Source organism: Oncorhynchus clarkii, unplaced genomic scaffold, assembly GCF_045791955.1.
Source record: "Oncorhynchus clarkii lewisi isolate Uvic-CL-2024 unplaced genomic scaffold, UVic_Ocla_1.0 unplaced_contig_1599_pilon_pilon, whole genome shotgun sequence".
Classification (NCBI taxonomy): domain Eukaryota; kingdom Metazoa; phylum Chordata; class Actinopteri; order Salmoniformes; family Salmonidae; genus Oncorhynchus; species Oncorhynchus clarkii.
In genome coordinates this window covers 229,966-351,861 of record NW_027260980.1, presented here as the reverse complement: position 1 = coordinate 351,861, position 121,896 = coordinate 229,966, and the positions used below count along the sequence as shown (strand labels likewise).

General features: G+C 44.4%; 1 protein-coding gene and 1 pseudogene across 1 annotated transcript; both read left to right on the top strand.

Annotated features, from left to right (window-relative positions):
- The first annotated feature begins 610 nt into the window (after positions 1–610).
- On the top strand, positions 611–58,883 carry LOC139402781 (scavenger receptor cysteine-rich type 1 protein M130-like). Its single transcript, XM_071146700.1, is given in 19 exon segments — positions 611–617; positions 734–763; positions 995–1,267; positions 1,735–2,040; positions 2,166–2,438; positions 5,904–6,002; positions 6,101–6,189; positions 6,305–6,409; positions 6,412–6,435; positions 8,815–8,833; positions 31,203–31,508; positions 31,634–31,840; positions 32,843–33,148; positions 33,274–33,552; positions 33,840–33,884; positions 34,009–34,329; positions 58,115–58,435; positions 58,539–58,627; positions 58,749–58,883. Coding segments are annotated over 19 exon segments (3,234 nt in total).
- A 16,777-nt stretch (positions 58,884–75,660) lies between these two features.
- On the top strand, positions 75,661–79,777 carry LOC139402780 (CD5 antigen-like; annotated as a pseudogene).
- The last annotated feature ends 42,119 nt before the right edge of the window (positions 79,778–121,896 follow it).

Below are 121,896 nucleotides of genomic sequence, written 5' to 3'. Positions count from 1 at the left end.
GAGAAAAAGAGAAGATAGGGAGAGAAGAGTAGAGGGGGAGAAGAGGAGAGTGGGAGAAGAGTAGAGGGGGGAGTTTAGGAGAAGAGAGGGAGAGAAGGGAGAAGAGAGGTGGTGAAAAGGAGGAGGGGGGAGAAGGGGGAGAAGGGGAGAGGGGGAGAAGATGAAAAGAGAGGGGGAGAAGGGAGAGAAGAGGAGAGGGGGGAGAAGGGGGAGAAAAGAGGGTGAGAAGGGGGAGAAGATGAAGAGAGAGGGGGAGAAGGGGGAGCAGAAGAGAGGGGGGAGAAGGGGGAGAAGAGAGGGGGAGAAGGGGGAGAAGAGAGGGGAGAAGAGGGGAAGAGAGGGGGAGAAGAGGGGAAGAGAGGGGGAGATGGGGAGAAGAGTAGAGGTGGGAGGAGAGGGGAGGAGTTCATTAACTCAATTCTACTGACAATGTTTGTCTATGGAGATTGCATGGCTGAGTGCTTGATTTTATACATCTGTTAGAAGGGGTGTGGCTGAAATAGAATCCACTAATTTGAAGGGGTGTCCACATACTTTTGTATATATAGTGTATGTACACATGGGTGTTGTTGCACCATACCAACGATAAGCCTGTCTTCCCCATCACATCATGAAAGGTCATGTTGATGTTCATTTAACCTCTGTCTCTCTCTTCCTCTGACTCCTCCCTTTCTCCTTGGTTTCTCTCGGTCTCTGTCTTTCTCTATCTCTCTGTCTCTCTCTTTCTCCTCAGATCTCCAGGCTCAAAGCGTCAGTCCACCAGGTAGGTAGAGTATAAATCTACAGTGATTATAGCAGTTCAATATTAGTCAACTTTATTATCCCACATGGAGAAATTCACGTATCCATACAAACCATTCTAAAACCCAATAACAAGTAGTGTTTTATGGAGCTACTAATACTTGTCAACCACAAAGCACTACTGCTGTTAGAATAACAGAATCACTGTCATCATCTGTCCTCACCACTGTGTTTTCCTCTCTGCTGTTTACAGCTGAACAATCAGTCAGACTGGTGGATGGGACCACTTCCTGTTCTGGGACAGTGGAAGTCTTCTACAGAGGAAAGTGGTTGAGTCTATGTCCTGGGTGGTGGAGAATGAAAGAGGCCAAGGTTGTGTGTAGAGAGCTGGACTGTGGGAATCCTGTAGCTGAATCTGGAGTTCTGATTGAAGATGGAAGAAGAGGAGTCAGACTATATATATATGGTTGCAGGGGAGATGAGTCTTCTATTAGACAGTGTGACATCACAGAAATATATCCTGGTGGCTGTAATGGTGAATATTATCGTCATGTGACCTGTTCAGGTAAGAGACTGGTCATATTGAGAGATTTATTTATACATTATACAATATTACCATGTATCATGTTTTATGTGTTTTTATTTAATTTAAATAGAGGGAGAGATGTCAGATGTATTTAAACATTATATTTGTGTTTGTCATATTGGTTTATGGGAGATGTTCATGGGCAGATCATTGTAGTTCAGATGGTACTGAAGTGAAGCTGCCTGATGGATGTCCAGCTGTTTATTTTCTATAAAGTGAAGTGAACTTATTCCTGTCTCCTGCCTGCATTATTCCCAACCCGATCCTGAGTGACTAAGAACCCATTTCTACCTCTTACAGTATCAAACATAGCAAACTACAATCTTTTATCCAACATATTTGTGTTTAGTCCTTGACAGTGTCATCAACAAAACTGATTGAATGTTCAACCAACTCTTTTTCTCCAGAGTCTGTGCGGCTTGTGGGTGGAGCTGGTCTCTGCTCTGGGAGAGTGGAGGTGAAGTCCAATCAGTCCTGGGCCTCAGTGTGTGAAGCTGACTTTGACCGGCAGGATGCAGAGGTAGTCTGTAGGGATGTTGGCTGTGGGGCTCCTGCAGCTCTACAGGGGGGGCTCTATGGAGAAGGTGAGGGTCAGACCTGGGATAAAGAGTTCCAGTGTAAAGGTAATGAGTCCCTTCTCCTGGACTGTGACACCTCAGACAGAGAGAACAACACCTGCCTACCTGGTAATGCTGTTGGACTCACCTGCTCAGGTAAGAAACAGTTTGTCACTCAATCAACATTGTTTCTCACCTGGAGTGAAGAATATGAGAGACATAATAGGTGTGTTTTAGTGAGAAAATAGCAAGATTACTGTCTCTCTCTTTTCTTTTCTCAGAGCCTGATGATGTGAGGCTGGTGGGAGGAGGCAGTCGCTGTGCTGGTGGAGTGGAGTGGTACTACCAGGGAGAGTGGAGGACTGTGGGAACTGAAGACTGGGACGATGTAGCTGCAGTAGTTTGTAGACAGCTGGGTTGTGGCTCCACAGTTTCAGTACTTCCTGGAAACACCACTAGAGGGTTTAGAGTTTCCTGTTCTGGGTCTGAGTCTTCACTGAGGGAGTGTTGGAGAAGTTATGATCTCTCTCCTGGATTCACATTGATCTGCTCAGGTAATATAACAAGATACACTATATGGCCAAAAGTTTGTGGACACTAGTGGTTTCGGCTATTTAAGCCACACCTGTTGCTGACAGGTGTATAACATTAAGCACACAGTCATGCAATCTCCATAGACAAACATTGACAGTAGATTGGACTTACTGAATATCTCAGTGACTTAACGTGGCACGTCTAGTAGTAACAACGGCTCAGCAGTGAAGTGGTAGACAACACAAGCTCACAGAACGGACCACCGAGTGTTGAACCACGTAGAGCCTAAAAATAATCCTCTGTTGTAAAACTCACTGCTGAGTTCCACATACTTTTGTCCATGTATTATATCTCCTTCCTGGACTCACAGTGATCTGCTCAGGAAATATCAACATATTATAATTATATTCAACTGATTTCCTTCATTCATACAACTTCCTCTGCACCTCTCATGATGACTGTTTAGCTTGTCAGTCTGCTTTACTAAATAGATCACTCAGTCAAGTAGGAATCAAATACAACTTAAATATCCCAGAATGCTTTGTATTTGAGTGTTATCTCAGTGAATGTCTCTACTCACTACCACTGTCACATGTCATGTTATTGTCATATCTAAATGAGGAAAGTAGTTGAGGAGCTACGTTTTCTTTTTCTCTCCTCTTGTTCCAGATGTCCTGCTTCAGCCTGATATCAACATATGTTGTCTCAGTGACTGTAGGCCCACTACTCATGTTGCCCTGTGAGGGAGGGTGGCTGGCACTGTTACATGCTGATGTTATTGTCATATCTATAGGAAACTAGTTGAAGAGGTTTTTCTTGTTCTCTTTTATTGTTATGAAATATAATGGCGCCTGAAGAAATGGCAGCAGTTTTACTAGACTAACCAGTTGTGCTATTATGTGTTTTTTTTGTGTGTTATTTGCTTTATTTATAATTTATTTTGTTCATAATGTTTCTGCCACCGTATTTTACGGAAAAAAAGATCTTCTGGATTTCAGGACAGTGATCACTCACCTCGGATTAGACAAAGAGCTTCTGGATATCAGGACAGAGATCACTCACCTCGGATTAGACAAAGAGCTTCTGGATATCAGGACAGAGATCACTCACCTCGGATTAGACAAAGAGCTTCTGGATATCAGGACAGCGATCACTCACCTCGGATTAGACAAAAATCTTCTGGATATCAGGACAGAGATCACTCACCTCAGATTAGACAAAGAGCTTCTGGATATCAGGACAGCGATCACTCACCTCGGATTAGACAAAGAGCTTCTGGATATCAGGACAGCGATCACTCACCTCGGATTAGACAAAGAGCTTCTGGATATCAGGACAGCGATCACTCACCTCGGATTAGACAAAGATCTTCTGGATATCAGGACAGTTATCACTCACCTCGGATTAGACAAAGAGCTCCTGGATATCAGGACAGCGATCACTCACCTCGGATTAGACAAAGAGCTTCTGGATGTCAGGACAGCGATCACTCACCTCGGATTAGACAAAGATCTTCTGGATATCAGGACAGAGATCACTCACCTCAGATTAGACAAAGAGCTTCTGGATGTCAGGACAGCGATCACTCACCTCGGATTAGACAAAGAGCTTCTGGATATCAGGACAGAGATCACTCACCTCGGATTAGACAAAGAGCTTCTGGATATCAGGACAGCGATCACTCACCTCGGATTAGACAAAGAGCTTCTGGATATCAGGACAGAGATCACTCACCTCGGATTAGACAAAGAGCTTCTGGATATCAGGACAGCGATCACTTACCTCGGATTAGACAAAGAGCTTCTGGATATCAGGACAGCGATCACTCACCTCGGATTAGACAAAGATCTTCTGGATATCAGGACAGTTATCACTCACCTCGGATTAGACAAAGAGCTCCTGGATATCAGGACAGCGATCACTCACCTCGGATTAGACAAAGAGCTTCTGGATGTCAGGACAGCGATCACTCACCTCGGATTAGACAAAGATCTTCTGGATATCAGGACAGAGATCACTCACCTCAGATTAGACAAAGAGCTTCTGGATGTCAGGACAGCGATCACTCACCTCGGATTAGACAAAGAGCTTCTGGATATCAGGACAGAGATCACTCACCTCAGATTAGACAAAGAGCTTCTGGATGTCAGGACAGCGATCACTCACCTGTATATAGCCTCTCCACTGTAAATAACCTCTCTACTGTATATAACCTCTCTATTGTATATAGCCTCTCTACTGTATATAACCTCTCTGTTGTATATAGCCTCTCTGATGTATATAACCTCTCTACTGTATATAACCTCTCTACTGTATATAGCCTCTCTACTGTATATAACCTCTCTACTGTATATAGCCTCTCTACTGTATATAGTCTCTCTACTGAATATAGCCTCTCTACTGTATATAGCCTCTCTACTGTATATAACCTCTCTACTGTATATAGTCTCTCTACTGTATATAACCTCTCTACTGTATATAGCTTCTCTACTGTATATAGCCTCTCTACTGTATATAGCCTCCCTACTGTATATAGCCTCTCTACTGTATATAGCCTCTACTGTATATAACCTCTCTACTGTATGTAGTGAGGTAAAATACAGTAGAGAGGTTATATGCAGTAGAGAGGTTATATACAGTAGAGAAGCAAAATACAGTAGAGTGGCTATATACAGTAGAGGCTATTTACAGTAGAGAGGTTATATACAGTAGAGAGGCAAAATACAGTAGAGTGGCTATATACAGTAGAGAGGTTATATACAGTAGAGAGGTTATATACAGTAGAGAGGCTATATACAGTAGAGAGGTTATATACAGTAGAGAGGCTATATACAGTAGAGAGGTTATATACAGAAGAGAGGTTATATGTAGTAGAGAGGCTATATACAGTAGAGAGGTTATATACAGTAGAGAGGTTATATACAGTAGAGAGGTAATATATAGTAGAGAGGTTATATACAGTAGATAGGCTATATACAGTAGAGAGGTTATATACAGTAGAGAGGTTATATACAGTAGAGAGGTTATATACAGTAGAGAGGTTATATACAGGTTATATTCACTGTCTTTTTACTGTTGTTTTTACTAATCTGTTGCTCACATAATATATATTTTTTACTTAAAAATTGCACTGTTGGTTAGGGCCTGTAGGTAAGCATTTCACTGTCAGGTCTACAGCTGCTGTATTCAGCATTTCACTGTCAGGTCTACACCTGTTGTATTCGGTGCACGTGACAAATAAACTCTAATTTGATTTGTTACAGATCACCTGGTCCAGCCTGATATCTTCCTGACTGACCCAATGGGAGGGGTGTCCAGGAGCCACCAGGGGCCCGAGATGTTCAGGGGCTACAACTTCACCATCACCTGCTCCACTCAGCCACAGTACCCAGGAGGCTCCTTCCTCCTCACGTTCACCGGCTCCAACAGAACCCAGACCCAGCCAGCTGTCAATCACTCTGCTGCCTTCCTCTTCCCTGCTGCAGATGACTCCCACCAAGGGAACTACAGCTGTGTTTATGACAATTATGTTTTCTCTCATAAATTCTCCTCTGAGAGTGAGCTCCTCTCCCTCACCATCACAGGTAAGTGAACATGAACCAGACTTATAACTTTGTCATTGACAGATTTCCCACAGATCTATGTGATGATGATCAGTCCCCTCGTGTGTTTCTGTTTACAGCCTCTCCTCTGCCAGCCTTCATCATCAGACACGTTGTAGTGCTGCTGATCCTACTGACAGCCATCACCACCTCCTACCTGTACTACAAGGTAAAGACATTTACTCAGACGTTACAAGTCATTTAAACTAGAGGGTGAGGGTGAGGGGGAGAGAATGGAGATACTAGAGAGTAAATGTCTGACTGTTGGTGCTGTGTCTCCCTAGCCCACCAGGAGGCAGAAGAGAGTGAACAGGGTGAGCAGCATGGATCTTTATGTCAATGCCATGGAGATGGTCTCTCTGAGCTCCAGAGCTGAAGCTGGACCGGGAGAGGAGAGAGCAGCCCAGGGGACGGAGTAGGAGTAGAATGAAGCTGACCCTACATGCTGATCTTAGGTCAGTTTTGTGTTTTAAATCGATGGTCAGCAGTGGACTGGTGTTTAAAATGTGGTGACAAACCTGAAGTGGTTCTAATTTTAATAACAAGTTCAGAATTAGTTTCTCTTTCTAGAACCTTGGAAGAAATCTAAAAGGAGTGACTGCAACCACCATTATTCATTTAGTTTGGTTTTTACCACCAGAGAAACATGGGGTTTTGGGTAACATGGGGTTTTGGGTAACATGGGGTTCTGGGTAACATGGGGTTTTGGGTAACATGGGGTTCTGGGTAACATGGGGTTTTGGTAACATGGGGTTTTGGGTAACATGGGGTTTTGGGTAACATGGGGTTCTGGGTAACATGGGGTTCTGGGTAACATGGGGTTTTGGTAACATGGGGTTTTGGGTAACATGGGGTTCTGGTAACATGGGGTTTTGGGTAACATGGGGTTCTGGGGAACATGGGGTTTTGGGTGACATGGGGTTCTGGGGAACATGGGGTTTGGGGGAAAATGTTGTTTTGTTAACATGGGAATTCGATAACATGGGATTTTGGTAATTTAATTATTTTAAGAGAGCAGCTCAATTACGTCTGTTTCATGTTCCAGTATTGCTTCTTATCTTTATTTTTTTGTCTTATTTAATGTCTGTTAGATTCTTTATCTTATTTATTGTCTCTTAGATTCTTTATCTTATTCAGTGTCTCTTAGATTCTTTATCTTATTTAGTGTCTCTTAGATTCTTTGTCTTATTTAGTGTCTCCTAGATTCTTTATCTTATTTAGTGTCTCTTAGATTCTTTATCTTATTTAGTGTCTCTTAGATTTTTTATCTTATTTAGTGTCTCTTAGATTCTTTATCTTATTTAGTGTCTCTTAGATTCTTTATCTTATTTAGTGTCTCTTAGATTCTTTATCTTATTTAGTGTCTCTTAGATTCTTTATCTTATTTAGTGTCTCTTAGATTCTTTATCTTATTTAGTGTCTCTTAGATTCTTTATCTTATTTAGTGTCTCTTAGACTCTTTATCTTGAAGTGTCTCCATTATTAGTCCAGGTATTATTATAATCATCTGTTCATTCTTTGTATTTAAAAAAAAAATTTAATAAAGGGGTTTGTTGTTGTTTACCTCTCATGATGTTATTGATTATAAACGTTATGATATTGATTATGATGTAGATTAGTGTTATGTTGTTAGTAGTATAGCGATAATGTTATTGATTATAAATGTTATGATATTGATTATGATGTAGATTAGTGTTATGTTGTTAGTAGTATAGCGATAATGTTATTGATTATAAACGTTATGATATTGATTATGATGTAGATTAGTGTTCTGTTGTTAGTAGTATATAGATAATGATGTTATTGATTATAAATGTTATGATATTGATTATGATGTAGATTAGTGTTCTGTTGTTAGTAGTATAGAGATAATGATGTTATTGATTATAAATGTTATGATATTGATTATGATGTAGATTAGTGTTATGTTGTTAGTAGTATATAGATAATGATGTTATTGATTATAAATGTTATTATATTATGATGTAGATTAGTGTTATGTTGTTAGTAGTATAGAGATAATGTTATTGATTATAAATGTTATGATATAGATTATTGATTATGAAGTAGATTAGTGTTGTGATGTTGCTCTCTAAACTGCCATGTAATCAACTAAATGCTTTTAATAAAATTACAGGCTGTTAGTCTTGTGTGATTCCCCTCTTGGACAGACTACAACATACAGTATGAATTAACTGAGATCAGTCTTGTGTGATTTAATTATTAGACAGACTACAACATACAGTATGAATTAACTGAGATCAGTCTGTGTGATTTCCCTCTTGGACAGACTACAACATACAGTATGAATTAACTGAGATCAGTCTTGTGTGATTTAATTATTAGACAGACTACAACATACAGTATGAATTAACTGAGATCAGTCTGTGTGATTTCCCTCTTGGACAGACTACAACATACAGTATGAATTAACTGGTCATACATTTGGCAGGAGGATAGGAAGTGCATCTCAGTTTCCACCTCATTTTGTGGGCTGTGGGCACATAGCCTGTCTTCTCTGGAGAGCCAGTTTCTGACCTGTATATAGTCCTGCTGTTGTTATTTTACTGCTGCTCTTTAATTACTTGTTACTTTCATTTCTTATTCTTATCCATATTTCTATAAACTGCATTGTTAGTTAGGGGCTCGTAACTATTTGATTTGAGGTCTGCCTACGGTGGCCTTTCTCAATAGCAAGGCTATGCTCACTCAGTCTGTACATAGTCAAAGCTGTCTTTAAGTTGGGGTCAGTCACAGTGGTCAGGTATTCTGCCACTGTGTACTCTCTGTTCAGGGTCAGTCACAGTGGTCAGGTATTCTGCCGCTGTGTACTCTCTGTTCAGGGTCAGTCACAGTGGTCAGGTATTCTGCCGCTGTGTACTCTCTGTTTAGGGTCAGTCACAGTTGTCAGGTATTCTGCCACTGTGTACTCTCTGTTCAGGGTCAGTCACAGTGGTCAGGTATTCTGCCACTGTGTTCTCTCTGTTCAGGGTCAGTCACAGTGGTCAGGTATTCTGCCACTGTGTACTCTCTGTTCAGGGTCAGTCACAGTGGTCAGGTATTCTGCCACTGTGTATTCTCTGTTCAGGGTCAGTCACAGTGGTCAGGTATTCTGCCGCTGTGTACTCTCTGTTTAGGGTCAGTCACAGTGGTCAGGTATTCTGCCACTGTGTACTCTCTGTTCAGGGTCAGTCACAGTGGTCAGGTATTCTGCCACTGTGTACTCTCTGTTTAGGGTCAGTCACAGTGGTCAGGTATTTTGCCACTGTGTACTCTCTGTTCAGGGTCAGTCACAGTGGCCAGGTATTCTGCCACTGTGTACTCTCTGTTTAGGGTCAGTCACAGTGGTCAGGTATTCTGCCACTGTGTACTCTCTGTTTAGGGTCAGTCACAGTGGTCAGGTATTCTGCCACTGTGTACTCTCTGTTCAGGGTCAGTCACAGTGGTCAGGTATTCTGCCACTGTGTACTCTCTGTTCAGGGTCAGTCACAGTGGTCAGGTATTCTGCCGCTGTGTACTCTCTGTTCAGGGTCAGTCACAGTGGTCAGGTATTCTGCCGCTGTGTACTCTCTGTTTAGGGTCAGTCACAGTGGTCAGGTATTCTGCCGCTGTGTACTCTCTGTTTAGGGTCAGTCACAGTGGTCAGGTATTCTGCCACTGTGTACTCTCTGTTCAGGGTCAGTCACAGTGGTCAGGTATTCTGCCACTGTGTTCTCTCTGTTCTAGTTTGCTCTTTTCTTTTGGTTGATTCTTTCCAGGAGTGTCAAGTAATTATCTTTTTGTTTTCTCATGATTGGTTGGGTCTAATATGTTTGCTATCCTGGGGATCTGTGGGGTCTGTTTGTGTTTGTGAACAGAGCACCAGGTCCAGCTTGCTTAGGGGACTCTTCTGTCTCTCTGTGTCTCTCTCGCTCCTTCTGTCTCTCTTATTGTCTGTCTGTCTCTCTCACACACACAGATGAGGGGCTAATAATAACACCTGATAATTCAAACATTGAGAAACTACAAACAAACAGGACGAGAGAAGAGAAGACATCAATGTAGTTATTTATCCTCCATAGACTATGATGTATTGTTGTCCTGGTGTGTAGTTATTTATCCTCCATAGACTATGATGTATTGTTGTCCTGGTGTGTAGTTATTTATCCTCCACATAGACTATGATGTATTGTTGTACTGGTGTGTAGTTATTTATCCTCCATAGACTATGATGTATTGTTGTGTGTGTGTGTGTGTGAGAGTGTAAATGCAGAGCCAACTACTCCTGTCTGATCAGGGTCCAGCAGTCACCAACCCTGGAGAGATACAGTCACCCACCAACCCTGGAGAGATACAGTCACCCACCAACCCTGGAGAGATACAGTCACCCACCAACCCTGGAGAGATACAGTCACCCACCAACCCTGGAGAGATACAGTCACCCACCAACCCTGGAGAGATACAGTCACCCACCAACCCTGGAGAGATACAGTCACCCACCAACCCTGGAGAGATACAGTCACCCACCAACCCTGGAGAGATACAGTCACCCACCAACCCTGGAGAGATACAGTCACCCTGGAGAGATACAGGCTTTGCAGGATGTTGTTCCAGACCACCACTGAAACACCTGAAGTCAAATTGTCTCATCATAAAGGATTTGATGATATATTGACTGATAGGTATTTGTTGTGGTGGTACCTGGCTGGGGAAACCTGGTCTTCTCCATTACAATGTTTTTACACTTAATGAGGAGTAGTGAATGAGTGCACACATCACGAAGCAGTAAATACTTTTGGGACGCACCCCTGACCCAGGCCGGAGGATCTCCAAATTGACCACTTGGCAAAGGGAGCCTATTAATTCTGTGATGCTCTCTTCTGGAATATTAACTGGCGTTTGTCACCCCCTGGTGGAAATAACCTATTATTGATCTCCTTCTCTGTATATTTTTGTGCAGTTTGTACCTCGCAGCACACCGTACAAATATGAGGTTAAACTCCTATATTACTGTTATGCTGGCAGCAGGATAATATGCTGGCAACACAACAGTAGATTATTTTCTTCTAAATAAGAGTCCCCCTGCAAAGACAAACTCAATTTTGAGAAGATCTATTATATAGATATCTAGCACTATTGTTGGATTAGCAGTGTTTATATAGTACAGACACCTAGCACTATTGTTGGATTAGCAGTGTTTCTATAGTACAGACACCTAGCACTATTGTTGGATTAGCAGTGTTTATATAGTACAGACACCTAGCACTATTGTTGGATTAGCAGTGTTTATATAGTACAGACACCTAGCACTATTGTTGTATTAGCAGTATTTATATAGTACAGACACCTAGCACTATTGTTGTATTAGCAGTATTTATATAGTACAGACACCTAGCACTATTGTTGGATTAACAGTGTTTATATAGTACAGACATCTACACTATTGTTGGATTAGCAGTGTTTATATAGTACAGACACCTAGCACTATTGTTGGATTAGCAGTGTTTATATAGTACAGACACCTAGCACTATTGTTGGATTAGCAGTGTTTATATAGTACAGACACCTAGCACTATTGTTGTATTAGCAGTGTTTATATAGTACAGACACCTATCTGCAGTAAAAGATAACAAACAGTGATGACAGGCATTGACAGGACGGTCACAGCCACACGTTCACTGGTTAGGTAGGACACAAGATATGTATTAGATAGGAACAACAGTAGTGACACATGGTTAGGTAGGACACAAGATATCTGTTAGACAGGAGCAACAATAGTGATACATGGTTAGGTAGGACACAAGATATCTGTTAGATAGGAGCAACAGTAGTGACACATGGTAAGGTAGGACACAAGATATCTGTTAGATAGGAACAACAGTAGTGACACATGGTTAGGTAGGACACAAGATATCTGTTAGATAGGAACAACAGTAGTGATACATGGTTAGGTAGGACACAAGATATCTGTTAGATAGGAACAACAGTAACGTTATTGATACAAACCCTCAGTGTGAAGTGATATTAATCCATAAATACAGAGCACAAGTACAACCCTTTTATATAAACCTTTTAAGGTAATAAGAAAATAAACATTCACTTAATATTTCAACAAGTCACCTGCTAGTAAATCACCTGCTGGTAATAACTAGCGTGACATTGTAGTGCAGAGACCAACGGTGCTCGTTAGCTCGTCATTAACACGGCTAGCTAAGACAGCAACAACTTGGTTAACTGGCTGAAATAGGTCTTCAATTCATGAACGGCTAAATAAATATCTACAGAGCCACATTCGCTATTGACTTTAGGATATATGAACCAGTTTTCCAAAACCACTATTGTGTTATACAGTTTGAAACAGTTTTTATGTACAGAGGAAGAGGACTCGAACCTGCTCTCAGAATATCTGTCAGACTGAGGAGCGGGCAGACCAACTTCCCAAATAGGGGAGAAGCACTCAAAACACACTAGTTGTTCTTTCAAAGAAAATTATACAAACATGGTAGGTCCGAAGACCTCTCGTATTATCAACCTTACTACAATGGCAGCAAATATTTTAATGAATTCAGTAATACATAATGAAAGGAAACGTTATTTATATCACCCCTTTTCCTGAGGTGAATGGTTTCACCCACTACTCTCCCTGAACTGAGGCTTTGACATCAACAGTTTCACTTTGTTCCACCTTTGGTGAGCAAAACAGCTAATAACGTAGCTAAATACTGACATTATCCTCAATCGAGATATCTGTTCATATCTAAATACATGGCTCTGCTTTGGTCTATTCCATTGATATTGTCAACCTGAACATTACATTGAACATGTGAGTCATTTAGCAGACGCTCTTATCCAGAGAGACTTACAGTAGTGACTGGATACATTTTCATACGTTGCATTGGCAGGACAATTCCATTAGTAGTTGGGAGGAGAGCAGAAACAGCCTAACACCTCCACTGATACTGTGTAACCTGTCTGCAGTCAACCAGCCATCCAGACTGAAGTGAAGGCCTTGTTACAGAATGAAAACACCTTCTCTTTTGTCGGCATGGCAACCTGTAAACATGTCAGTGGCGTCACAATGTTGCACAACAGCAGCAGAACATTGGATGGAGGGTCATTGTATCATTACACAGTGTCCCTGTCTATTCTACTGTATTGGTACATGTGGTATTACAATGCATTAGAAGATCTGTAGACGGCAGCATTGAAACAATTTACAACACATCGTCAACTAGCAACCTACTCTGTTTCAGTGCTGTTTAAATAACCCACTTATTTTATTCTGCTGTTAGAGGCCATCAGTAGAGACAGTCAGGAAAATAGTCTTTGTAGCAAGTTTTTTTCTGTCAAACCTGGGAAGTGTGTCTATATAGGTAAGTATATATACAATTAGGATTTTACTTTAAGGTCAAATGTACTGTAACTGTCTAGTTGTGAAGAGAATCTAAATATATTGTTTATTGACCTCTCCATTCTAGCACCATACATTCTGTTATTTGCTGAACTCCTCTCCATTCTAGCACCATACGTTCTGTTGTTTATTGTCCTCCTCCCCATTCTAGCATTCTAGGGCCATTCCCCCCAGAAATGTCTGGGAACTTGCAGGTGCCTTTGTGGAAGAGTGGGGTAACATCCCACAGCAATAACTGGTAAATCTGGTGCAGTCCATGAGGAGGAAATGCACTGCAGTACTTAATGCAGCTGGTGGCCACACCTGATACTGACTGTTACTTTTGATTTTGACCCCTCCCCCCTTTGTTCAGGGACACATATTACATTTATGTTAGTCACATGTCTGTGGAACTTGTTCAGTTTATGTCTCAGTTGTTGAATATATATGTTGATATGTTCATACAAATATTTACGCATGTTAAGTTTGCTGAAAATAAAGGCAGTTGACAGTGAGAGGACGTTTCTTTTTTTGCTGAGTTTAGTTCTTACTGACAGACTGGGTTGGTAGAAGGAGACAGGAGGAGAGAGAGAGAGACTGGGTTGGTAGAAGGAGACAGGGGAGGAGAGAGAGATGAGAGAGAGAGAGAGAGAGAGAGAGATAGGACTTATTGACAGACTGGGTTGGTAGAAGGAGACACGGGAGGAGAGAGAGATGAGAGAGATGAGAGAGAGAGATAAGACTGGGTTGGTAGAAGGAGACAGGGGAGGAGGGAGAGAGAGATGAGAGAGAGAGAGAGAGGACTTATTGACAGACTGGGTTGGTAGAAGGAGACAGGGGAGGAGGGAGAGAGAGATGAGAGAGAGAGAGATAGGACTTATTGAGACTGGGTTGGTAGAAGGAGACAGGGGAGGAGGGAGAGAGAGATGAGAGAGAGAGAGAGGACTTATTGACAGACTGAGTTGGTAGAAGGAGACAGGGGAGGAGGGAGAGAGAGATGAGAGAGAGAGAGATAGGACTTATTGACAGACTGAGTTGGTAGAAGGAGACAGGGGAGGAGGGAGAGAGAGACTGACATTTAAATCAGCTGAATATATTTGTATCACTGACTTCTCACCAGTGATGTCATCATAACCAGTATCCTTTTCCTCTCTTGGCCCAGCCCAGCCTGACCCTGACATATAGCATCAGGCCTGTTGAGTTGACTTGGGTAACAGACCTCTAGCTTCTACACCACATCCCCACCTTCTCCTGCTCTAACATGAGACCTCATCAGTACTCATTTTGGGTGCTGGTACTGTTTATATTTAGGTACTGGAACATTAAGCCAATATTCTATAAGAGGTGAACTCAAGCAGTAGAAAGTTAGAGGTGATATTATAGGACACGCTATGTGTAACTTTGCTGCTCTGTCAGCAGTTTCCTGTGGAGTTTTTCTAATGTCAGTGTTTCCTGTATGTAGGTGTGTTTAACTGATCTTATCTGCTTAAAGGTTTGTCACATGATGTAAGTAAGGAAGAGATGAGATAGAAGTCATGTAGCCTAGCAGTATTTCTCAGGAGGGGGAGGGGGAGGGAGAGAGAGAGAGAGAGAGAGAAAGGGGAGAGAGAGAGAGAGAGAGGACCTACTGACAGACTGGGTTGAGAGAAGGAGACAAGGGAGGAGGAAGAGAGATGAGAGAAACTCAGCAAAAAAAGAAATGTCCCTTTTTCAGGACCCTGTCTTTCAAAGATAATTCGTAAATGTCACTCCCTGGTCTTATTATTTTGTGTTTTTCTTTATTATTTTGGTCAGGCCAGGGTGTGACATGGGTTATTTATGTGGTGTGTTTTGTCTTGGGGTTTTTGTAGGTTATGGGATTGTGGTATAGTAGAGTTGTCTAGGTAAGTCTATGGTTGCGTAGAGTGGTTCTCAATCAGAGGCAGGTGTTTGTCGTTGTCTCTGATTGGGAACCATATTTAGGCAGCCATATTCTTTGAGTGTTTCGTGGGTGATTGTTCTTGTCTCTGTGTTTGTTGTACCAGATAGTGCTGTTTCGGTTTTTCATATTACGTTTAGTGGTTTTTGTATTGTTCGTCATTATCTTTATTAAAGATGTATGAAGATAACCACGCTGCATTTTGGTCCTCCTCTCCTTCGACGGAAGAAAACCGTAACAGTAAAAATCCAAATAACTACACAAATCTTCATTGTAAAGGGCTTAACACTGTTTTTCATGCTTGTTCAGTTAACCATAAACTATTAATGAACATGCATCTGTGTAACGGTCGTTAAGACACTAACAGCTTACAGATGGTAGGCAATTAAGGTCACTGTTATGAAAACTTAGGACACTAAAGAGGCCTTTCTACTGACTGAAAAACACCAAAAGAAAGATGCCCAGGGTCCCTGCTCATCTGCGTGAACGTGCCTTAGGCATGCTGCAAGGAGGCATGACAACTGCAGATGTGGCTAGGGCAATAAATTGCAATGTCCGTACTGTGAGACGCCTAAGACAGCTCTACAGGGAGACAGGATGGACAGCTGATGATCCTCGCAGTGGCAGACCACGTGTAACAACATCTGCACAGGATCGGTACATCCAAACATCACACCTACGGGACAGGTACAGGATGGCAACAGCAACTGCCCGATATACACCAGGAATGCACAATCCCTCCATCAGTGCTCAGACTGTCCGCAATAGGCTGAGAGAGGCTGGACTGAGGGCTTGTAGGCCTGTTGTCTGGTGAGGACCTGCGTTACATCACTGGCAACAACGTCACCTATGGGCACAAACCCACCGTCGCTGGACCAAACAGGACTGGCAAAAGTGCTCTTCACTGATGAGTCGCCGTTTTGTCTCACCAGGGGTGAGGAAGGAATGAGGGTTTACACCGAGGCCTGTACTCTGGAGCGGGATCGATTTGCAGGTGGAGGGTCCGTCATGGTCTGGGGCGGTGTGTCACAGCATCATCGGACTGAGCTTGTTGTCATTGCAGGTTGTCTCAATGCTGTGCGTTACAGGGAAGACATCCTCCTCCCTCATGTGGTACCCTTCCTGCAGGCTCATCCTGACATGACCCTCCAGCATGATAATGCCACCAGCATTACTGCTTGTTCTGTGCGTGATTTCCTGCAAGTCAGGAATATCAGTGTTCTGCCATGGCCAACGAAGAGCCCGGATCTCAATCCCATTGAGCACGTCTGGGACCTGTTGGATCGGAGGGTGAGTGCTAAGGCACGTCTGGGACCTGTTGGATAGGAGGGAGAGGGCTAGGGCACGTCTGGGACCTGTTGGATAGGAGGGTGAGGGCTAGGGCACGTCTGGGACCTGTTGGATTGGAGGGTGAGGGCTAGGGCACGTCTGGGACCTGTTGGATAGGAGGGTGAGGGCTAGGGCACGTCTGGGACCTGTTGGATAGGAGGGTGAGGGCTAGGGCATGTCTGGGAACTGAAATGTCTGGGAACTTGCAGGTGGCTTGGTGGAAGAGTGGGGTAACATCTCACAGCAAGAACTGGCAAATATGGTGCAGTCCATGAGGAGGAGATGCACTACAGTACTTAATGCAGCTGGTGGCCACACCAGATACTGACTGTTACTTTTGATTTTGACCCCCTTCCCCCTTTGTTCAGGGACACATTATTCTATTTCTTTTAGTCACATGTCTGTGGAACTTGTTCAGTTTATGTCTCAGTTGTTGAATCTTGCTATGTTCATACAAATATTTACACATGTTAAGCTTGCTGAAAATAAACACAGTTGACAGTGAGAGGACATTTCTTTTTTTGCTGAGTTTAGTTCTTATTGACAGACTGAGTTGGTAGAAGGAGACAGGGGAGGAGGGAGAGAGAGATGAGAGAGAGAGAGATAGGACTTATTGACAGACTGGGTTGGTAGAAGGAGACAGGGGAGGAGGGAGAGAGAGATGAGAGCGAGAGAGAGATAGGACTTAATGACAGACTGAGTTGGTAGGAGACAGGGGAGGAGGGAGAGAGAGATGAGAGAGAGAGAGATAGGACTTAATGACAGACTGAGTTGGTAGAAGGAGACAGGGGAGGAGGGAGAGAGAGAGATAGGACTTATTGACAGACTGAGTTGGTAGGAGACAGGGGAGGAGGGAGAGAGAGATGAGAGAGAGAGAGATAGGACTTAATGACAGACTGAGTTGGTAGAAGGAGACAGGGGGAGGAGGGAGAGAGAGATGAGAGAGCGAGAGAGAGAGATAGGACTTATTGACAGACTGAGTTGGTAGAAGGAGACAGGGGGAGGAGGGAGAGAGAGATGAGAGAGAGAGAGAGATAGGACTTATTGAGACTGGGTTGGTAGAAGGAGACAGGGGAGGAGGGAGAGAGAGACTGACATTTAAATCAGCTGAATATATTTGTATCACTGACTTCTCACCAGTGATGTCATCATAACCAGTATCCTTTTCCTCTCTTGGCCCAGCCCAGCCTGACCCTGACATATAGCATCAGGCCTGTTGAGTTGACTTGGGTAACAGACCTCTAGCTTCTACACCACATCCCCCCTTCTCCTGCTCTAACATGAGACCTCATCAGTACTCATTTTGGGTGCTGGTACTGTTTATATTTAGGTGCTCGAACATTAAGCCAATATTCTATAAGAGGTGAACTCAAGCAGTAGAAAGTTAGAGGTGATATTATAGGACACACTATGTGTAACTTTGCTGCTCTGCCAGCAGTTTCCTGTGGAGTTTTTCTAATGTCAGTGTTTCCTGTATGTAGGTGGGTTTAACTGATCTTATCTGCTTAGTTTGTCACGTCATAGAAGTAGGGAAGTAATGAGAAAGAAGTCATATAGCCTAGCAGTATTTCTCACTCTTCAGTCCTCTCTTCATGACAGTAGACTTGTTTCGCTCAGTGGAGCCCCAGTTAGAGGCAGATATGATACCTGCAGTGGTACTGATGACCCTGTTGTGGAGCAGAGGTAGGATGCTGTTATAATGATATACACTTGTGACAGTTACTGAGATATGTTTTGATATTGTAAGATATATTATAATTTGCAGGGTTAGTAAAATAACATACAACTGGAAGCAGACAGTAAAAATGTGTCTCAAAGCAGGACAATGATGTGATCACCTGTAAATGTACTTTACTGTAGTCTAACTGTCCATCTGGGGACAGGCACTAATGTCAGTTAAGTTGTGATGGTGTCATGCGTCTGACTGTTGTATATTCAGTGTGTCAATGATTGATTGTATCTGTCTCTATGTAAATGAATGAGAGTATATATTATGTATTATATATTATATTGGTGTTATGTTAGAGTAGGAGAAGGGAGGGGTGTAGATGATAGAGGTCTATGAGCTGAGTCAAGATCAAAAGGTCCAACCAGACAGCTGGTTGAGAGGGCCCTAGTGGAGCCAGCGGGCTCTCAGTCAGCTGGCTCCACTAGGGCCCTCTCAGTCAGCTGGCTCTACTAGGGCCCTCTCAGTCAGCTGGCTCCACTAAGGCCCTCTCAGTCAGCTGGCTCCACTAGGGCCCTCTCAGTCACCTGGCTCCACTAGGGTCCTCTTAGTCAGCTGGTGTGTGTAGGAGAGTGTGAGATGTGTGTACAAAACGTCGAAGTACAAATTACAAGATTGCACACTGTGGTATTTTACCTAACAGATAACAATATTATATTTGTTTTCAAATTATTTTGGGGTCTTTGTAATCTGAGGGAAACATGTGTCTCTTATATCGTTTTACATTTGGCAGGAGGTTAGGAAGAACAGCTCAGTATCCAACTCATTTTGTGGGCAGTGGGCACATAGCCTGTCTTCTCTCTGCCTACCTCTCTCAATAGCAAGGCTATGCTCACTGAGTCTGTACATTGTCAATTTTTTTGTCAGTTTTCTATCAGTCACAGTGGTCAGATAGTTTGCCATCATTTATATATGTCTGGTTATAATTTGTTTGGGCCAGACTGTCTGAGTTCTGTCCTGAGGCTTTGTTGGGTTAGTAGTGGTTTGTGAACTAAGCTTCAGGACCAGCTGGATGAAGGGACTTTTCTCTATGTTCATCTCTTGGTATTTCAGTGCTGGTCTCTTGTTTTTATGTGGTTATAGACATTGAAGTCTTGTTTCTGGATATGAATTAGTGATGGATATTAATTAGTGATGGATATTAATTAGTGATGGATATTAATTAGTGATGGATATGAATTAGTGATGGATGTTAATTAGTGATGGATATTAATTAGTGATGGGTATTAATTAGTGATGGATATTAATTAGTGATGGATGTTAATTAGTGGTGGATATTAATTAGTGATGGATATTAATTAGTAATGGGTATTAATTAGTGATGGATATTAATTATTGATGGATATTAATTAGTGAGGGATATTAATTAGTGATGGATATTACTTATTGATGGATATTAATTATTGATGGGTATTAATTAGTAATGAATATTAATTATTGATGGATATTAATTAGTAATGGATATTAATTAGTGATGGGTATTAATTAGTGATGGATATTAATTAGTGATGGATGTTAATTAGTGATGGATATTAATTAGTGAGGGATATTAATTAGTAATGGGTATTAATTAGTGATGGATATTAATTAGTGATGGGTATTAATTAGTAATGAGTATTAATTAGTGATGGGTATTAATTAGTGATGGATGTTAATTAGTGATGGATATTAATTAGTGATGTGTATTAATTAGTAATGAATATTAATTAGTGATGGGTATTAATTAGTAATGGATATTAATTAGTAATGGATATTAATTAGTGATGGATATTAATTAGTGATGGATATTAATTAGTGATTTCTCCATGCAGTATTTACAATCTTGATTGGTTAGTGGACCCCACAGTTTACCTCCATAAAGGGCAATTGGTTCTATTGTAGATGTTAATATTTTGTGTGAGGTTCTAATTGGTATGTCAATTAGAACTTGTCTTTTGAACAAACGGTGCTCACAGTGGCAGACTGTCTGTTTAGGGCCAAATAGCATTTACATTCACTTTGAGATTTTGTAGTTGTGTAGTTCTAGAAACTGTGTGGTTTATTATATTTTCTAGTCAGTAAATATGTAATAATTGTGTAGTTCTAGAAACTGTGTGGTTTATTATATTTTCTAGTCAGTAAATATTTAATAATTGTGTAGTTCGAGATACTCTGTGGTTTATTATAATTCCTAGTCAGTAAATATTTAATAATTGTGTAGTTCTAGATACTGTGTAGGTTTATTATATTGTTGCCCACAGCAGTGAATGAAAGAGAAACCAGCGGGAATTTTGCCTCCCTTGATAAATGTTTTATTGATTAATAGCCAATCAGCGTTGAGCTTAACTGAGTGAGCTCAGTTGTGAATCACATCACAAGCCAAATATCATCGTTTACAGGAAAAATCTTGAATGCATCTCATTGTGTTGTTGTCTAGCTAGCTAAAATAATCACTTTCCTATATTAGCCATGGGTGGAGGGAGTTGGACTTGTTGTTTTTATTCTCTGTACTGGACAATGATTATAACAGAGATTCTGATCCAACCATAAATTCAACCTGCAATGGAGCAGGTTGATAGCTTCAAGTTCCTTGGTGTCCACATTACCAACAAACTAACATGGTCCAAGCACACCAAGACAGTTGTGAAGAGGGCACGACAAAACCTATTTCCCCTACCTACATGTGACTAATAACATTTGATTTGATTTGAAATTCACACGTTGTGCCCCTGGCCTGACAGGATGGAAGATCAACATGTAGCTAGATGTAGTAGGCTAATGTTAACTAGCTGGCCTGACAGGATGGAAGATCAACATGTACTGTAGCTAGAGGTAGTAGGTTAATGTTAACTAGCTGGCCTGACAGGATGGAAGTTCAACATGTACTGTAGCTAGATGTAGTAGGCTAATGTTAACTAGCTGGCCTGAGAGGATGGAAGTTCAACATGTACTGTAGCTAGATGTAGTAGGTTAATGTTAACTAGCTGGCCTGACAGGATGGAAGTTCAACATGTAGCTAGATGTAGTAGGCTAATGTTAACTAGCTGGCCTGACAGGATGGAAGTTCAACATGTACTGTAGCTAGATGTAGTAGGCTAATGTTAACTAGCTGGCCTGAGAGGATGGAAGTTCAACATGTACTGTAGCTAGATGTAGTAGGCTAATGTTAACTATCTGGCCTGACAGGATGGAAGTTCAACATGTAGCTAGATGTAGTAGGCTAATGTTAACTAGCTGGCCTGAGAGGATGGAAGTTCAACATGTACTGTAGCTAGATGTAGTAGGTTAATGTTAACTAGCTGGCCTGAGAGGATGGAAGTTCAACATGTAGTGTAGCTAGATGTAGTAGGCTAATGTTAACTAGCTGGCCTGACAGGATGGAGGTTCAACATGTAGCTAGATGTAGTAGGTTAATGTTAACTAGCTGGCCTGACAGGATGGAAGTTCAACATGTAGCTAGATGTAGTAGGCTAATGTTAACTAGCTGGCCTGACAGGATGGAAGTTCAACATGTACTGTAGCTAGATGTAGTAGGTTAATGTTAACTAGCTGGCCTGAGAGGATGGAAGTTCAACATGTACTGTAGCTAGATGTAGTAGGCTAATGTTAACTAGCTGGCCTGACAGGATGGAGGTTCAACATGTAGCTAGATGTAGTAGGTTAATGTTAACTAGCTGGCCTGAGAGGATGGAAGTTCAACATGTAGCTAGATGTAGTAGGTTAATGTTAACTAGCTGGCCTGAGAGGATGGAAGTTCAACATGTACTGTAGATAGATGTAGTAGGCTAATGTTAACTAGCTGGCCTGACAGGATGGAAGATCAACATGTAGCTAGATGTAGTAGGTTAATGTTAACTAGCTGGCCTGACAGGATGGAAGTTCAACATGTAGCTAGATGTAGTAGGCTAATGTTAACTAGCTGGCCTGACAGGATGGAAGATCAACATGTAGCTAGATGTAGTAGGCTAATGTTAACTAGCTGGCCTGACAGGATGGAAGATCAACATGTAGCTAGATGTAGTAGGTTAATGTTAACTAGCTGGCCTGACAGGATGGAGGTTCAACATGTAGCTAGATGTAGTAGGTTAATGTTAACTAGCTGGCCTGACAGGATGGAAGTTCAACATGTAGCTAGATGTAGTAGGCTAATGTTAACTAGCTGGCCTGAGAGGATGGAAGTTCAACATGTACTGTAGCTAGATGTAGTAGGTTAATGTTAACTAGCTGGCCTGAGAGGATGGAAGTTCAACATGTAGCTAGATGTAGTAGGTTAATGTTAACTAGCTGGCCTGAGAGGATGGAAGTTCAACATGTACTGTAGCTAGATGTAGTAGGCTAATGTTAACTAGCTGGCCTGAGAGGATGGAAGTTCAACATGTACTGTAGCTAGATGTAGTAGGCTAATGTTAACTAGCTGGCCTGGCACATCGTTGCCCATGTCAGGAAGTTATTCCAGCACGCATTTTATCCAGGTACCTTAGGAGAAAAATAACTAAAATGGAGTCCTGTATGACAGAGTCATAGACGTGTAGGATACATGAAAGAGGAGGATGGTGTTTCTCTACAATGGGGGAGTCAACATGTGTTTTCTACTCACTCACTCACTCACTCACACACACACACACACACACACACACACACACACACACACACACACACACACACACACACACACACACACACAATAGGAAAGGTATAACGATTGAGTTTACAGCCACATCATATTCAGAAACATTAAATTAACTAAGCAGAGGTGATTAGATGATGTTGAAATGTTGAAGTGTGAATGGTGCTGGAATAGTGGAGGCAGCTACTGTTTTCTTTGGGACTTGCGGTAACTCTGTGGTTCTAAATCAATAGTTGTTGAGTAGTCAGAAAATGTCAGAAACATGACCTTGCTTGACCTGCTGTAGGTCATGTATCTGTTTGTTACAGGTAATATGTTTTGTGGACTTCACAGGACAGATGTTGCTCTCTGGTTTTGTGATGAAACAAAGGTGTGGTTGAATTTATTCTGCCACTGTGTCTTCTTATAATCTCAGTTTTAGGCTTATATATCACCTGTCTAGTACATAACTCAACTCTCTCTCAGACCCCTACCAGTCTAGTACATAACTCAACTCTCTCCCTGACCCAAACCTGTCTAGTACATAACTCAACTCTCTGCCTGACCCCCACCTGTCTAGTACATAACTCAACTCTCTCTCCGACCCCAACCAGTCTAGTTCACAACTCTACTCTCTCCCCGACCCCCACCAGTCTAGTACATAACTCAACTGTCTCCCTGACTCCCACCAGTCTAGTACATAACTCAACTCTCTCTCCGACCCCCAAAAGTCTAGTACATAACTCAACTCTCTCCCTGACCCCCACCAGTCTAGTACATAACTCAACTCTCTCCCTGACCCAAACCAGTCTAGTACATAACTCAACTCTCTCCCTGACCCCCACCAGTCTAGTACATAACTCAACTCTCTCCCTGACCCCCACCAGTCTAGTACATAACTCAACTCTCTCCCTGACCCAAACCAGTCTAGTACATAACTCAACTCTCTCTCCGACCCCCACCAGTCTAGTACATAACTCAACTCTCTCCCTGACCCCCACCAGTCTAGTACATAACTCAACTCTCTCCCTGACCCCCACCAGTCTAGTACATAACTCAACTCTCTCCCTGACCCCCACCAGTCTAGTACATAACTCAACTCTCTCCCTGACCCAAACCAGTCTATATTTATCTATATTTATATCCACGCTGCACTAGGACGGCCTAGGAACGATAGATTTGTACCTTGTCAGCTCGGGGATTTGAACTTGCAACCTTCTGGTCACTAGTCCAACGCTCTAACCACTAGGCTACCCTGCCGCCCTATACCCCATAATGACATCACAATACCCCATAATGACATCACAATACCCCATAATGACATCACAATACCCCATAATGACATCACAATACCCATAATGAAATCACTATACCCCATAATGACATCACAATACCCCATAATGACATCACTATACCCCATAATGACATCACAATACCTCATAATGACATCACAATACCCCATAATGACATCACTATACCCCATAATGACATCACAATATTGAAAGTCACTGAGCTCTTCATTAAGGCCATTCTACTGACAATGTTTGTCTATGGAGATTGCATGGCTGAGTGCTTGATTTATATATCTGTCAGGAAGGGGTGTGGCTGAAATAGAATCCACTAAATTAATCCACTCAGAGGACTATCAAATCTGTCATCAAATCACATTTATTTATGCATTTACTTCTTACATCAGCTGATGTCACAAAGTGCTGTACAGAAACCTAAAACCCAAGATGTTCAAACGTTCATAGACGACCAGCAGGGTCAAATAATAATAATCACAGTGGTTGTCGAGGGTGCAACAGGTCAACACCTCAGGAGTAAATGTCAGTTGGCTTTTCATAGCCGATCACTCAGAGTATCTCTACCGCTCCTGCTGTCTCTAGAGAGTTGAAAAAAGCAGGTCTGGGACAGGAAGCACGTCCGGTGAACAGGTCAGGGTTCCATAGCCGCAGGAAGAACAGTTGAAACTGGAGCAGCAGCACGACCAGATGGGGACAGAATTTGAAGGGGTGTCCACATACTTTTGTATATGTAGTGTATGTACACATGGGTGTTGTTGCACCATACCAACGATAAGCCTGTCTTCCCCATCACATCATGAAAGGTCATGTTGATGTTCATTTAACCTCTGCCTCTCTCTTCCTCTGACTCCTCCCTTTCTCATTTGTTTCTCTCTATCTCTCTGTCTCTTTCTCTCTCTTTCTCCTCAGATCTCCAGGCTCAAAGCGTCAGTCCACTAGGTAGGTAGAGTATAAATCTACAGTGATTATAGCAGTTCAATATTAGTCAACTTTATTACCTACATGGAGAAATTAATGTGTCCATACAAACCATTCTAAACCCCAATAACAAGTAGTGTTTTATGGAACTACTAATACTTGTCAACCACAAAGCACTACTGCTGTTAGAATAACAGAATCACTGTCATCATCTGTCCTCACCACTGTGTTTTCCTCTCTGCTGTTTACAGCTGAGGACTCAGTCAGACTGGTGAATGGAACCACTTCCTGTTCTGGGATAGTGGAAGTCTTCTATGAAGGAGAGTGGTTGGGTCTATGTTTTAGGTGGTGGAGAATGATGAGAGATGCTAATATTGTGTGTAGAGAGCTGGACTGTGGGAATTGTTATGTACTGTCATGTTGTGTCTTGTCTCTGTCCTTTCCCTTCACCCTGTCTCCCTCTGCTGGTCGTTGTTAGGTTACCTTTTCTCCCCCGCTTTCTCCCAGCTGTTCCTTGTCTCCTCTAACTACCCATTCACCCCGTTTCCCACCTGTTCCCTTTTTCCCTCTGATTAGGTCCCTATATCTCTCTCTGTTTCTGTTCCTGTCCTTGTCGGATTCTTGTTTGTTGTGTTTCATGCCTGAGCCAGACTATCGTCATGTTTGCTGTAACCTTGTCCTGTCCTGTCGGAATCTGCCGGTCTATCTGAGCCTATCTATGTTTGGTTATTAAAGAAGCTCTGTTTAAGTTAGTTCGCTTTTGGGTCCTCATTCACTCACCGTAACAGAAGAATCCGACCAGGAATGGACCCAGCGACTTCGGATCCTCTCCACTCAGCCGTCGAGATCCAGGGAGCGATGCTAGGCAGACACGAGCAGGAATTGTCTGCTGCTCGACATGCCGTTGAGACCCTGGCCACCCAAGTCTCCAACCTCACAGAACAGGTTCACCATCTCCGCCTCGATCCACCGGCCACTTCCAGGGCTTTCGAATCTCCGGAGCCCAGAATCAATAACCCGCCGTGTTACTCTGGGGAGCCCACTGAATGCCGCTCGTTCCTCACCCAGTGTGATATTGTGTTTTCTCTCCAGCCCAACACTTACTCCAGGAGCACTGCTCGTGTCGCCTACGTCATATCTCTCCTCATTGGACGGGCTCGTGAGTGGGGCACGGCAATCTGGGAGGCAAGGGCTGAGTGTACTAACCAGTATCAGGACTTTAAGGAGGAGATGATACGGGTTTTTGATCGATCTGTTTTTGGGGAGGAGGCTTCCAGGGCCCTGTCTTCCCTATGTCAAGGTAATCGATCCATAACAGACTACTCTATTGAGTTTCGCACTCTTGCTGCCTCCAGTGGCTGGAACGAGCCGGCTTTGCTCGCTCGTTTTCTGGAGGGTCTCCGCGCAGAGGTAAAGGATGAGATTCTCTCCCGGGAGGTCCCTTCCAGCGTGGATTCCCTGATTGAACTCGCTATTCGCATTGAGCGACGGGTTGATCTTCGTCACCGAGCTCGTGGAAAGGAGCTCGCGTTCTCCGTTGCCCCCCTCTCCGCATCACTACCATCTTCCTCTGCCGGCTCGGGAGCTGAGCCTATGCAGCTGGGAGGTATCCGCATCTCGACTAAGGAGAGGGAACGGAGAATCACCAACCGCCTCTGTCTCTATTGCGGTTCTGCTGGTCATTTTGTCACTTCATGTCCAGTAAAAGCCAGAGCTCATCAGTAAGCGGAGGGCTACTGGTGAGCGCTACTACTCCTGTCTCTCCTTCAAGATCCTGCACTACCTTGTCGGTCCATCTACGCTGGACCGGTTCGTCAGCTTCCTGCAGTGCCTTAATAGACTCTGGGGCGGAGGGCTGTTTTATGGACGAGACCTGGGCTCGGGAACATGACATTCCTCTCAGACAGTTAAGGGAGTCCACGGCCTTGTTCGCCCTGGATGGTAGTCCTCTCCCCAGGATTCAGCGTGAGACGCTACCTTTAACCCTCACTGTTTCTGGTAATCATAGCGAAACCATTTCTTTTTTGATTTTTCGTTCACCTTTTACACCTGTTGTTTTGGGCCATCCCTGGCTAGTTTGTCATAATCCTTCCATTAATTGGTCTAGTAATTCTATCCTCTCCTGGAACGTCTCTTGTCATGTGAAATGTTTAATGTCTGCTATCCCTCCTGTTTCCTCTGTCTCTTCTTCACAGGAGGAGCCTGGTGATTTGACAGGGGTGCCGGAGGAATATCACGATCTGCGCACGGTGTTCAGTCGGTCCAGGGCCACCTCTCTTCCTCCACACCGGTCGTATGATTGTAGTATTGATCTCCTTCCGGGAACCACTCCCCCCCGGGGTAGACTATACTCTCTGTCGGCTCCCGAACGTAAGGCTCTCGAGGATTATTTGTCTGTAGCTCTTGACGCCGGTACCATAGTCCCCTCCTCCTCTCCCGCCGGAGCGGGGTTTTTTTTTGTCAAGAAGAAGGACGGGTCTCTGCGCCCCTGCATAGATTATCGAGGGCTGAATGACATAACAGTTAAGAATCGTTATCCGCTTCCTCTTATGTCTTCAGCCTTCGAGATCCTGCAGGGAGCCAGGTTTTTCACTAAGTTGGACCTTCGTAACGCTTACCATCTCGTGCGCATCAGGGAGGGGGACGAGTGGAAGACGGCGTTTAACACTCCGTTAGGGCACTTTGAATACCGGGTTCTTCCTTTCGGCCTCGCTAACGCTCCAGCTGTCTTTCAGGCATTAGTCAATGATGTCCTGAGAGACATGCTGAACATCTTTGTTTTCGTTTACCTTGACGATATCCTGATTTTTTCACCGTCACTCCAGATTCATCTTCAGCACGTTCGACGTGTCCTCCAGCGCCTTTTAGAGAATTGTCTTTTTGTGAAGGCTGAGAAGTGCACTTTTCATGCCTCCTCCGTCACATTTCTCGGTTCTGTTATTTCCGCTGAAGGCATTAAGATGGATCCCGCTAAGGTCCAAGCTGTCATTGATTGGCCCGCCCCTAAGTCACGCGTCGAGCTGCAGCGCTTTCTCGGCTTCGCGAACTTCTATCGTCGTTTCATCCGTAATTTCGGTCAGGTGGCAGCTCCTCTCACAGCCCTTACTTCTGTCAAGACGTGCTTTAAGTGGTCCGTTTCCGCCCAGGGAGCTTTTGATCTCCTCAAGAATTGTTTTACATCCGCTCCTATCCTTGTTACACCTGACGTCTCTAGACAGTTCGTTGTCGAGGTTGACGCGTCAGAGGTGGGCGTGGGAGCCATTCTTTCTCAGCGCTCCCTCTCTGACGACAAGGTCCACCCATGCGCGTATTTTTCTCATCGCCTGTCGCCGTCGGAACGTAACTATGATGTGGGAAACCGCGAACTGCTCGCCATCCGGTTAGCCCTAGGCGAATGGCGACAGTGGTTGGAGGGGGCGACCGTTCCTTTTGTCGTTTGGACTGACCATAGGAACCTTGAGTACATCCGTTCTGCCAAACGACTTAATGCGCGTCAGGCGCGTTGGGCGCTGTTTTTCGCTCGTTTCGAGTTCGTGATTTCTTATCGTCCGGGCTCTAAGAACACCAAGCCTGATGCTTTATCTCGTCTCTTCAGTTCTTCAGTAGCCTCCACTGACCCCGAGGGGATTCTCCCTGAGGGGCGTGTTGTCGGGTTGACTGTCTGGGGAATTGAGAGGCAGGTAAAGCAAGCGCTCACTCACACTCCGTCGCCGCGCGCTTGTCCTAGGAACCTTCTTTTCGTTCCCGTTCCTACTCGTCTGGCCGTTCTTCAGTGGGCTCACTCTGCCAAGTTAGCCGGCCACCCTGGCGTTCGGGGTACGCTTGCTTCCATTCGCCAGCGTTTTTGGTGGCCCACCCGGGAGCATGACACGCGTCGTTTCGTGGCTGCTTGTTCGGTCTGCGCGCAGACTAAGTCCGGTAACTCCCCTCCTGCCGGCCGTCTCAGGCCGCTTCCCATTCCCTCTCGACCGTGGTCTCACATCGCCTTAGATTTTGTCACCGGACTGCCTTCGTCAGCGGGGAAGACTGTTATTCTTACGGTTGTCGATAGGTTCTCTAAGGCGGCTCATTTCATTCCCCTTGCTAAGCTTCCTTCTGCTAAAGAGACGGCACAAATCATCATCGAGAATGTTTTCAGAATTCATGGCCTTCCGTCAGACGTCGTTTCGGACAGAGGTCCGCAATTCACGTCTCAATTTTGGAGGGAGTTTTGCCGTTTGATTGGGGCTTCCGTCAGTCTCTCTTCCGGCTTTCACCCCCAGTCTAACGGTCAAGCAGAACGGGCCAATCAGACTATTGGTCGCATCTTACGCAGTCTTTCTTTTCGCAACCCTGCGTCTTGGTCAGAACAGCTCCCCTGGGCAGAATACGCCCACAACTCGCTTCCTTCGTCTGCGACCGGGCTATCTCCTTTTCAGAGTAGCCTCGGGTACCAGCCTCCGCTGTTCTCATCTCAGTTCGCCGAGTCCAGCGTCCCCTCCGCTCAGGCTTTTGTCCAACGTTGCGAGCGCACCTGGAAGAGGGTCAGGTCTGCACTTTGCCGTTATAGGACGCAGACTGTGAGGGCTGCTAATAAGCGTAGAACTAAGAGTCCTAGATATTGTCGCGGTCAGAGAGTTTGGCTCTCCACTCAGAACCTTCCCCTTAAGACGGCTTCTCGCAAGTTGACCCCGCGGTTCATTGGTCCGTTCCGTATTTCTCGGGTCATTAATCCTGTCGCAGTTCGACTTCTTCTTCCGCGATACCTTCGTCGCGTCCACCCGGTCTTCCATGTCTCCTGTATTAAGCCCGTTCTTCGCGCCCCCGCTCGTCTTCCCCCCCCCCCCCCCATCCTTGTCGAGGGCGCACCCATCTACAGGGTCCGCAGGATTTTGGACATGCGTCCTCGGGGCCGTGGTCACCAGTACCTCGTTGATTGGGAGGGGTACGGTCCTGAGGAGAGGAGTTGGGTTCCCTCTCGGGACGTGCTGGACCGTGCACTGATCGAGGATTTCCTCCGTTGCCGCCAGGTTTCCTCCTCGAGTGCGCCAGGAGGCGCTCGGTGAGTGGGGGGGTACTGTCATGTACTGTCATGTTGTGTCTTGTCTCTGTCCTTTCCCTTCACCCTGTCTCCCTCTGCTGGTCGTTGTTAGGTTACCTTTTCTCCCCCGCTTTCTCCCAGCTGTTCCTTGTCTCCTCTAACTACCCATTCACCCCGTTTCCCACCTGTTCCCTTTTTCCCTCTGATTAGGTCCCTATATCTCTCTCTGTTTCTGTTCCTGTCCTTGTCGGATTCTTGTTTGTTGTGTTTCATGCCTGAGCCAGACTATCGTCATGTTTGCTGTAACCTTGTCCTGTCCTGTCGGAATCTGCCGGTCTATCTGAGCCTACCTATGTTTGGTTATTAAAGAAGCTCTGTTTAAGTTAGTTCGCTTTTGGGTCCTCATTCACTCACCGTAACAGGAATCCTGTATCTGAATCTAGAGGACCTCTGATTGAAGATGGAAGAAGAGGAGTCACGATGTGGAGATGTAGGAGAGATGAGTCTTCTATTAGATGGTGTAACATCATAGGAGGACCTGGTGTCTGTGATGGTGGATATTATCGTCATGTGACCTGTTCAGGTAAGAGACTGGTCATATTGAGAGATTTATTTATACATTATACAATATTACCATTTATCATATTTTATGTGTTTTTATTTCATTTAAATAGAGGGAGAGATGTCAGATGTATTTAAACATTATATTTGTGTTTGTCATATTGGTTTATGGGAGATGTTCATGGGCAGATCATTGTAGTTCAGATGGTACTGAAGTGAAGCTGCCTGATGGATGTCCAGCTGTTATTTTCTATAAAGTGAAGTGAACTTATTCCTGTCTCCTGCCTGCATTATTCCCAACCCGATCCTGAGTGACAAAGAACCCATTTCTACCTCTTACAGTATCAAACATAGCAAACTACAATCTTTTATCCAACATATTTGTGTTTAGTCCTTGACAGTGTCATCAACAAAACTGATTGAATGTTCAACCAACTCTTTTTCTCCAGATTCTGTGCGGCTTGTGGATGGAGCTGGTCTCTGCTCTGGGAGAGTGGAGGTGAAGTCCAATCAGTCCTGGGCCTCAGTGTGTGAAGCTGACTTTGACCGGCAGGATGCAGAGGTAGTCTGTGGGGAGCTTGGCTGTGGGTCTCCTGCAGCTCTACAGGGGGGGCTCTATGGAGGAGGTGAGGGTCAGACCTGGGATAAAGAGTTCCAGTGTAAAGGCAAAGAGTCCCTTCTCCTGGACTGTGACACCTCAGACAGAGAGAACAACACCTGCCTACCTGGTAATGCTGTTGGACTCACCTGCTCAGGTAAGAAACAGTTTGTCACTCAATCAACATTGTTTTTCACCTGGAGTGAAGAATATGAGAGACAATATAGGTGTCTTTCAGTGAGAAAATAGTAAGATTACTGTCTCTCTCTTTTCTTTTCTCAGAGCCTGATGATGTGAGGCTGGTGGGAGGAGACAGTCGCTGTGCTGGTGGAGTGGAGTGGTACGACCAGGGAGAGTGGAGGACTGTGGGATCTTTCTCTGACGTGATGTCTATAGCTGTAGTAGTGTGTAGACATATGGGTTGTGGCTCCACTGTTTCAGCACTACCTGGAAACACCACTAGAGGGTTTGGAGTTTCCTGTTCTGGGTGTGAGTCTTCACTGAGGGAGTGTAGAAGAATGCATGATCTCCTTCCTGGACTCTCAGTGATCTGCTCAGGTAATAACAAGATACACTATATTACCAAAAGTAAGTGGACATTAGTGGGTTTGGCTATTTCAGCCACACCTGTAGCTGACAGGTGTATAAAATCGAGCACACAGCCATGCAATCTCCATACACAAACATCGGCAGTAAAATGTTCTTACTGAAGGTCTCAGTGACTTTCAACGTGGCACGTCTGGGAGCAACAACGGCTCAGCTGCGAAGTGGTAGACCACAAAAACTCACAGAACGAACCTCAGAAGCACATAAAGTTCCACATACTTCTTGTCCATGTATTATATCTCCTTCCTGGACTCACAGTGATCTGATCAGGAAATATCAACATATTATCATTATATTCAACTATATTCCTTCATTCATACAACTTCCTCTGCACCTCTCATGATGACTGTTTAGCTTGTCAGTCTGATTTACAAATAAGATCCCTCAGTCAAGTAGGAATCAAATACAACTTAAATATCCCAGAATGCTTTTGCTTTTGAGTGTTATCTCAGTGATTGTCTCTACTCACAACGACTGTAACAAAGAGAGAATGAGGGAGGAGTGGAAGAGGGAGAGATGGGAAAGATCAAATATATTTTTATCACTAAGTTCTCACCAGTGATGTCATCATAACCAGTAACCTTTTCTACTCCTGGCCCATCCTGACCCTGACATACAGCATCAGACCTTGTAGATCAGATGGTACTGTAGTGAAGCTGCCTGATGGATGTCCAGCTGTTTATTTTCTATTAAGTGAAGTGAACTTATTCCTGTCTCCTGCCTGCATTATTCCCAACCCGATCCTGAGTGACTAAGAACCCATTTCTACCTCTTACAGTATCAAACATAGCAAACTACAATCTTTTATCCAACATATTTGTGTTTAGTCCTTGACAATGTCATCAACAAAACTGATTGAATGTTCAACCAACTCTTTTTCTCCAGACTCTGTGCGGCTTGTGGATGGAGCTGGTCTCTGCTCTGGGAGAGTGGAGGTGAAGTCCAATCAGTCCTGGGCCTCAGTGTGTGAAGCTGACTTTGACCTGCAGGATGCAGAGGTAGTCTGTGGGGAGCTTGGCTGTGGGGCTCCTGCAGCTCTACAGGGGGGGCTCTATGGAGAAGGTGAGGGTCAGACCTGGGATAAAGAGTTCCAGTGTAAAGGCAATGAGTCCCTTCTCCTGGACTGTGACACCTCAGACAGAGAGAACAACACCTGCCTACCTGGTAATGCTGTTGGACTCACCTGCTCAGGTAAGAAACAGTTTGTCACTCAGTCAACATTGTTTTTCACCTGGAGTGAAGAATATGAGAGACAATATAGGTGTGTTTCAGTGAGAAAATAGTAAGCTTACTGTCTCTCTCTTTTCTTTTCTCAGAGCCTGATGATGTGAGGCTGGTGGGAGGAGACAGTCGCTGTGCTGGTGTAGTGGAGCTGTTCAACCAGGGAGAGTGGAGGACTGTGGGAACTGCTGACAGGACCAGGATGTTTTTGTCTGCAGTAGTGTGTAGACAGATGGGTTGTGGCTCCACTGTTTCAGTACTACCTGGAAACACCACTAGAGGGTTTGGAGTTACATGTTATGGGCCTGAGTCTTCACTGAGGGAGTGTTGGAGAAGTTATGATCACCTTCCTGAACTCACAGTGATCTGCTCAGGTAATAACAACATATTATAATTATATTCAACTGATTTCCTTCATTCATACAACTTCCTCTGCACCTCTCATGATGACTGTTTAACTTGTCAGTCTGCTTTACTAAATAGATCACTCAGTCAAGTAGGAATCAAATACAACTTAAATATCCCAGAATGCTTTGTATTTGAGTTTTACCTCAGTGAATGTCTCTACTCACTACCACTGTCACATGTCATGTTATTGTCATATCTAAATGAGGAAAGTAGTTGAGGAGCTACGTTTTCTTTTTCTCTCCTCTTGTTCCAGATGTCCTGCTTAAGCCTGATATCAACATGTGTTGTCTCAGTGACTGTAGGCCCACTACTCGTGTTGCCCTGTGAGGGAGGGTGGCTGGCACTGTTACATGCTGATGTTATTGTCATATCTATAGGAAACTAGTTGAAGAGGTTTTTCTTGTTCTCTTTTATTGTTACAGATCTCCTGGTCCAGCCTGATATCTTCCTGACTGACTCAATGGGAGGGGTCTTCAGGGGCCACCAGGGGCCCGAGATGTTCAGGGGCTACAACTTCACCATAACCTGCTCCACTCAGCCACAGTACCCAGGAGGCTCCTTCCTCCTCACGTTCACCGGCTCCAACAGAACCCAGACCCAGCCAGCTGTCAATCACTCTGCTGCATTCCACTTCCCTGCTGCAGATGACTCCCACCAAGGGAACTACAGCTGTGTTTATGACAATTATGTTTTCTCTCATAACTTCTCCTCTGAGAGTGAGCTCCTCTCCCTCACCATCACAGGTAAGTGAACATGAACCAGACTTATAACTTTGTCATTGACAGATTTCCCACAGATCTATGTGATGATGATCAGTCCCCTCATCAAAGGTGTTTCTGTTTGCAGCCTCTCCTCTGCCAGCCTTCATCATCAGACACGTTGTAGTGCTGCTGATCCTACTGACAGCCATCACCACCTCCTACCTGTACTACAAGGTAAAGACATTTACTCAGACGTTACAAGTCATTTAAACTAGAGGGAGAGGGAGAGGGGGAGAGAGAGAGAATGGAGATACTAGTGAGTAAATGTCTGACTGTTGGTGCTGTGTCTCCCTAGCCCACCAGGAGGCAGAAGATAGTGAACAGGGTGAGCAGCATGGATCTTTATGTCAATGCCATGGAGATGGTCTCTCTGAGCTCCAGAGCTGAAGCTGGACCGGGAGAGGAGAGAGCAGCCCAGGGGACGGAGTAGGAGTAGAATGAAGCTGACCCTACATGCTGATCTTAGGTCAGTTTTGTGTTTTAAATCGATGGTCAGCAGTGGACTGGTGTTTAAAATGTGGTGACAAACCTGAAGTGACTCTAATTTTAATAACAAGTTCAGAATTAGTTCAGAATTAGTTTATCTTTCTGGAACCTTGAAAGAAATCTAAAAGGAGTGACTGCAACCACCATTATTCATTTAGTTTGGTTTTTACCACCAGAGAAACATGGGGTTTGGGTAACATGGGGTTTTGGGTAACAAGGGGTTTTGGGAACATGGGGTTTTGGGTAACATGGGTTTTGGGTAACATGGGTTTTTGGTAACATGGGGTTTTGGGTAACATGGGGTTTGGGGTAACATGGGTTTTTAGTAACATGGGGTTCTGGGTAACATGGGGTTTGGGTATCATGGTGTTTTGGGTAACATGGTGTTTTGGGTAACATGGGGATTGGGTAACATGGTGTTTTGGGTAACATGGGGATTGGGTAACATGGTGTTTTGGGTAACATGGGAATTTGGGTAACATGGTGTTTTGGGTAACATGGGGTTTTGGGTAACATGGGGATTTGGGTAACATGGTGTTTTGGGTAACATGGTGTTTTGGTAACATGGGGTTTTGGTAACATGGGGTTTTAGTAACATGGGGTTCTGGGTAACATGGGGTTTGGGTATCATGGTGTTTTGGGTAACATGGTGTTTTGGGTAACATGGGGATTGGGTAACATGGTGTTTTGGGTAACATGGGGTTTTGGTAACATGGGGTTTTGGTAACATGGGGTTTAGTAACATGGTGTTTTGGTAACATGGGGGTAACATGGGTTTTAGTAACATGGGGTTTTGGGAACATGGGGGTAACATGGGGTTTTAGTAACATTGTGTTTTGGTAACATGGGGGTAACATGGGAATTTGGGTAACATGGGGTTTTGGATAACATGAGGTTTGGGTAACATGGGGTTTTGGTAACATGGGGTTTTGGGGTAACATGGGGTTATGGGTAACATGGGGTTTTGGGTAACATGGGGTTTTGGGTAACATGGGGTTTTGAGTAACATGGGGTTTTGGTAACATGGGGTTTTGGTAACATGGGGTTTTGAAAAAATATGAGGTTTGGGTAACATGGGGTTTTGGGGTAACATGGGGTTATGGGTAACATGGGGTTTTGGGTAACATGGGGTTTTGGGTAATATGGGGTTTCGAGTAACATGGGGTTTTGGTAACATGGGGTTTTGAAAAAACATGAGGTTTTGGTAACATGGGGTTTTGGATAACATGAGGTTTGGGTAACATGGCGTTTGGGGTAACATGGGGTTTTGGTAACATGGGGTTTGGGGTAACATGGGGTTTTGGTAACATGGGGTTTTGAAAAAACATGAGGTTTGGGTAACATGGGGTTTGGGGTAACATGGGGTTTGGGGTAACATGTGGTGTGGGAAAATTGGATTTTGGGTAACATGGGGTTTGGGGGAACATGTTGTTTGGGTAACATGGGAATTCGGTAACATGGGATTTTGGTAACAATCGTTTTTTAATTATTTTAAGAGAGCAGCTCAATTACGTCTGTTTCATGTTCCAGTATTGCTTCTTATCTTTATTTTTTTGTCTTATTTAGTGTCTCTTAGATTATTTATCTTATTTAGTGCCTCTTAGATTCTTTATCTTATTTAGTGTCTCTTAGATTCTTTATCTTAGTGTCTCTTAGATTATTTATCTTATTTAGTGTCTCTTAGATTCTTTATCTTATTTAGTGTCTCTTAGATTCTTTATCTTATTTAGTGTCTCTTAGATTCTTTGTCTTATTTAGTGTCTCTTAGATTCTTTATCTTATTTAGTGTCTCTTAGATTCTTTATCTTATTTAGTGTCTCTTAGATTCTTTATCTTATTTAGTGTCTCTTAGATTCTTTATCTTGAAGTGTTTCCATTATTAGTCCAGGTATTATTATAATCATCTGTTCATTCTTTGTATTTTTAAACATTTTTTAATAAAGGGGTTTGTTGTTGTTTACCTCTCATGATGTTATTGATTATAAACGTTATCATATTGATTATGATGTAGATTAGTGTTATGTTGTTAGTAGTATAGAGATAATGTTATTGATTATAAATGTTATGATATAGATTATTGATTATGAAGTAGATTATTGTTATGATGTTGCTCTCTAAACTGCCATGTAATCAACTGAATGTTTTTAATAAAATTACAGGCTGTCAGTCTTGTGTGATTTAATTATTAGACAGACTAGAACATACAGTATGAATTAACTGAGATCAGTCTGTGTGATTCCCCTCTTGGACAGACTACAACATACAGTATGAATTAACTGAGATCAGTCTTGTATGATTCCCCTCTTGGACAGACTACAACATACAGTATGAATTAACTGAGATCAGTCTGTGTGATTCCCCTCTTGGACAGACTACAACATACAGTATGAATTAACTGAGATCAGTCTGTGTGATTCCCCTCTTGGACAGACTACAACATACAGTATGAATTAACTGGTCATACATTTGGCAGGAGGTTAGGAAGTGCATCTCAGTTTCCACCTCATTTTGTGGGTAGTGGGCACATAGCCTGTCTTCTCTGGAGAGCCAGGTACTGACCTGTATATAGTCCTGCTGTTGTTATTTTACTGCTGCTCTTTAATTACTTGTTACAGGCCAACCCAAGTGGTACTGTTCAGTAGGATAATAGTAGACCAACCCAAGCTGTACTGTTCAGTAGGATAATAGTAGACCAACCCAAGCTGTACTGGTCAGTAGGATAATAGTAGACCAACCCAAGCTGCACTGTTCAGTAGGATAATAGTAGACCAACCCAAGTGGTACTGTTCAGTAGGATAATAGTAGACAAACCCAAGCTGTACTGTTCAGTAGGATAATAGTAGACCAACCCAAGCTGTACTGTTCAGTAATATAATAGCAACAGTAGTGATACATGGTTAGGTAGGACACAATATATCTGTTAGATAGGAACAACAGTAGTGATACATGGTTAGGTAGGACACAAGATATCTGTTAGATAGGAACAACAGTAGTGATACATGGTTAGGTAGGACACAAGATATCTGTTAGATAGGAACAACAGTAACGTTATTGATACAAACCCTCAATGTGAAGTGATATTAATCCATAAATACAGAGCACAAGTACAACCCTTTTATATAAACCTTTTACGGTAGTAAGAAAATAAACATTCACTTAATATTTCAATAAGTCACCTGCTAGTAAATCACCTGCTGGTAATAACTAGCGTGACATTGTAGTGCAGAGACCAACGGTGCTCGTTAGCTCGTCATTAACACGGCTAGCTAAGACAGCAACAACTTGGTTAACTGGCTGAAATAGGTCTTCAATTCATGAACGGCTAAATAAATATCTACAGAGCCACATTCGCTATTGACTTTAGGATATATGAACCAGTTTTCCAAAACCACTATTGTGTTATACAGTTTGAAACAGTTTTTATGTACAGAGGAAGAGGACTCGAACCTGCTCTCAGAATATCTGTCAGACTGAGGAGCGGGCAGACCAACTTCCCAAATAGGGGAGAAGCACTCAAAACACACTAGTTGTTCTTTCAAAGAAAATAATACAAACATGGTAGGTCCGAAGACCTCTCATATTACCAACTTTACTACAATGGCAGCAAATATTTTAATGAATTCAGTAACACATAATGAAAGGAAACGTTATTTATATCACCCCTTTTCCTGAGGTGAATGGTTTCACCCACGACTCTCCCGGAACTGAGGCTTTGACATCAACAGTTTCACTTTGTTCCACCTTTGGTGAGCAAAACAGCTAATAACGTAGCTAAATACTGACATTATCCTCCATCGAGATATCTGTTCATATCTAAATACATGGCTCTGCTTTGGTCTATTCCGTTGATATTGTCAACCTGAACATTACATTGAACATGTGAGTAATTTAGCAGACGCTCTTATCCAGAGAGACTTACAGTAGTGACTGGATACATTTTCATACGTTGCATTGGCAGGACAATTGCATTAGTAGTTGGGAGGAGAGCAGAAACAGCCTAACACCTCCACTGATACTGTGTAACCTGTCTGCAGTCAACCAGCCATCCAGACTGAAGTGAAGGCCTTGTTACAGAATGAAAACACCTTCTCTTTCGTCGGCATGGCAACCTGTAAACATGTCAGTGGCGTCACAATGTTGCACAACAGCAGCAGAACATTGGATGGAGGGTCATTGTGTCATTACACAGTGTCCCTGTCTATTCTACTGTATTGGTACATGTGGTATTACAATACATTAGAAGATCTGTAGACGGCAGCATTGAAACAATTTACAACACATCGTCAACTAGTAACCTACTCTGTTTCAGTGCTGTTTAAATATCCCACTTATTTTATTCTGCTGTTAGAGGCCATCAGTAGAGACAGTCAGGAAATTAGTCTTTGTAGCAAGTTTTTTACTGTCAAACCATGGGAAGTGTGTCTATATAGGCAAGTACATATACAATTAGGATTTTACTTTAAGGTCAAATGTACTGTAACTGTCTAGTTGTGAAGAGAATCTAAATATAGTGTTTATTGACCTCTCCATTCTAGCACCATACATTCTGTTATTTGCTGAACTCCTCTCCATTCTAGCACCATACGTTCTGTTGTTTATTGTCCTCCTCCCCATTCTAGCATTCTAGGGCCATTCCCCCCAGAAATGTCCGGGAACTTGCAGGTGCCTTGGTGGAAGAGTGGGGTAACATCCCACAGCAATAACTGGTAAATCTGGTGCAGTCCATGAGGAGGAAATGCACTGCAGTACTTAATGCAGCTGGTGGCCACACCTGATACTGCCTGTTCCTTTTGATTTTGACCCCCTCCCCCCTTTGTTCAGGGACACATATTACATTTCTGTTAGTCACATGTCTGTGGAACTTGTTCAGTTTATGTCTCAGTTGTTGAATCTTGTTATGTTCATACAAATATTTATACATGTTAAGTTTGCTGAAAATAAACGCAGTTGACAGTGAGAGGACGTTTCTTTTTTTGCTGAGTTTAGTTCTTAATGACAGACTGAGTTGGTAGAAGGAGACAGGGGAGGAGAGAGAGATGAGAGAGAGAGAGAGAGAGAGGACTTATTGACAGACTGAGTTGGTAGAAGGAGACAGGGGAGGAGGGAGAGAGAGATGAGAGAGAGAGATAGGACTTATTGACAGACTGGGTTGGTAGAAGGAGACAGGGGCGGAGGGAGAGATAGACTGACATTTAAATCAGCTGAATATATTCATCACTGACTTCTCACCAGTGATGTCATCATAGCCAGTAACCTTTTCCTCTCTTGGCCCAGCCCAGCCTGACCCTGACATACAGCATCAGGCCTGTTGAGTTGACTTGGGTAACAGACCTCTAGCTTCTACACCACATCCCCCCTTCTCCTGCTCTAACATGAGACCTCATCAGTACTCATTTTGGGTGCTGGTACTGTTTATATTTAGGTGCTGGAACATTAAGCCAATATTCTATAAGAGGTGAACTCAAGCAGTAGAAAGTTAGAGGTGATATTATAGGACACACTATGTGTAACTTTGCTGCTCTGTCAGCAGTTTCCTGTGGAATTTTTCAAATGTCAGTCTCTCCTGTAGGTAGGTGTGTTTAACTGATCTTATCTGCTTAAAGGTTTGTCACATCATATAAGTAAGGAAGAGATGAGCTAGAAGTCATATAGCCTAGCAATATTTCTCAGGAGGGGGAGGGAGGGAGAGAGAGAGAGAGAGCGAGAGAGAGAGAGGGAGAGAGAGAGAGAGAGAGAGAGAGAGAGAGAGAGGACTTACTGACAGACTGGGTTGAGAGAAGGAGACAAGGGAGGAGGAAGAGAGATGAGAGAAACTCAGCAAAAAAAGAAATGTCCCTTTTTCAGGACCCTGTCTTTCAAAGATAATTCGTAAATGTCACGCCCTGGTCTTAGTATTTTGTGTTTTTCTTTATTATTTTGGTCAGGCCAGGGTGTGACATGGGTTATTTATGTGGTGTGTTTTGTCTTGGGGTTTTTGTAGGTTATGGGATTGTGGTATAGTAGAGTTGTCTAGGTAAGTCTATGTTTGCCTAGAGTGGTTCTCAATCAGAGGCAGGTGTTTATCGTTGTCTCTGATTGGGAACCATATTTAGGCAGCCATATTCTTTGTGTGTTTCGTGGGTGATTGTTCCTGTCTCTGTGTTTGTTTGCACCCAGATAGGGCTGTTTCAGTTTTTCATGTTACATTTAGTGGTTTTTGTATTGTTCGTCATTATCTTTATTAAAGATGTCTGAAGATAACCACGCTGCATTTTGGTCCTCCTCTCCTTCGACGGAAGAAAACCGTAACAGTAAAAATCCAAATAACTACACAGATCTTCATTGTAAAGGGTTTAACACTGTTTTTCATGCTTGTTCAGTGAACCATAAACAATTAATGAACATGCATCTGTGTAACGGTCGTTAAGACACTAACAGCTTACAGATGGTAGGCAATTAAGGTCACTGTTATGAAAACTTAGGACACTAAAGAGGCCTTTCTACTGACTCTGAAAAACACCAAAGAAAGATGCCCAGGGTCCCTGCTCATCTTCCTGAACATGCCTTAGACATGCTGCAAGGAGGCATGACAACTGCAGAGGTGGCCAGGGCAATATATTGTAATGTCCGTACTGTGAGACGCCTAAGACAGCTCTACAGGGAGACAGGATGGACAGCTGATGATCCTCACAGTGGCAGACCACGTGTAACAACATCTGCACAGGATCGGTACATCCAAACATCACACCTATGGGACAGGTACAAGATGGCAACAGCAAATGCCCGATATACACCAAGAACGCACAATCCCTCCATCAGTGCTCAGACTGTCCGCAATAGGCTGAGAGAGGCTGGACTGAGGGCTTGTAGGCCTGTTGTAACGCAGGTCCTCACCAGACATCACTGGCAACAACGTCACCTATGGGCACAAACCCACCAATGCTTTTTACCAGACAGGACTGGCAAAAGTGCTCTTCACTGATGAGTCGCCGTTTTGTCTCACTAGGGGTGAGGAAGGAATGAGCGTTTACACCGAGGCCTGTACTCTGGAGCGGGATCGATTTGCAGGTGGAGGATCCGTCATGGTCTGGGGCGGTGTGTCACAGCATCATCGGACTGAGCTTGTCATTGCAGGTTGTCTCAATGCTGTGCGTTACAGGGAAGACATCCTCCTCCCTCATGTGGTACCCTTCCTGCAGGCTCATCCTGACGTGACCCTCCAGCATGACAATGGCACCAGCCATACTGCTCGTTCTGTGCGTGATTTCCTGCAAGTCAGGAATATCAGTGTTCTGCCATGGCCAACGAAGAGCCCGGATCTCAATCCCATTGAGCACGTCTGGGACCTGTTGGATCGGAGGGTGAGGGCTAGGGCACGTCTGGGACCTGTTGGATAGGAGGGTGAGTGCTAGGGCACGTCTGGGACCTGTTGGATAGGAGGGTGAGGGCTAGGTCATGTCTGGGAACTGAAATGTCTGGGAACTTGCAGGTGCCTTGGTGGAAGAGTGGGGTAACATCTCACAGCAAGAACTAGCAAATATGGTGCAGTCCATGAGGAGGAGATGCACTGCAGTACTTAATGCAGCTGGTGGCCACACCAGATACTGACTGTTACTTTTGATTTTGACCCCCTTCCCCCTTTGTTCGGGGACACATTATTCTATTTCTGTTAGTCACATGTCTGTGGAACTTGTTCAGTTTATGTCTCATTTGTTGAATCTTGCTATGTTCATACAAATATTTACGCATGTTAAGCTTGCTGAAAATTAACGCAGTTGACAGTGAGAGGACATTTCTTTTTTTGCTGAGTTCAGTTCTTACTGACAGACTAGGTTGGTAGATGGAGCCAGAGGAGGAGGGAGAGAGAGATGAGAGAGAGAGAGATAGGACTTATTGACAGACTGAGTTGGTAGAAGGAGACAGGGGAGGAGGGAGAGAAAGACTGACATTTAAATCAGCTGAATATATTTGTGTAACTGACTTCTCACCAGTGATGTCATCATAACCAGTAACCTTTTCCTCTCTTGGCCCAGCCCAGCCTGACCCTGACATATAGCATCAGGCCTGTTGAGTTGACTTGGGTAACAGACCTCTAGCTTCTACACCACATCCCCACCTTCTCCTGCTCTAACATGAGACCTCATCAGTACTCATTTTGGGTGCTGGTACTGTTTATATTTAGGTACTGGAACATTAAGCCAATATTCTATAAGAGGTGAACTCAAGCAGTAGAAAGTTAGAGGTGATATTATAGGACACGCTATGTGTAACTTTGCTGCTCTGTCAGCAGTTTCCTGTGGAGTTTTTCTAATGTCAGTGTTTCCTGTATGTAGGTGTGTTTAACTGATCTTATCTGCTTAAAGGTTTGTCACATCATGTAAGTAAGGAAGAGATGAGATAGAAGTCATGTAGCCTAGCAGTATTTCTCAGGAGGGGGAGGGGGAGGGAGAGAGAGAGAGAGAGAGAGAAAGAGGGAGAGAGAGAGAGAGAGAGGACCTACTGACAGACTGGGTTGAGAGAAGGAGACAAGGGAGGAGGAAGAGAGATGAGAGAAACTCAGCAAAAAAAGAAATGTCCCTTTTTCAGGACCCTGTCTTTCAAAGATAATTCGTAAATGTCACTCCCTGGTCTTATTATTTTGTGTTTTTCTTTATTATTTTGGTCAGGCCAGGGTGTGACATGGGTTATTTATGTGGTGTGTTTTGTCTTGGGGTTTTTGTAGGTTATGGGATTGTGGTATAGTAGAGTTGTCTAGGTAAGTCTATGGTTGCGTAGAGTGGTTCTCAATCAGAGGCAGGTGTTTGTCGTTGTCTCTGATTGGGAACCATATTTAGGCAGCCATATTCTTTGAGTGTTTCGTGGGTGATTGTTCTTGTCTCTGTGTTTGTTGTACCAGATAGTGCTGTTTCGGTTTTTCATATTACGTTTAGTGGTTTTTGTATTGTTCGTCATTATCTTTATTAAAGATGTATGAAGATAACCACGCTGCATTTTGGTCCTCCTCTCCTTCGACGGAAGAAAACCGTAACAGTAAAAATCCAAATAACTACACAAATCTTCATTGTAAAGGGCTTAACACTGTTTTTCATGCTTGTTCAGTTAACCATAAACTATTAATGAACATGCATCTGTGTAACGGTCGTTAAGACACTAACAGCTTACAGATGGTAGGCAATTAAGGTCACTGTTATGAAAACTTAGGACACTAAAGAGGCCTTTCTACTGACTCTGAAAAACACCAAAAGAAAGATGCCCAGGGTCCCTGCTCATCTGCGTGAACGTGCCTTAGGCATGCTGCAAGGAGGCATGACAACTGCAGATGTGGCTAGGGCAATAAATTGCAATGTCCGTACTGTGAGACGCCTAAGACAGCTCTACAGGGAGACAGGATGGACAGCTGATGATCCTCGCAGTGGCAGACCACGTGTAACAACATCTGCACAGGATCGGTACATCCAAACATCACACCTACGGGACAGGTACAGGATGGCAACAGCAACTGCCCGATATACACCAGGAATGCACAATCCCTCCATCAGTGCTCAGACTGTCCGCAATAGGCTGAGAGAGGCTGGACTGAGGGCTTGTAGGCCTGTTGTCTGGTGAGGACCTGCGTTACATCACTGGCAACAACGTCACCTATGGGCACAAACCCACCGTCGCTGGACCAAACAGGACTGGCAAAAGTGCTCTTCACTGATGAGTTGCCGTTTTGTCTCACCAGGGGTGAGGAAGGAATGAGGGTTTACACCGAGGCCTGTACTCTGGAGCGGGATCGATTTGCAGGTGGAGGGTCCGTCATGGTCTGGGGCGGTGTGTCACAGCATCATCGGACTGAGCTTGTTGTCATTGCAGGTTGTCTCAATGCTGTGCGTTACAGGGAAGACATCCTCCTCCCTCATGTGGTACCCTTCCTGCAGGCTCATCCTGACATGACCCTCCAGCATGACAATGCCACCAGCATTACTGCTTGTTCTGTGCGTGATTTCCTGCAAGTCAGGAATATCAGTGTTCTGCCATGGCCAACGAAGAGCCCGGATCTCAATCCCATTGAGCACGTCTGGGACCTGTTGGATCGGAGGGTGAGTGCTAAGGCACGTCTGGGACCTGTTGGATAGGAGGGTGAGGGCTAGGGCACGTCTGGGACCTGTTGTATAGGAGGGTGAGGGCTAGGGCACGTCTGGGACCTGTTGGATAGGAGGGTGAGGGCTAGGGCATGTCTGGGACCTGTTGGATAGGAGGGTGAGGGCTAGGGCACGTCTGGGACCTGTTGGATAGGAGGGTGAGGGCTAGGGCATGTCTGGGAACTGAAATGTCTGGGAACTTGCAGGTGGCTTGGTGGAAGAGTGGGGTAACATCTCACAGCAAGAACTGGCAAATATGGTGCAGTCCATGAGGAGGAGATGCACTACAGTACTTAATGCAGCTGGTGGCCACACCAGATACTGACTGTTACTTTTGATTTTGACCCCCTTCCCCCTTTGTTCAGGGACACATTATTCTATTTCTGTTAGTCACATGTCTGTGGAACTTGTTCAGTTTATGTCTCAGTTGTTGAATCTTGCTATGTTCTAACAAATATTTACACATGTTAATCTTGCTGAAAATTAACGCAGTTGACAGTGAGAGGACATTTCTTTTTTTGCTGAGTTTAGTTCTTATTGACAGACTGAGTTGGTAGAAGGAGACAGGGGAGGAGGGAGAGAGAGATGAGAGAGAGAGAGAGAGATAGGACTTATTGACAGACTGGGTTGGTAGAAGGAGACAGGGGAGGAGGGAGAGAGAGAGATAGGACTTAATGACAGACTGAGTTGGTAGTAGACAGGGGAGGAGGGAGAGAGAGATGAGAGAGAGAGAGATAGGACTTAATGAGAGACTGAGTTGGTAGAAGGAGACAGGGGAGGAGGGAGAGAGAGAGAGAGAGAGATAGGACTTATTGACAGACTGAGTTGGTAGAAGGAGACAGGGGGAGGAGGGAGAGAGGGATGAGAGAGAGAGAGAGAGATAGGACTTATTGACAGACTGAGTTGGTAGAAGGAGACAGGGGGAGGAGGGAGAGAGAGATGAGAGAGAGAGAGAGATAGGACTTATTGAGACTGGGTTGGTAGAAGGAGACAGGGGAGGAGGGAGAGAGAGGACTTATTGACAGACTGAGTTGGTAGAAGGAGACAGGGGAGGAGGGAGAGAGAGACTGACATTTAAATCAGCTGAATATATTTGTATCACTGACTTCTCACCAGTTATGTCATCATAACCAGTATCCTTTTCCTCTCTTGGCCCAGCCCAGCCTGACCCTGACATATAGCATCAGGCCTGTTGAGTTGACTTGGGTAACAGACCTCTAGCTTCTACACCACATCCCCCCCTTCTCCTGCTCTAACATGAGACCTCATCAGTACTCATTTTGGGTGCTGGTACTGTTTATATTTAGGTGCTCGAACATTAAGCCAATATTCTATAAGAGGTGAACTCAAGCAGTAGAAAGTTAGAGGTGATATTATAGGACACACTATGTGTAACTTTGCTGCTCTGCCAGCAGTTTCCTGTGGAGTTTTTCTAATGTCAGTGTTTCCTGTATGTAGGTGGGTTTAACTGATCTTATCTGCTTAGTTTGTCACGTCATATAAGTAGGGAAGTCATGAGATAGAAGTCATATAGCCTAGCAGTATTTCTCACTCTTCAGTCCTCTCTTCATGACAGTAGACTTGTTTCGTCAGTGGAGCCCCAGTTAGAGACAGATATGATACCTGCAGTGGTACTGATGACCCTGTTGTGGAGCAGAGGTAGGATGCTGTTATACTGATATACACTTGTGACAGTTACTGAGATATGTTTTGATATTGTAAGATATATTATAATTTGCAGGGTTAGTAAAATAACATGCAACTGGAAGCAGACAGTAAAAATGTGTCTCAAAGCAGGACAATGATGTGATCACCTGTAAATGTACTTTACTGTAGTCTAACTGTCCATCTGGGGACAGGCACTAATGTCAGTTAAGTTGTGATGGTGTCATGCGTCTGACTGTTGTATATTCAGTGTGTCAATGATTGATTGTATCTGTCTCTATGTAAATGAATGAGAGTATATATTATGTATTATATATTATATTGGTGTTATGTTAGAGTAGGAGAAGGGAGGGGTGTAGATGATAGAGGTCTATGAGCTGAGTCAAGATCAAAAGGTCCAACCAGACAGCTGGTTGAGAGGGCCCTAGTGGAGCCAGCGGGCTCTCAGTCAGCTGGCTCCACTAGGGCCCTCTCAGTCAGCTGGCTCTACTAGGGCCCTCTCAGTCAGCTGGCTCCACTAAGGCCCTCTCAGTCAGCTGGCTCCACTAGGGCCCTCTCAACCAGCTGGCTCCACTAGGGCCCTCTCAGCCAGCCGGCTCCACTAGGGCCCTCTCAGCCAGCTGGCTCCACTAGGGCCCTCTCAGTCACCTGGCTCCACTAGGGCCCTCTCAACCAGCTGGCTCCACTAGGGTCCTCTTAGTCAGCTGGTGTGTGTAGGAGAGTGTGAGATGTGTGTACAAAACGTAGAAGTACAAATTACATGATTGCACACTGTGGTATTTTACCTAACAGATAACAATATTATATTTGTTTTCAAATTATTTTGGGGTCTTTGTAATCTGAGGGAAATATGTGTCTCTTATATCGTTTTACATTTGGCAGGAGGTTAGGAATAACAGCTCAGTATCCAACTGATTTTGTGGGCAGTGGGCACATAGCCTGTCTCCTCTCTGCCTACCTCTCTCAATAGCAAGTCTATGCTCACTGAGTCTGTACATTGTACATTTTTTTGTCAGTTTTCTATCAGTCACAGTGGTCAGCTAGTTTGCCATCATTTATATATGTTTGGTTATAATTTGTTTGGGCCAGACTGTCTGAGTTCTGTCCTGAGGCTTTGTTGGGTTAGTAGTGGTTTGTGAACTAAGCTTCAGGACCAGCTGGATGAAGGGACTTTTCTCTATTTTCATCTCTTGGTATTTCAGTGCTGGTCTCTTGTTTTTATGTGGTTATAGACATTGTAGTCTTGTTTCTGGATATGAATTAGTGATGGATATTAATTAGTGATGGATATTAATTAGTGATGGATATTAATTAGTGATGGATATTAATTAGTGATGGATGTTAATTAGTGATGGATATTAATTAGTGATGGATGTTAATTAGTGATGGATATTAATTAGTGATGGATATTAATTAGTGATGGATATTAATTAGTGAGGGATATTAATTAGTGATGGGTATAAATTAGTGATGGATATTAATTAGTGATGGATATTAATTAGTGATGGATGTTAATTAGTGATGGATATTAATTAGTGATGGATATTAATTAGTGAGGGATATTAATTAGTGAGGGATATTAATTAGTGATGGGTATTAATTAGTGATGGATATTAATTAGTGATGGATGTTAATTAGTGATGGGTATTAATTCGTGATGGATATTAATTAGTGAGGGATATTAATTAGTGATGGATATTAATTAGTAATGGGTATTAATTAGTGATGGATAATAATTATTGATGGATATTAATTAGTGATGGATATTAATTAGTGATGGATGTTAATTAGTGATGGATATTAATTAGTGATGGATATTAATTAGTGATGGGTATTAATTAGTAATGGATATTAATTGTGATGGATATTAATTAGTGATGGATATTAATTAGTGATGGATGTTAATTAGTGATGGATATTAATTAGTGATGGATATGAATTAGTGATGGGTATTAATTAGTGATGGGTATTAATTAGTAATGGATATTAATTAGTAATGAGTATTAATTAGTGATGGATGTTAATTAGTGATGGATATTAATTAGTGATGGGTATTAATTAGTGATGGATATTAATTAGTGATGTGTATTAATTAGTAATGAATATTAATTAGTGATGGGTATTAATTAGTAATGGATATTAATTAGTGGTGGATATTAATTATTAATGGATATGAATTAGTGATGGATATTAATTAGTGATGGATATTAATTAGTGATGGATATTAATTAGTGCTGGATATTAATTATTAATGGATATGAATTAGTGATGGATATTAATTAGTGATGGATATTAATTAGTGATGGATATTAATTAGTGCTGGATATTAATTAGTGATGGATATTAATTAGTGGTGGATATTAATTATTAATGGATATGAATTAGTGATGGATATTAATTAGTGATGGATATTAATTAGTGATGGATATTAATTAGTGCTGGATATTAATTATTAATGGATATGAATTAGTGATGGATATTAATTAGTGATGGATATTAATTAGTGATGGATATTAATTAGTGATGGATATGAATTAGTGCTGGATATTAATTAGTAATGGATATTAATTAGTAATGGATATTAATTAGTGGTGGATATTAATTATTAATGGATATTAATTAGTGATGGATATTAATTAGTAATGGATATTAATTAGTGATGGATATTAATTAGTGATGGATATTAATTAGTGATGGATATTAATTAGTGCTGGATATTAATTATTAATGGATATGAATTAGTGATGGATATTAATTAGTGATGGATATTAATTAGTGATGGATATTAATTAGTGGTGGATATTAATTATTAATGGATATGAATTAGTGATGGATATTAATTAGTGATGGATATTAATTAGTGATGGATATTAATTAGTGCTGGATATTAATTATTAATGGATATGAATTAGTGATGGATATTAATTAGTGATGGATATTAATTAGTGATGGATATTAATTAGTGGTGGATATTCATTATTAATGGATATGAATTAGTGATGGATATTAATTAGTGATGGATATTAATTAGTGATGGATATTAATTAGTGCTGGATATTAATTAGTGATTTCTCCATGCAGTATTTACAATCTTGATTGGTTAGTGGACCCCACAGTTTACCTCCATAAAGGGCAATTGGTTCTATTGTAAATTTGAATATTTTGTGTGAGGTTCTAATTGGTGTGTCAATTAGAACTTGTCTTTTGAACAAACGGTGCTCACAGTGGCAGACTGTCTGTTTAGGGCCAAATAGCATTTACATTCACTTTGAGATTTTGTAGTTGTGTAGTTCTAGATACTTTGTGGGTTTATTATATTGTTGCCCACAGCATTGAATGAAAGAGAAACCAGTGGGAATTTTGCCTCCCTTGATAAATGTTTTATTGATTAATAGCCAATCAGCGTTGAGCTAAACTGAGTGAGCTCAGCTGTGAATCACATCACAAGCCAAATATCATCGTTTACAGAAAAAATCTTGAATGCATCTCATTGTGTTGTTGTCTAGCTAGCTAAAATATTCACTTTCCTAATTTAGCCATGGGTGGAGGGAGTTGGACTTGTTGTTTTTATTCTCTGTACTAGACAATGATTATAACAGAGATTCTGATCCAGCCATAAATTCAACCTGCAATGGAGCAGGTTGAGAGATTCAAGTTCCTTGGTGTCCACATTACCAACAAACTAACATGGTCCAAGCACACCAAGACAGTTGTGAAGAGGGCACGACAAAACCTATTTCCCCTACCTACATGTGACTATAATAACTCTACCTACATGTGACTATAATAACTCTACCTACATGTGACTATAATAACTCTACCTACATGTGACTATAATAACTCTACCTACATGTGACTAATAACATTTGATTTGATTTGAAATTCACACGTTGTGCCCCTGGCCTGACAGGATGGAAGTTCAACATGTAGCTAGATGTAGTAGGTTAATGTTAACTAGCTGGCCTGACAGGATGGAAGATCAACATGTAGCTAGATGTAGTAGGTTAATGTTAACTAGCTGGCCTGACAGGATGGAAGATCAACATGTAGCTAGATGTAGTAGGCTAATGTTAACTAGCTGGCCTGACAGGATGGAAGATCAACATGTACTGTAGCTAGATGTAGTAGGTTAATGTTAACTAGCTGGCCTGACAGGATGGAGGTTCAACATGTAGCTAGATGTAGTAGGTTAATGTTAACTAGCTGGCCTGAGAGGATGGAAGTTCAACATGTAGCTAGATGTAGTAGGTTAATGTTAACTAGCTGGCCTGAGAGGATGGAAGTTCAACATGTACTGTAGCTAGATGTAGTAGGTTAATGTTAACTAGCTGGCCTGAGAGGATGGAAGTTCAACATGTAGTGTAGCTAGATGTAGTAGGTTAATGTTAACTAGCTGGCCTGAGAGGATGGAAGTTCAACATGTAGCTAGATGTAGTAGGTTAATGTTAACTAGCTGGCCTGAGAGGATGGAAGTTCAACATGTACTGTAGCTAGATGTAGTAGGTTAATGTTAACTAGCTGGCCTGAGAGGATGGAAGTTCAACATGTAGTGTAGCTAGATGTAGTAGGCTAATGTTAACTAGCTGGCCTGACAGGATGGAGGTTCAACATGTAGCTAGATGTAGTAGGTTAATGTTAACTAGCTGGCCTGAGAGGATGGAAGTTCAACATGTAGCTAGATGTAGTAGGTTAATGTTAACTAGCTGGCCTGACAGGATGGAAGTTCAACATGTAGTGTAGCTAGATGTAGTAGGTTAATGTTAACTAGCTGGCCTGAGAGGATGGAAGTTCAACATGTACTGTAGCTAGATGTAGTAGGTTAATGTTAACTAGCTGGCCTGACAGGATGGAAGTTCAACATGTAGCTAGATGTAGTACGTTAATGTTAACTAGCTGGCCTGACAGGATGGAAGTTCAACATGTAGCTAGATGTAGTAGGTTAATGTTAACTAGCTGGCCTGAGAGGATGGAAGTTCAACATGTACTGTAGCTAGATGTAGTAGGTTAATGTTAACTAGCTGGCCTGAGAGGATGGAAGTTCAACATGTACTGTAGCTAGATGTAGTAGGTTAATGTTAACTAGCTGGCCTGACAGGATGGAAGTTCAACATGTAGCTAGATGTAGTAGGTTAATGTTAACTAGCTGGCCTGACAGGATGGAAGTTCAACATGTAGCTAGATGTAGTAGGCTAATGTTAACTAGCTGGCCTGACAGGATGGAAGTTCAACATGTACTGTAGCTAGATGTAGTAGGCTAATGTTAACTAGCTGGCCTGACAGGATGGAAGTTCAACATGTAGCTAGATGTAGTAGGTTAATGTTAACTAGCTGGCCTGACAGGATGGAAGTTCAACATGTACTGTAGCTAGATGTAGTAGGCTAATGTTAACTAGCTGGCCTGGCACATCGTTGCCCATGTCAGGAAGTTATTCCAGCACGCATTTTATCCAGGTACCTTAGGAGAAAAATAACTAAAATGGAGTCCTGTATGACAGAGTCATAGACGTGTAGGATACATGAAAGAGGAGGATGGTGTTTCTCTACAATGGGGGAGTCAACATGTTTTCTACTCACTCACTCACTCACACACACACACACACACACACACACACACACACACACACACACACACACACACACACACACACACACACACACACACACACACACACACACACACACACACACAATAGGAAAGGTATAACGATTGAGTTTACAGCCACATCATATTCAGAAACATTAAATTAACTAAGCAGAGGTGATTAGATGATGTTGAAATGTTGAAGTGTGAATGGTGCTGGAATAGTGGAGGCAGCTACTGTTTTCTTTGGGACTTGCGGTAACTCTGTGGTTCTAAATCAATAGTTGTTGAGTAGTCAGAAAATGTCAGAAACATGACCTTGCTTGACCTGCTGTAGGTCATGTATCTGTTTGTTACAGGTAATATGTTTTGTGGACTTCACAGGACAGATGTTGCTCTCTGGTTTTGTGATGAAACAAAGGTGTGGTTGAATTTATTCTGCCACTGTGTCTTCTTATAATCTCAGTTTTAGGCTTATATATCACCTGTCTAGTACATAACTCAACTCTCTCTCAGACCCCTACCAGTCTAGTACATAACTCAACTCTCTCCCTGACCCAAACCTGTCTAGTACATAACTCAACTCTCTGCCTGACCCCCACCTGTCTAGTACATAACTCAACTCTCTCTCCGACCCCAACCAGTCTAGTTCACAACTCTACTCTCTCCCCGACCCCCACCAGTCTAGTACATAACTCAACTGTCTCCCTGACTCCCACCAGTCTAGTACATAACTCAACTCTCTCTCCGACCCCCAAAAGTCTAGTACATAACTCAACTCTCTCCCTGACCCCCACCAGTCTAGTACATAACTCAACTCTCTCCCTGACCCAAACCAGTCTAGTACATAACTCAACTCTCTCCCTGACCCCCACCAGTCTAGTACATAACTCAACTCTCTCCCTGACCCCCACCAGTCTAGTACATAACTCAACTCTCTCCCTGACCCCCACCAGTCTAGTACATAACTCAACTCTCTCCCCGACCCCCACCAGTCTAGTACATAACTCAACTCTCTCCCTGACCCAAACCAGTCTATATTTATCTATATTTATATCCACGCTGCACTAGGACGGCCTAGGAACGATAGATTTGTACCTTGTCAGCTCGGGGATTTGAACTTGCAACCTTCTGGTCACTAGTCCAACGCTCTAACCACTAGGCTACCCTGCCGCCCTATACCCCATAATGACATCACAATACCCCATAATGACATCACAATACCCCATAATGACATCACAATACCCCATAATGACATCACAATACCCCATAATGAAATCACTATACCCCATAATGACATCACAATACCCCATAATGACATCACTATACCCCATAATGACATCACAATACCTCATAATGACATCACAATACCCCATAATGACATCACTATACCCCATAATGACATCACAATATTGAAAGTCACTGAGCTCTTCATTAAGGCCATTCTACTGACAATGTTTGTCTATGGAGATTGCATGGCTGAGTGCTTGATTTATATATCTGTCAGGAAGGGGTGTGGCTGAAATAGAATCCACTAAATTAATCCACTCAGAGGACTATCAAATCTGTCATCAAATCACATTTATTTATGCATTTACTTCTTACATCAGCTGATGTCACAAAGTGCTGTACAGAAACCTAAAACCCAAGATGTTCAAACGTTCATAGACGACCAGCAGGGTCAAATAATAATAATCACAGTGGTTGTCGAGGGTGCAACAGGTCAACACCTCAGGAGTAAATGTCAGTTGGCTTTTCATAGCCGATCACTCAGAGTATCTCTACCGCTCCTGCTGTCTCTAGAGAGTTGAAAAAAGCAGGTCTGGGACAGGAAGCACGTCCGGTGAACAGGTCAGGGTTCCATAGCCGCAGGAAGAACAGTTGAAACTGGAGCAGCAGCACGACCAGATGGGGACACAATTTGAAGGGGTGTCCACATACTTTTGTATATGAATTGTATGTACACATGGGTGTTGTTGCACCATACCAACGATAAGCCTGTCTTCCCCATCACATCATGAAAGGTCATGTTGATGTTCATTTAACCTCTGCCTCTCTCTTCCTCTGACTCCTCCCTTTCTCATTTGTTTCTCTCTATCTCTCTGTCTCTTTCTCTCTCTTTCTCCTCAGATCTCCAGGCTCAAAGCGTCAGTCCACTAGGTAGGTAGAGTATAAATCTACAGTGATTATAGCAGTTCAATATTAGTCAACTTTATTACCTACATGGAGAAATTAATGTGTCCATACAAACCATTCTAAACCCCAATAACAAGTAGTGTTTTATGGAACTACTAATACTTGTCAACCACAAAGCACTACTGCTGTTAGAATAACAGAATCACTGTCATCATCTGTCCTCACCACTGTGTTTTCCTCTCTGCTGTTTACAGCTGAGGACTCAGTCAGACTGGTGAATGGAACCACTTCCTGTTCTGGGATAGTGGAAGTCTTCTATGAAGGAGAGTGGTTGGGTCTATGTTTTAGGTGGTGGAGAATGATGAGAGATGCTAATATTGTGTGTAGAGAGCTGGACTGTGGGAATCCTGTATCTGAATCTAGAGGACCTCTGATTGAAGATGGAAGAAGAGGAGTCACGATGTGGAGATGTAGGAGAGATGAGTCTTCTATTAGATGGTGTAACATCATAGGAGGACCTGGTGTCTGTGATGGTGGATATTATCGTCATGTGACCTGTTCAGGTAAGAGACTGGTCATATTGAGAGATTTATTTATACATTATACAATATTACCATTTATCATATTTTATGTGTTTTTATTTCATTTAAATAGAGGGAGAGATGTCAGATGTATTTAAACATTATATTTGTGTTTGTCATATTGGTTTATGGGAGATGTTCATGGGCAGATCATTGTAGTTCAGATGGTACTGAAGTGAAGCTGCCTGATGGATGTCCAGCTGTTATTTTCTATAAAGTGAAGTGAACTTATTCCTGTCTCCTGCCTGCATTATTCCCAACCCGATCCTGAGTGACAAAGAACCCATTTCTACCTCTTACAGTATCAAACATAGCAAACTACAATCTTTTATCCAACATATTTGTGTTTAGTCCTTGACAGTGTCATCAACAAAACTGATTGAATGTTCAACCAACTCATTTTCTCCAGAGTCTGTGCGGCTTGTGGATGGAGCTGGTCTCTGCTCTGGGAGAGTGGAGGTGAAGTCCAATCAGTCCTGGGCCTCAGTGTGTGAAGCTGACTTTGACCGGCAGGATGCAGAGGTAGTCTGTGGGGAGCTTGGCTGTGGGTCTCCTGCAGCTCTACAGGGGGGGCTCTATGGAGGAGGTGAGGGTCAGACCTGGGATAAAGAGTTCCAGTGTAAAGGCAAAGAGTCCCTTCTCCTGGACTGTGACACCTCAGACAGAGAGAACAACACCTGCCTACCTGGTAATGCTGTTGGACTCACCTGCTCAGGTAAGAAACAGTTTGTCACTCAATCAACATTGTTTTTCACCTGGAGTGAAGAATATGAGAGACAATATAGGTGTCTTTCAGTGAGAAAATAGTAAGATTACTGTCTCTCTCTTTTCTTTTCTCAGAGCCTGATGATGTGAGGCTGGTGGGAGGAGACAGTCGCTGTGCTGGTGGAGTGGAGTGGTACGACCAGGGAGAGTGGAGGACTGTGGGATCTTTCTCTGACGTGATGTCTATAGCTGTAGTAGTGTGTAGACATATGGGTTGTGGCTCCACTGTTTCAGCACTACCTGGAAACACCACTAGAGGGTTTGGAGTTTCCTGTTCTGGGTGTGAGTCTTCACTGAGGGAGTGTAGAAGAATGCATGATCTCCTTCCTGGACTCTCAGTGATCTGCTCAGGTAATAACAAGATACACTATATTACCAAAAGTAAGTGGACATTAGTGGGTTTGGCTATTTCAGCCACACCTGTAGCTGACAGGTGTATAAAATCGAGCACACAGCCATGCAATCTCCATACACAAACATCGGCAGTAAAATGTTCTTACTGAAGGTCTCAGTGACTTTCAACGTGGCACGTCTGGGAGCAACAACGGCTCAGCTGCGAAGTGGTAGACCACAAAAACTCACAGAACGAACCTCAGAAGCACATAAAGTTCCACATACTTCTTGTCCATGTATTATATCTCCTTCCTGGACTCACAGTGATCTGATCAGGAAATATCAACATATTATCATTATATTCAACTATATTCCTTCATTCATACAACTTCCTCTGCACCTCTCATGATGACTGTTTAGCTTGTCAGTCTGATTTACAAATAAGATCCCTCAGTCAAGTAGGAATCAAATACAACTTAAATATCCCAGAATGCTTTTGCTTTTGAGTGTTATCTCAGTGATTGTCTCTACTCACAACGACTGTAACAAAGAGAGAATGAGGGAGGAGTGGAAGAGGGAGAGATGGGAAAGATCAAATATATTTTTATCACTAAGTTCTCACCAGTGATGTCATCATAACCAGTAACCTTTTCTACTCCTGGCCCATCCTGACCCTGACATACAGCATCAGACCTTGTAGATCAGATGGTACTGTAGTGAAGCTGCCTGATGGATGTCCAGCTGTTTATTTTCTATTAAGTGAAGTGAACTTATTCCTGTCTCCTGCCTGCATTATTCCCAACCCGATCCTGAGTGACTAAGAACCCATTTCTACCTCTTACAGTATCAAACATAGCAAACTACAATCTTTTATCCAACATATTTGTGTTTAGTCCTTGACAATGTCATCAACAAAACTGATTGAATGTTCAACCAACTCTTTTTCTCCAGACTCTGTGCGGCTTGTGGATGGAGCTGGTCTCTGCTCTGGGAGAGTGGAGGTGAAGTCCAATCAGTCCTGGGCCTCAGTGTGTGAAGCTGACTTTGACCTGCAGGATGCAGAGGTAGTCTGTGGGGAGCTTGGCTGTGGGGCTCCTGCAGCTCTACAGGGGGGGCTCTATGGAGAAGGTGAGGGTCAGACCTGGGATAAAGAGTTCCAGTGTAAAGGCAATGAGTCCCTTCTCCTGGACTGTGACACCTCAGACAGAGAGAACAACACCTGCCTACCTGGTAATGCTGTTGGACTCACCTGCTCAGGTAAGAAACAGTTTGTCACTCAGTCAACATTGTTTTTCACCTGGAGTGAAGAATATGAGAGACAATATAGGTGTGTTTCAGTGAGAAAATAGTAAGCTTACTGTCTCTCTCTTTTCTTTTCTCAGAGCCTGATGATGTGAGGCTGGTGGGAGGAGACAGTCGCTGTGCTGGTGTAGTGGAGCTGTTCAACCAGGGAGAGTGGAGGACTGTGGGAACTGCTGACAGGACCAGGATGTTTTTGTCTGCAGTAGTGTGTAGACAGATGGGTTGTGGCTCCACTGTTTCAGTACTACCTGGAAACACCACTAGAGGGTTTGGAGTTACATGTTATGGGCCTGAGTCTTCACTGAGGGAGTGTTGGAGAAGTTATGATCACCTTCCTGAACTCACAGTGATCTGCTCAGGTAATAACAACATATTATAATTATATTCAACTGATTTCCTTCATTCATACAACTTCCTCTGCACCTCTCATGATGACTGTTTAACTTGTCAGTCTGCTTTACTAAATAGATCACTCAGTCAAGTAGGAATCAAATACAACTTAAATATCCCAGAATGCTTTGTATTTGAGTTTTACCTCAGTGAATGTCTCTACTCACTACCACTGTCACATGTCATGTTATTGTCATATCTAAATGAGGAAAGTAGTTGAGGAGCTACGTTTTCTTTTTCTCTCCTCTTGTTCCAGATGTCCTGCTTAAGCCTGATATCAACATGTGTTGTCTCAGTGACTGTAGGCCCACTACTCGTGTTGCCCTGTGAGGGAGGGTGGCTGGCACTGTTACATGCTGATGTTATTGTCATATCTATAGGAAACTAGTTGAAGAGGTTTTTCTTGTTCTCTTTTATTGTTACAGATCTCCTGGTCCAGCCTGATATCTTCCTGACTGACTCAATGGGAGGGGTCTTCAGGGGCCACCAGGGGCCCGAGATGTTCAGGGGCTACAACTTCACCATAACCTGCTCCACTCAGCCACAGTACCCAGGAGGCTCCTTCCTCCTCACGTTCACCGGCTCCAACAGAACCCAGACCCAGCCAGCTGTCAATCACTCTGCTGCATTCCACTTCCCTGCTGCAGATGACTCCCACCAAGGGAACTACAGCTGTGTTTATGACAATTATGTTTTCTCTCATAACTTCTCCTCTGAGAGTGAGCTCCTCTCCCTCACCATCACAGGTAAGTGAACATGAACCAGACTTATAACTTTGTCATTGACAGATTTCCCACAGATCTATGTGATGATGATCAGTCCCCTCATCAAAGGTGTTTCTGTTTGCAGCCTCTCCTCTGCCAGCCTTCATCATCAGACACGTTGTAGTGCTGCTGATCCTACTGACAGCCATCACCACCTCCTACCTGTACTACAAGGTAAAGACATTTACTCAGACGTTACAAGTCATTTAAACTAGAGGGAGAGGGAGAGGGGGAGAGAGAGAGAATGGAGATACTAGTGAGTAAATGTCTGACTGTTGGTGCTGTGTCTCCCTAGCCCACCAGGAGGCAGAAGATAGTGAACAGGGTGAGCAGCATGGATCTTTATGTCAATGCCATGGAGATGGTCTCTCTGAGCTCCAGAGCTGAAGCTGGACCGGGAGAGGAGAGAGCAGCCCAGGGGACGGAGTAGGAGTAGAATGAAGCTGACCCTACATGCTGATCTTAGGTCAGTTTTGTGTTTTAAATCGATGGTCAGCAGTGGACTGGTGTTTAAAATGTGGTGACAAACCTGAAGTGACTCTAATTTTAATAACAAGTTCAGAATTAGTTCAGAATTAGTTTATCTTTCTGGAACCTTGAAAGAAATCTAAAAGGAGTGACTGCAACCACCATTATTCATTTAGTTTGGTTTTTACCACCAGAGAAACATGGGGTTTGGGTAACATGGGGTTTTGGGTAACAAGGGGTTTTGGGAACATGGGGTTTTGGGTAACATGGGTTTTGGGTAACATGGGTTTTTGGTAACATGGGGTTTTGGGTAACATGGGGTTCTGGGTAACATGGGGTTTGGGTATCATGGTGTTTTGGGTAACATGGTGTTTTGGGTAACATGGGGATTGGGTAACATGGTGTTTTGGGTAACATGGGGATTGGGTAACATGGTGTTTTGGGTAACATGGGAATTTGGGTAACATGGTGTTTTGGGTAACATGGGGTTTTGGGTAACATGGGGATTTGGGTAACATGGTGTTTTGGGTAACATGGTGTTTTGGTAACATGGGGTTTTGGTAACATGGGGTTTTAGTAACATGGGGTTCTGGGTAACATGGGGTTTGGGTATCATGGTGTTTTGGGTAACATGGTGTTTTGGGTAACATGGGGATTGGGTAACATGGTGTTTTGGGTAACATGGGGTTTTGGTAACATGGGGTTTTGGTAACATGGGGTTTAGTAACATGGTGTTTTGGTAACATGGGGGTAACATGGGTTTTAGTAACATGGGGTTTTGGGAACATGGGGGTAACATGGGGTTTTAGTAACATTGTGTTTTGGTAACATGGGGGTAACATGGGAATTTGGGTAACATGGGGTTTTGGATAACATGAGGTTTGGGTAACATGGGGTTTTGGTAACATGGGGTTTTGGGGTAACATGGGGTTATGGGTAACATGGGGTTTTGGGTAACATGGGGTTTTGGGTAACATGGGGTTTTGAGTAACATGGGGTTTTGGTAACATGGGGTTTTGGTAACATGGGGTTTTGAAAAAATATGAGGTTTGGGTAACATGGGGTTTTGGGGTAACATGGGGTTATGGGTAACATGGGGTTTTGGGTAACATGGGGTTTTGGGTAATATGGGTTTCGAGTAACATGGGGTTTTGGTAACATGGGGTTTTGGTAACATGGGGTTTTGAAAAAACATGAGGTTTTGGTAACATGGGGTTTTGGATAACATGAGGTTTGGGTAACATGGCGTTTGGGGTAACATGGGGTTTTGGTAACATGGGGTTTGGGGTAACATGGGGTTTTGGTAACATGGGGTTTTGAAAAAACATGAGGTTTGGGGTAACATGGGGTTTGGGGTAACATGTGGTGTGGGAAAATTGGATTTTGGGTAAAATGGGGTTTGGGGGAACATGTTGTTTGGGTAACATGGGAATTCGGTAACATGGGATTTTGGTAACAATCGTTTTTTAATTATTTTAAGAGAGCAGCTCAATTACGTCTGTTTCATGTTCCAGTATTGCTTCTTATCTTTATTTTTTTGTCTTATTTAGTGTCTCTTAGATTATTTATCTTATTTAGTGCCTCTTAGATTCTTTATCTTATTTAGTGTCTCTTAGATTCTTTATCTTAGTGTCTCTTAGATTATTTATCTTATTTAGTGTCTCTTAGATTCTTTATCTTATTTAGTGTCTCATAGATTCTTTATCTTATTTAGTGTCTCTTAGATTCTTTGTCTTATTTAGTGTCTCTTAGATTCTTTATCTTATTTAGTGTCTCTTAGATTCTTTATCTTATTTAGTGTCTCTTAGATTCTTTATCTTATTTAGTGTCTCTTAGATTCTTTATCTTATTTAGTGTCTCTTAGATTCTTTATCTTGAAGTGTTTCCATTATTAGTCCAGGTATTATTATAATCATCTGTTCATTCTTTGTATTTTTAAACATTTTTTAATAAAGGGGTTTGTTGTTGTTTACCTCTCATGATGTTATTGATTATAAACGTTATCATATTGATTATGATGTAGATTAGTGTTATGTTGTTAGTAGTATAGAGATAATGTTATTGATTATAAATGTTATGATATAGATTATTGATTATGAAGTAGATTATTGTTATGATGTTGCTCTCTAAACTGCCATGTAATCAACTGAATGTTTTTAATAAAATTACAGGCTGTCAGTCTTGTGTGATTTAATTATTAGACAGACTAGAACATACAGTATGAATTAACTGAGATCAGTCTGTGTGATTCCCCTCTTGGACAGACTACAACATACAGTATGAATTAACTGAGATCAGTCTTGTATGATTCCCCTCTTGGACAGACTACAACATACAGTATGAATTAACTGAGATCAGTCTGTGTGATTCCCCTCTTGGACAGACTACAACATACAGTATGAATTAACTGAGATCAGTCTGTGTGATTCCCCTCTTGGACAGACTACAACATACAGTATGAATTAACTGGTCATACATTTGGCAGGAGGTTAGGAAGTGCATCTCAGTTTCCACCTCATTTTGTGGGTAGTGGGCACATAGCCTGTCTTCTCTGGAGAGCCAGGTACTGACCTGTATATAGTCCTGCTGTTGTTATTTTACTGCTGCTCTTTAATTACTTGTTACAGGCCAACCCAAGTGGTACTGTTCAGTAGGATAATAGTAGACCAACCCAAGCTGTACTGTTCAGTAGGATAATAGTAGACCAACCCAAGCTGTACTGGTCAGTAGGATAATAGTAGACCAACCCAAGCTGCACTGTTCAGTAGGATAATAGTAGACCAACCCAAGTGGTACTGTTCAGTAGGATAATAGTAGACAAACCCAAGCTGTACTGTTCAGTAGGATAATAGTAGACAAACCCAAGCTGTACTGTTCAGTAGGATAATAGTAGACCAACCCAAGCTGTACTGTTCAGTAATATAATAGCAACAGTAGTGATACATGGTTAGGTAGGACACAATATATCTGTTAGATAGGAACAACAGTAGTGATACATGGTTAGGTAGGACACAAGATATCTGTTAGATAGGAGCAACAGTAGTGATACATGGTTAGGTAGGACACAAGATATCTGTTAGATAGTAACAACAGTAACGTTATTGATTCAAACCCTCAATGTGAAGTGATATTAATCCATAAATACAGAGCACAAGTACAACCCTTTTATATAAACCTTTTAAGGTAATAAGAAAATAAACATTCACTTAATATTTCAAAAAGTCACCTGCTAGTAAATCACCTGCTGGTAATAACTAGCGTGACATTGTAGTGCAGAGACCAACGGTGCTCGTTAGCTCGTCATTAACACGGCTAGCTAAGACAGCAACAACTTGGTTAACTGGCTGAAATAGGTCTTCAATTCATGAACGGCTAAATAAATATCTACAGAGCCACATTCGCTATTGACTTTAGGATATATGAACCAGTTTTCCAAAACCACTATTGTGTTATACAGTTTGAAACAGTTTTTATGTACAGAGGAAGAGGACTCGAACCTGCTCTCAGAATATCTGTCAGACTGAGGAGCGGGCAGACCAACTTCCCAAATAGGGGCGAAGCACTCAAAACACACTAGTTGTTCTTTCAAAGAAAATAATACAAACATGGTAGGTCCGAAGACCTCTCATATTACCAACTTTACTACAATGGCAGCAAATATTTTAATGAATTCAGTAACACATAATGAAAGGAAACGTTATTTATATCACCCCTTTTCCCGAGGTGAATGGTTTCACCCACTACTCTCCCGGAACTGAGGCTTTGACATCAACAGTTTCACTTTGTTCCACCTTTGGTGAGCAAAACAGCTAATAACGTAGCTAAATACTGACATTATCCTCAATCGAGATATCTGTTCATATCTAAATACATGGCTCTGCTTTGGTCTATTCCATTGATATTGTCAAACTGAACATTACATTGAACATGTGAGTCATTTAGCAGACGCTCTTATCCAGAGAGACTTACAGTAGTGACTGGATACATTTTCATACGTTGCATTGGCAGGACAATTCCATTAGTAGTTGGGAGGAGAGCAGAAACAGCCTAACACCTCCACTGATACTGTGTAACCTGTCTGCAGTCAACCAGCCATCCAGACTGAAGTGAAGGCCTTGTTACAGAATGAAAACACCTTCTCTTTCGTCGGCATGGCAACCTGTAAACATGTCAGTGGCGTCACAATGTTGCACAACAGCAGCAGAACATTGGATGGAGGGTCATTGTATCATTACACAGTGTCCCTGTCTATTCTACTGTATTGGTACATGTGGTATTACAATACATTAGAAGATCTGTAGACGACAGCATTGAAACAATTTACAACACATCGTCAACTAGCAACCTACTCTGTTTCAGTGCTGTTTAAATATCCCACTTATTTTATTCTGCTGTTAGAGGCCTTCAGTAGAGACAGTCAGGAAAATAGTCTTTGTAGCAAGGTTTTTTACTGTCAAACCTGGGAAGTGTGTCTATATAGGTAAGTATATATACAATTAGGATTTTACTTTAAGGTCAAATGTACTGTAACTGTCTAGTTGTGAAGAGAATCTAAATATATTGTTTACTGATCTCCTCTCCATTCTAGCACCATACGTTCTGTTGTTTATTGTCCTCCTCCCCATTCTAGCATTCTAGGGCCATTCCCCCCAGAAATGTCTGGGAACTTGCAGGTGCCTTGGTGGAAGAGTGGGGTAACATCCCACAGCAATAACTGGTAAATCTGGTGCAGTCCATGAGGAGGAAATGCACTGCAGTACATAATGCAGCTGGTGGCCACACCTGATACTGCCTGTTACTTTGGATTTTGACCCCCTCCCCCCTTTGTTCAGGGACACATATTATATTTCTGTTAGTCACATGTCTGTGGAACTTGTTCAGTTTATGTCTCAGTTGTTGAATCTTGTTATGTTCATACAAATGTTTACGCATGTTAAGTTTGCTGAAAATAAAAGCAGTTGACAGTGAGAGGACGTTTCTTTTTTTGCTGAGTTTAGTTCTTACTGACAGACTGGGTTGGTAGAAGGAGACAGGGGAGGAGAGAGAGATGAGTGAGAGAGAGAGAGAGATAGGACTTAATGACAGACTGAGTTGGTAGAAGGAGACAGGGGAGGAGGGAGAGAGAGATGAGAGAGAGAGAGATAGGACTTATTGACAGACTGAGTTGGTAGAAGGAGACAGGGGAGAAGGGAGAGAAAAACTGACATTTAAATCAGCTGAATATATTTTCATCACTGACTTCTCACCAGTGATGTCATCATAACCAGTAACCTGTTCCTCTCTTGTCCCAGCCCAGCCTGACCCTGACATATAGCATCATGCCTGTTGAGTTGACTTGGGTAACAGACCTCTAGCTTCTACACCACAGCCCCCCTTCTCCTGCTCTAACATGAGACCTCATCAGTACTCATTTTGGGTGCTGGTAATGTTTATATTTAGGTGCTGGAACATTAAGCCAATATTCTATAAGAGGTGAACTGAAGCAGTAGAAAGTTAGAGGTGATATTATAGCACACACTATGTGTAACTTTGCTGCTCTGCCAGCAGTTTCCTGTGGAGTTTTTCTAATGTCAGTGTTTCCTGTAAGTAGGTGTGTTTAACTGATCTTATCTGCTTAGTTTGTCACGTCATAGAAGTAGGGAAGTAATGATATAGAAGTCATATAGTCTAGCAGTATTTCTCACTCTTCAGTCCTCTCTTCATGACAGTAGACTTGTTTCGCTCAGTGGAGCCCCAGTTAGAGACAGATATGATACCTGCAGTGGTACTGATGACCCTGTTGTGGAGCAGAGGTAGGACGCTGTTATACTGATATACACTTGTGACAGTTACTGAGATATGATTTGATATTGTAAGATATATTATAATTTGCAGGGTTAGTAAAATAACATGCAACTGGAAGCAGACAGTAAAAATGTGTCTCAAAGCAGGACAATGATGTGATCACCTGTAAATGTACTTTACTGTAGTCTAACTGTCCATCTGGGGACAGGCACTAATGTCAGTTAAGTTGTGATGGTGTCATGCGTCTGGGGAGATGGTGTCATGTGTCTAGGTAGGGGAGAGAAAAGGGGAGTGGAGAGAGAAGGGAGGGTGGAGAAGTGGAGGGGAGAGAGATTTTTGGAGGAGAGAGAATGATAGAGAAGGGGAGGGGAGAGAGGAAGGGAGGGGACATTTGTGGAGGAGAGAGAAATTGTCTCAGTCAGCCGGCTCCACTAGGGCCCTCTCAGTCAGCCGGCTCCACTAGGGCCCTCTCAGCCAGCTGGCTCCACTAGGGCCTTCTCAACCAGCTGGCTCCTCTAGGGCCCTCTCAGTCAGCCGGCTCCACTAGAGCCCTCTCAGCCAGCCGGCTCCACTAGGGCTCTCTCAGCCAGCCGGCTCCACTAGGGCCCTCTCAACCAGCTGGCTCCTCTAGGGCCCTCTCAGTCAGCCGGCTCCACTAGAGCCCTCTCAGCCAGCCGGCTCCACTAGGGCTCTCTCAGCCAGCCGGCTCCACTAGAGCCCTCTCAGCCAGCTGGCTCCACTAGGGCTCTCTCAGCCAGCCGGCTCCACTAAGGCCCTCTCAGTCAGCCGGCTCCACTAAGGCCCTCTCAGTCAGCTGGCTCCACTAAGGCCCTCTCAGTCAGCCGGCTCCACTAGGGCCCTCTCAGCCAGCCGGCTCCACTAGGGCCCTCTCAGTCAGCCGGCTCCACTAGGGCCCTCTCAGCCAGCCGGCTCCACTAAGGCCCTCTCAGTCAGCTGGCTCCACTAAGGCCCTCTCAGTCAGCTGGCTCCACTAAGGCCCTCTCAGCCAGCTGGCTCCACTAGGACCCTCTCAGCCAGCCGGCTCCACTAAGGCCCTCTCAGTCAGCTGGCTCCACTAAGGCCCTCTCTTATTCATTTATCCATAATAAATCCAACACTCCTCTAGGGCCCTCTCAGTTAGCTGGTGTGTGTAGGAGAGTGTGAGCTGTGTGGACAAAAAGTAGAAGTACAAATGTCAAGGGATATGAACTAAAGTGATAAATCTAGTCCTAGGTTTTATTTACTGTGGTGTTTGTTCTCCACTGGTTACCCTGTTCTCATCACAACAGGTCACACATTCTGCTGACATGATTACACACTGTGGTATTTTACCCAACAGATACGGGAGCTTGTCAATATTATATTTGTTTTCAAATTATTTTGGGGTCTTTGTAATCTGAGGGAAATATGTGTCTCTTATATCGTTGTACATTTGGCAGGAGGTTAGGAAGAACAGCTCAGTATCCAACTCATTTTGTGGGCAGTGGGCACATAGCCTGTCTTCTCTCTGCCTACCTCTCTCAGTAGCAAGGCTATGCTCACTGAGTCTGTACATTGTACATTTTTTTGTCAGTTTTCTATCAGTCACAGTGGTCAGCTAGTTTGCCATCATTTATATATGTTTGGTTATAATTTGTTTGGGCCAGACTGTCTGAGTTCTGTCCTGAGGCTTTGTTGGGTTAGTAGTGGTTTGTGAACTAAGCTTCAGGACCAGCTGGATGAAGGGACTTTTCTCTATGTTCATCTCTTGGTATTTCAGTGCTGCTCTCTTGTTTTTATGTGGTTATAGACATTGAAGACTTGTTATATATTAGATATTAATTAGTGAGGGATATTAATTAGTGATGGGTATTAATTAGTGATGGGTATTAATTAGTGATGGATATTAATTAGTAATGAGTATTAATTAGTGATGGATGTTAATTAGTGATGGATATTAATTAGTGATGGGTATTAATTAGTGATGGATGTTAATTAGTGATGGATATTAATTAGTGATGTGTATTAATTAGTAATGAATATTAATTAGTGATGGGTATTAATTAGTAATGGATATTAATTAGTAATGGATATTAATTAGTGATGGATATTAATTAGTGATGGATATTAATTAGTGATTTCTCCATGCAGTATTTACAATCTTGATTGGTTAGTGGACCCCACAGTTTACCTCCATAAAGGGCAATTGGTTCTATTGTAGATGTTAATATTTTGTGTGAGGTTCTAATTGGTGTGTCAATTAGAACTTGTCTTTTGAACAAACGGTGCTCACAGTGGCAGACTGTCTGTTTAGGGCCAAATAGCATTTAAATTCACTTTGAGATTTTGTAGTTGTGTAGTTCTAGAAACTGTGTGGTTTATTATATTTCTAGTCAGTAAATATTTAATAATTGTGTAGTTCTAGATACTGTGTGGGTTTATTATATTGTTGCCCACAGCAGTGAATGAAAGAGAAACCAGCTGGCATTTTGCCTCCCTTGATAAATGTTTCATTGATTAATAGCCAATCAGCGTTGAGCTTAACTGAGTGAGCTCAGTTGTGAATCACATCACAAGCCAAATATCATAGTTTACAGGAAAAATCTTGAATGCATCTCATTGTGTTGTTGTCTAGCTAGCTAAAATAATCACTTTCCTATATTAGCCATGGGTGGAGGGAGTTGGACTTGTTGTTTTTATTCTCTGTACTGGACAATGATTATAACAGAGATTCTGATCCAACCACAAATTCAACCTGCAATGGAGCAGGTTGAGAGCTTCAAGTTCCTTGGTGTCCACATTCCCAACAAACTAACATGGTCCAAGCACACCAAGACAGTTGTGAAGAGGGCACGACAAAACCTATTTCCCCTACCTACATGTGACTATAATAACTCTACCTACATGTGACTAATAACATTTGATTTGATTTGAAATTCACACGTTGTGCCCCTGGCCTGACAGGATGGAAGATCAACATGTACTGTAGCTAGATGTAGTAGGCGAATGTTAACTAGCTGGCCTGAGAGGATGGAAGATCAACATGTAGCTAGATGTAGTAGGTTAATGTTAACTAGCTGGCCTGACAGGATGGAAGATCAACATGTAGCTAGATGTAGTAGGCTAATGTTAACTAGCTGGCCTGACAGGATGGAAGATCAACATGTACTGTAGCTAGATGTAGTAGGTTAATGTTAACTAGCTGGCCTGAGAGGATGGAAGTTCAACATGTAGCTAGATGTAGTAGGTTAATGTTAACTAGCTGGCCTGGCACATCGTTGCCCATGTCAGGAAGTTATTCCAGCAGCATTTTATCCAGGTACCTTAGGAGAAAAATAACTAAAATGGAGTCCTGTATGACAGAGTCATAGACGTGTAGGATACATGAAAGAGGAGGATGGTGTTTCTCTACAATGGGGGAGTCAACATGTGTTTTCTACTCACTCACTCACTCACACACACACACACACACACACACACACACACACACACACACACACACAGACACACACACACACACACACACACACACACACACAATAGGAAAGGTATAACGATTGAGTTTACAGCCACATCATATTCAGAAACATTAAATTAACTAAGCAGAGGTGATTAGATGATGTTGAAATGTTGAAGTGTGAATGGTGCTGGAATAGTGGAGGCAGCTACTGTTTTCTTTGGGACTTGCGGTAACTCTGTGGTTCTAAATCAATAGTTGTTGAGTAGTCAGAAAATGTCAGAAACATGACCTTGCTTGACCTGCTGTAGGTCATGTATCTGTTTGTTACAGGTAATATGTTTTGTGGACTTCACAGGACAGATGTTGCTCTCTGGTTTTGTGATGAAACAAAGGTGTGGTTGAATTTATTCTGCCACTGTGTCTTCTTATAATCTCAGTTTTAGGCTTATATATCACCTGTCTAGTACATAACTCAACTCTCTCTCAGACCCCTACCAGTCTAGTACATAACTCAACTCTCTCCCTGACCCAAACCTGTCTAGTACATAACTCAACTCTCTGCCTGACCCCCACCTGTCTAGTACATAACTCAACTCTCTCTCCGACCCCCACCAGTCTAGTTCACAACTCTACTCTCTCCCCGACCCCCACCAGTCTAGTACATAACTCAACTGTCTCCCTGACTCCCACCAGTCTAGTACATAACTCAACTCTCTCTCCGACCCCCAAAAGTCTAGTACATAACTCAACTCTCTCCCTGACCCCCACCAGTCTAGTACATAACTCAACTCTCTCCCTGACCCAAACCAGTCTAGTACATAACTCAACTCTCTCCCTGACCCCCACCAGTCTAGTACATAACTCAACTCTCTCCCTGACCCCCACCAGTCTAGTACATAACTCAACTCTCTCCCTGACCCAAACCAGTCTATATTTATCTATATTTATATCCACGCTGCACTAGGACGGCCTAGGAACGATAGATTTGTACCTTGTCAGCTCGGGGATTTGAACTTGCAACCTTCTGGTCACTAGTCCAACGCTCTAACCACTAGGCTACCCTGCCGCCCTATACCCCATAATGACATCACAATACCCCATAATGACATCACAATACCCCATAATGACATCACAATACCCCATAATGAAATCACTATACCCCATAATGACATCACAATACCCCATAATGACATCACTATACCCCATAATGACATCACAATACCTCATAATGACATCACAATACCCCATAATGACATCACTATACCCCATAATGACATCACAATATTGAAAGTCACTGAGCTCTTCATTAAGGCCATTCTACTGACAATGTTTGTCTATGGAGATTGCATGGCTGAGTGCTTGATTTATATATCTGTCAGGAAGGGGTGTGGCTGAAATAGAATCCACTAAATTAATCCACTCAGAGGACTATCAAATCTGTCATCAAATCACATTTATTTATGCATTTACTTCTTACATCAGCTGATGTCACAAAGTGCTGTACAGAAACCTAAAACCCAAGATGTTCAAACGTTCATAGACGACCAGCAGGGTCAAATAATAATAATCACAGTGGTTGTCGAGGGTGCAACAGGTCAACACCTCAGGAGTAAATGTCAGTTGGCTTTTCATAGCCGATCACTCAGAGTATCTCTACCGCTCCTGCTGTCTCTAGAGAGTTGAAAAAAGCAGGTCTGGGACAGGAAGCACGTCCGGTGAACAGGTCAGGGTTCCATAGCCGCAGGAAGAACAGTTGAAACTGGAGCAGCAGCACGACCAGATGGGGACAGAATTTGAAGGGGTGTCCACATACTTTTGTATATGTAGTGTATGTACACATGGGTGTTGTTGCACCATATGTTATGGTGAGTGAATGAGGACCCAAAAGCGAACTAACTTAAACAGAGCTTCTTTAATAACCAAACATAGGTAGGCTCAGATAGACCGGCAGATTCCGACAGGACAGGACAAGGTTACAGCAAACATGACGATAGTCTGGCTCAGGCATGAAACACAACAAACAAGAATCCGACAAGGACAGGAACAGAAACAGAGAGAGATATAGGGACCTAATCAGAGGGAAAAAGGGAACAGGTGGGAAACGGGGTGAATGGGTAGTCAGAGGAGACAAGGAACAGCTGGGGGAAAGCGGGGGAGAAAAGGTAACCTAACAACGACCAGCAGAGGGAGACAGGGTGAAGGGAAAGGACAGAGACAAGACACAACATGACAGTACGTGACAGTACCCCCCCACTCACCGAGCGCCTCCTGGCGCACTCGAGGAGGAAACCTGGCGGCAACGGAGGAAATCCTCGATCAGCGCACGGTCCAGCACGTCCCGAGAGGGAACCCAACTCCTCTCCTCAGGACCGTACCCCTCCCAATCTACGAGGTACTGGTGACCACGGCCCCGAGGACGCATGTCCAAAATTCTACGGACCCTGTAGATGGGTGCGCCCTCGACAAGGATGGGGGGGGGGGGGGGGGGTAAGACGAGCGGGGGCGCGAAGGACGGGCTTGATGCAGGAGACATGGAAGACCGGGTGGACGCGACGAAGGTATCGCGGAAGAAGAAGTCGAACTGCGACAGGATTAATGACCCGAGAAATACGGAACGGACCAATGAACCGCGGGGTCAACTTGCGAGAAGCCGTCTTAAGGGGAAGGTTCTGAGTGGAGAGCCAAACTCTCTGACCGCGACAATATCTAGGACTCTTAGTTCTACGCTTATTAGCAGCCCTCACAGTCTGCGTCCTATAACGGCAAAGTGCAGACCTGACCCTCTTCCAGGTGCGCTCGCAACGTTGGACAAAAGCCTGAGCGGAGGGGACGCTGGACTCGGCGAACTGAGATGAGAACAGCGGAGGCTGGTACCCGAGGCTACTCTGAAAAGGAGATAGCCCGGTCGCAGACGAAGGAAGCGAGTTGTGGGCGTATTCTGCCCAGGGGAGCTGTTCTGACCAAGACGCAGGGTTACGAAAAGAAAGACTGCGTAAGATGCGACCAATAGTCTGATTGGCCCGTTCTGCTTGACCGTTAGACTGGGGGTGAAAGCCGGAAGAGAGACTGACGGAAGCCCCAATCAAACGGCAAAACTCCCTCCAAAATTGAGACGTGAATTGCGGACCTCTGTCCGAAACGACGTCTGACGGAAGGCCATGAATTCTGAAAACATTCTCGATGATGATTTGTGCCGTCTCTTTAGCAGAAGGAAGCTTAGCAAGGGGAATGAAATGAGCCGCCTTAGAGAACCTATCGACAACCGTAAGAATAACAGTCCTCCCCGCTGACGAAGGCAGTCCGGTGACAAAATCTAAGGCGATGTGAGACCACGGTCGAGAGGGAATAGGAAGCGGCCTGAGACGGCCGGCAGGAGGAGAGTTACCGGACTTAGTCTGCGCGCAGACCGAACAAGCAGCCACGAAACGACGCGTGTCATGCTCCCGGGTGGGCCACCAAAAACGCTGGCGAATGGAAGCAAGCGTACCCCGAACGCCAGGGTGGCCGGCTAACTTGGCAGAGTGAGCCCACTGAAGAACGGCCAGACGAGTAGGAACGGGAACGAAAAGAAGGTTCCTAGGACAAGCGCGCGGCGACGGAGTGTGAGTGAGCGCTTGTTTTACCTGCCTCTCAATTCCCCAGACAGTCAACCCGACAACACGCCCCTCAGGGAGAATCCCCTCGGGGTCAGTGGAGGCTACTGAAGAACTGAAGAGACGAGACAAAGCATCAGGCTTGGTGTTCTTAGAGCCCGGACGATAAGAAATCACGAACTCGAAACGAGCGAAAAACAGCGCCCAACGCGCCTGACGCGCATTAAGTCGTTTGGCAGAACGGATGTACTCAAGGTTCCTATGGTCAGTCCAAACGACAAAAGGAACGGTCGCCCCCTCCAACCACTGTCGCCATTCGCCTAGGGCTAACCGGATGGCGAGCAGTTCGCGGTTACCCACATCATAGTTACGTTCCGACGGCGACAGGCGATGAGAAAAATACGCGCATGGGTGGACCTTGTCGTCAGAGAGGGAGCGCTGAGAAAGGATGGCTCCCACGCCCACCTCTGACGCGTCAACCTCGACAACGAACTGTCTAGAGACGTCAGGTGTAACAAGGATAGGAGCGGATGTAAAACGATTCTTGAGGAGATCAAAAGCTCCCTGGGCGGAAACGGACCACTTAAAGCACGTCTTGACAGAAGTAAGGGCTGTGAGAGGAGCTGCCACCTGACCGAAATTACGGATGAAACGACGATAGAAGTTCGCGAAGCCGAGAAAGCGCTGCAGCTCGACGCGTGACTTAGGGACGGGCCAATCAATGACAGCTTGGACCTTAGCGGGATCCATCTTAATGCCTTCAGCGGAAATAACAGAACCGAGAAATGTGACGGAGGAGGCATGAAAAGTGCACTTCTCAGCCTTCACAAAAAGACAATTCTCTAAAAGGCGCTGGAGGACACGTCGAACGTGCTGAACATGAATCTGGAGTGACGGTGAAAAAATCAGGATATCGTCAAGGTAAACGAAAACAAAGATGTTCAGCATGTCTCTCAGGACATCATTGACTAATGCCTGAAAGACAGCTGGAGCGTTAGCGAGGCCGAAAGGAAGAACCCGGTATTCAAAGTGCCCTAACGGAGTGTTAAACGCCGTCTTCCACTCGTCCCCCTCCCTGATGCGCACGAGATGGTAAGCGTTACGAAGGTCCAACTTAGTGAAAAACCTGGCTCCCTGCAGGATCTCGAAGGCTGAAGACATAAGAGGAAGCGGATAACGATTCTTCACTGTTATGTCATTCAGCCCTCGATAATCTATGCAGGGGCGCAGAGACCCGTCCTTCTTCTTGACAAAAAAAAACCCCGCTCCGGCGGGAGAGGAGGAGGGGACTATGGTACCGGCGTCAAGAGCTACAGACAAATAATCTTCGAGAGCCTTACGTTCGGGAGCCGACAGAGAGTATAGTCTACCCCGGGGGGGGGTGGTTCCCGGAAGGAGATCAATACTACAATCATACGACTGGTGTGGAGGAAGAGAGGTGGCCCTGGACCGACTGAACACCGTGCGCAGATCGTGATATTCCTCCGGCACCCCTGTCAAATCACCAGGCTCCTCCTGTGAAGAAGAGACAGAGGAAACAGGAGGGATAGCAGACATTAAACATTTCACATGACAAGAGACGTTCCAGGAGAGGATAGAATTACTAGACCAATTAATGGAAGGATTATGACAAACTAGCCAGGGATGGCCCAAAACAACAGGTGTAAAAGGTGAACGAAAAATTAAAAAAGAAATGGTTTCACTATGATTACCAGAAACAGTGAGGGTTAAAGGTAGCGTCTCACGCTGAATCCTGGGGAGAGGACTACCATCCAGGGCGAACAAGGCCGTGGGCTCCTTTAACTGTCTGAGAGGAATGTCATGTTCCCGAGCCCAGGTCTCGTCCATAAAACAGCCCTCCGCCCCAGAGTCTATTAAGGCACTGCAGGAAGCTGACGAACCGGTCCAGCGTAGATGGACCGACAAGGTAGTGCAGGATCTTGAAGGAGAGACAGGAGTAGTAGCGCTCACCAGTAGCCCTCCGCTTACTGACGAGCTCTGGCCTTTTACTGGACATGAAGTGACAAAATGACCAGCGGAACCGCAATAGAGACAGAGGCGGTTGGTGATTCTCCGTTCCCTCTCCTTAGTCGAGATGCGGATACCTCCCAGCTGCATGGGCTCAGCACCCGAGCCGGCAGAGGAAGATGGTAGTGATGCGGAGAGGGAGGCGACGGAGAGCGCGAGCTCCTTTCCACGAGCTCGGTGACGAAGATCAACCCGTCGCTCAATGCGAATAGCGAGTTCAATCAAGGAATCCACGCTGGAAGGAACCTCCCGGGAGAGAATCTCATCCTTTACCTCTGCGCGGAAACCCTCCAGAAGACGAGCGAGCAAGGCCGGCTCGTTCCAGCCACTGGAGACAGCAAGAGTGCGAAACTCAATAGAGTAGTCTGTTATGGATCGATTGCCTTGACATAGGGAAGACAGGGCCCTGGAAGCCTCCTCCCCAAAAACAGATCGATCAAAAACCCGTATCATCTCCTCCTTAAAGTCCTGATACTGGTTAGTACACTCAGCCCTTGCCTCCCAGATTGCCGTGCCCCACTCACGAGCCCGTCCAATAAGGAGAGATATGACGTAGGCGACACGAGCAGTGCTCCTGGAGTAAGTGTTGGGCTGGAGAGAAAACACAATATCACACTGGGTGAGGAACGAGCGGCATTCAGTGGGCTCCCCAGAGTAACACGGCGGGTTATTGATTCTGGGCTCCGGAGATTCGAAAGCCCTGGAAGTGGCCGGTGGATCGAGGCGGAGATGGTGAACCTGTTCTGTGAGGTTGGAGACTTGGGTGGCCAGGGTCTCAACGGCATGTCGAGCAGCAGACACTTCCTGCTCGTGTCTGCCTAGCATCGCTCCCTGGATCCCGACGGCTGAGTGGAGAGGATCCGAAGTCGCTGGGTCCATTCTTGGTCGGATTCTTCTGTTATGGTGAGTGAATGAGGACCCAAAAGCGAACTAACTTAAACAGAGCTTCTTTAATAACCAAACATAGGTAGGCTCAGATAGACCGGCAGATTCCGACAGGACAGGACAAGGTTACAGCAAACATGACGATAGTCTGGCTCAGGCATGAAACACAACAAACAAGAATCCGACAAGGACAGGAACAGAAACAGAGAGAGATATAGGGACCTAATCAGAGGGAAAAAGGGAACAGGTGGGAAACGGGGTGAATGGGTAGTCAGAGGAGACAAGGAACAGCTGGGGGAAAGCGGGGGAGAAAAGGTAACCTAACAACGACCAGCAGAGGGAGACAGGGTGAAGGGAAAGGACAGAGACAAGACACAACATGACAGTACATGACACCATACCAACGATAAGCCTGTCTTCCCCATCACATCATGAAAGGTCATGTTGATGTTCATTTAACCTCTGCCTCTCTCTTCCTCTGACTCCTCCCTTTCTCATTTGTTTCTCTCTATCTCTCTGTCTCTTTCTCTCTCTTTCTCCTCAGATCTCCAGGCTCAAAGCGTCAGTCCACTAGGTAGGTAGAGTATAAATCTACAGTGATTATAGCAGTTCAATATTAGTCAACTTTATTACCTACATGGAGAAATTAATGTGTCCATACAAACCATTCTAAACCCCAATAACAAGTAGTGTTTTATGGAACTACTAATACTTGTCAACCACAAAGCACTACTGCTGTTAGAATAACAGAATCACTGTCATCATCTGTCCTCACCACTGTGTTTTCCTCTCTGCTGTTTACAGCTGAGGACTCAGTCAGACTGGTGAATGGAACCACTTCCTGTTCTGGGATAGTGGAAGTCTTCTATGAAGGAGAGTGGTTGGGTCTATGTTTTAGGTGGTGGAGAATGATGAGAGATGCTAATATTGTGTGTAGAGAGCTGGACTGTGGGAATCCTGTATCTGAATCTAGAGGACCTCTGATTGAAGATGGAAGAAGAGGAGTCACGATGTGGAGATGTAGGAGAGATGAGTCTTCTATTAGATGGTGTAACATCATAGGAGGACCTGGTGTCTGTGATGGTGGATATTATCGTCATGTGACCTGTTCAGGTAAGAGACTGGTCATATTGAGAGATTTATTTATACATTATACAATATTACCATTTATCATATTTTATGTGTTTTTATTTCATTTAAATTGAGGGAGAGATGTCAGATGTATTTAAACATTATATTTGTGTTTGTCATATTGGTTTATGGGAGATGTTCATGGGCAGATCATTGTAGTTCAGATGGTACTGAAGTGAAGCTGCCTGATGGATGTCCAGCTGTTTATTTTCTATAAAGTGAAGTGAACTTATTCCTGTCTCCTGCCTGCATTATTCCCAACCCGATCCTGAGTGACAAAGAACCCATTTCTACCTCTTACAGTATCAAACATAGCAAACTACAATCTTTTATCCAACATATTTGTGTTTAGTCCTTGACAGTGTCATCAACAAAACTGATTAAATGTTCAACCAACTCTTTTTCTCCAGAGTCTGTGCGGCTTGTGGATGGAGCTGGTCTCTGCTCTGGGAGAGTGGAGGTGAAGTCCAATCAGTCCTGGGCCTCAGTGTGTGAAGCTGACTTTGACCGGCAGGATGCAGAGGTAGTCTGTGGGGAGCTTGGCTGTGGGTCTCCTGCAGCTCTACAGGGGGGGCTCTATGGAGGAGGTGAGGGTCAGACCTGGGATAAAGAGTTCCAGTGTAAAGGCAAAGAGTCCCTTCTCCTGGACTGTGACACCTCAGACAGAGAGAACAACACCTGCCTACCTGGTAATGCTGTTGGACTCACCTGCTCAGGTAAGAAACAGTTTGTCACTCAATCAACATTGTTTTTCACCTGGAGTGAAGAATATGAGAGACAATATAGGTGTGTTTTAGTGAGAAAATAGTAAGATTACTGTCTCTCTCTTTTCTTTTCTCAGAGCCTGATGATGTGAGGCTGGTGGGAGGAGACAGTCGCTGTGCTGGTGGAGTGGAGTGGTATGACCAGGGAGAGTGGAGGACTGTGGGATCTTTCTCTGACGTGATGTCTATAGCTGTAGTAGTGTGTAGACATATGGGTTGTGGCTCCACTGTTTCAGCACTACCTGGAAACACCACTAGAGGGTTTGGAGTTTCCTGTTCTGGGTCTGAGTCTTCACTGAGGGAGTGTAGAAGAATGCATGATCTCCTTCCTGGACTCTCAGTGATCTGCTCAGGTAATAACAAGATACACTATATTACCAAAAGTAAGTGGACATTAGTGGGTTTGGCTATTTCAGCCACACCTGTAGCTGACAGGTGTATAAAATCGAGCACACAGCCATGCAATCTCCATACACAAACATCGGCAGTAAAATGTTCTTACAGAAGGTCTCAGTGACTTTCAACGTGGCACGTCTGGGAGCAACAACGGCTCAGCTGCGAAGTGGTAGACCACAAAAACTCACAGAACGAACCTCAGAAGCACATAAAGTTCCACATACTTCTTGTCCATGTATTATATCTCCTTCCTGGACTCACAGTGATCTGCTCAGGAAATATCAACATATTATCATTATATTCAACTATATTCCTTCATTCATACAACTTCCTCTGCACCTCTCATGATGACTGTTTAGCTTGTCAGTCTGATTTACAAATAAGATCCCTCAGTCAAGTAGGAATCAAATACAACTTAAATATCCCAGAATGCTTTTGCTTTTGAGTGTTATCTCAGTGATTGTCTCTACTCACAACGACTGTAACAAAGAGAGAATGAGGGAGGAGTGGAAGAGGGAGAGATGGGAAAGATCAAATATATTTTTATCACTAAGTTCTCACCAGTGATGTCATCATAACCAGTAACCTTTTCTACTCTTGGCCCATCCTGACCCTGACATACAGCATCAGACCTTGTAGTTCAGATGGTACTGAAGTGAAGCTGCCTGATGGATGTCCAGCTGTTTATTTTCTATTAAGTGAAGTGAACTTATTCCTGTCTCCTGCCTGCATTATTCCCAACCCGATCCTGAGTGACTAAGAACCCATTTCTACCTCTTACAGTATCAAACATAGCAAACTACAATCTTTTATCCAACATATTTGTGTTTAGTCCTTGACAGTGTCATCAACAAAACTGATTGAATGTTCAACCAACTCTTTTTCTCCAGAGTCTGTGCGGCTTGTGGATGGAGCTGGTCTCTGCTCTGGGAGAGTGGAGGTGAAGTCCAATCAGTCCTGGGCCTCAGTGTGTGAAGCTGACTTTGACCTGCAGGATGCAGAGGTAGTCTGTGGGGAGCTCGGCTGTGGGGCTCCTGCAGCTCTACAGGGGGGGCTCTATGGAGAAGGTGAGGGTCAGACCTGGGATAAAGAGTTCCAGTGTAAAGGCAAAGAGTCCCTTCTCCTGGACTGTGACACCTCAGACAGAGAGAACAACACCTGCCTACCTGGTAATGCTGTTGGACTCACCTGCTCAGGTAAGAAACAGTTTGTCACTCAGTCAACATTGTTTTTCACCTGGAGTGAAGAATATGAGAGACAATATAGGTGTGTTTCAGTGAGAAAATAGTAAGATTACTGTCTCTCTCTTTTCTTTTCTCAGAGCCTGATGATGTGAGGCTGGTGGGAGGAGACAGTCGCTGTGCTGGTGTAGTGGAGCTGTTCAACCAGGGAGAGTGGAGGACTGTGGGAACTGCTGACAGGACCAGGATGTTTTTGTCTGCAGTAGTGTGTAGACAGATGGGTTGTGGCTCCACTGTTTCAGTACTACCTGGAAACACCACTAGAGGGTTTGGAGTTACATGTTATGGGCCTGAGTCTTCACTGAGGGAGTGTTGGAGAAGTTATGATCACCTTCCTGAACTCACAGTGATCTGCTCAGGTAATAACAACATATTATAATTATATTCAACTGATTTCCTTCATTCATACAACTTCCTCTGCACCTCTCATGATGACTGTTTAACTTGTCAGTCTGCTTTACTAAATAGATCACTCAGTCAAGTAGGAATCAAATACAACTTAAATATCCCAGAATGCTTTGTATTTGAGTTTTACCTCAGTGAATGTCTCTACTCACTACCACTGTCACATGTCATGTTATTGTCACATCTAAATGAGGAAAGTAGTTGAGGAGCTACGTTTTCTTTTTCTCTCCTCTTGTTCCAGATGTCCTGCTTAAGCCTGATATCAACATGTGTTGTCTCAGTGACTGTAGGCCCACTACTCATGTTGCCCTGTGAGGGAGGGTGGCTGGCACTGTTACATGCTGATGTTATTGTCATATCTATAGGAAACTAGTTGAAGAGGTTTTTCTTGTTCTCTTTTATTGTTACAGATCTCCTGGTCCAGCCTGATATCTTCCTGACTGACTCAATGGGAGGGGTCTTCAGGGGCCACCAGGGGCCCGAGATGTTCAGGGGCTACAACTTCACCATAACCTGCTCTACTCAGCCACAGTACCCAGGAGGCTCCTTCCTCCTCACGTTCACCGGCTCCAACAGAACCCAGACCCAGCCAGCTGTCAATCACTCTGCTGCATTCCACTTCCCTGCTGCAGATGACTCCCACCAAGGGAACTACAGCTGTGTTTATGACAATTATGTTTTCTCTCATAACTTCTCCTCTGAGAGTGAGCTCCTCTCCCTCACCATCACAGGTAAGTGAACATGAACCAGACTTATAACTTTGTCATTGACAGATTTCCCACAGATCTATGTGATGATGATCAGTCCCCTCATCAAAGGTGTTTCTGTTTGCAGCCTTTCCTCTGCCAGCCTTCATCATCAGACACGTTGTAGTGCTGCTGATCCTACTGACAGCCATCACCACCTCCTACCTGTACTACAAGGTAAAGACATTTACTCAGACGTTACAAGTCATTTAAACTAGAGGGAGAGGGAGAGGGGGAGAGAGAGAGAATGGAGATACTAGTGAGTAAATGTCTGACTGTTGGTGCTGTGTCTCCCTAGCCCACCAGGAGGCAGAAGAGAGTGAACAGGGTGAGCAGCATGGATCTTTATGTCAATGCCATGGAGATGGTCTCTCTGAGCTCCAGAGCTGAAGCTGGACCGGGAGAGGAGAGAGCAGCCCAGGGGACGGAGTAGGAGTAGAATGAAGCTGACCCTACATGCTGATCTTAGGTCAGTTTTGTGTTTTAAATCGATGGTCAGCAGTGGACTGGTGTTTAAAATGTGGTGACAAACCTGAAGTGACTCTAATTTTAATAACAAGTTCAGAATTAGTTCAGAATTAGTTTATCTTTCTGGAACCTTGAAAGAAATCTAAAAGGAGTGACTGCAACCACCATTATTCATTTAGTTTGGTTTTTACCACCAGAGAAACATGGGGTTTGGGTAACATGGGGTTTTGGGTAACAAGGGGTTTTGGGAACATGGGGTTTTGGGTAACATGGGTTTTGGGAAACATGGGTTTTGGGTAACATGGGGTTTTGGTAACATGGGGTTTTGGGTAACATGGGGTTTGGGGTAACATGGGTTTTTAGTAACATGGGGTTCTGGGTAACATGGGGTTTGGGTATCATGGTGTTTTGGGTAACATGGTGTTTTGGGTAACATGGGGATTGGGTAACATGGTGTTTTGGGTAACATGGGGATTGGGTAACATGGTGTTTTGGGTAACATGGGAATTTGGGTAACATTGTGTTTTGGGTAACATGGGGTTTTGGGTAACATGGGGATTTGGGTAACATGGTGTTTTGGGTAACATGGTGTTTTGGTAACATGGGGTTTTGGTAACATGGGTTTTAGTAACATGGGGTTCTGGGTAACATGGGGTTTGGGTATCATGGTGTTTTGGGTAACATGGTGTTTTGGGTAACATGGGGATTGGGTAACATGGTGTTTTGGGTAACATGGGGTTTTGGTAACATGGGGTTTTGGTAACATGGGGTTTAGTAACATGGTGTTTTGGTAACATGGGGGTAACATGGGTTTTAGTAACATGGGGTTTTGGGAACATGGGGGTAACATGGGGTTTTAGTAACATGGTGTTTTGGTAACATGGGGGTAACATGGGAATTTGGGTAACATGGGGTTTTGGATAACATGAGGTTTGGGTAACATGGGGTTTTGGTAACATGGGGTTTTGGGGTAACATGGGGTTATGGGTAACATGGGGTTTTGGGTAACATGGGGTTTTGGGTAACATGGGGTTTGGAGTAACATGGGGTTTTGGTAACATGGGGTTTTGGTAACATGGGGTTTTGAAAAAACATGAGGTTTGGGTAACATGGGGTTTTGGGGTAACATGGGGTTATGGGTAACATGGGGTTTTGGGTAACATGGGGTTTTGGGTAATATGGGGTTTCGAGTAACATGGGGTTTTGGTAACATGGGGTTTTGGTAACATGGGGTTTTGAAAAAACATGAGGTTTTGGTAACATGGGGTTTTGGATAACATGAGGTTTGGGTAACATGGCGTTTGGGGTAACATGGGGTTTTGGTAACATGGGGTTTTGAAAAAACATGAGGTTTGGGTAACATGGGGTTTGGGGTAACATGGGGTTTGGGGTAACATGTGGTGTGGGAAAATTGGATTTTGGGTAACATGGGGTTTGGGTAACATGGGGTTTTGGGGAACATGGGGTTTGGGGGAACATGTTGTTTGGGTAACATGGGAATTCGGTAACATGGGATTTTGGTAACAATCGTTTTTTAATTATTTTAAGAGAGCAGCTCAATTACGTCTGTTTCATGTTCCAGTATTGCTTCTTATCTTTATTTTTTTTGTCTTATTTAGTGTCTCTTAGATTATTTATCTTATTTAGTGTCTCTTAGATTCTTTATCTTATTTAGTGTCTCTTAGATTATTTATCTTATTTAGTGTCTCTTAGATTCTTTATCTTATTTAGTGTCTTAGATTATTTATCTTATTTAGTGTCTCTTAGATTCTTTATCTTATTTAGTGTCTCTTAGATTCTTTATCTTATTTAGTGTCTCTTAGATTCTTTATCTTATTTAGTGTCTCTTAGATTCTTTATCTTATTTAGTGTCTCTTAGATTCTTTATCTTATTTAGTGTCTCTTAGATTCTTTATCTTGAAGTGTTTCCATTATTAGTCCAGGTATTATTATAATCATCTGTTCATTCTTTGTATTTTTAAACATTTTTTAATAAAGGGGTTTGTTGTTGTTTACCTCTCATGATGTTATTGATTATAAACGTTATCATATTGATTATGATGTAGATTAGTGTTATGTTGTTAGTAGTATAGAGATAATGATGTTATTGATTATAAATGTTATGATATAGATTATTGATTATGAAGTAGATTATTGTCATGATGTTGCTCTCTAAACTGCCATGTAATCAACTGAATGTTTTTAATAAAATTACAGGCTGTCAGTCTTGTGTGATTTAATTATTGGACAGACTACAACATACAGTATGAATTAACTGAGATCAGTCTGTGTGATTCCCCTCTTGGACAGACTACAACATACAGTATGAATTAACTGAGATCAGTCTGTGTGATTCCCCTCTTGGACAGACTACAACATACAGTATGAATTAACTGAGATCAGTCTGTGTGATTCCCCTCTTGGACAGACTACAACATACAATATGAATTAACTGGTCATACATTTGGCAGGAGGTTAGGAAGTGCATCTCAGTTTCCACCTCATTTTGTGGGTAGTGGGCACATAGCCTGTCTTCTCTGGAGAGCCAGGTACTGACCTGTATATAGTCCTGCTGTTGTTATTTTACTGCTGCTCTTTAATTACTTGTTACAGGCCAACCCAAGCTGTACTGTTCAGTAGGATAATAGTAGACCAACCCAAGCTGTACTGTTCAGTAGGATAATAGTAGACCAACCCAAGCGGTACTGTTCAGTAGGATAATAGTAGACCAACCCAAGTGGTACTGTTCAGTAGGATAATAGTAGACCAACCCAAGCTGTACTGTTCAGTAGGATAATAGTAGACCAACCCAAGCTGTACTGTTCAGTAGGATAATAGTAGACCAACCCAAGCTGTACTGTTCAGTAGGATAATAGCTAGGTTTTTACTGTCAAACCATGGGAAGTGTGTCTATATAGGTAAGTATATATACAATTAGGATTTTACTTTAAGGTAAAATGTACTGTAACTGTCCAGTTGTGAAGAGAATCTAAATATATTGTTTATTGATCTCCTCACCTCTCCATACTAGCACCATACGTTCTGTTGTTTATTGACTTCCTCTCCATTCTAGCACCATACGTTCTTCAGAAGCTGGACAGCATATGAATAGAATCCATCTTCTCTCCCCCTCTCCCCTCAAGACCAACATCACACAAGATGCTTCAGAAAAACCACAACAACAAGCTGGTGAAGTTGCTACGCAACAGGAACAACCATGACAACAACAACAAGCTGGTGAAGTTGCTACCCAACAGGAACAACCAATATGTTTTAAGTTATATATTCTACCAAGTGTTAATGTCATTGTAGAGGGTGGGTCCCAAAGACCCTCCCCATTAGTGATTAAGGGGACTTGAAGATTCATCTGTTTTGCTGCAGGCCTTATAATATATACTGTTTCTATGTGTCTAAAACTCTGCCACTATACGTTGTACAAGCATCTATATTAGTCTTTGTGGTTAAGCCCTGACTGTTGTGAGAGTGGGCTTGCAGGCTGGGTCTGAGTCTATATTAGTCTTTGTGGTTAGGCCCTGGCTGTTGTGAGAGTGGGCTTGCAGGCTGGGTCTGAGTCTATATTAGTCTTTGTGGTTAGGCCCTGGCTGATGTGAGAGTGGGCTTGCAGGCTGGGTCTGAGTCTATATTAGTCTTTGTGGTTAAGCCCTGACTGATGTGAGAGTGGGCTTGCAGGCTGGGTCTGAGTCTATATTAGTCTTTGTGGTTAGGCCCTGGCTGTTGTGAGAGTGGGCTTGCAGGCTGGGTCTGAGTCTATATTAGTCTTTGTGGTTAGGCCCTGGCTGATGTGAGAGTGGGCTTGCAGGCTGGGTCTGAGTCTATATTAGTCTTTGTGGTTAGGCCCTGGCTGATGTGAGAGTGGGCTTGCAGGCTGGGTCTGAGTCTATATTAGTCTTTGTGGTTAGGCCCTGGCTGATGTGAGAGTGGGCTTGCAGGCTGGGTCTGAGTCTATATTAGTCTTTGTGGTTAGGCCCTGGCTGTTGTGAGAGTGGGCTTGCAGGCTGGGTCTGAGTCTATATTAGTCTTTGTGGTTAGGCCCTGGTTGATGTGAGAGTGGGCTTGCAGGCTGGGTCTGAGTCTATATTAGTCTTTGTGGTTAAGCCCTGGCTGTTGTGAGAGTGGGCTTGCAGGCTGGGTCTGAGTCTATATTAGTCTTTGTGGTTAGGCCCTGGTTGATGTGAGAGTGGGCTTGCAGGCTGGGTCTGAGTCTATATTAGTCTTTGTGGTTAGGCCCTGGCTGATGTGAGAGTGGGCTTGCAGGCTGGGTCTGAGTCTATATTAGTCTTTGTGGTTAAGCCCTGACTGTTGTGAGAGTGGGCTTGCAGGCTGGGTCTGAGTCTATATTAGTCTTTGTGGTTAGGCCCTGGCTGTTGTGAGAGTGGGCTTGCAGGCTGGGTCTGAGTCTATATTAGTCTTTGTGGTTAGGCCCTGGCTGATGTGAGAGTGGGCTTGCAGGCTGGGTCTGAGTCTATATTAGTCTTTGTGGTTAGGCCCTGGCTGATGTGAGAGTGGGCTTGCAGGCTGGGTCTGAGTCTATATTAGTCTTTGTGGTTAGGCCCTGGCTGATGTGAGAGTGGGCTTGCAGGCTGGGTCTGAGTCTATATTAGTCTTTGTGGTTAGGCCCTGGCTGTTGTGAGAGTGGGCTTGCAGGCTGGGTCTGAGTCTATATTAGTCTTTGTGGTTAGGCCCTGGTTGATGTGAGAGTGGGCTTGCAGGCTGGGTCTGAGTCTATATTAGTCTTTGTGGTTAAGCCCTGGCTGTTGTGAGAGTGGGCTTGCAGGCTGGGTCTGAGTCTATATTAGTCTTTGTGGTTAGGCCCTGGTTGATGTGAGAGTGGGCTTGCAGGCTGGGTCTGAGTCTATATTAGTCTTTGTGGTTAAGCCCTGGTTGTTGTGAGAGTGGGCTTGCAGGCTGGGTCTGAGTCTATATTAGTCTTTGTGGTTAGGCCCTGTCTGATGTGAGAGTGGGCTTGCAGGCTGGGTCTGAGTCTATATTAGTCTTTGTGGTTAGGCCCTGGTTGATGTGAGAGTGGGCTTGCAGGCTGGGTCTGAGTCTATATTAGTCTTTGTGGTTAGGCCCTGGCTGATGTGAGAGTGGGCTTGCAGGCTGGGTCTGAGTCTATATTAGTCTTTGTGGTCCTGGCTGATGTGAGAGTGGGCTTGCAGGCTGGGTCTGAGTCTATATTAGTCTTTGTGGTTAGGCCCTGGCTGATGTGAGAGTGGGCTTGCAGGCTGGGTCTGAGTCTATATTAGTCTTTGTGGTCCTGGCTGATGTGAGAGTGGGCTTGCAGGCTGGGTCTGAGTCTATATTAGTCTTTGTGGTCCTGGCTGTTGTGAGAGTGGGCTTGCAGGCTGGGTCTGAGTCTATATTAGTCTTTGTGGTTAGGCCCTGGCTGATGTGAGAGTGGGCTTGCAGGCTGGGTCTGAGTCTATATTAGTCTTTGTGGTTAGGCCCTGGCTGATGTGAGAGTGGGCTTGCAGGCTGGGTCTGAGTCTATATTAGTCTTTGTGGTTAGGCCCTGGCTGATGTGAGAGTGGGCTTGCAGGCTGGGTCTGAGTCTATATTAGTCTTTGTGGTCCTGGCTGTTGTGAGAGTGGGCTTGCAGGCTGGGTCTGAGTCTATATTAGTCTTTGTGGTTAAGTCCTGACTGTTGTGAGAGTGGGCTTGCAGGCTGGGTCTGAGTCTATATTAGTCTTTGTGGTTAGGCCCTGGTTGATGTGAGAGTGGGCTTGCAGGCTGGGTCTGAGTCTATATTAGTCTTTGTGGTTAGGCCCTGGCTGTTGTGAGAGTGGGCTTGCAGGCTGGGTCTGAGTCTATATTAGTCTTTGTGGTTAGGCCCTGGTTGATGTGAGAGTGGGCTTGCAGGCTGGGTCTGAGTCTATATTAGTCTTTGTGGTTAGGCCCTGGCTGATGTGAGAGTGGGCTTGCAGGCTGGGTCTGAGTCTATATTAGTCTTTGTGGTTAGGCCCTGGCTGATGTGAGAGTGGGCTTGCAGGCTGGGTCTGAGTCTATATTAGTCTTTGTGGTTAGGCCCTGGCTGATGTGAGAGTGGGCTTGCAGGCTGGGTCTGAGTCTATATTAGTCTTTGTGGTTAGGCTCTGGCTGTTGTGAGAGTGGGCTTGCAGGCTGGGTCTGAGTCTATATTAGTCTTTGTGGTTAGGCCCTGGCTGTTGTGAGAGTGGGCTTGCAGGCTGGGTCTGAGTCTATATTAGTCTTTGTGGTTAGGCCCTGGCTGATGTGAGAGTGGGCTTGCAGGCTGGGTCTGAGTCTATATTAGTCTTTGTGGTTAGGCCCTGGCTGATGTGAGAGTGGGCTTGCAGGCTGGGTCTGAGTCTATATTAGTCTTTGTGGTTAGGCCCTGGCTGATGTGAGAGTGGGCTTGCAGGCTGGGTCTGAGTCTATATTAGTCTTTGTGGTTAGGCCCTGGCTGTTGTGAGAGTGGGCTTGCAGGCTGGGTCTGAGTCTATATTAGTCTTTGTGGTTAGGCCCTGACTGATGTGAGAGTGGGCTTGCAGGCTGGGTCTGAGTCTATATTAGTCTTTGTGGTTAGGCCCTGACTGTTGTGAGAGTGGGCTTGCAGGCTGGGTCTGAGTCTATATTAGTCTTTGTGGTTAGGCCCTGGCTGATGTGAGAGTGGGCTTGCAGGCTGGGTCTGAGTCTATATTAGTCTTTGTGGTTAGGCCCTGGCTGATGTGAGAGTGGGCTTGCAGGCTGGGTCTGAGTCTATATTAGTCTTTGTGGTTAGGCCCTGGCTGATGTGAGAGTGGGCTTGCAGGCTGGGTCTGAGTCTATATTAGTCTTTGTGGTTAGGCCCTGGCTGATGTGAGAGTGGGCTTGCAGGCTGGGTCTGAGTCTATATTAGTCTTTGTGGTTAAGCCCTGACTGTTGTGAGAGTGTGCTTGCAGGCTGGGTCTGAGTCTATATTAGTCTTTGTGGTTAGGCCCTGACTGTTGTGAGAGTGTGCTTGCAGGCTGGGTCTGAGTCTATATTAGTCTTTGTGGTTAGGCCCTGACTGTTGTGAGAGTGGGCTTGCAGGCTGGGTCTGAGTCTATATTAGTCTTTGTGGTTAGGCCCTGACTGTTGTGAGAGTGGGCTTGCAGGCTGGGTCTGAGTCTATATTAGTCTTTGTGGTTAGGCCCTGACTGTTGTGAGAGTGGGCTTGCAGGCTGGGTCTGAGTCAGACTGAAACTAGATAAAGAGAAGTAACCACTGTCTGGTTTTGACATGTTGATATTGTGTGACAGTGGTCAATGCTAATGAATTCAGAGAAGCTACTGTACCAGGTTACTTTATAAGGTAACCTCAGCTTATTGATACACACACACATTGACGTAGGTGATCATACCACCAGGTAGTGATCACATGTATATAATCAGCTGTGCCCTTAGGTGGGGTGCAGAACTTACTCTGAAACATACATGCTGTGTTCCCGTTGTCAACTTCTGTCTGCAACCACATTAATAAATGAACAATTTATTTACTTAAAGATATTGTCTGGTTGCTGATTTCACCAATAAGCAAATGATTGACAAGGAACAAGGAACCTGCCCCGACATCACCACCATGGATGTAGAAGTTATATAGTCTACCAAGTGTTAATGTCACCACCATGAATGTTTAAGTTATATAGTCTACCAAGTGTTAATGTCACTACCATGGATGTAGAAGTTATATAGTCTACCAAGTGTTAATATCACCACCATGAATGTTTAAGTTATATAGTCTACCAAGTGTTAATGTCACCACCATGAATGTAGAAGTTATATAGTCTACCAAGTGTTAATGTCACCACCATGAATGTAGAAGTAATATAGCCTACCAAGTGTTCATTTCTATCCTACTGTGATACTTGTGAGTTGATGTGATGTCATTGATGATTTCTAACAGATTTCCACACAGTGGAGTCCCTGCAGATTGTGAAAAACAGGATGTGTCACACACTGTGGTCACACCCAAACAGCTCTTTGCTGTCCGCCCAGACTTAACACTAAGTCACACAAGACAAGTTTGTATCAGTGGAATAAAACTAGCATTTAACAACAGACAATTCTCTAAGTAATAAAACAGTATAGCATGTCTCATTTACCACCATATCTGTTGAGTTGACTTGGGTCACAGACCTCTAGCTTCTACAACACAGAAAGTTAGAGGCGACTTTCCCAAGTCAGTCACTGACAATTAGGTAAGATACTATAGGACACCATGTGTAACTGCTGCTCTGTCAGCAGTTTCCTGTGGAGTTTTTCTGATGTCAGTGTTTCCTTTAGGAAGGTGGGTTTAACTGATCTGATTTGCTTAACAGTTTGCCACATAATTGAAGTAAGGAAGTAATGAGTTAGAAATCATATAGCCTAGCAGTATTTCTCACTCTTCAGTCCTCTCTTCATGACAGTAGACTTGTTTCACTCAGTGGAGCCCCAGTTAGTGAAAGATATGATACCTGCAGTAATATTGATGATCCTGTTCCGGAGCACAGGTAAGATTCGAAATTGTAAGATATATTACAATTTGTGCGGCTAGTAAAATAACATACAACTGGAAGCAGACAGTAAAAATGTGTCTCAAAGCAGAACAATGATGTGATCACCTGTAAATGTACTTTACTGTAGTCTAACTGTCCATCTGCGGACAGGCACTAATATCAGTTAAGGTGTGATGGTCAGTCTTATAAGAACCAAGGTAAGACCCAAATGCAGACAACAGGTTTCAGGCAAAGACAGGTCAAGGCAGGGAGGGGTCGATAGTCCAGAGTAAGGGGGCAAAGGTACAGGACGGCAGGCATCCTCAGGGTAGGCAGAGATCTGTAATCCAGAGGAGGGCAGAGGTACAGATCAGCAAGCAGGCTCAGGGTCAGGCAGGTGGGCTCAGAGTCAGGACAGGCAGAGTGGTCAGGCAGGTGGGCTCAGTCAGGACAGGCAGAGTGGTCAGGCAGGTGGGCTCAGAGTCAGGACAGGCAGAGTGGTCAGGCAGGTGGGCTCAGAGTCAGGACAGGCAGAGTGGTCAGGCAGGTGGGCTCAGAGTCAGGAAAGGCAGAGTGGTCAGGCAGGTGGGCTCAGAGTCCGGACAGGCAGAGTGGTCAGGCAGGTGGGCTCAGAGTCAGGACAGGCAGAGCGGTCAGGCAGGTGGGCTCAGAGTCAGGAAAGGCAGAGTGGTCAGGCAGGTGGGCTCAGAGTCCGGACAGGCAGAGTGGTCAGGCAGGTGGGCTCAGAGTCAGGACAGGCAGAGCGGTCAGGCAGGTGGGCTCAGAGTCAGGACAGGGTCAGGCAGGTGGGCTCAGGGTCAGGCAGGTGGGCTCAGGGTCAGGACAGGCAGAGTGGTCAGGCAGGTGGGCTCAGAGTCAGGACAGGCAGAGTGGTCAGGCAGGTGGGCTCAGGGTCAGGCAGGTGGGCTCAGAGTCAGGACAGGCAGAGTGGTCAGGCAGGCGGGCTCAGAGTCAGGACAGGCAGAGTGGTCAGGCAGGTGGGCTCAGAGTCAGGACAGGCAGAGTGGTCAGGCAGGTGGGCTCAGAGTCAGGACAGGCAGAGCGGTCAGGCAGGTGGGCTCAGAGTCAGGACAGGCAGAGTGGTCAGGCAGGTGGGCTCAGAGTCAGGACAGGCAGAATGGTCAGGCAGGTGGGCTCAGAGTCAGGACAGGCAGAGCGGTCAGGCAGGTGGGCTCAGGGTCAGGACAGGCAGAGTGGTCAGGCAGGTGGGCTCAGAGTCAGGACAGGCAGAGTGGTGAAACAGATCAGGGTGTGACACAATGTTCTCCCTAAGCTGCAGATAAATCAGCCAATAGCGAGAAGCACGAGATTGAACTTCGTTCAATTTTCTAGAGCAGCTGGTCACCAACCGGTTGGTATGGTGTTGATATGGTGCAGTCATAGTAACCAGGAGTGGTATGGTGTTGATATTTTGCAGTCATAGTAACCAGGAGTGGTATGGTGTTGATATTTTGTAGTCATAGTAACCAGGAGTGGTATGGTGTTGATATGGTCTAGTCATAGTAACCAGGAGTGGTATGATGTTGATATCTCTGGCGTACCGTTGGACATTATGTATTATTGACCTCTATGGAGAATGTAGCTGTTTGACCTCTATGGAGAATGTAGCTGTTTGATCTCTATGGAGAATGTAGCTGTTTGACCTCTATGGAGAATGTAGCTGTTTGATCTCTATGGAGAATGTAGCTGTTTGACCTCTATGGAGAATGTAGCTGTTTGATCTCTATGGAGAATGCAGCTGGGATCATGTTCCTGAATTCCCAGAATTCCCTGTTAGGGTGAAAGAGGTTGAGGAGTCAAGGATCAGGGCTGTACAGTAAGTCTCCTATGTGGAGGTGGTGAAGAGAGTTGAAGGGAAAAAAGGCCACAGTTCTGAAGAAGAGATGGAGGTGGATGAACCACAACCAGTTCAAGTGATCTGGAAACACTTATTGTGGAGAAGGTGGATTTTGTAGCATTTAGAGCCACAGTTATTAATTGTCAATCATCCAAAAAAAAACTTCGCTTTAGATCTCTGTTCTAGAGTTTTCCCTGTTCACACCATCACTGTTCTAGAGTTTTCCCTGTTCACACCATCACTGTTCTAGAGTTTCTCCTGTTAACACCATCACTGTTCTAGAGTTTCCCCTGTTAACACCATCTCTGTTCTAGAGTTTTCCCTGTTCACACCATCACTGTTCTAGAGTTTTCCCTGTTCACACCATATCTGTTCTAGAGTTTTCCCTGTTCACACCATCACTGTTCTAGAGTTTATCCTGTTAACACCATCACTGTTCTAGAGTTTCTCCTGTTCACACCATACCATCACTGTTCTAGAGTTTCTCCTGTTAACACCATCACTGTTCTAGAGTTTCCCCTGTTAACACATCACCGTTCTAGAGTTTACCCTGTTAAGACCATCACTATTCCAGAGTTTCCCCTGTTAACACATCACTGTTCTAGAGTTTCCTCTGTTAACACCATCACTGTTCTAGAGTTTCCCCTGTTAACACCATCACTGTTCTAGAGTTTCTCCTGTTAACACCATCACTGTTCTAGAGTTTCCCCTGTTAACACCATCACTGTTCTAGAGTTTCCCCTGTTAACACCATCACCATCACTGTTCTAGAGTTTCTCCTGTTAACACCATCTCTGTTCTAGAGTTTCCCCTGTTAACACCATCTCTGTTCTAGAGTTTCTCCTGTTAACACCATCTCTGTTCTAGAGTTTCCCCTGTTAACACCATCTCTGTTCTAGAGTTTCTCCTGTTAACACCATCTCTGTTCTAGAGTTTTTCCTGTTAACACCATCACTGTTCTAGAGTTTCCCCTGTTAACACCATCTCTGTTCTAGAGTTTCTCCTGTTAACACCATCTCTGTTCTAGAGTTTCTCCTGTTAACACCATCTCTGTTCTAGAGTTTCTCCTGTTCACACCATACCATCACTGTTCTAGAGTTTCTCCTGTTAACACCATCTCTGTTCTAGAGTTTCCCCTGTTAACACCATCACTGTTCTAGAGTTTCCCCTGTTAACACCATCTCTGTTCTAGAGTTTCTCCTGTTAACACCATCAGTGTTCTAGAGTTTCCCCTGTTAACACCATCAGTGTTCTAGAGTTTCCCCTGTTAACACCATCTCTGTTCTAGAGTTTCTCCTGTTAACACCATCTCTGTTCTAGAGTTTCCCCTGTTAACACCATCACTGTTCTAGAGTTTCCCCTGTTAACACCATCTCTGTTCTAGAGTTTCTCCTGTTAACACCATCTCTGTTCTAGAGTTTCCCCTGTTAACACCATCTCTGTTCTAGAGTTTCTCCTGTTAACACCATCTCTGTTCTAGAGTTTCCCCTGTTAACACCATCTCTGTTCTAGAGTTTCTCCTGTTAACACCATCTCTGTTCTAGAGTTTCTCCTGTTCACACCATACCATCACTGTTCTAGAGTTTCTCCTGTTAACACCATCAGTGTTCTAGAGTTTCCCCTGTTAACACCATCACTGTTCTAGAGTTTCCCCTGTTAACACCATCTCTGTTCTAGAGTTTCTCCTGTTCACACCATACCATCACTGTTCTAGAGTTTCTCCTGTTAACACCATCAGTGTTCTAGAGTTTCCCCTGTTAACACCATCACTGTTCTAGAGTTTCCCCTGTTAACACCATCTCTGTTCTAGAGTTTCTCCTGTTAACACCATCAGTGTTCTAGAGTTTCCCCTGTTAACACCATCTCTGTTCTAGAGTTTCTCCTGTTAACACCATCAGTGTTCTAGAGTTTCCCCTGTTAACACCATCAGTGTTCTAGAGTTTCTCCTGTTAACACCATCACTGTTCTAGAGATGTCCCTGTTAACACCATCACTGTTCTAGAGTTTCTCCTGTTAACACCATCTCTGTTCTAGAGTTTCTCCTGTTAACATCATCACTGTTCTAGAGTTTCTCCTGTTAACACCATCACTGTTCTAGAGTTTCCCCTGTTCACACCATCACTGTTCTAGAGTTTCTCCTGTTCACACCGTCAACGTGTCCCTTTACTGTGGTAGATCTACATTATGATCAAATAGCCACAGTAGCCCACTTGTCCACTGTTAACCGTAAGTTAAAGGGGGTACAGCCTCAGTGTTCACAGTAAACACACACTGTTAGAACTGTAAGTTAAAGGGGGTACAGCCTCAGTGTTCACAGTAAACACACACTGTTAGAACTGTAAGTTAAAGGGGGTACAGCCTCAGTGTTCACAGTAAACACACACTGTTAGAACTGTAAGTTAAAGGGGGTACAGCCTCAGTGTTCACAGTAAACACACACTGTTAGAACTGTAAGTTAAAGGGGGTACAGCCTGTGTGTTCACAGTAAACACACACTGTTAGAACTGTAAGTTAAAGGGGGTACAGCCTCAGTGTTCACAGTAAACACACACTGTTAGAACTGTAAGTTAAAGGGGGTACAGCCTGTGTGTTCACAGTAAACACACACTGTTAGAACTGTAAGTTAAAGGGGGTACAGCCTGTGTGTTCACAGTAAACACACACTGTTAGAACTGTAAGTTAAAGGGGGTACAGCCTCAGTGTTCACAGTAAACACACACTGTTAGAACTGTAAGTTAAAGGGGGTACAGCCTCAGTGTTCACAGTAAACACACACTGTTAGAACTGTAAGTTAAAGGGGGTACAGCCTCAGTGTTCACAGTAAACACACACTGTTAGAACTGTAAGTTAAAGGGGGTACAGCCTCAGTGTTCACAGTAAACACACACTGTTAGAACTGTAAGTTAAAGGGGGTACAGCCTCAGTGTTCACAGTAAACACACACTGTTAGAACTGTAAGTTAAAGGGGGTACAGCCTGTGTGTTCACAGTAAACACACACTGTTAGAACTGTAAGTTAAAGGGGGTACAGCCTCAGTGTTCACAGTAAACACACACTGTTAGAACTGTAAGTTAAAGGGGCTACAGCCTGTGTGTTCACAGTAAACACACACTGTTAGAACTGTAAGTTAAAAGGGGGTACAGCCTGTGTGTTCACAGTAAACACACACTGTTAGAACTGTAAGTTAAAAGGGGGTACAGCCTGTGTGTTCACAGTAAACACACACTGTTAGAACTGTAAGTTAAAAGGGGGTACAGCCTGTGTGTTCACAGTAAACACACACTGTTAGAACTGTAAGTTAAAGGGGGTACAGCCTCAGTGTTCACAGTAAACACACACTGTTAGAACTGTAAGTTAAAGGGGGTACAGCCTCAGTGTTCACAGTAAACACACACTGTTAGAACTGTAAGTTAAAGGGGGTACAGCCTGTGTGTTCACAGTAAACACACACTGTTAGAACTGTAAGTTAAAGGGGGTACAGCCTCAGTGTTCACAGTAAACACACACTGTTAGAACTGTAAGTTAAAGGGGGTACAGCCTGTGTGTTCACAGTAAACACACACTGTTAGAACTGTAAGTTAAAAGGGGGTACAGCCTGTGTGTTCACAGTAAACACACACTGTTAGAACTGTAAGTTAAAAGGGGGTACAGCCTGTGTGTTCACAGTAAACACACACTGTTAGAACTGTAAGTTAAAAGGGGGTACAGCCTGTGTGTTCACAGTAAACACACACTGTTAGAACTGTAAGTTAAAGGGGGTACAGCCTCAGTGTTCACAGTAAACACACACTGTTAGAACTGTAAGTTAAAGGGGGTACAGCCTCAGTGTTCACAGTAAACACACACTGTTAGAACTGTAAGTTAAAGGGGGTACAGCCTGTGTGTTCACAGTAAACACACACTGTTAGAACTGTAAGTTAAAGGGGGTACAGCCTCAGTGTTCACAGTAAACACACACTGTTAGAACTGTAAGTTAAAGGGGGTACAGCCTGTGTGTTCACAGTAAACACACACTGTTAGAACTGTAACTTAAAGGGGGTACAGCCTCAGTGTTCACAGTAAACACACACTGTTAGAACTGAAATCTGCTCAGTGACGGAGAAAGTTAGAGGGAACATTGGTGATGGTGTCATGCATCTGACTGTTGTATATTCAGTGTGTCAATGATTGATTGTATCTGTCTCTATGTAAAGGAAGGAGAGTATATATTATATTTCATATTGGTCTTATGTTAGAGCAGGAGAAGGGAGGGGTGTAGATGCTAGAGGTCTGTTACTTGAGTCAAGATCAACAGGCCTGATGCTACATGGTAGGAAGAGAGAGAACAAGAGAGGGGGGGGGGGGGGTGAGAGAAAGGGAGTGAGGTGTTAAAAGACAGAGGGCTGACATAGTAACATACAGTCAACTGAATATAGTCAACAGTCAACCAGTAACCTCTTCCACTATTGGCTCAGCTCAGCTTGACCGTGACCTATGGAACTGAGGGATTGAGATAAACAAAAATTGATGTAAGCTAATAAATTAAATGATATATAATCTCCTCTGTAAAGAAATGTTCATCTTTCCACATTGTGACTTTTGTGGTGAGGTCTTGTTGAGAAATGTCACACCATTTCTCAGAGCTCAATGTCTCAACACTGTTTCTCAAGAGAACCACAACCATTTGTCCTGCTCGTCTCTCACAGTTTAGTTCAGTCTACTGCTAAATAACAGGATATGGAACCATGAGTCAGTCATGTAGACAAAGGGGAAGTGTTCTAGCAGAGGGAGCAAGTCTCATCAGAACATCATGTGACTTTAGTTAAATACGTAGATACACTAGATAAACATAAGACTTTAGTTAAGTACGTAGATACACTAGATAAACATAACAGCCATTTTTCCACCATAGACCGAAGTCAGTCAATATATATCTTTACTTATTAGGTGGAGGCACTGCATCAAATCACATTTTACTGGTCACATACACATGGTATCAGATGTTACTGGTCACATACACATGGTATCAGATGTTACTGGTCACATACACATGGTTATCAGATGTTACTGGTCACATACACATGGTATCAGATGTTACTGGTCACATACACATGGTATCAGATGTTAATGGTCACATACACATGGTATCAGATGTTAATGTGAGTGTAGCCAAATGCTTGTGCTTCTAGTTCCGACAGTGCAGTAATATCTGACAAGTAATCAAACAATTTCTCAGCAACTACCTAACACACAAATGTAGAGATGCCGCTACTGTCCCATATGTACATATAAATATATGGATGAGCAATGGCCGAACGGCATGGGCAAGATGCAGTAGATGGTATAGAGTACAGTCTATACATATGAGATGAGTAACGTAGGGTATGTAAACAAGATGCAGTAGATGGTATAGAGTACAGTATATACATATGAGATGAGTAATGTAGGGTATGTAAACATTATTAAAGTGACTAGTGAAACCTTTATTAAATCCATTTATTAAAGTGGCCAGAGATTTGAGTCTGTATGTTGACAGCAGCCTCTCTATGTTAGTGATGGCTGTTTAACAGTCTAATGGCCTTGAGATATAAGTTGTTTTTCATTCTCTCGGTCCCTGCTTTGATGCACCTGTATTGATCTCGCCTTCTGGATGATAGCGGGGTGAACAGGCAGTGGCTCGGGTGGTTGTTGTACTTGATGATCTTTATGGCCTCCCTGTGACATCGGGTGGTGTAGGTGTCCTGGAGGGCAGGTAGTTTGCCCCCGGTGATGCGTTGTGCAGACCTCACTACGCTCTGGAGAGCCTTATGGTTGAGAGCGGTCCAGTTGCCGTACCAGGTGGTGATACAGCCCGACAGGATGCTCTCGATTGTGCATCTGTAAAGATTTTGAGGGTTTTAGGTGACAAGCCAAATTTCTTCAGTGGACCATTTCAGTTTGTCCGTGATGTCGTGACGCCGAGGAACTTTCTCCGCTACTGTCCCATCGATTAACCTTTATTTTACCTTTATTTAACCAGGCAAGTCAGTTAAGAACAAATTCTTATTTTCAATGACGGCCTAGGAACAGTGGGTTAACTGCCTGTTCAGGGGTAGAACGACATATTTGTACCTTGTCAGCTCGGGGTTTTGAACTTGCAACCTTCCAGTTACTAGTCCAACACTCTAGTCCAACACTAGGCTACCCTGCCACCCCACTAGGCTACCCTACCGCCTCTGTGCTGTTTCCTGAAGTCCACGATCATCTCCTTTGCTTTGTTGACGTTGAGTGAGAGGTGGGGTTTTTTTCACCACACTTTCCTGCTCTCACCTGCTCCCTGTAGGCTGTCTCGTCGTTGTTTGTAATCAAGCCCACTACTGTTGTATCGTCTGCAAACTTGATGACCGAGTTGGAGGCCACGCAGTCATGGGTGAACAGGGAGTACAGGAGGGGGCTGAGCACGCACCCTTGTGGGGCCACAGTGTTGAGGATCAGTGAAGTAAAGATGTTGTTTCCTACCTTCACCACCTGGGAGCGACCTGTCAGAATGTCCAGGACAACAATTGCACAGGGCGGGGTTGAGACCCAGGGCCTTAAGCTTAGTGATGAGCTTGGAGGGTACTATGGTGTTGAAGGCTGAGCTGTAGTCAATGAACAGCAGTCTTACATGGGTATTCCTCTTGTCCTGATGGGATAGGGCAGTGTGCAGTGTGATGACGATTGCATCGTCTGTGGACCTGTTGGGGCGATCTGCAAACTGAAGTGGGTCTAGGGTGTCAGGTAAGGTGGAGGTGAAATGATCTAGTCTCTCAAAGCACTTCATGATGACAGAAGTGAGTGCTACGGGGCGATAGTCATTTAGTTCAGTTACCTTAGCTTTCTTGGGAACAGGAACAATGGTGGCCATCTTGAAGCACGTGGGGACAGCAGACTGGGATAGGGATTGATTGAATATATCCGTAAACACCCCAGCCAGCTGGTCTGCTCATGTGTAACGGATGTGAAACGGCTAGCTTAGTTAGCGTGGGCGCTAAATAGCGTTTCAATCAGTGACGTCACTTGCTCTGAGACCTTGAAGTAGTAGTTCCCCTTGCTCTGCAAGGGCCGCGGCTTTTGTGGAGCGATGGGTAACGATGCTTCGAGGGTGACTGTTGATGTGTGCAGAAGGTCCCTGGTTCGCGCCCGGGTATGGGCGAGGGGACGGTTTAAAATTATACTGTTACACATGCTCTGAGGACCCGGCTAGGGATGCCGTCTAGGCCAGCAGCCCTGCGAGGGTTAACACGTTTAAATGTCTTACTCACGTCGGCCACAGAGAAGGAGAGGGGGGACCCGGAGTCCTTGGTAACGAGCCGTGTCGGTGGCATTGTATATCCTCAAAGCGGGCGAAGAAGGTGTTTAGCTTGTCTGGTGGCAAGATGTCGGTGTCTCAAGACGTCGGTGTCTCAAGATGTCGGTGTCTCAAGATGTCGGTGTCTCAAGATGTCGGTGTCTCAAGATGTCAGTGTCTGTGATGTGGCTGGTTTTCTTTTTGTAATCCGTGATGGCCTGAAGACCCTGCCACATACGTCTCCTGTCTGGGCCGTTGAATTGCAACTTAATTTTTTCCCTATACCGACATTTTGCTTCTTTGATTGATTGTTCCTTTCGTTTTTGACCTCGACATTGTTGCTGGATCGATCCTTTCATAGTTAACATGCTGTCTCTGCTAGCTAGCTAATGCTAACGGCGCTAGCCTCATATCTGGGTGCCTCACTCTATTTCCCGAGAGAGCAGCATACTGATGAGTCAACTTTATAATAATCTGTAAAATTGTAATTCAGAATTCTGTTTTATATGCTCAGTCACACCAACAGATGTACACAGACATGTTGTTGACCTGTATACGTACTGTCACTTTGTGTGTCTCTCTTTCAGATCTGCCTGACAGCCTCACCCAGAAGACACTGGGCCTTTCTAGACTGACAAAGCAGAGATGGGTGGCTGACAAGGAAACATAAAACACAACACACATTATCCACAATGTAAATACGTTGTAATGACTTGTTAATTTCATGTTTTGCTGCATTTTATTTGAGTATTGGAGAGATCTACTCCTTCATGTCCGTTCTCAATATCTACAGAATTACTCTCCATATCAAATTAAAGGGGGATTGATAATATTGTAAAGGACTAAGGCTTCATGTTTACAGTTTGAGGAAATGATGTGCTTTTTATCTGAGTTGAAAACATGCCTCTCTCTCCCACACACACAATGAACATGACTCACACACATTGTCAATAAGAATTTGTTCTTGACTGACTTGCCGAGTTAAATATAATAAAACATTTTTTTTAAATATACCACCACAGACAGATGCTGGCACTTAACCCACTCAGTGAGCTGTATACCACCACAGACAGATAGATGCTGGCACTTAACCCACTCAGTGAGCTGAATACCACCACAGACAGATGCTGGCACTTAACCCACTCAGTGAGCTGTATACCACCACAGACAGATGCTGGCACTTAACCCACTCAGTGAGCTGTATACCACCACAGACAGATAGATGCTGGCACTTAACCCACTCAGTGAGCTGTATACCACCACAGATAGATGCTGGCACTTAACCCACTCAGTGAGCTGTATACCACCACAGACAGATGCTGGCACTTAAACCACTCAGTGAGCTGAATACCACCACAGACAGATGCTGGCACTTAACCCACTCAGTGAGCTGTATACCACCACAGACAGATGCTGGCACTTAAACCACTCAGTGAGCTGAATACCACCACAGACAGATGCTGGCACTTAAACCACTCAGTGAGCTGTATACCACTGTAAGCAAACAGGAAACCGCTCATCCAGAGGTGTTCCTAATGGCCGGGGATGCAGGGAAACTCAAATCACTTTTACCTCATTTCTACCAGCATGTTAAATGTGCAACCAGAGGGGGAAAAACTGTAGACCCCCTTTCCTCCACACACAGAGACGCGTACAAAGCTCTCCCTCTAGACCCCCTTTCCTCCACACACAGAGACGCGTACAAAGCTCTCCCTCGCCCTCCATTTGGCAAATCTGACCATCATTCTATCCTCCTGTTTGCTGCTTACAAGCAGGAAGCACAAGTGACTGGGTCAGTACAGAACATCACTGGGGCCAAGCTTCCTGCCATCCAGGACCTCTATATCTGGCGGTATCAGAGGAAGGTCCTAAATATTGTCAAAGACTCCAGCCACCCTAGTCATGGACTGTTCTCTCTGCTACTGAAGGGTTCAAGTTGATTCTGGGGGTCTTCTAAAGACCCCACTATTGATTATGTTGTTATTCATTTGCTTACGTGTCATTGTACTTATACTCACTGTATAGCTGAATATTGAGGCCTCTCTGTGTGTAGCTCTCTGCCAAAACCGCAGACCCGCGTCTGTGAGAAGAGGTGAGAAAAGGGCCTGTGGATGACAGCGAGACAGAGTGACTGTCTGTTTTTCTCTGAAACCAGGGCAGATTTACATACTGCTGAGACAGGTTCTCAGAAACCTTGTGTTTAGAATAACTGGGTCTTTAAACTGCACATGCAGGCTTTGACACCAAGAGGTTTGATCTATAGAAGATCCTGTCTTTCTTTAGTTCACAACTCAGGAGAGACATCAGTTGTATGTTGATCTTTGACTTCTGTCAACAGCTGTATTCTAAATAAAATATCTTAATTTTATTTATTCACATTTTGATTATTCCTTATTTGTTAAAAGTAAGCAACAAACCAACACTACCACTCACCAAGCGGTACCGGAGCGCCAAGTCGAGGTCCAAAAGGCTTCTCAACAGCTTCTACCCCCATAAGACCCCTGAACAGCTAATCAAAGGGCTAGCCAGACCTCTTTCACACTGCTGCTACTCTCTGTTTACTATCTATACATAGTCACTTTAACTCTACCTACATATTACCTCAATTAATTCAACTAACCGGTGACCTGCACATTGACTCTGTACCAGTACCCCCTGTATATAGCCTCCACATTGACTCTGTACCGGTACCCCCTGTATATAGCCTCCACATTGACTCTGTACCGGTACCCCCTGTATATAGCCTCTGTACCAGTACCCCCTGTATATAGCCTCCACATTGACTCTGTACCGGTACCCCCTGTATATAGCCTCCACATTGACTCTGTACCGGTACCCCTGTATATAGCCTCCACATTGACCCTGTACCTGTACCCCCTGTATATAGTCTCCACATTGACTCTGTACCAGTACCCCCTGTATATAGTCTCCACATTGACTCTGTACCTGTACCCCCTGTATACAGTCTCCACATTGACTCTGTACCAGTACCCCTGTATATAGCCTCCACATTGACTCTGTACCGGTACCCCCTGTATATAGCCTCCACATTGACTCTGTACCGGTACCCCCTGTATATAGCCTCCACATTGACTCTGTACCAGTATCCCCTGTATATAGCCTCCACATTGACTCTGTACCTGTACCCCCTGTATATAGTCTCCACATTGACTCTGTACCAGTACCCCCTGTATATAGTCTCCACATTGACTCTGTACCTGTACCCCCTGTATACAGTCTCCACATTGACTCTGTACCAGTACCCCTGTATATAGCCTCCACATTGACTCTGTACCGGTACCCCCTGTATATAGTCTCCACATTGACTCTGTACCAGTTCCCCCTATATATAGCCTCCACATTGACTCTGTACCGGTACCCCCTGTATATAGCCTCCACATTGTACTGGTACCCCCTGTATATAGCCTCCACATGGACTCTGTACCGGTACCCCCTGTATATAGCCTCCACATTGACTCTGTACTGGTACCCCCTGTATATAGCCTCCACATTGACTCTGTACCGGTACCCCTGTATATAGCCTCCACATTGACTCTGTACCGGTACCCCCTGTATATAGCCTCCATATTGACTCTGTACTGGTACCCCCTGTATATAGCCTCCACATTGACTCTGTACTGGTACCCCCTGTATATAGCCTCCACATTGACTCTGTACCGGTACCCCCTGTATATAGCCTCCATATTGACTCTGTACCAGTACCCCCTGTATATAGCCTCCATATTGACTCTGTACTGGTACCCCCTGTATATAGCCTCCACATTGACTCTGTACCGGTACCCCTGTATATAGCCTCCACATTGACTCTGTACCGGTACCCCCTGTATATAGCCTCCATATTGACTCTGTACTGGTACCCCCTGTATATAGCCTCCACATTGACTCTGTACTGGTACCCCCTGTATATAGCCTCCACATTGACTCTGTACCGGTACCCCCTGTATATAGCCTCCATATTGACTCTGTACCAGTACCCCCTGTATATAGCCTCCATATTGACTCTGTACTGGTACCCCCTGTATATAGCCTCCACATTGACTCTGTACCGGTACCCCTGTATATAGCCTCCACATTGACTCTGTACCAGTACCCCTGTATAAAGCCTCACTAATGATATTTTACTCATGACCCCCCCATGTCTAATGTGTATTCATGACCCCCCCATGTCTAATGTGTATTCATGACCCCCCCCCCCCCCCATGTCTAATGTGTATTCATGACCCCCCCCCCCCATGTCTAATGTGTATTCATGACCCCCCCATGTCTAATGTGTATTCATGACCCCCCCCCCCCCATGTCTAATGTGTATTCATGACCCCCCCCCCCATGTCTAATGTGTATTCATGACCCCCCCCCCCATGTCTAATGTGTATTCATGACCCCCCCATGTCTAATGTGTATTCATGACCCCCCCATGTCTAATGTGTATTCATGACCCCCCCCCCCCCCCTGTCCAGTAACATGTTCCTCTCTTGGCCCAGCCTGACCCTGACATACAGCATCAGGCCTGTTGAGTTGACTTGGGTAACAGACCTCTAGCTTCTACACCACATCCCCCCTACTCCTGCTCTAACATGAGACCTCATCAGTACTCATTTTGGGTGCTGGTACTGTTTATATTGAGGTGGTGGAACATTAAGCCAATATTCTATAAGAGGTGAACTCAAGCAGTAGAAAGTTAAGAGGTGATATTACAGCACACACTACAGTTGAAGTCGGAAGTTTACATACACCTTAGCCAAATACATTTAAACTCAGTTTTTCACAATTCCTGACATTTAACAACTTTATTTTAAGAATGTGAAATGTCAGAATAATAGAAGTGATTTATTTAAGCTTTTATTCATTTCATCACATTCCCAGTGGGTCAGAAGTTTACATATATTCAATTAGTATTTGGTAGCATTGCCTTTAAATTGTTTAACTTGGGTCAAACGTTTCAGGTAGCCTTCCATAAGCTTCCTACAGTAAGTTGGGTGAACTTTGGCCCATTCCTCCTGACAGAGCTGGTGTAACTGAGTCAGGTTTGTAGGCCTCCTTGCTCGCACACATTTTTTCACTTCTGTCCACAAATTTTCTATAGGATTGAAGTCAGAGCTTTGTGATGGCCACTCCAATACCTTGACTTTGTTGTCCTTAAGCCATTTTGCCACAACTTTGGAAGCATGCTTGGGGTCATTGTCCATTTGGAAGACCCATTTGCGACCAAGCTTTAACTTCCTGACTAATGTCTTGAGATGTTGCTTCAATATATCACCATTTCCTTTCCTCATGACGCCATCTATTTTGTGAAGTGCAACAGTCCTTCCTGCAGCAAAACACCCCACAACATGATGCTGCCAACCCCGTGCTTCACGGTTGGGATGGTGTTCTTCGGATTGCAAGCCTCCCCCTTTTTCCTCCAAACATCACGATGGTCATTATGGCCAAACAGTTCTATTTTTGTTTCATCAGACCAGAGGACATTTCTCCAAAAAGTATGATCTTTGTCTCCATGTGCATTTGCAAACTGTCTGGCTTTTTAATGACAGTTTTGGAGCAGTGGCTTCTTCCTTGCTGAGCGGCCATTCAGGTTATGTCGATATAGGACTCATTTGACTGTGGATATAGATACATTTGTACCTGTTTCCTCCAGCATCTTCACAAGGTCATTTGCTGTTATTCTGGGATTGATTCGCACTTCTCGCACCAAAGTACGTTTATCTCTAGGAGACAGAACACGTCTCCTTCCTGAGCAGTATGGCGGCTGCGTGGTCCCATGGTGTTTATACTTGCGTATTATTGTTTGTACAGATGAACGTGGTACCTTCAGGCGTTTGGAAATTGCTTCCAAGGATGAACCAGACTTGTGGAGGTCTACATTTTCCCATTATGTCAAACAAAGAAGCACTGAGTTTGAAGGTAGGCCTTGAAATACATCAACAGGTACACCTCCAATTGACTCAAATTATGTCAATTAGCCTATCAGAAGCTTCTAAAGCCATGACATCATTTTCTGGAAATTTCCAAGCTGTTTAAAGGCGCAGTCAACTTAGTGTATGTAATCTTCTGACCCACTGGAATTGTGATACAGTGAATTATAAGTGAAATAATCTCCGTAAACAATTTTTGGAAAAATGACCTGTGTCATGCACAAAGTAGATGTCCTTACCGACTTGCCAAAACTGTAGTTTGTTAACAAGACATTTGTGGAGTGGTTGAAAAATGTGTTTTAATGACTTCAACCTAAGTGTATGTAAACTTCCAACTTCAACTGTATGTGAAACTTTGCTGCTCTGTCAGCAGTTTCCTGTGGGGTTCTTCAGAAGAGATCAGTTTGCTGTATTTAGCTGAGTTCAACCACTGATCTAACACAAGTTTTTCACACCATTGAAATAAGGAAGTAATGAGAGACAAGTCAAAAAGCCTAGCAGTATGTTCCACTCTTCTGTCCTCTCTTCATGACAGTAGACTTGTTTCGCCAGTGGAGCCCCAGTTAGAGGCAGACATGATACCTGCAGTGGTACTGATGACCCTGTTGTGGAGCACAGGTAGGATGCTCTTATACTGCTATACACTTGTGACAGTTACTGAGATATGTTTTGATATTGTAAGATATATTATAATTTGCAGGATTAGTAAAATAACATGCAACTGGAAGCAGACAGTAAAAATGTGTCTCAAAGCAGGACAATGATGTGATCACCTGTAAATGTACTTTACTGTAGGCTAACTGTCCATCTGGGGACAGGCACTAATGTCAGTTAAGTTGTGATGGTGTCATGCATCTGACTGTTGTATATTCAGTGTGTCAATGATTGACTGTATCTGTCTCTATGTAAATGAATGAGAGTATATATTATGTATTATATATTATATTGGTGTTATGTTAGAGTAGGAGAAGGGGGAGTGTCGATGCCAGAGGTCTGTGACCTGAGTCAAGCTCAACCGGCCTGATGCTACATGTCAGGAAGAGAGAGAGAACGAGAGATAGAGGAAGGAGGGGGTGGGGAGGGCAGAGGAGAGAGAGAGGAGGGGAGGAGACAGAGTATAGCTGAGGGAAGGAGGGGGTGGGGAGGGCAGAGGAGAGGAGAGAGAGAGGAGGGGAGGAGACAGAGTATAGCTGAGGGAAGGAGGCATGATGAGGGTGCTGCAGCTCCCCCACAAAAATAAAAAATAAATACAAATATGTAATTTATAATTTTTTGTAAACTTCCGGGAACATTTTTTCACCCTAGTGGTCCAGTACTGTATCAGCGGTTTGATACAGCCTTCTGTTTGGAGCCAAAAATAAACTTTTTGCTTATAGGGGCAAAGTAGTAGTTAAAGTGTTGGGCCAGTAACTGAAAGGTTCCATCAGTGTTGGTCTGCCTGCATCCTAATCCCTACCTGTAGTCTACCTACCTCTGGTATAATGCATTTCCACCTCTCACTCCATCATCATCCTCTGTCATCCTAATCCCTACCTGTAGTCTACCTCCCTCTGGTATAATGCATTTCCACCTCTCACTCCATCAGTGTTGGTCTGTCTGCATCCTAATCCCTACCTGTAGTCTACCTCCCTCTGGTATAATGCATTTCTACCTCTCACTACATCATCATCCTCTGTCATCCTAATCCCTACCTGTAGTCTACCTCCCTCTGGTATAATGCATTTCCACCTCTCACTCCATCATCATCCTCTGTCATCCTAATCCCTACCTGTAGTCTACCTACCTCTGGTATAATGCATTTCCACCTCTCACTCCATCATCATCCTCTATCTGCATCCTAATCCCTACCTGTAGTCTACCTACCTCTGGTATAATGCATTTCCACCTCTCACTCCATCAGTGTTGGTCTGTCTGCATCCTAATCCCTACCTGTAGTCTACCTCCCTCTGGTATAATGCATTTCCACCTCTCACTCCATCATCATCCTCTGTCATCCTAATCCCTACCTGTAGTCTACCTACCTCTGGTATAATGCATTTCCACCTCTCACTCCATCAGTGTTGGTCTGTCTGCATCCTAATCCCTACCTGTAGTCTACCTACCTCTGGTATAATGTATTTCTACCTCTCACTCCATCATCATCCTCTATCTGCATCCTAATCCCTACCTGTAGTCTACCTACCTCTGGTATAATGCATTTCTACCTCTCACTCCATCAGTGTTGCTTGTCCACCTTCCTGAATTAACAGATGACCAGATCAATAATGCTGGCATAACGTCATTAATATTGATAAGTTATTTATCTATAGTGTGGATGTAGGGCTGTTTTTAGTATGCATTCAACACAATAATATCAGACAGACCAGCTGGCCCGTGCTGCCTCCGTGTTGACTACTATGTTGCAATGTGAATATTATCAGTTGTCTTGTTGATACTAAATGTTTCAGTTTCTCCGAGCCGCATCATTCATTTATACAATGTTTCAATATTATCAGAGACACCTTGTTGATGCAATGCTTCAGTGTTCACAGAATGTTTCCTTTCCCTGGAGAATAATGCAGACAGGCAAATACAACATGATCTGGGTGCAGACATCATTAGGAACATCTCTGAATGCAGAGCAACAATGTAGGTGGGAAGAACATGAGACATTGACACGGTCATAGTCCACTATACGAAACGCTCCACAAGGGTGACTTCATATACATTATAGCAGGGGGGCGGCAACGTTTTTCACGAGTGACACTTTACAATTGATCCTACAATTTCTAAAGATCTGCGTGACTGTAATTATTTCCATATTATTTTATGATACTCAACTGAGCCCAAAAAATGTTTAACTGCCCACAAACTGAATATTTCTAGCTGGCTGCTGGACATAAACGTTGTTCATTCAACCACAGGCCACGGAGCCCCACTATGCATTGCCTTCCTGTATGGAGGCGCTGTCCAATCAGCGGTGTGGGTTCAGGTGAAGGTTAAATATTGTATTGTTTTTGTTCATTTCTGAGTGATGTTCTATCGATTCCCTGCGTCATTTCATGTTTTCATGTGTATCTGAGTCATTTTCCTTCAAGCAGGCAGAAATATGTCCGGTATGACGTCGCACTGTGATAAAGTCTCACTACACTGGAAGTTAATAGGAATATTAATTTTAGATCACAAAAACGTTATTCATACATGTCAGATTTCAATACTGGACGATTTAACTCGGGAGGTCTTCTCTCGAATGAGCCATTGATCATATTTTTGTGATATTCCTGCCTTGAGAAACTGGTAATTTAACGGAGGGTCTAACACGTTTCTCCTATTTGTCTGCCTCTTTAGTCCAGGATGCATTGCGTGGTGCCTTTGCCAGAGATATTATAGAAAAGGAGATAGGAATCTAATATAATGAAACAATTTGTAACGCCCTTCCCAGCAGACTATCAACCAATCACGTTCAGGTTGTCATGCTGCGTCACGCGGTTGTTAAGATAATCGTCATGCAATTCCTTGTCGAGAAATGTGCCTATTTTCTTCGAAAGTACGTAATGCCACGATTCCTAAGCTATACGATACTACAAATAACAAGTTAATTACCTCACATCTCGGTAAAGACTAGTAATGTTGCACTTCTTGTTGACTAAATTCGTGTTAATGTTGGGTTTTTGAGCTAGCGCCCAGTAGACTCCATTCACTCCGTGATGGAGAGCGATCCCTGTCCCAGAGTCGCCCAGAATGCACCGCGTGGGCCAATGACGTAGTATCGTCAACGTTTCCTCAAAAGTATATCTGCCGTTGTGATTTAAACTTCACTCTGTGAGACACATCGATCTGCAGGTTGAACATGGTGAGATTGGAGACTCCTAAATTGATAGTGCAGTTTGTTTAGGTGATTTAACAACTAGTCAGCTACTTCACATGCTGATATTGTCTTTGGTATTATTGTGTGTAGATACATTTAGCTAGCCAGCCAGCCCACACAAAGCGCATTGCATTGTGGATGTTGTAGTCGACTTGAGCTGCAACAGATTTCCACAATGATGTTCCATCTTGTTACCAACCTTATTATTAGGGATGCACCGATAGTGAATTTTTGGCCGATACTGATATCCAATATTTTCCTTGCCAAAAATAAACCATACCGATAACCGATATAAAACATTTTGCGACCTTTTAAGCATTCTAGTACAGTTAAATAGTGAATGTCTGGGGACATTTCTGTTAGTTTTTGCTGTTCTCCAAATACTACTTTCGAGTTTATAGTAAATTAGCTTCAACTGGTGGAGGGATTCGACACACCCCATTTAGCCATACCCTAGGTTTATCTGTATTTCTACACACCCCATTTAGCCATACCCTAGGTTTATCTGTATTTCTACACACCCCATTTAGCCATACCCTAGGTTTAGCTGTATTTCTACACACCCCATTTAGCCATACCCTAGGTTTATCTGTATTTCTACACACCCCATTTAGCCATACCCTAGGTTTATCTGTATTTCTACACACCCCATTTAGCCATACCCTAGGTTTAGCTGTATTTCTACACACCCCATTTAGCCATACCCTAGGTTTATCTGTATTTCTACACACCCCATTTAGCCATACCCTAGGTTTATCTGTATTTCTACACACCCCATTTAGCCATACCCTAGGTTTAGCTGTATTTCTACACATCCCATTTAGCCTTACCCTAGGTTTATCTGTATTTCTACACATCCCATTTAGCCATACCCTAGGTTTATCTGTATTTCTACACACCCCATTTAGCCATACCCTAGGTTTATCTGTATTTCTACACACCCCATTTAGCCATACCCTAGGTTTATCTGTATTTCTACACACCCCATTTAGCAATACCCTAGGTTTATCTGTATTTCTACACACCCCATTTAGCCATACCCTAGGTTTATCTGTATTTCTACACACCCCATTTAGCCATACCCTAGGTTTAGCTGTATTTCTACACATCCCATTTAGCCATACCCTACAGCCCCAAACTACTTCCTAACGCTATCTTTTAGACAGCTAGGCAACTATACTGATGCAGGTCCCTTTTACACAGCTAGACAACTATACTGATGCAGGTCCCTTTTACACAGCTAGGCAACTATACTGATGCAGGTACCTTTTGCAGGTGGTCGCATGCGGTTGGACACATGGACGAGATGCTAGATAAATAGTAATGGAAATGGTAGATACTACGTAATACATTTTTCACTGAGACATCATGGTGTGTCCATCAATTTAAATCCCAACTTGTAAGGAAAGAATAAATATGAAAAAAATCCACAATGTCGCCGGTGGCGATGGCTAGAAGGCCGGTGACGTCGCTGCCCGAACAAGGAGCGGGACCGACTTCTGTGGAAGTTGTAACAATACCCCCCCCCCTTGACACGCAGGGCGATCCGGATGGAGTTGGTGGAACTCCCGCAGCAACGAACGGTCCAAAACGTCCTCCACCGGCACCCAGCATCTCTCCTCCGGACCGTACCCCTCCCACTCCACGAGGTACTGATGGACTTTCGCCCGACGCCTCGAGTCCAGTATGGCTCGAAAAGCAAACACCGGGGCCCCCTCGATGTCCAGAGCGGGCGGAGGAACCACCTGCACCTCAGACTCCTGGAGTGGACCAGCCACCACCGGCCTGAGGAGAGACACATGGAACGAGGGGTTAATACGGTAATCGGGGGGAAGATGTAACCTGTAGCAAACCTCGTTCAGTCTCCTCAGGACTTGGAATGGCCCCACAATCCGCCGGCCCAGCTTCCGGCAGGGCAGGCGGAGGGGCAGGTTTCGGGTCGAGTGCCAGACCGGTGAAAACCCGATGGCGGAGGTGAAAACCAGAGGTAAGGCTGACCGAGGCCCCGAGACGTTCCATGAACGCCCTCCAGACCCTTGACGTGAACTGGGGACCTCGATCAGACACTATATCCTCTGGCACCCCATAGTGCCCATGAGACATGTGTAAACAGGGCCTCCTCAGTCTGTAGGGCCGTAGGGAGACTGGGAAAAGGAAGGAGACCGCGGGACTTAGAGAACCGATCCACAACGACCCGGATCATGAGGGAGGAAGATCCTTGAGGAAGTCCACAGACAGGTGCGACCACAGTCGTTGTGGAATGGGTAAGGGCTGTAACTTCCCTCTGGGCAGGTGGAGGGGAGTGGGCTCTGTATGTAACGCCCGCTCGATGTCCGCATCCAGCTCCCACACTACCGGTGCCACCAGGCAAGAGGCCGGAAGTTCGGAAGTGTGATCTATGGACCGCTCCTCTGATCTATGATCAGTGATCTATGGGCCGCTCCGTCTCCTCGATGCCCGGATGTACTCCAGATTGCGGTGGTCAGTCCAGATGAGAAAATGGTGTTTAGCCCACTCAAGACAATGTCTCCACACCTTCAGAGCCTTGACAACAGCCAACAGCTCCCCGTCCCCCACATCATAGTTTCGCTCCGCCGGGCTGAGATTCTTTGAAAAGAAAGTACAGGGGCGGAGCTTTAGTGGCGTACCCGAGCGCTGAGGGAGCACGGCTCCTATCCCAGATCCGGATGAGCCAGCAGGGGAGCCGATGTAAACAGAGCCCTCAGGTGACCAAAAGCCCTGTCCGCTTCAGCCGTCCACTGCAGTCGCACCGGTCCCCCCTTCAGCAGTGAGGTAATGGGAGTCGCTACCTGATCAAAGCCCTGGATAAATCTCCGGTAGTAGTTGGCTACCTGATCAAAGCCCTGGATAAACCTCCGGTAGTAGTTGGCTACCTGACCAAAGCCCCGGATAAACCTCCGGTAGTAGTTGGAAAACCATAGAAACCGCTGCACTCCCTTTACCGTGGTAAACGGCTGAAATGCAGTCGCTCTCCATTTCCACCCCTGAAGTGGAAATGCGGTCACTCTCCATCTCCACCCCTGAAGTGGAAATGCGGTCACTCTCCATCTCCACCCCTGAAGTGGAAATGCGGTCACTCTCCATCTCCACCCCTGAAGTGGAAATGCGGTCACTCTCCATCTCCACCCCTGAAGTGGAAATGCGGTCACTCTCCATCTCCACCCCTGAAGTGGAAATGCAGTCACTCTCCATCTCCACCCCTGAAGTGGAAATGCAGTCACTCTCCATCTCCACCCCTGAAGTGGAAATGCAGTCACTCTCCATCTCCACCCCTGAAGTGGAAATGCGGTACCCTAGGAAGGAGACGGACTGTTGGAAGAACAGACATTTCTCAGCCTTGACGTACAGGTCAGGCTCCAACAGTCGACCAAGTACCTTGCGCACCAGGGACACACACCTGGCGTGTTTAGCGGAGTATATCAGAATGTGGTCCACTACACCCTGCCCGTGCAGGTCCCGGAAAATCTTGTCTACAAAGGCCTGGAAGACATCAACCCGTACGGCATGACAAGGTACTCATAGTGCTCTGAGGTGGTACTAAATGACGTCTTCCACTCGTCCCCCTCCCGGATACGCACCAGGTTGTAAACGCTCTTGAGATCCAGTTTTGTGAAGAAGCCCTGTGCATTGACTCTATCGTACTGGATATGAGAGGCAGCAGGTAGATGTACCTCACAGTGATTTGGTTGATACCTTGATAGTCAATGCACGGGCGCAGACCGCCATCCTTCTTCACCGCCAGAACAAGGACAGGGACCGACTTCGGCGGAAGTCGTGACACCTACAACTGTCACCTTTTGTAACAGCTGATTTACTTAACTAAAGGCACATCTCAATATGTGATCCAGGTGTCTTAGTGCTCCTATAGAAACCTGTGTCCAAACACAGCATTAAATAGCATCTAATCAGAATAGTGTACAGAGCTAAGTTATTACAGCTATTTAAATGTAATGTGTCTTTTAGTGTTTATTCTGTCATTAAAAAGTCACTGTTGCCTATTAGATCAATATCAGTGTGAACACATCTGATTGGACTAGATCCATGTTGAGGTGAGACACGTCTGATTGGATTAGATCCATGTTGAGGTGAGACACGTCTGATTGGACTAGATCCATGTTGAGGTGAGACGTCTGATTGGACTAGATCCATGTTGAGGTGAGGCACGTCTGATTGGACTAGATCCATGTTGAGGTGAGGCACGTCTGATTGGACTAGATCCATGTTGAGGTGAGACACGTCTGATTGGACTAGATCCATGTTGAGGTGAGACACATCTGATTGGACTAGATCCATGTTGAGGTGAGACACGTCTGATTGGACTAGATCCATGTTAAGGTGAGACACGTCTGATTGGACTAGATCCATGTTGAGGTGAGACACGTCTGATTGGACTAGATCCATGTTGAGGTGAGACACGTCTGATTGGATTAGATCCATGTTGAGGTGAGACCATTCCATGTCTTTATTGGTTTGTATGAGAAGGCAGTTTGGGAGAAGGTGGTGGACCGTTTGAGGAGTCTACAGTTCCCCTGGTGGAGGTTCTTGGAACACTGATATTTAAGTCTGAGGTTGATGAAAACAAATTTGGTGCTGCAATGTTGTGTGTTATCTTGAATACCAGGCAGATGTTGGAGTACAGAATGAAATGGAGAGGAGAGGGGAAGAAGAGGAGAAGAGAGGGGAGGAGAAGAGAAGCAAGGGGGAGTAGAGGAGAGGAGAAGGGGAGGAGAGGAGAAGAGTGGAGAGGAGAAGAGGGGGGGAGTAGAGGGGAAGAGAAGCAACGGGGAGAAGAGGAGAGGGGAGGGGGTGACGAGGAAAGGGGGAGAAGAGGGGAGGGGGGGAGTAGAGGGGAAGAAGAGGAGAATAAAGGGTCAGAAGAGGAGAAGGGGAAGAGGAGAGGGGGGAGATGATGAGAGTGCAGGAAGAGAAGGAGAGGGGGAGAAGAGGAGAAGAGAGGGGGAGAAGGGCAGAGGGGGGAGAAGAGGAGAGGGGGAGATGAGGGGGAAGATAGGGGCAGAAGAGTAGATGATAGGCAGACTATGAGAAGAGAGGGGGAGAAGAGGAGAAGAGAGGGGGAGAGGGGGAAAAGAGGAAAGGGGGAGAAGAGGAGAGAGGGGAGGGGAGGGCAAGAAGAGAGGGGGTGAAGGGGGAGAAGAGGAGAGAGAGAAGGGGAGGGGAGAAGAGGAGAAAGGGAGAAGGGGGAGAAGAGGAGAACAGAGAGGGAGAAGGGGAGAAGAGGAAAGGGAGAGAAGAGGAAAGGGGGAGAAGAGGGCAGGGAAAGAAGTGGAGAGGAGGGGAAGAGTAGAGGGGGGAGAAGGGGGAGAAGAGAGGGGGAGAATAGGACAGGGGGAGAAGAGGAGAGGAGGGAGTGGATGAAGAAGAGAGGGGGAGAAGAGGAGAAGAGAGACTGGGAGAAAAGGAGAGGAGAGGGGGAGAATAGGGGAGGGGTAGGAGAAGAGAGACTGGTAAATGAGTAGAGGAGAAAAGAGGGTCAGAAGAGGAAAGGGGGAGAAGAGGAGAGGGGGAGAAAAGGGGGGAATAGAGAGGGACAGAAGAGGAGAAGAGAGACTGGGAGATGAAGGGAGGAGAAGAGAGGGGGAGAAGAGCAGAGGGGGAGAAGAGGAGAAGAGAGGGTCAGAAGAGGAGAAGAGAGGGATGGAGAAGAGGCTGGCGAAGAGGGAGGGGAGAAGAAGGGAGGGGAGAAGACGAGACGAGAGGGGAGGGGAGAAGACGAGAAGAGAGGGGAGGTGAGAAGACGAGAAGAGAGGGGAGGGGAGAAGACGAGAGAGGGAGAAAAGAAGAGGATAAGAGGATAAGGGGGAGAGGAGGTGAAGAGAGGTGGAGAAGAGAAGGTGAGAAGAGGAGAAGAGAGGGGAGAAGAGAGGGGAGGAGAGGGTGAGAAGAGGAGAGGGGGAGGAGAAGAGAGGTGAGAGAAGAGAGGGGGAGATAAGGCGAGTGGGGAGGAGAGAGGAGAGGAGGAGAAAGGAGAGGGGAGGGGAGGGGAGAAGAGGAAAGGGGGAGAAGAAGAGAGGGGAGAAAAGGAGAAGAGAGGGGGGGAAGAGGAGAAGAGAGGGGAGAAAAGGAGAAGAGAGGGGGAGAAGAGGAGAAGAGAGGGGGAGAGGAGGAGAGGAGGAGAAGGGAGGAGAAGAGGAGAGGGGGAGAAGATCAGAGGTGGGAGGGAAAGAATAGGAGAGGGGGGAAGAGGAGAAGAGAGGTGGAGAAGAGAAGAGGAGAGGAGAGGGGGAGAAGAGGAGAGGGGGAGAAAAGGAGAAGAGAGGGGGAGAAAAGGAGAAGAGAGGGGAGAAAAGGAGAAGAGAGGGGAGAAAAGGAGAAGAGAGGGGAGAGGAGGAGAAGAGAGTGGAGAGGAGGAGAGGAGAGGGGGAGAAAAGGAGAGGGGAGGGGAGAAGAGGAAAGTGGGAGAAGAGGAGAGGGGAGAAAAGGAGAGAAGAGAAGAGGATAAGAGGATAAGGGGGAGAGGAGGTGAAGAGAGGTGGAGAAGAGAAGGGGAGAAGAGGAGAAGAGAGGGGAGGAGAGGAGAGAGGAGAGGGTGAGAAGAGGAGAGGGGGAGGAGAGGAGAAGAGAGGGGGAGATAAGGCGAGGGGAAGAGGAGAAGGGGGGGAGAAGAGGGGGAGAGGAGGAGAGAGGAGAGGAGGAGAAAATGAGAGGGGAGGGGAGAAGAGGAAAGGGGGAGAAGAGGAGAGCGGAGAAAAGGAGAAGAGAGGGGGAGAAGAGGAGAAGAGAGGGGAGAAGAGGAGAAGAGAGGGGAGGAGAAGAGAGGGGGAGAAGAGGAGAAGAGAGGGGAGAAAAGGAGAAGAGAGGGGGAGAAGAGGAGAAGAGAGGGGAGAGGAGGAGAAGAGAGGAGGAGAGGGGGAGAAGAGAAGAGAAGATGAGAGGGGGAGAAAAGGAGAAGAGAGTGGAGAGGAGGAGAGGAGAGGGGGAGAAAAGGGGAGGGGAAGAAGAGGAGAAGGGGGGGAGGAGAAGAGGAGAGGGGGAGAAGAGAGTGGGAGCTAGGAGGAGAAATGGAGAGGGGGAGAAGAGGAGAGGAGAGGGGGGAAGAGGAGAAGAGAGGTGGAGAAGAGAAGAGGAGAGGGGGAGAAGAGAAGAGGAGAGGGGGAGAAGAGAGTGGGAGCAGGGAGGAGAAATGGAGAGGGGGAGAAGAGCAGAGGGGTGAGAAGAGGAGAGGGGAGGGGTAGAATTGGGGAGAAGAGGAGAAGAGAGGAGGAGAGAAGGGGGAGAAGGGGGGAGAAGATGAAGATGAAGAGTGAGGTGGAGAAGGGGGAGAAGAGGAGAGAGAGAGGGGAGGTGGAGAAGAGGAGAGTTGGAGAAGAGAGGGGGAGAAGAGGAGAGGGGGATAAGGTGAGTGGGGAGGAGAAAGGAGAGGAGGAGAAAAGGAGAGGGGAGGGGAGGGGAGAAAAGGAGAAGAGAGGGGGAGAAGGAGAGAGGGGAGAGGAGGAGAAGAAAGGGGGAGAAGATCAGAGGTGGGAGGGGAGTGGAAGAAGAGGAGAGGGGGAGAAGAAAAGAGGAGGAGAGAAGAGGGGTGAGACGAGGAGAGGGGAGGGGTAGAATTGGGAAGAAGAGTAGAAGAGAGGGGGAGGAGGGGAGAAGAGTAGAGGGGGGAGAAGGGGAGAAGAGTAGAGGGGGGAGTTGAGGAGAAGAGAGGGAGAGATGGGGAGACGATGAAGAGAGAGGGGGAGAAGGGGGAGAAAAGGAGAGGGGGGAGAAGGGGGAGATGAGGGGGGGAGAAGAGGAAAGGAGAGAAGGGGGACGAGAGACTGGGATAAGAGGAGAGGAGAGGGAGAAAAGAGTAGAGGTGGGAGGAGAGGGGAGGAGAGGGGCGAGGATTGGAGTGGAGAGGAATTCATTAACTCAATTCTACTGACACTGTTTGTCTATGGAGATTGCATGGCTGAGTGCTTGATTTTATACATCTGTCAGGAAGGGGTGTGGCTGAAAAAGAATCCACTAATTTGAAGGGGTGTCCACATACTTTTGTGTATATAGTGTATGTACACATGGGTGTTGTTGCACCATACCAACGATAAGCCTGTCTTCCCCATCACATCATGAAAGGTCATGTTGATGTTCATTTAACCTCTGTCTCTCTCTTCCTCTGACTCCTCCCTTTCTCCTTTGTTTCTCTCTATCTCTCTGTCTCTTTCTCTCTTTTTCTCCTCTGTCTCTCTCTTTCTCCTCAGATCTCCAGGCTCAAAGCGTCAGTCCACCAGGTAGGTAGAGTATAAATCTACAGTGATTATAGCAGTTCAATATTAGTCAACTTTATTATCCCACATGGAGAAATTCATGTGTCCATACAAACCATTCTAAACCCCAATAACAAGTAGTGTTTTATAGAACTACTAATACTTGTCAACCACAAAGCATTACTGCTGTTAGAATAACAGAATCACTGTCATCATCTGTCCTCACCACTGTGTTTTCCTCTCTGCTGTTTACAGCTGAATACTCAGTCAGACTGGTGAATGGGACCACTTCCTGTTCTGGGACAGTGGAAGTCTTCTACAGAGGAGAGTGGTTAAGTCAATGTTCTGGGTTGTGGGACATGATGAGAGATGTTAAGGTTATGTGTAGAGAGCTGGACTGTGGGAATGCTGTAGCTGAATCTAGAGGAGGTCTGATTGAAGAGGGAAGAGGAGGAGTCATGCAAATTAGTACTTGCAGGGGAAATGAGTCTTCAGTTAGACAGTGTGGCATCAGAAGAGGAGGACCTGGTGTCTGTGATGGTGAATATTATCATCATGTGACCTGTTCAGGTAAGAGACTGGTCATATTGAGAGATTTATTTATACATTATACAATATTACCATGTATCATGTTTTATGTGTTTTTATTTCATTTAAATAGAGGGAGAGATGTCAGATGTATTTAAACATTATATTTGTGTTTGTCATATTGGTTTATGGGAGATGTTCATGGGCAGATCATTGTAGTTCAGATGGTACTGAAGTGAAGCTGCCTGATGGATGTCCAGCTGTTTATTTTCTATAAAGTGAAGTGAACTTATTCCTGTCTCCTGCCTGCATTATTCCCAACCCTATCCTGAGTGACTAAGAACCCATTTCTACCTCTTACAGTATCAAACATAGCAAACTACAATCTTTTATCCAACATATTTGTGTTTAGTCCTTGACAGTGTCATCAACAAAACTGATTGAATGTTCAACCAACTCTTTTTCTCCAGAGTCTGTGCGGCTTGTGGATGGAGCTGGTCTCTGCTCTGGGAGAGTGGAGGTGAAGTCCAATCAGTCCTGGGCCTCAGTGTGTGAAGCTGACTTTGACCGGCAGGATGCAGAGGTAGTCTGTAGGGATGTTGGCTGTGGGGCTCCTGCAGCTCTACAGGGGGGGCTCTATGGAGAAGGTGAGGGTCAGACCTGGGATAAAGAGTTCCAGTGTAAAGGCAATGTGTCCCTTCTCCTGGACTGTGACACCTCAGACAGAAAAAACAACACCTGCCTACCTGGTAATGCTGTTGGACTCACCTGCTCAGGTAAGAAACAGTTTGTCACTCAATCAACATTGTTTGTCATCTGGAGTGAAGAATATGAGAGACAATATAGGTGTGTTTTAGTGAGAAAATAGTAAGATTACATTCTCTCTCTTTTCTTTTCTCAGAGCCTGATGATGTGAGGCTGGTGGGAGGAGGCAGTCGCTGTGCTGGTGGAGTGGAGCAGTACGACCAGGGAGAGTGGAGGACTGTGGGATCTTTCTCTGACGTGATGTCTATAGCTGTAGTAGTGTGTAGACAGCTGGGTTGTGGCTCCACTGTTTCAGCACAACCTGGAAACACCACTATAGGGTTTGGAGTTTCCTGTTCTGGGTCTGAGTCTTCACTGAGGGAGTGTTGGAGAATATATGATCTCCTTCCTGGACTCACAGTGATCTGCTCAGGTAATAACAAGATACACTATATGGCCAAAAGTATGTGGACATTAGTGGATTCGGCTATTTCAGCCACACCTGACAGGTGTATCAAATTGAGCACATGGCCACGCAATCTCCATAGACAAATATCAGCAGTAAAATGTCCTTACTGAAGATGTCAGTGACTTTCAACGTGGAACATCTCGGAGCAACAACGGCTCAGCCGTGAAGTGGTAGACAACACAAGCTCACAGAACGGACCGCCGAGTGTTGAACCACGTAGAGCGTAAAAATAATCCTCTGTTGTAAAACTCACTGCTGAGTTCCACATACTTTAGTCCATGTATTATATCTCCTTCCTGGACTCACAGTGATCTGCTCAGGAAATATATCAACATATTATAATTATATTCAACTGATTTCCTTCATTCATACAACTTCCTCTGCACCTCTCATGATGACTGTTTAGCTTGTAAATCTGCTTTACTAAATAGATCACTCAGTCAAGTAGGAATCAAATACAACTTAAATATCCCAGAATGCTTTTGTATTTGAGTGTTATCTCAGTGAACGTCTCTACTCACTACCACTGTCACAAAGAGAGGAGGAGGAAGGAGGAGAGGAAGAGGGAGAGATAGGAGAGATCAAATATATTTTTATCACTAAGTTCTCACCAGTGATGTCATCATAACCAGTAACCTTTTCTACTCTTGGCCCAGCCTGACCCTGACATACAGCATCAGACCTTGTAGATCAGATGGTACTGAAGTGAATCTGCCTGATGGATGTCCAGCTGTTTATTTTCTATAAAGTGAAGTGAACTTATTCCTGTCTCCTACCTGCATTATTCCCAACCCGATCCTGAGTGACTAAGAACTCATTTCTACCTCTTACAGTATCAAACATACCAAACTACAATCTTTTATCCAACATATTTGTGTTTAGTCCTTGACAGTGTCATCAACAAAACTGATTGAATGTTCAACCAACTCTTTTTCTCCAGAGTCTGTGCGGCTTGTGGATGGAGCTGGTCTCTGCTCTGGGAGAGTGGAGGTGAAGTCCAATCAGTCCTGGGCCTCAGTGTGTGAAGCTGACTTTGACCGGCAGGATGCAGAGGTAGTCTGTAGGGATGTTGGCTGTGGGGCTCCTGCAGCTGTACAAGGGGGGCTCTATGGAGAAGGTGAGGGTCAGACCTGGGATAAAGAGTTCCAGTGTAAAGGCAAAGAGTCCCTTCTCCTGGACTGTGACACCTCAGACAGAGAGAACAACACCTGCCTACCTGGTAATGCTGTTGGACTCACCTGCTCAGGTAAGAAACAGTTTGTCACTCAATCAACATTGTTTCTCACCTGGAGTGAAGAATATGAGAGACAATATAGGTGTGTTTTAGTGAGAAAATAGTAAGATTACTGTCTCTCTCTTTTCTTTTCTCAGAGCCTGATGATGTGAGGCTGGTGGGAGGAGGCAGTCGCTGTGCTGGTGGAGTGGAGTGGTACGACCAGGGAGAGTGGAGGACTGTGGGAGCTGATGACTGGTACCAGGGGAATGTAGCTGCAGTAGTGTGTAGACAGATGGGTTGTGGCTCCACTGTTTCAGCACTACCTGGAAACACCACTAGAGGGATTGGAGTTATCTGTTCTAGGTCTCAGTCTTCACTGAGGGAGTGTTGGAGAATGGATGATCTCCTTCCTGGACTCACAGTGATCTGCTCAGGTAATAACAACATATTATAATTACATTCAACTGATTTCCTTCATTCATACAACTTCCTCTGCACCTCTAATGATGACTGTTTAACTTGTCAGTCTGCTTTACTAAATAGATCACTCAGTCAAGTAGGAATCAAATACAACTTAAATATCCCAGAATGCTTTTGTATGTGAGTGTTATCTCAGTGAACGTCTCTACTCACTACCACTGTCACATGTCATGTTATTGTCACATCTAAATGAGGACAGTAGTTGAGGAGCTACGTTTTCTTTTTCTCTCCTCTTGTTCCAGATGTCCTGCTTAAGCCTGATATCAACATATGTTGTCTCAGTGACTGTAGGCCCACTACTCATGTTGCCCTGTGAGGGAGGGTGGCTGGCACTGTTACATGCTGATGTTATTGTCATATCTATAGGAAACTAGTTGAAGAGGTTTTTCTTGTTCTCTTTTATTGTTACAGATCTCCTGGTCCAGCCTGATATCTTCCTGACTGACCCAATGGGAGGGGTCTTCAGGGGCCACCAGGGGCCCGAGATGTTCAGGGGCTACAACTTCACCATCACCTGCTCCACTCAGCCACAGTACCCAGGAGGCTCCTTCCTCCTCACGTTCACCGGCACCAACAGAACCCAGACCCATCCAGCTGTCAATCACTCTGCTGCCTTCCTCTTCCCTGCTGCAGATGACTCCCACCAAGGGAACTACAGCTGTGTTTATGACAATTATGTTTTCTCTCATAACTTCTCCTCTGAGAGTGAGCTCCTCTCCCTCACCATCACAGGTAACTGAACATGAACCAGACTTATAACTTTGTCATTGACAGATTTCCCACAGATCTATCTGATGATGATCAGTCCCCTCATCAAAGGTGTTTCTGTTTGCAGCCTCTCCTCTGCCAGCCTTCATCATCAGACACGTTGTAGTGCTGCTGATCCTACTGACAACAATCACCACCTCCTACCTGTACTACAAGGTAAAGACATTTACTCAGAAGTTACAAGTCATTTAAACTAGAGGGTGAGGGGTAGAGGGAAGGAGAGAGAATGGAGATACTAGAGAGTAAATGTCTAACTGTTGGTGCTGTGTCTCCCTAGCCCACCAGGAGGCAGAAGAGAGTGAACAGGGTGAGCAGCATGGATCTTTACGTCAATGCCATGGAGATGGTCTCTCTGAGCTCCAGAGCTGAAGCTGGACCGGGAGAGGAGAGAGCAGCCCAGTGGACGGAGTAGGAGTAGAATGAATCTGACCCTACATGCTGATCTTAGGTCAGTTTTGTGTTTTACATCGATGGTCAGCAGTGGACTGGTGTTTAAAATGTGGTGACAAATCAGCAGAAAAACATGGGATTTTTGGGTAACATGGGGTTTTGGGTAACATGGGGTTTTGGTATCATGGGGTAACATGGGGTTTTGGGTAACATGGGGTTCTGGGTAACATGGGGTTCTGGGTAACATGGGGTTTTTGGTAACATGGGGTTTTGGGTAACATGGGGTTGTGGGTAACATGGGGGTTTTGGTTAACATGGGGTTTTGGGTAACATGGGTTTTGGGTAACATGGGGTTTTGGGTAACATGGGGTTTTGGGTAACATGGGGTTTTGGGTAACATGGGGTTTTGGTAACATGGGGTTTTGGTTAACATGGGTTTTGGGTAACATGGGGTTTTTGGTTAACATGGGTTTGGGGTGACATGGGTTTTGGGTAACATGGGGTTTTTGGTTAACATGGGTTTGGGGTAACATGGGTTTTGGGTAACATGGGGTTTTTGGTTAACATGGGTTTGGGGTAACATGGGTTTTGGTAACATGGGGTTTTGGGTAACATGGGGTTTTGGTAACATGGGGTTTTGGTAACATGGGGTTTTGGGTAACATGGGGTTTTGGGTAACATGGGGTTCTGGGTAACATGGGGTTTTGGTAACATGGGGTTTGGGTAACATGGGGTTTTGGGTAACATGGGGTTTTGGGTAACATGGGGTTCTGGGTAACATGGGGTTTTGGTAACATGGGGTTTTGGGAAACAAAGGTTTTGGGTAACATGGGGTTTGGGTAACATGGTGTTTTGGGTATCATGGGGGTTTGGGTATCATGGTGTTTTGGGTATCATGGGGGTTTGGGTATCATGGGGGTTTGGGTATCATGGGGGTTTGGGTATCATGGGGGTTTGGGTATCATGGGGTTCTGGGTAACATGGGGGTTTGAGTATCATGGGGGTTTGGGTATCATGGGGGTTTGGATATCATGGGGGTTTGGGTATCATGGGGGTTTGGGTATCATGGGGGTTTGGGTATCATGGGGTTCTGGGTAACATGGGGGTTTGGGTATCATGGGGGTTTGGGTATCATGGGGGTTTGGGTATCATGGGGGTTTGGGTATCATGGGGGTTTGGGTATCATGGGGGTTTGGGTATCATGGGGGTTTGGGGTAACATGGGTTTTAATTATTTTAAGAGAGTAACTCAATTACGTCTGTTTTGTGTCCAGAATGTATTGACTTTGTCTTCATGTCTTTAGAGATAATGTTTGCTTTTTGCTTTTGTCTTTATCTTATTTAGTGTCTCTTAGATTCTTTATCTTATTTAGTGTCTCTTAGATTCTTTACCTTATTTAGTGTCTCTTAGATTCTTTATCTTATTTAGTGTCTCTTAGATTCTTTATCTTATTTAGTGTCTCTTAGATTCTTTATCTTATTTAGTGTCTCTTAGATTCTTTATGTTATTTAGTGTCTCTTAGATTCTTTATCTTATTTAGTGTCTCTTAGATTCTTTATCGTATTTAGTGTCTCTTAGATTCTTTATCTTATTTAGTGTCTCTTAGATTCTTTATCTTATTTAGTGTCTCTTAGATTCTTTATCTTATTTAGTGTCTCTTAGATTCTTTATCTTATTTGGTGTCTCTTAAGATTCTTTATCTTATTTATTGTCTCTTAGATTCTTTATCTTATTTAGTGTCTCTTAGATTCTTTATCTTATTTAGTGTCTCTTAGATTCTTTATCTTATTTAGTGTCTCTTATATTCTTTATCTTATTTAGTGTCTCTTAGATTCTTTATCTTATTTAGTGTCTCTTAGATTCTTTATCTTATTTA